This window comes from Pinus tabuliformis, chromosome 1_2, assembly GCF_031772625.1.
Source record: "Pinus tabuliformis cultivar Carrire ecotype Pingquan chromosome 1_2, CPIR1, whole genome shotgun sequence".
NCBI lineage: Eukaryota > Viridiplantae > Streptophyta > Pinopsida > Pinales > Pinaceae > Pinus > Pinus tabuliformis.
Genome location: NC_142298.1, coordinates 1,305,794,323 through 1,305,938,501, shown reverse-complemented (window position 1 = coordinate 1,305,938,501; position 144,179 = coordinate 1,305,794,323). Strand labels below are relative to the sequence as shown.

Below are 144,179 nucleotides of genomic sequence, written 5' to 3'. Positions count from 1 at the left end.
CCTGAAAGAAGTTAACCCTGAGACTTTCGATAGGTTCTGGCCTATCTCTCTTTGCAATGCCTCCAACAAGATCCTTGCCAAACTCTTAGCCAATAGACTTAAGCCTCTGTTAGGGAACCTAATCTTCCCTTTGTAGGGAAGTTTCGTCAAAGGAAGGCACCTCATAGACAATGTGATCCAAGTGCAAGAAGCCCTCCACTCTAGCCACACTCGAAAGGAAAAAGGCATGCTCATCAAGTTGGATATGTCAAATGCTTTTGACCGGGTTAAACTTTCATTTCTCTATAAAATCCTTCTCTCCTTCAGTTTTAGTGCTGAATTTGTCAACTTGATAAAAGCCTGCACACACAGACCTTAGATAGCGCCCCTGGTCAATGGCAGACCTTATGACTTCTTCCAAGCTTCAAGAGGGCTCCACCAAGGATTACCATTGTCACCCTTTATTTATATCTTCTTGGTAGAATCCTAATCAGAAAGCTTACAACGGAAATGGAAGTAGGCTCTATCCCAGGTATCAAGGCAGCAAGAGGAGTGGATCCTATAAATCATGCACTCTTTGCGGATGAATCTCTCCTCTTGGGAGGGGCCTTGATTAAGATAGCAAAGGTTTTCAAAGAAATTATTCAACACTTTTGCTTAATCACAGGAGCCTTGATCAATAAAAGAAAAAGCGTTGTCTACAACTAGAATGTAGATCATCCTACTATCCTTCGAATTTCCTGCACATTAGGATTCCCTGGGTATGATAAATGGGAAAAGATCAAATACCTAGGCCTTCCCTTAACCTTGGGACCAAGCCCTCCCTCCCTTTGGACTGAAGTAATTATCAAGATAAAAGCAAAAATAGCATATTGGGGAGGCCAATGGCTAACAAAGGATGGGAAGATGGTTTTGATAAAGGCAGTCCTCTCCGCCCTTCCCATCTTCCAATCTTCCCTCCTGCTAGCACCTAAGTCTACCATGGAACAAATTTCCAAACTCCTTCGGGACTTTCTTTGGAATGGGGGCAAGGGCAACCAGAGCAAGTTACATCTGGTAAGATGGGATATCCTTAAAAGACCACTCGAGCAAGGTGGGTTACAGATTCGGGATCCATGCCTGGAAAATTTGGCTTTCGGTGGAAAAATCATATGGAAACTATATGCAGATAAAAATCATCCTGTCAGCAAGATCCTCTAGAAGAAATACCTAAAGGGAGGCTCCCTGAGAAACCTCACAACAACTTCTACTCCAACAGGAACAACAATATGGAATTTAGTCAGAAGAAGCATCGACCATTTACAGCAGCAATTATATAGAATTCTAGGCAATGGACAAAGAACATTACTGTGGGAGGATACCATTCAAGGGAATGCCCCATTGGCCACCCTAAATTCCTGTAACGATTTAAAGATCTGGCTAGTGAACAAAGGTCTCCTTCGGCTTGCAGACATATGTTCTTGGGACAGCAAAGGGAATTGGGCAGGATGGACTTTTCCAGGGGTTCCTGACCCTCTGGAACCACAAAAAAACTTGTTGTGTGTAGCTCTCTCTGGCCTCGCCCCTGTCCATCACTCATCCAAAGATAAATGGGGGTGGAGAAGAACCAGATTTTATACAGGAGCTCAAGGATTCTCCTCTTTACAACTTACACCCGCACCATTGCTGACACCGAAGCTATGGAAATCCGTGTGGTCCCCCTTTAAACTTCCAAAGGTGAATTTCTTCACTTGGTTACTCATGCATAAAAAGGAACTAACAAGAGAAAATCTGAACAAAAGAGGGTTCCATGGCCCCTTTAGATGCTGCCTATGCACTTCTACTATCGAAACCTCTGACCACTTACTGGTTGACTGCGATTTCACACAAGCAGTTTGGAAGATGGTCCTCCATGGACTTAGCGTTCCCACCCCCTCCCAGATATCAGTCGTTTCTCTCTACACCTCATGGGCAGATCAAAACCCTGAGAAAAAAACTAAAAACACAGGCTGGAAAAACATTTGGCAAGCTATTCCAAAATGCCTTTGGTGGAAAGTGTGGTTGGCTAGAAACAAGGGTGTTTTCAACAATAGGCTCCCGAAATCAGTGGAAGTGGCTGCCAAAGTGAAAGCCCTCTTGTTGGAAATCGTAGATAAATCAGTTTTTGCTTCTTATTTATCTACAGAAGCCTCTGCATGGCTAGGGCCCTGCATGACAGGAGAAAGGAAAGATTCAACCAGCAAACCGATGAAAGATCCTACTTGGCGCTTGCATCTCATTGAAGGTGACTTTCTTACGTGGTGGCGGGGGACCTCAAAAGCCACTATCTTCTTTGATGGAGCATCCAAGGGGAATCCAGGAACTGCAGGCGCAAGAGGATTGATTCTTTCCCCAGATAGATCGAATAAAACTAGCTTCAGTTGGGGCCTAGGCATAAGTTCGAACAATCAAGCAGAGAGTTACAGTCTCTTAAAAGCTTGCTAGATTGCGAAGGAGCTAGGTTATAAAATAATAAAAATATTCAGAAGTTCGGAGCTTCTGATTAATCTCTTAAACTCCGAAGATTATTTTTGTAACCCAGATTTAAACAAAACCTTGCAGAGAATTCGAAACACATTGAAATACTTTGACACAGTTGACTCATACCATATTCTACGGGATTTAAACAAGCAAGCAGACTCGCTGGCAAATAAAGGTTGTCTGCTACCTCAAGGAAAACTTAGCCTTAATGGAGGACCTTGCTCGATTCATCCTTTTCCCTAACCAATCTACAGTAGGCAGATCTCCACTCACTGGCCCCAAAATTCAGATTGAGAGTGGTATTTGGAACTTTGAAAGTCAAATCCAGGAACGCTAAGTAGCAAGTAGAAGGAACAACAAGCAAAAGGAATATCAAGCAAAAGGAACAACACAAGAAGGAACAACAACAGATGGTAGAAGGAACAACTGCAGAAGGAAAAACAACCAGAAGGAACATCAACAGAAGGAACAACACCAGAAGAAACATCAAGCAGAAGGAACAACATCCAAAGGAACAACAGGCCAAAGGAACAACAAACAGATGAAGGAACAACAGCAGAAGGAACAACAAGCAGAAGGAACGACAAGCATAAGGAACAACCAACAGAAGGAACATTAAGCAAAAGGAACAACAAGCAGAAGGAACGACAAGCAGAAGGAACAATAAGCAAAAGGAACAACAAGCAGAATGAACAACAACAGAAGGAACAACAAACTTAAGGAATAACAAAAGGAAAAACACAAGGAACAGGCCACAGATTTTGCTCTTCCAGAGAGACAATATGTAAGACAGAAATCAAGAATAGCCAAATAACTCAATGAATTTTTGAATATAAGCATAGGAGAAGGGACTACGCCCCCAGCTCATTCTCATTGCTCATTTTTTGTAAGCTAGTGTCGATTGTAATAGGAGCATGCTCCACTTTTGGCAATAAATACACTACCCGTTCTTGTTAAAAAAAAAGAATAAATATACATAAATTATAAAATTTTCTCACCCCCTTAGTTGTAAATAAAATAGAAGTCTTCCTTGCGGCTTGATTACTCTTCAGATTCAAGGTGTCTTCTAACTTCAAAAAAAATCTAGTGTTCTTCATGGAAAATGTTTTGAAATGTGCACCATCCTTAAAAATATCAATGTTAGATGAACGACTATTTCCTTGCTTTATTGGCATCCAAATACAATCCATGCTATCCTTTATCCACCTAAATCATCGAAACTTAAAAGAAGTATAGAAATTTAATCTTGGTGTTGAGTATCTACAAGGTATTGGGATTGAAAATTTAATTAAAAATGATGTCAAACATTGTGAAAATCAAAGAACAAGAAAAATCAAAATTGTATAACATTACCTAAAATGAAATGTCTCCACATTCAAGGTGTATTTTAATTTCTTTCCATCCACAAGATGTGATCTTGTATGCCATCCAAAGTAAACAACTTACATTATAACATGCCATAGGGGTTTGTGCAAAAATATTCCTTTTAGTCATTTCAATAATTAATTTTTTAACATATGCAATCAATCAATGTTGGATTCCAATTTTGTAAGCCATTTTCATGAAATGTAGGTAAGTTGGTTCATTTAATATGCCCAACCCTTTTGGCGACTCGGAAGAAAGTGATCATACTTATAAAACTAAACCCCTTGTTCCTTTAATGATGTGGGATTATTTCATTCACAAAATATCTCTCGTATTTTTTAATATAGAAAATATGTAAAATACTTGTAATACTCCACAAAAGCTTCTAGTATTCAAAATGAAAAAATAAAATTTAGAAACTTACACATAAAGAATATAAACCATAAATTAAGCATCCATTTAAGGTAAGGAAATCATATTTTAATACTCAAATACAACATTTGAAAAAAATCTTCAATGATTATCAACTAAGAATGTTATGAAACCAACTCACAAAAAGATAGAAAAGATAGTTGAACGCCTTAGAATTCAGCCTCTTTGAGGGGGCAACCTCCTTTACATTACACAAATGAACAATTCTTGGATGATTCAAATGACAAAACCTCCTCTCTATATATAGGAGTCTAAGGAGTCACAATATAACCCAGCCGACCTAACAATAATAATACAAAGCCACAAAAATAACAATAGAGGGATTCTATGGGGCACAGTAATAACAATATGGGGGCAATAGGGGCACAACAATATTAATAAGGGATACAACTACAATAGTATTGGGGTAATGACTAGTATTATAGGGACCTAACATGCCCCTCTCCTTCAAAAAATGTTGTCCTCAACGCTTGAGTAGTTCTGGATGCTTCTGTATAAAAGTCTCATCCTCCCATGTGGAATCTTCAGCGGATAAGTTCTTCCACTTGATGAGATACTCCGAAATTGATCGATTTTGTAGCTATCGAGTTCTTGTTTCTGTGACTGCTTCTGGTTCCAATATAATTTTTCCTTCCTCGTCAAGTTCTGGCAATATTGTTTGAACTGGGAGCTTGTCGCCTATAACCTTCTTTAAACATGAAACATGGAAAACTGGGTGCACTCGAGAGGCTGTAGGAAGCTCCAATTTGTATGCCATCGTACCAATATTTTGCAACACCTTGTACAGACCATAATACTTTGGTGATAATTTATGATCCTTATTAGCTTGCTTGAGAGACATTTTTTTATATGGTTGTAGCCATAGGAATACCCAATCACCTACATCAAAACTTCTTTCGTTGCGATGTTGCTCTGCCTGTTGTTTCATTCTATTCTGTGCCAACATGAGGTTATCCTTTAAGAGTTGGAGGACTTGTTGTTGATGTTCGATGTGATGTTCCACTACTTGAACCTTAGAATTTTCTCTTAAATATGATGTGATGGATGGTGGCTGATATCCATAATGTGCCATAAATGGGGTCATTTTTGTTGTTGTATGGAAGGAAGTGTTATACCACCATTCAGCGAGAGGCAACCATTTGACCCATTGTGTATGTTTATTAGATACAAAGCAACAAAGATATCCTTCCAAACATTTGTTTACTATCTTAGTTTTCCCATCAGATTGAGGATGTAAGATGAGCTATGAGCTAACTGAGTACCAAGACAAGAAAATAATATTGTCCAAAAATTTCTAGTGAAAATGGGATCTCTGTCACTTACAATAATCTTTGGATTTCCATGTAGCTTTTGAATTGTTTCCATAAATGCAATAGAAACTATACTGGCTTTAAATGGATGTGATAATGCACAAAAGTGTGCATACTTGGTAAGTCTATCAACTACCACCATGATGACACTCTTTCCCTCAGACTTGGGTAAACCTATGATAAAATCCATTGAAACCTCCTCCCAACGTTGGCTTGGAATGGATAAAGGTTGTAATAGACCCGGGGTCTTAATTGTTTCCACTTTATTTTGTTGGCAAACCAAACATTCTGCCACAAACTTTTGAATATCCTATTTAAGGCCATCCCAAAAAATTTCCTTCTTAACCCTGTGGTAAGTTTTTAAAAATCCTGAGTGCCCTCCTAAGGGAGAAGTGTGCAATTCCATAAGAATCTTTTGTTTGAGTTGGGAATTCTTACAGAGGTATAAGCGATCTTTGTACCATAACGAATCATTTTGCTAGCTAAACGTATCAGATGTACTGGAATATTGTTGTAACTTTCGAATAAGTTCCCACACTTCTTCATCATTCTTCCATTCCTCCCTTGCTTCGTTTATCCAATCTGGTTGGATAATAGAAATGGCGCACAACAATGCTTCCACATCCTCATCCTTTCTTGAGAGTGCATCTGCCACCACATTTTTCTTCCCTTTTTTGTAGATGATTTCAAAGTCATAACCCAACATCTTTGTGACCCGCTTTTGTTGCTCTTTAGAGGATAATATTTGTTCTAAAAAGTATTTAAGGCTATCATGATCCGTTTTTACCTTGAAGTGTCTTCCCATTAGGTAGGGTCGCCATTTCTTAAGTGCATGTAGTATTGCCAACATTTCCTTCTCATAAATAGCTTTGTGTAAAAACTTTCCCTTGATTGGACAACTTTCAAAAGCAATGGGTCTTTCATCTTGCATTAAAACAACACCAATTCCATTTCCTGAAGCATCACATTCCACAATAAAGGTTTTTGTGAAGTCTGGTGTAGCTAAGACCGGTGCTTAGCACATTGCCTCTTTAAGATGTTTGAAGGCCTTTGTTGCTTCTGGAGTCCATGAAAATGCATCTTTCTTCAATAATGCTGTTAGAGGTGTTGCTATTCTCCCATAATTCTTAACAAACTTGCAATAATACCCTGTCAACCCGATAAATCCTCACAGATGCTTTATGGATGTGGGGATTTTCCATTCCTTAATGGCTTTAATTTTGCTAGGGTCTACCTTAACTCCTTCATGAGATACAATATGACCCAGATATTCCACCTCTTGTACTTCAAAGAAACATTTGGATCTTTTTGCATATAATTGTTTCTCCTCCAATAGTTGTAGCACCATTTCAACATGTTCAACATGATCCTTCCAAGACTTGCTGTAGATTAGTATATCATCAAAAAATACTAACACAAATTTTCTAAGGAAGGGTTTGAAAATGGAATTCATCAAACATTGAAATGTAGAAGGTGCATTGGTAAGGAAAAAAGGCATGACCAAAGATTCATAATGACCCTCATGAGTTCTAAATGCTATTTTCGGAATGTCTTCAGTCTTCATTTTGATTTGATGATATCCTGAATGAAGATCCAACTTGGTGAAGTAAATTGATCCATGCAATTCATCTAGTAATTCATCAATGACAGGAATGGGAAACTTATCTTTAATAGTGAGCTTGTTGAGCTCCCTATAATACAGACACATGCGCCATGATCCATCCTTCTTGTGCACCAATACTACTGGAGCAGAGAAAGAACTTTGACTAGGTTGAATTATACTAGCCTCTAGCATTTCTGCAACCATATGTTCAATTTCACTCTTTTGGGCATAAGGATATCTGTACGGCCTAATATTTGGAGGAACACTTCCTGGAATTAGATGAATAGCATGATCATGGTCACGAATAGGTGGGAGACTTTTGGGAGTCTCAAATACCTTGGAATGATTTTCCAAGACTTTTTGGAGATCTGGAGAAATAGATGATTCCGATCTGGAAACATCTAGCGAACATAATGATGCAATTACACCTCTTTGTTGCTTTTCAAAAGCTTTGTCATACTGTTAGATCTGATTATCTTTCCCAGTTTCCCTGCAATACCTCTTAATTCAACTTCCTTTCCTTCCGCAAAAAATTTCATGAAAAGTTCTTGAAAATTAAAAGTTATTGTACCCAAGGATTGTAGTCATTGGACTCCTAGTACAACATCAACACCTCCCATTGGAATGGAAAGCATTGGGCTAGTCAATACATATTTTCCCATGGATAGCTTGATATTATGGCACTTTCCAGAGCAATTTATCGTCCTTCATTTGCAATCATCACTTGACACTCTGGTGTTGGATATGTTAGCGATCGAATCTGCCTTAGGCTGAGGAAGGCAAAATCCAAGGCAACATCAAACCACTTAGCCTCGTAGCTAGCCCTACGAGGACAGGAGAGGGCTCTCTCCGGGTCTATCTCGGAAAACGGTCTTCAAAGGGTTGAGATGACCAATAAAGAACACTGATTTTAGGCTAGTAAATTGATTAAAAAAAAGGGGTTTTTAATAAAATGATGGGGTTTTTCTGGGCTGCATGGGGCAAAGGAACAACTTGAACAGAGAAATGTAATCAAAAACACAAATTGTCCCCTGAGGCAAGGTAGGAAAGAAAGTTTAACATCAAATTGAGATTAAATGGAATGGCAAGACTGTTGAGGAGCTGACAAGGGCATAGAGGATGAATCCTTGTCAAACAGAAGAAAACATTAAATATGAACAAACTTAAACGCAGAGCATACAAATTATGAATTCTACCTTAACACTTCATTTGTTCAATTGGAAATGATCATGAAATGAAATGAACACATAACAGGATACATATGAAACAAAGGATGACACAAATGTTAAATTTCATACCACAGGAATCTCAGGGGTCAGAGCTGCATTTTTTATTAAAATCTCTGTCAAAACTGTACAATAGAAGCTCTCTGTTCTCCACCAGCTCTCAGAACTCTCCCTCCCTCTCCTACAAATGATTTTTTAATACATTAAATAAACTATTCTAGGGGAAAACAGATCGACCCAAAAAAAGGGGCGTTGTTTCAACTAAAGCCATGAAGATAGAAAAGAATCCTCCATCTGCTCTTAAAGATAGAAAAGCCTTCCATTATTCCAGCGTGAAGACAGAAATAGGCAATCGAACCTTTGAATGCCACTTTGCAACTGCTCTCAAATTTCTGGAGATACGCTTTGCCACTTTACGGAAATTGCTAAAATATGGGTCAAACTGCCACATATGCTCTTTTAGATGAATCGAATGCCCACATATTGCAACGATTGCCACGTTACTGATATCTTTAATTCATCTGCAGAAGGTTCTATCATAAAACAATGACTTATATATAAACAACTCAATGCGGTTTAAAATCCTCTGATGGCCACTTAAAGATATCAACTGGGGCGTAGATCCACTTGGAGATTTAACTGAAGCTATTAATAGAAGATCGAATCTTATTTCTCTGTTACGTAGGCTCCCATTGATGACACAATCCTCCCATGTTGACAACTGGCCAGCCACTTTTATCCCTTTCGCAACTCAACTATGGCTGGTGTCCATTTCTACTTTACTCCATGACAACGTACACTATCTGTTTTGAATACATGCATTAGAACTGGCAGTGATGATGTTACACGCGGTCTTCACATCGCATATCACTCTGGAAGATGGCTTCTGCCAAACTCTAAAAGATATGATATGTGAGTCAATTCATTTTCAAGAGAGAGACGCAGGGACACTTCAAGAGTTATTGCATCCACTTGGTAATCTCGAAAAGAACCATGTGCACCTGGTGATAAATAGAGCTAGTAGGACCTGATCAAAAGATCTGAATTTAATGGATTGAAATGAAGTCCCACAATTTTAGAACCCTTTTTGTGGATTAGAATGGGTTCCTCTGTTTTCTTATTTGAGCGAATGTCTATCTGGTAAAGAATCCCAAAGTTATCCGCAACCAGTAAAAGATCTTTCTCTGAATTGATATCCATGCCATATAGCATTCTCCATGTTGCCAGTCCATTCCATCCATCAGGATTGCAGTCCATCAGGAGGATTGGAACTCCCGTCTCAATATCAGTGCAGCTAAGTGTTCCATCAGATCCTGATGTGTATATATAATCATCCTTCACGGGATGAAATTTCATACTATTCAGAACGAAGGAATGTACTGTATCATAAACTGTCCTCTCTGTCACTTTCTCATAGTCCCAAATACCAATTTGACCTTTCTTATCTCCTGACATGATAATATTGTTCTTAGTAGGGTGAAATTCTAAGCAAGTTATCCGTCTACTGTGTAACTTGATGATAGCAGAGTCAACCTGGTTGGGAATAACATAAGTTGGCTTGATTTCTGATTTGCCGTTCAAATACAAAGTCAAAGCCACTCTGGACATATTTGCGGGGGCCAGGGACAACCCCATATTCTGTCGCTATGCGATGTGGGCATGTCATCGTGGTGTGCCCAGGCTGTTTACATAAGAAACATGGCTTTTGAAGGCAATCAATATAGGTAGCTCCTTTGAACCCTGCCTCATGGTCTTTCCGTTTACACACCTCTTGGGCCATATTCATGAGCCAGCTATTGCTACCCAAATCATCTTCTTCGCGAGCATACTTTGCATAGTCATTTCTCAGAGTCTGCATCAGGATCATTGAGACTAAACCCGAAATTAGGGTAGACCCACCAAGCATCATTAATCCCCAAGCCCGAATCAATAAATAGTTTACAAATATCACTCATAACAGCTATTATGGAATCACCTTTCCGTGGGACACAACAAAACGGAGCACAGTTGCCAACAACAAAACTTCATGAACAAAATATTGTTTCTAAGCACATGGACAAGTAAAATGCACTTATCAAAAGTGGTCACCTGTGGTAGCTCAGAAATAAGATATCCTCCGACATTCAGTTTTACTATTAATAAGCCTCACCCTTGTTCTCTGATACCCATCTAGAGACTAGAACATCATGACCATGCACTCAAGTAGTCCCATCGTCAAATCCCAAGCCTCAACACTGGATATGCAGTGGAAAGTTGAAGCTCCCAGCCTTGAGTAAAGTAGAGAAAGAGGGAATTTCCAGTGACTCCCACCCAGCAACTCTAGAAATTTGCCGACATCTAGATAATGTCATGTTATCAAATAAGTCAACAAATTCACAGTTCTGCTCTAAAATGGAGTCATATTGTCCACAAATTGAGAGTGTTACTTGGAGTTACTAACATAAGAATCTTGAGGCTATATTGGAATTACAGTTAGAATAATCACAACGGGTTAAATGTCCCTTGCATATGTCCATCCACAATATGAAACTGCAAGATAGATGAAATTCTTGAAAGGTCTCTTAGTCCCATTCTCAGGCCTTTAGTTGGCCAGCATTTTTTAGCTCGGACCTCCTATAGGTGTAGACTCTGTCAACGCTTCCCCTGTGTAAAGTGCTTCTTGACCAGTAACTGATTAATCAATAGTGCTGCCTTCGAAGCCAATGACTGCTCTTACTCTACCAAATAGATCACAGCCTGTTCACCAAAGAATCATCAAGGGGCAGAAGAATTTAAAGAGGCCTTGAAAGCCAATGACTGCTCTTATTCTACCAAACTGATTGCATCCTGTTCACCAATGAATCATCAAGGAGAAGAAGGATTTAAAGAGGCCTTGCTTGTTGATTATTCCCCATTGGCAGGTACATGGCATGTTTCTAGTTGTTTCAGACCTGTAAAAGTGGGAGGTCCAACACGCTATAACATCATCCAGCTGCCAATTACTCTCTGACCTCAATCATACAATGGGAATCATATAAAATGTGCTGTAGTGCAAATGTTGGTCTCATTCTAGGTTGCCTGATCTCCGTAGTTCCTGAGCTATATTCCCTGCTAGAAATTTAAAAAGGAAAAAAGAACATATAACTGCTTTATAACATGAGCCATACCATGGCAATGGTATAAAATTGCTGTAATGCAAATGTCTTGGTCTCTTTCTGTATTGCCTGATCCAGAAAAAATGAAGTTGACTTGGCAAGACGGAGTCTAACAGGATATAGGAAGCAATTCAATTCTTTTGCTATCTTACAATGAATAAAATTGTGGGTACTTCCTAATTCAATCAACACTATTACCTTTTTCTTCTTGATTTGTCCTTCTATTTTGATGGTTTGAGGAGTGGTAATTCCAGCCAATGCATTACAAGATATGGTCGGATTCATTTCTTCTTTATCTAGGCTTTGTTCCTGGAGTATATCCTCTTCTTTTGACCTTTTTTGCTCCTTTTCTTCTTCCTCTTCACAATCTATGTAGAATAATTTCTTCTCAGCACACTTATGACCTTTAGTGTATTTGCTATCATAACTGTAACAAAGCCCTTTTGCTATTTTTTCTTCCAATCGTTTTGGTGTCAACTTTATAGGCTGTGGAAGACTAGGGGCAACTACACTTCCATCTTTATAGTTATGAGTGGTATGCTTCCTGGTTGCCATAATTTTGCTTTCCATTTTTCTTGCTAACCTGAATGCCTTCTCTAATGAATCAGGTTCCCAAAGGTGAACATCATGTTGGATATTATCCTTTAAAGTCCCTATGAACACATCAATCCTATGCTCCTCTGGAATATTTTTTACCCTTATGTTCAATTTTTGGAACTCCTCAATGTGCTCCATTATTGAACCCTTTTGTTTGAGACTTATCAATTGGCTAAAAAAAGTGTTGCTTTTTGTATCCTCATAATGTGCTGTCAATTCTTCTGTAAAAATTGCCCAAGTGATAATTTGTTTACGAGAGTAAAGCCATTGATACCATACAAACTGATTTGGTTCCAAATATAAAGTTGCAATACGTACCTTTTGTGTTTTTTGCACATTATTGAGATCGAAAAATTGCTCCATTTGTAATATCCATGTTGCGGGATCCTTGCCATCAAACTTCCTCATATCGATTTTTGGAATATGGTGGGTATTTGATCTAACATTAGAGTCTATGAAATCATGATTAAAATTTCTTTTGTTCTCATCGAGAGTTTCCTTTACTACCCTTTCACCATTAGTAAGCATTTCTTGTAGAAACTTTGTTAAATCTGTCTTCAAATCTATCTTCAAATTGTCCATCTTAGCTTCCATGTCTATCATCTTAGCTTCTACGCCTTTATTTAAACAATCCATCTTAGCTTCTACACATTTCTTTAAACCATCCATCTTAGCTTCTACATCTTTCTTTAAACCATCCATCTTAGATTCTGTTCCTTTTTGTGCAAGTGACACTTGTTGCACTTGGTCTTGTAATTTTGATATATCATGTTGCATTTCTTCCTCTTCTTCATGAGTCATGCTAGAGCTTTCAGGTTGCTTACTAGGTGTTTGCATTTTCTTTCCTCGAGACATCAATTATTGATAATAATTCTTTACTATGCCCTTTAAATTCCTTCAAACTAATTTTTCAAACCAAGTTTATGCAAAAAAAAAAATAAAATTACACACCTTTTTTCACTTTGTAGGAGCTTGATATTGAATCTAATGTATCTTTTTAATTTTAGATCATCCATTTCTGAAATTGTGATCTGTGGTAGCCCTCCGCGTCCTATTTCCAATGCCACCAGTCTGATCCAAATTTGATTCTCCAGGGAAGAGTTATGTCAAATCTCCCACAGTGACCTGATTATGGACTAGTTCAGTAGAGCGAACTTGTATGACGTGCCACGAGTCATTATTTTGACCTTTGGCTTGGAAAAATATATACAAGAAACTACAGTCCGTCCTCTTTCTATACCTTCTTACAAAATTTCAATCCAATGCTCAAAGAGAAAGTTATGACGATTTTCCCCAAGTCACCTGTTTGGAATGTAATTCAGGAGTCTGCAAAAACACCAACTTCCTCAGATTATATCTCCGCAAATATAGTGCGAAAAGCTCTGAAATTTGTACCCAAGGTTTAGTGTGATGTCTTCTCAAATGGGTTTTTTTTTTAGCTTCTGAAACATCGCATAAAAAAAGTTATAGCGAAAATTCCATGATGACCTATTTGGAGCAGCGAAACCCTAGAATCCAATGCTCTGATACCAAATGTTATGAAACCAGCTCACAAAAAGATAGAAAAGATAGTTGAACGCCTTAGAATTCAGCCTGTTCGAGGGGGAAACCTCCTTTACATTACACAAATGAACAATTCTTGGATGATTCAAATGACAAAACCTCCTTTCTATATATAGGAGTCTAAGGAGTCACAATATAACCCAGCCGACCTAACAATAATAATATAAAGCCACAAAAATAACAATAGAGGGATTCTATGGGGCACAGTAATAACAATATGGGGGAAATAGGGGCACAACAATATTAATAAGGGATACAACTACAATAATAATGGGGTAATCACTAGTATTATAGGGACCTAACAAAGAAACTCTTACAATTTATTCCAATTTGATGAAAAATTTCTTGTTTCAAAACACACTATTTGAGGATGTATTTTCACTCATACACACGAGCTATTAGAACCTTTCTACGTTTTCAACACATTTTATTTGTTTGTTCGTCGCCCTAGGAATAATCTCTATGGAAAGGGAATTTTTTTATTTGTTACACAGAATAAGAAGGACCAAATTTTTTAAGGAATATGAACCTACAATTGTTGATTTTCTAATGAGGGCGAGAATAAGATGAAAGTGGCACCAATTTCTACCAACTCAAAAAGGGAAATCACATTTCACTAGCGACAGAAGATTTTTGGGCATTCATTTTGTTTAATGAGTGAGGGAGAGACTAAATGATGAATTACTGAATGTTTGATGGATTAATATTATTTTTTCATCATTCCCTTTATAAAGTTGATAAAAATAGGGAGAAGTTGGTGTGTTGGAGGCAATGGGCCATTGGGTAACACATACCCTAACAATATATCTCCCTAAAATTTGAGGAAATTGCCTTGATTATTTAAACTTAATTAGGGTACGAGGAATATATACAATATATCACCTTTTTTTGAGAGAAATTATAACTATGTTAAAACTACTATCTTATCCACATAACTAAAATGGAAGGTCTGTATATTTGTTGGTGGGAAGTGGGAGAAAAAAATTCATCCCATAAGATAAAAGACTAGTACCATTCACCTTTCCCTTGGATTAGAAGGAACTTCTCATTGTTGGTTCAATGACAACTTAAGAGTTGAGTAGGCACATATAGATATTTCACATGCTTCCCATATTTCCTTATCTAAGTTGAAAATCCTTTAAATATATTTCCATTTTGATTCTAGTTCCAACTAGCTACATCAAGATGTATTCAAGTTCTAGTTAAACTGATTTACAACAATGTACTTGACACCCAAAAATTAAATATCTATATAGCAATATCTCGATTGAAAAAAATGAAAATGTGCCAAAAACAAAATAATCCATATACATCAATCTAGTGTGAGCACATGTGAATATTGTGGTAAGTGAAAACCCACAATTCAAAATAATGCTCCATCTAATTCACACACACACACATTGGTAACCATAACTATGGATTTTATATTAATTTAATTGTATGTATAGAGGCACAACAAAGATCCATAATTACATATAAGATTACTTGCTATTTAAAGTCACCTGACAAAACAAAAAGCCAATCCTTTGTGAAGTATTACAAGAAAATTATTACATATACAAAAGTCTTAGTGGTGAATATCTTGTAATATGTGCCCAAAATAGAATATTTTTCCTAGACTTGTAAGAGAAACAAGCTCTGAAAAAGGAGCTTCTTCATTTAGGGAAGGGAGCGAAAGAGAGGGAGAGCATAGAAAATTTGTAGAAGATGAATGAACTTGAGTGCCTTGCAAACTAGTTAGCTTTAGTTCCTCGATTTAATCCCTAAGAGGGTTGATTTCATCATCTATATTTTAGAGTTGATGCCTCTATCCTATTAAAATATCCATTGTAGAGAACCATTAGGTTTCCAATTAACAATGTTGCAATTGAAGTTGAGCCATATTGTCTTAGAGATCAAAAATATTATAGGAATGAAAATATCATATTTATTTTTTACTTATCTATCCATGCATTTCCATCTCTAATAGAGGCTCCACGAAACACCCCATCAACCAAAGAAATGTTACAGTCTGATGTACAATGGCCTATAACAATGCTAAATCTATCTAGAGTGGCAAGTTGAGCAAAAGTAAAAACCAATCTAGGATTTCACGATCCCTCAATTCTATAGAGGGTTAAAATATAATTCATATTATTAATAAAACGTGTGTTAACATATCATTATCACCTTTAATAAACTATATTATGTACTGCAACTATTGAAAAATGAGCTAAGGGGTGGTAGATGCAAAAGGGTTTATCATCAATCCCGGAGGAGCAACTATTTATACGTATGCATGGAGTCTTGGTATCACCTCCAACAATTTGGCCAAGGCCTATGAAATTTTGCAAGGCATGAATCTCACCAAAACTTTGTGCATGTAGGAATTGATTTTGGTAGGGAATTCTTCAATCATTATTAGACTTATGGCCTTGGAATCTAACTCCAAAGATGCTATACTAACATTGATGATTAGAAGGGTTACATACGTTCAATATTCAATTATAAGAGGGAGATACATAATGTCCCCAATTAAATTAATTTTGTTAAGAAGAATTCCCATTTTTGCAATTTGGGAGTTGGGAATTTTTTGGCATGAAAACTCAGGAAAAGTGGGTTGAGGGAGTCCCCACTTAATTTTTGGGAGAAATGGAGGCCACCAACATTAGATAAAAAGAAAATTAAATTGGTAGTGGAATATGGGGCCCACGTGAAGTACGCACTTGGGGAAGAAGAAATTCAAATTCATTGAGGCAAATCAAATTCGTGGAGGGATACACAAGGGATTAATGGCCAACGATTATAAAAGGAAGGAACGAGGGAGCAATAGTGGTCTTTAGTCTATTTGAAAAACAAATTTCCCTTAGATGTTCAATTGAGCCAATATTGTGTTGCTTAGCACAAGAGCTTCCCAAGGAGTGAAGCTCACCCTTGCTTCGATGGACATCGAGTGCTAGCCCTAGGAGGGATTCTACTTCATCTCAGTTCGTAGCAGCAATAGGGAGTCAAGTTACAAAAACTATAAGTCAAGTACCTGCAACAGGGGGAGTAACAACAGTGCAAGGATTCTACAGTCACAACGTGAGGCACTCCAGGAAGTTGGGGAGACAAGAGCATCCTTTTATCATTTTCAGGAGTATAGAGGGCAACTACAGACAAGAGGGCCATCCTACACGTAGCTCTCATTTCATCACACACAGGACTGTGTCATCTCCTCCATGACTGTGTAGTCATTGGAGTGAGACTCTTTGGGGCAACAACATCCATGGGAGTTTGGAGTTGGGGTACTAGGAGATAATTTGGAAGGCCATTTGAGGAGGACTGCTGGAGTTGGGAGAGCAGAGATTGACAGGATCAGTCACAACAACAAAATTCGAAATTGGAGGACGGCCAAGCTGTGAAGGGTCAATTTTTGAATGTTGGAACCAAGGGAAACCCTTTTTGGCTTTTTTTGGGTTTTGGGTAAGGACCACACTCCCAAATTCTTAGAATTTTTTGGGCACTCTAGAGTTGGAAAATTAGGGGTTGAAGTCAGGCAACAATATAGGTTTGGAGTAGTAGCATAGTATTATGGAGGAACTGGATATTGCAGTTGTTGGGCGTACTTGTATTCGTCATCTAGTGCTTGTAGCTTGCTTTGTGCAAGCCCAAGTGCACTTACTCCAACTCTTTGTAACACAAGTTAATATTATTAATAAAATCTTGGCTAGTTTGGGGATTTGCAGAAATTTCTGGCTCATGTGTATTTGTTTCTGAAAATTTCTATGTTATTGTATTTGCATGTCTTTATTATCATTGTAAAATTTCCATTAGGAATATTATAGTAGTATCAGAGCATGATCTTGGCTAGTTGTGGAGTAGCCAACAAGATCATGGAAGATTTGGCCATGTATGCACTGTGATGCGTGAACTATAGACAAACCCATGGCTCAAGGGAGAGTGAGTATCATTGAGGAAAAATGACCCTCACCCACTTTGATGGTTCATCTAGGACTTCTACCAGAAAATGGGTACAAGAATTGGAGGGTACTGGAGGTCGAGATTAGCACTGGGATCCACGCGAGGCTTTCTATCCAACATCATCCATATGAGATGGCTATGGAATTGTAGTCAACCCAGTGCCTGAGTGCATCCGTTCCTTAGGGGAGTTTTAGTCGACACTAGTGGCTCGACAATTTATGAACATAGTCCATGGGTTGAATTGGCATGTTGGTTGCGCATGGGGTCACAGGATGATTAGCTCTCTCTGGCAGGGGATGGTTGGAGGAGGTGGCATGGATAGGCTACCAGACCAGGCATTGTATGGGTACAATGTTCTCCCTTTGAGGTTTAGGACTCAGGGGTCACCGAGGATCGACACAACAAAGTTATCCCCTCTAGTAGGAGCAGATTTAGGGCACTCAGATCTACTAGGATGGATGAGGAGGTGTGACCTGATGCATACAAATGCAATTCTAGACCATAACACCCAGTGGTGTGCAGGGCTATGCAACAAGGAGCAGTGGCATGCAGAGGAGCATGGAGATGCATGGGGGTATACCACAACTTTCTAGTTTACATGGGGGAGTGACAGGTACACTTGACACAAGCGAGACACAGGTCAATACAGGATGTCATAGCCTTAGTTGAGGGTATCCAATGGTGTACAAGGGTAGGCCATGGTGTACAGTGGCATGTCCAAGAGTACTGGGATGAGCAGTGGTATACAAGGGCGTATGACGCTGCACAACGAGGCCTTGGAGTGTTGCCTTCGAGGAGACTCGTGAACAGAGACATCGAGCATACCTTGGGGTGTAGTTCACCCAGGATCGATGGGGACACTGATGAGCGATAGTTGATAATATCCATGGGGACTCACACACTTGACCCTCTTCTACATCCGTCATTGGCGCAATTGATTTTGCTGTTGACTTTTCACACTCGGGGCATGAGAAGTGGGGGACGAGGACCTCATTGGAGATATTTGGAAGACACTCAACGCACTAGGGAAGACACTTCTCAGCAGTGGCATTGGGTTGGTCTGTCAGTTGACAACCATAGTTTGCTGGATGAGGTGATCATTTGCAGGCGTGGCATATCGTTCATCATTGAGCCTATGTCTGGGGCGCTAGTCACGAGGGAGACATATGTCACTCTTTTCTCAGGGCATGTTGAGACCATGCATGAGTAGGGGATATCGTGTATAGCTAAGGAAGTTTTCCAGTGGGTATCCGGGCTTCATATACTGTATTTGAACTTTACTGAGGGTGTAGATGGCATACTTGGTGGTGATGATTGGATGGAGCAGAAAAAATCTGCATACATTGAGACGATCGCAAGCATCAAACATCTGTCTATTAGTTGCATTCAGGGGGTATCTATTTAGCACATGTGGTTTCCAACAGTCACCCGTACTACACAGTGGCAGGCACAAGTCCATTTAACACGCATCATATTAGTTCATGATATTTGGAGCTTATATATTGATTGCATGCAGGGGCTAGAGACAAGGCATGAATTGATTCCAACAGTTGTTAGAGCTATGTTGCAACAGGTCTGGCTATGGGATCTAGGGGTTCAGTTGGTTGATAGATCACTTTGTCTCATGCTGAGTGGAGTCATGATAGAGGGTGATCTAGTTCACTCTTGGGCCAACACGTGGGGGTTTTCATAGGCCTTCATCATATGGCGAGGCAGGATTTCCCTATTGTTGCAAAGGTTCAGGGTTAGCTTTAGATGGGTGGGCTTTGGCATCATGAAGATACCCGAGCAAGATGTATTTTTCCTTTATCCATATTTCCCCATCTGGTTCAAAGAGAAGAGGATACGACATGGACATGATGGGCAGTCAGTCGTAATTAAAGTAGTGCAGTGTCGGCATGGTGGCATCTTTTTGAGATTAGCATGGGACCCTTGTATCGAGGGATTCATTTATGACAGGATGGTGCACAAATTTAGGGTGACCCGATGGTACATTTGGGACCCCGGTATAGTGTGTAGTGATTGTTTGTGTTAGCTGATCGAGAGGGTGCTTGTTCTGGCATTGCTTGAGGACAAGCAATTTTTTGTGGGGAGGACTGTAATATCCGCAATTAAATTAATTTTGTTCATAAGAATTCCCATTTTTGCAATTTGGGCGTTGGGAATGTTTTGGCATGAAAACTTAGGAAAAGTGGGTTGAAGGAGTCCCCACTTAATTTTTGGGAGAAATGGAGGCCACCAAATTAGAGAAAAAGAAAATTAAATTGGTAGTGGAATATGGGGCCCACATGAAGTACGCACTTGGGGAAGAAGGAATTCAAATTCCTTGAGGAAAATCGAATTGGTGGAGGGACCCACAAGGGATGCATGGCCAACAATTATAAAAGGAAGGAATGAGGGAGAAATAATGGTCTTTTGTCTATTTGAAAATCGAATTTTCCTTAGCTGTTCAGTTGAGCCAATATTGTGTTGTTTAGCACAAGAGCTTCCCAAGGAATGAAGCTCACCCTTGCTTTGGTGGACTTTGAGTGCCAACCCTAGGAGGGATTCTACTTCATATCAGTTCATAGAAGCAGTAAGGAGTCAAGTTACAACAACTGTAAGTCGAGTACCAACAATAGGGGGAGTAACAACAACACAGGGATTGCACAATCATAACGTGAGGCACTTTGGGAAGTTGGGGAGTTAGGAGCATCCTTTCATCATTTTCAAGGGTATATAGGGAAGCTACAGATAATAGGGCCATCCTACACATAGTTCTCATTTCATCACACGCAGAACTGCGTCATCTCCTCCATGACTGCGCAGTGATTGGAGTGAGACTCTTTGGGGCAGCACCATCCGAGGGAGTCTGGAGCTGGGGTGTCAGGAGATCATTTGGAGGTCCATTTGAGGAGGATTGTTGGAGTTGGGAGATAAGAGATTGACATGATCAGTCACAACAACAAAATTCGAAATTGGAGGAGGGTCAAGCTATGAAGGGTCAATTTTTGAGGGTTGGAAACAAGGGAAACCCTTTCTGGGTTTTTCTGGGTCTTTGGAAATGACCACACTCCCAAATTATTAGATTTTCTAGGCACTCTAGAGTGGGAAAATTAGGGGTTGAAGTTAAGCAACAATGTAGTTTTGGAGCAGTAGCACAATTTTCTGGAGGAACTGAATATTGCAGCCATTGGGCGTACTTGTACTCATCACTTTGTGCTTGTATCTTGCCTTGTGCAAGCCCAGGTGCACTTACTCCATATCTTCGTAGCACAAGTTGATATTACTAGTAAAATCTTGGCCAGTTGGGGGATTTGTAGAAATTTCTAGTTCATGTGTATTTGTTTCTGAAAATTTTTGTGTTATTGTATTTGCATGTCTTTGTTATCATTGTAAAATTTCCATTAGGAATATTACAAGATATTTCCACATTTTGCAAGGAAATAATATGGTAGTATATCATTATACAAATTTATCTACTCCAAAAAAGGAGGGGACCATAATCCTCAATAAAAAAGAGTTGTACCAACCCATTCAATGATTATAGATTTCTTGTCACTAATCATGCATTTGATTGGGCATGTGTTTAATCCTATGGATAGAGGTTTATTTTAAGCGAGGGAGGGCTCAATAAGGTTATCCACCTCTTTCCACATGCAAGTAACCTTCCTTGTGCATGCATTTGAATCATTTGATTGAGCTTGGTATAGTCCTCATAGAAATTTAATAGATAAGGACTTAAAATTTCATGGGTTCAGGTGCAAAGATCCCTGGCTATACTGGGCACCAACACATATGGTTTTCTGGGTGGTAACCCTTTCTCTTGGCCTTAACTTCCATGTGATATTGAAATTCAATATACTTACAATTCAAGAGTTCCTCTCCAATATAACATGTTCATAACTCTTAGAGTATTTTGCTAAGTCTAGTATTGAAATCTTAGTTATTTCTATTTTTTGGTTCCTACTATTCCAAATCATTGATTTGCTTCACTTTGTTTCTTGCATCAAGGTTAGAATTATGAATTGGTGGGTTATGAAGTGTCTATGATATTTGGCTTATAGGTTTTATTCTTGGTTGATGGCCTTGTTTCTATTTCAATTCTATCCTTGGTCATATTAGGCTCTTCTATCATTTGTATAAGTATTTGTCTCTACCCATTTCATGATTAGGCATGCAATGATAGATCATGAGGAACTTTCAGAGACCTAGAAGGCTCTCAAATTTCATGAAGAGACAATTGACAAGCATGATAATTTAATTTACAATTCAAGAGAAATTGATGGAATAGTGAACCAATTCTAACTCTTAGGTGGAAGTCATATTGGGATGGGGTGTTCTACTACAAAAAAGAAGAAGAAACAGACACATCACGTATCCAAGTATTTTTCAAGCATTTAATTATATACTAGATATATTTTTATTTTTGGATTGTGAAATGATGATCAAAACCTCTTTTCGATATAGTTTTGTTGTTAGATATGCTACAACTTTTGTTATTGAAAATCCTCCATTTATGATTCAAAACAATAAAAATAAAAAAATGGCTAGCATATTAATCTTATTCTCAATATCCAAAACAATTTTTAATGGATTTATTAGCCATAATCCTTGTGGTAGATAAATTAGTTTATTAAAAAAATCCAACTATCTCAAAATTATATAATAAAAAATTGTCGTCTATGAATATCATAACTTATAAGACATGCACCTCTTTTAAATTTTAAAGGATTTTCGTTAGCTCTTAGCTAATAAAGTATGATATAAAAATTGATTTTAGGGTTTTAGGTCAACTTTTGAAATCATACTTGCTTAAATAAAGGTTTCTCCAATGTGACCTTGCCAATTTTTTTTGGATAAATGCAATCATTATTCATCTAGTGTTTTTTTATAGGTTACAATTAAGGTCCTTTTAAAACTCCACCACATCATTCTTACTACAATGTTGTCTATACATAACCAACTTATAAGAAGTGTGATTGTTGGGCTGCGCATGTGAGCCTACTGCTGTGACCTAGTGGGTTCCCTCTTTGCATGCAGTTGCCACTCAGCAGCCTCCTGTTGGTGAGATCTCAGAGCCAATGGATCCCCCAGAGGAGGGTGACCCACTAACAGATAAACTCCAAGGAAATGAAGAAGTAGCTGATGTGTTTTCCTCCCTTATAGCTGTGACAGGACCTCCAAGAATCAATCCAACAGTAAACAAGTTTGTTAAAAAGCTCGATGATATTCCAGAAATGTCCCTTCCTCCTTCTCTTTCTCATAGAGCAACATTGTCTCTCGCTGAACATGGACTAGTTGGATAGTTCACTGGCCTATGGCCGTCCCCCAAATCGGTCCAAAGATGGGTCGAAAGAAACTGGAGCTCAACCATCAATGGGAAAATCACAATAAGATTATGTGGAAGGGGATACTACACCTTTCATTTTGAAACAAAGGAAGATAGAGATCTAATATTCAGAAATGGCCCATATTTCATGGATACCAAAGGACTATACCTAAATCGATGGACCCCAGACTTCGATCCTGAAATGGATGTGCCAAGTGCAGTGCCAGTATGGGTCAGGTTACCCCATCTCCCTCTACATTGCTAGGGAGATGAGTCAGTAAAGGCCATAGGAAATGCAGTAGGAAAATATATAGATAGATGTGAACCAAAGGACAATATGCATGCATGTGCCAGAATATGCGTGGAAGTGGATTTAGGAAAAGAACTCCCAGAAGCGATAAAGATCAAGGTCGACCAATGGATGCATATACAGTAGCTGGACTACGAACAAATCCCATTCAAATGCAAGGTATGTCACGAATATGGTCATTTTGCAAATAGATGTTCTAAAAAAGGAAAGTGAAAATGTTGAGGAACAAGAAAATAAATGGGAGCAAGTAAAAAGGAACAAACCCACCAAAAAGCAATCTCCCCCCCCCATCTTCGCAGCCCCAGGTATCAAATGAAACCTCCTCACCATCTCCTTCCACTGCCGCACCTCACAAACTTGAACCCCTTTGGGTCACTGGAAGACAATACAGATCCTCCCTCACCCAGATCCCCATCACATTCCCATAATCCCCTTATTTTGTCCACCATCCCTTCAAACCCTCGTTCCCCCTTCCCACCCCCATCAGTGGACCGTATCTTAACTAGAAACCAATCCAAAGAGACCCTACAAATCAATGAACACCCAAAAAAAGCAGGCAGAAAATCCAACAAGGAAACAAGGGATGAAGGAGCTGCCAAAGAGATGGCTCTAGGTACTCAGCAACCAATGGACTCCTTCCTTGGGAAAAATACAGGAAACAGTGAGAAAAATCAGTAGAGAGGGAAGGGCATCATGCATCAACAAACCAATAAATAATGATAGTGGTCTCTTGGAATTGTCACGGTCTGGGCACAACCTACAAAGCAAATGTAACAAGAGACATTCTAACGAAAGAAGTGCCAAACATTTTCATGATCAAGGAGACCAAAAAAAACAGTCAAGAAACTGGAAAAATGATACAAAAATTAAAAAATTATGAAGGAGTAGCGCTTGAGGCAGCAGGAGCCTCAGGAGGAATTTGCACCCTTTAGAAAAAAGGGAAATGGGAAATGACAAATCAAAAAATCGGCAAGCATTGGATCAAAATAGATTTAAAGGATCTCAGAACAAAGGAAAATTACAACCTCATTAACATATATGCTCCAAATCATTATAAAGAAAAAGAACAAAGTTGGAACTCGATAAAAAAGGTACTAATAGAAAGTTAAAATGGGAAAATAATTTTTGGAGGTGATCAAAATTTGGTTAGAAAGATAGAAGAAAAATTTGGAGGGACTTATCATGCAGATCTGTTAAGAGAAGCCTTGGAAGAAATATTGGAGCAACACAATCTAATTGATATCTCACCAAGTAATGAGAAATACACATGGAACAACAAGAGAGTGGGTAAGAATAATATAAAGGAGAGGTTGGACAGAATTTTAGTTCAAGAAAACATAACAGTTGAATACACCTCTTTCAAATCCAAAATTATTCATACAACAAATTTGGATCATAAACCTGTAGCACTTATTTTGGGCATAACGAGCAATCAAGGTCCTCTTCCTTTTAGATACAACTCAATCTGGGACAGCAATGAAGATTTCAAAACTCAAATCAAAGAGGGATGGGCACAAAACATTATAGGATCTCCCCATTATGTATGGGAAACAAAATTAAAAAAATCTGAGAATAAAGCTAAAAATATAGGCAAGAGAGAATGAAATAAAAAAAGAAAGAAAGGAAAATAGAGTTGCAAAAAAAAATCGACAGCATGCAAGAAGAAAAGGAAAACAAAGAGGAGGATAAGCAAGATTACTTGAAAGAAAATGAATTATTTTGGGAAATGTATAGGCAAAATAGAAAGGAAGAAGAAGAGATCAAATTGAAATCCATATGCCTTTGGCTGAAAGCAGGGGAAAAAAATATTGCCTTCTTTCATAACACAATGAAAATTAGAAGAGTCAAAAATCAGATAGACCAAATTAAAGTGGATGGACAAGAAATAAAGGGAGTGGAGGAATTAAAAAAAGCAGCCTGTAACCACTTCAAGTATCTATTAACAACAAATGAGCAGCCAACAGATCATGAGGATTTTCTACAACACATCCAAAAAAATAAGTGATGAACAAAATTCAGAAATAAACAAAGAAATTTCTGAAGAAGAAGTGCTCGCAGAAATATGGAGTCTTCATCCAGACAAGGCTCCGGGGCCAGATGGGTTCACAATTGCCTTTTATAGGCAGCACTAGAATGTCATAAAAAAAGACTTCATGAGAATGACAAAAAATGTATTCAAAAAAAAAAGGGAGGAAATACCAAATCCTCATATCTGGCTCTAATTCCCAAGGACTCCAATCCAACAACTTTCAACAGATATAGACCAATATATCTCTGCAACTCCTCCTACAAAATTATCACAAAAATTATACCCAATAGAATCAAGAGAGTTCTCCATGAAGTAATCTTTGAAAATTAGGGCAGCTTTGTTCCCAACCAACAAATAATTGACAATGTGATTATTGTCCAGGAAGCAATTCATACTAGCATTCAAAGGAAAGAGAAAGGAATTATTATAAAGCTAGACATGGCAAATGCTTTTGATAGAGTCAGCCACACATATTTAACAATAGTTCTTAAAAAATTTGGGTTCTCTCAAGACATAATCGAGACCATATAGGCTTGCATCTCAACCCCTTGGATAGCGCCTCTAATAAATGGAAGACCCAACAACTTCTTTCAGAGCTCAAGAGGGTTAAGTCAAGGATATTATAATGGCTAAAACGCTAAGTGCAGCATTGGAAAATCAAAGGAAAGAAAAAAAATCACAAGTATCCAAATTGCAAAAGGAGTAAAAAATATCAATCATTCTCTTTTTGCTGATGACACTCTTTTACTGGGAGGGGCATCAAGTATAATAACAAGAAGATTTTAAAAAGTCTTGGATGACTTTCTTCAGGTATCTAAAGGGCTATTAAATAATTCAAAATGTAGAATATATGGTTGGAACACTCCTCCAAGAATAATGCAGAATATCTCACAAATCCTTGAGATTCCAACACAAGCAAGATGGACGCACTTCACCTACCTAGGGCTTCCAATAGCCAAGGAGAATGTGAAAGCTGAAATATGGAGCTGTGTGGTAAAACACAATCCCCCCATTTTTTTATTTATTGACTCAAATAATGGGGACCCTTTCCATTAATTTTTGGCTAAGCATATTTTATGATTTTTTAATTTTTAATTGTCTTACATTTTTATTTTTTAGTTTGCATCGGATTTCTATTTTGGTTTTATCATTGAATCCGACATTTGGCAAGCTTTCCATCGATACTTGTTTTGCCTCATTTGGTCAACAGTTTTATAAATGGTATAATTTTGAAGTTTGATCATTTGTGTCGCCTGGGTTAAAAAATGCATCAAATGTACAAAATAACGTTTTTATAATTAATTTAGTTCAAAAATACATTTATTGTAAATATTAATCTTTAGTTGAATTTTTATTAATTTTTAATTTTTCTCTAACAATCTTGCTAAATGACCCAACGAAATTGTAGAACACTTAAAAACGTGTTTTTCAGAATCTCGGTAATTTATTCTAATTTCCTATTGTAAAACAAATTACCAATCCCGAAATCTCAAAATATCAAAGTGGTTGAAGTTCATTCTTTTTTATTAGCAAAGTGGCTGTAGTTTATAATAGGAGAATCCCACTTTAAGTAGACCCCACTTTGTTTCATCTCCATAATTCCACCAATTCATGACAATCCTCAACGCCACTTAAAAAATATATAAAATTTTATAAAATCTATCGGATCCATCACATCGCAAATTTACAAAGAAAATATTTTACAAACCCTCGATCGAAAGTTTCATGCGATTGCGATACAAAAGTTTCATGCGATGTGATCAAAGTTAAACCATGACTTTCATTTTAAAGTCATTCTCACATTCATTTGTTGTGAATTGAATTCGTTTTTAGTAAATGGTCTATGTAATGTTACGTTAACTTATGTTATAAAATGTAAATTAATTTTAATATAAATAAATAAATTAATATATAATATATATAATTATTTTAATTAAATTAAAATTAATTGCATGTTAATTATATTAAGTATTAATTATTAGATAATTAAAATTTAATTTAAGATTAGAATTTAATTAAAAAATTCTGATTTTTTTGCCTAACAACAAAAATTCCAGAATTCTGGCAATTTTGACTCATCAACTTTGGAGACTCACAAATTGAGTTTTACTTGGCCAAATGAGGCTTAGGATGGCTCATTGAAAAGATAAAATTAAGGAGAAAATTTTTGAAGAGGTTTCACTAACATATTTGATCATTTGTTGGGTCTAAAAATAGATATAATATTAAGCTCTGAATTTTTAAACAAAATCAATTTTCCGAGTTTTATTCTCTACATCTTCATTTGTCCAAGCCTCTTCTGAATGCAGATCCATTCGTCAATAATATCCTTGGCCAATTAAATCATTACAGACATCAATAAAAAGCTAAAATTTCTTTTTCAATTATTGATTTAATTGAAATCAATTAGATTTGTTTTAATTTCAGATTTAGCATTTTAGTTTTGTTTTAATTTATTTTTGCAGGAAAACAGTTGAAAAGATGAGGAAAACAAGATCTCAATCAATGAGAATGCTCTAGCAATTAAAGAATGGATTTTTCAGCAAATGAAAATTGATTGAGAAAATATCTTCTTCAAAAAACTTTCTTTTTAAGAATTCATTTGCAAATATTAGAAATAGCAGATTGCAAAATGTAATCACGGCTTCTCTCCTCTATAATTCTGAAATTCTAAAAGCACTTTTGTAATAGAGATTTAGAGTTGTAGGTGGGAGGAGAGGAATCTCATATCTTGAGATTATTAAGGTTTTTCTTTTACATTTTGAGTTATGTATAATAAACAAATTTTGCACTATTGTAGCTCTGGTTTTGTAAGCAGAAGCTCAGGCATTGTAAAAGACTGTTGGAGACTGGAGTTAGAGAATGGATTCCTCAACAAAATGATTTCTGAGCTGCCGCGCTGCAACCCTAGCCGCGCCTTCTGAGCGACGCTAGCGCTCTCCCCCATGGAGCCTGGAGGCGGCCCTGCGGCCCCTCCCCCCTTTCCACCGGAGATCGAAGCCTTCAAGGCTCTTGTATCTGCAACAGGAAAACGTCAGGTCACAGGCCCGCAGCAAAAATTCGTCAAAAAACTGGACAGTATACCCAAGGTGGCCTTACCAAAAGAGGAAATCTGTAGATCTGCGCTGAATCTAGCAGAAAAAGGTTTGATCGGCCAGTTCACCGGGTTGTGGCCATCCCCGAGAGCAGTCGAAGAATGGGTTAGAAGGAATTGGCTACCTTTGGTAAAAGAAGGAATCAAGATCTATTTTGTAGGCAAAGGGTTCTTCGTTTTCTTGTTCGACAGTACAGAGGACAGAGGCCTGATTTTCAGAAATGGGCCATACTTCATGGGGCCTCAAGGACTCTACTTGAACAAATGGTCTACTGATTTTGATCCAGCGCAAGACGTGCCCAAGGCGGTTCTTGTTTGGGTGCGCCTCCCGCATCTTCCCCTGCATTGCTGGAATCAAAGCTCACTTCAATCCATAGGAAACGCACTTGGAAAATACATAGACCAGGCCCCAAGGAAGGATCAATACTCTTGTGCCCGGATCTGCGTGGAGGTTGATCTGGAAACAGGATTACCCGAAGCGATTCAGTTATCGGTGGCAAACTGGACACACATACAAGAGCTTGATTACGAACAGCTGCCTTTCAAGTGTCGATTCTGTCATGAGTACGGGCACTTTGCAAGATACTGCAAAAAAAGAAACGAGGAGACAACAGAGAAGGATAAAGAAGATCAATGGAAACAGGCAAAGAAGGCAACATTCAGTAGACAGAGTAACAAAAACAAGGCTAAAGGGACAGAGAACAAAGTAGATAATGGAAGCAAAAGTAACCAAAACGCCGGAAGCAGTGAAACAAAAGGCAATGAGGGGGATAAAAACCCCTTTGAAATCCTCACGCCTCCTTTAGATCCTCCGGAAGCAAGGGAAGAAGAACCACCACAACAGGAGAATATTGAAACCATAGAGCCAGGTAATGACCCAATCCCCAACCCAAGCAATCTTTCTTCCCCTTCATACGCAGATATAATAAAAAAAAAGAAGAAAACCATAGAGAATATGGGATCATCAGATGATGAAACATTTGAAAGGACGACAAAAAGGGCTGGACGAAGATCAAACAAGGAAACTAGAGAAGAGGAGTCAGAAAGACAAAAAACCCTCGGCAGCCAAGCTACCATCGAAATGACACTAGGGAGGAATATCAGGCCTAGGGCCTCCAAAGGAGGAGGGCCTACCCCTTTAAGTGGTAAATGATGCAGTTGATCTCTTGGAACTGTAGGGGTCTGGGTAATCCCAACAAGGCAGAGGCTATCAAAGACTTATTGAAGATGGAGTCCGCGGACATCCTTATGCTCCAAGAGACCAAAGTAGAAGGGGAAACCCTTCTAAACACCAGTATGTTGAAATGGAAATTTGATTCAGGAAAGGCTGTTAGTGCAAGGGGATCGGCCGGTGGAATAGGCACATTTTGGTCAAAAAGCTCATTCACCTTGGAACGATTCACAGAGACCCAACATTGGATCCACACAGATCTGCGACACACGGTAAGCAATCTCTCCTTGGCCCTTTTTAATCTGTATGTTCCTGTCCACTATGAAGAAAAGAGAGAGTGTTGGAGGACACTAATGGCCTATATAGAGCAGATCAACCCTTCAAACGTAGTCATTGGAGGAGATCTGAATATCATACTAGACCCCAAAGAAAAAAGAGGAGGGATATATTCTAGAGACCCCTTTGTCAACACTGTGGGCAATCTGATTTTACAGTGGGACTTAGTTGACTTCAAACCTATAAAAGGAAAATACACCTGGTCCAATAACAGATCAGGAGAAAATCAAATCTCAGCTAGGCTGGACAGGTTCCTCATCAGCAATACATTAATGCTGGACAATAGAATGGTTTTCTCTAAGATCCTCCCCAAGCTTACATCGGATCACAAGCCAGTTCTTCTTTGTATCAAAAAAGAAGAAGATCTCGGCCCTCTTCCTTTTCGCTTCAGCCCCCTCTGGGCAGGCAAAGACGGATTCTATGAAACTGTTCAAACGGCCTGGAGGATAGCTGTTTATGGATCCCCAAGTTATGTGTGGGAACAAAAAATAAAAAACACCAAAAAAGCTCTGAAAGATTGGATTAAAAAATCTTTGCAAACCCCAACTAGCCAAAGGAAAGAAGCAGTTCTTCAGCTGGAAAAAGTCCAATTCGAAATGGAGGAGAAAGATCCCTCTCCCACAGATTTAGACATAGAAAAAACTGCCCAAAGGAAAGCATATTGTTGTTTCAGAACTGAAGAAGAATACTGGCGTTTAAAGTCCAGAAGTTTGTGGCTCAAATCTGGAGACAGGAACACCAAATACTTTCATAGACAGTGCAGGGCACGAGTTTCCCGTAATCACATAGCAGAGATAACAAGCACAACCGGACAGGTGTATAATGGATTTTCACAAATCAAAGAAGCAGCTGTCACTCATTTTCAGAATCTTTTAAGTGCGGAAAGAAATGGAAATGAGGAGGGCGTAGAGGAGTTCCTCTCAACCATCCCAAACCTAGTCAAAGAGGAGGACAACGACTCCCTGATGAGCCCAGTCACGGATGAGGAGATAACCAATGTAGTCTGGTCCATGGAACCGGATAAAGCTCTAGGACCCGATGGGTTCTCAGCTCACTTTTACAGAATCTGTTGGGAAATCATCAAATACGACCTATTTAGAATGGTAAGAGGAATCCTGAGGAAGGCAAAAGTAGGAGGAGGAATAAACTCTACCTTCCTAGCCTTAATTCCCAAGGAAACAAACCCAAGGACCTTTGACAGATATAGGCCGATTTCTCTCTGCAACTTATCTTATAAGATTGTGGCCAAGCTGCTGGCCAACAGAATCAAGCCTCTCCTTCCAAAGCTCATCTCGCAGGCACAAGGAGGATTCGTAAAAGGCAGACAAATTCTAGACAATGTCATCTAGATTCAAGAAGCTCTCCATTCCAGCCTAACCCGGAAAGAACAAGGTATGATCATTAAATTGGATATGTGCAATGCCTTTGACCGTGTTAATCGCTCCTTTTTGTTCAGGGTTCTAGCAGCTTTTGGCTTTAAACAGGATTTCATAAACCTCATCAAGGCTTGTACAGAAAACGTTTGGATAGCCCCAATGGTGAACGGCAGACCAACGGAATTTTTTCAAGCTACCAGGGGATTGAGGCAGGGTTTTCCCCTTTCGCCCTTCCTATACATCTTGATGGCAGACGTTCTAAGTCGCAAGCTAACCCAAGAGAAACAAGTCGGTACCATTCCAGGGATAAGGATAGTTCAAGGCATAGCCCCGGTGAATCATGCACTATTCGCAGATGATTCAATTCTGTTGGGGGGCGCATCCATGAGAATTGCAAGCGCTTTTAAAACCATTCTTCAACAGTACTGTAACATCACCGGTGCATTAGTCAGTGAAAGGAAAAGTGCAATATACAGTTGGAATATCGATCAGCATGCTACAGACAGAATTGCCAACGTTCTGGGGTTCAAAGGATATGCTTTGTGGGAAAAAATCAAATATCTCGGCTTACCATTGACGAGGGGCTCCAATCGAAATCAACTGTGGGATGAAGTGATATCTAAATTCAAAAATAAGATAACAGCGTGGGGCGGAGTCTGGCTCACCACCGGAGGCAAACTCACCCTCATCCGATCCGTGCTCTCTGCCCTGCCCACATATCAAGCCTCGCTGCTGCTGGCTCCAAAACAAATCACTGACCAAATCTCCAGCATCATTCGAAACTTTCTCTGGAGCGGAGGGAAAGGTAACAAAGATCGCTTCCATCTCATCAAATGGGAGACTGTGAAACGCCCAATAGCTGAAGGCGGACTTCAGATCCGCGACCCCCAACATGCAAATCTGGCATTGGGAGGCAAACTCCTGTGGCAACTAATCACAGAACCTTCGCACCCAATCAGTCAGTTGCTGAACCTCAAATATTTACAAAAGCAACCAATCTCATCTTTCAATCCAGCGCAATCTCCAAGAGGAACGCAGGCCTGGAGGCTGTGTTGCAGAGGGATCGAATTCTTCCGAAACCATTTATACAAAATTCCTGGGAATGGCAAAAATTCGCTACTATGGAAAGAACGAATCATGAATCACTCCCCTCTCTCAACCAACAACGAAATAGCAGAGTTGAGAGCCTGGTTAATCTCCAAAGGAGTAAGGAAAATTGAGGATATAGCAGAGTGGGATCTCAATGGCAACTGGCAGCGCTGGACGTTGCCAATCATCCCAACCCACTTAAAAGAACAGTCAAAAATTCTGTTAGAGGCAATAACAAATTTTACACCTGTGCATAAGGAAGAGGAAGATCAATGGGGATGGGGAAAAACAGGAGAGTACACGGTCAAACAAGGCTACTTTCAAATGCAAGAAAAACAGGAGTCATAGTACCCGGAATCAGTTTGGAAACAGATATGGGAAAACTTCAGCATCCCCAAGATCAACTTCTTCAGTTGGACCTTATTCCACAATAAAATCTTGACCGGAGACAATTTGTGCAAAAGAAACTTTGCAGGCCCGCATCGTTGTGTCCTCTGCAAGAACGCTTCAGAAACTGCAGTCCACTTGTTTATTGACTGTGAGTATGCACAGAAAGTGTGGAACAGCTTCTTAATAGGGCTGAATGTGAGCCCCCCAACACGCTGTCAGATCACATAATTGTTTTTGACATGGAAAACTCGGTACGCCCACAGCATCAACGAAAAATATCTTTGGCACAAGTTATGGACTGCTGCACCGAAATATGTTTGTTGGAAGTTGTGGCTCTCCAGGAATGAAGCTGTCTTCAATCAAAAAGACATAAATGCAGAAGCAGTAGCCAGGCAGGCCAAGGATCTCCTCTTAGAAACTCTGAGACAAACTAGTGTCAAAGACAGCAACCTCAGAAATGAAGAAAAGACGTGGCTGGAAGGTTATACACCCATGCCAACTACATATGCCATCATCCGCCCAAACCACAAGGAAAACTGGCAGTACAGAGACAACTCGGACAATTTTCAAAATTGGTGGAAGTCACAAGGTAAATGTACAATTTTCTTTGATGGGGCTTCGAAAGGAAACCCAGGCAGGTCAGGAGCAGGAGGTGTCATTTACTTTCAGAATGGCAGAAAAGAGGAATTCAGTTGGGGACTTGGGCTAAAAACCAACAATCAAGCGGAAGCACTCAGTCTTTTAAAAGCTTGTCAACTGACCAGAAAAGGAAACGCAAAGGAAATTATAGTTTTTGGAGATTCAGAACTGCTGATAAGGTCTCTAATACACAAGAAAAGCCTCAAAGATCCAGTTCTAAACAAGCAGCTAGCAAGAGTAAACAGATTAATGAAGGAATTCTCATCAGCACAACTCTTCCATATCCTCAGAGATTTAAACACTGAAGCAGACAGGCTAGCAAATGTAGGATGCAATCTTGAAAAAAGTATGATCAGCATAAATGCAGAGACTCCGAAAATGGCAATCATTCCTTAGGAGCACTAGGAAAACAGAGGAAATCAATGAAAGTGATTTGTAATACCTACTTGGCTTTGGCCTCTAATAAATAAAAATACTCGTTTCAGTTAAAAAAAAAAAAGTTACTTTCATATTTGTGCACTTTTGTCGATATGGGTAATTTGTCTCAATTTTATGTTATTATGTATCTCTACTCTTATGGATTAAATTCTGATTTCTGACTAACTATTTACTCAGAAATCTGTCTTGTAAAACTGATTTATTGAATAGTGATATGTTGTGAACTTCTTCCACATATTATTATTTAATTATTCAAGTTACTGATTAAATGATCAATATCATTTTGTGAACTTCTTCTTGAGTGTTGTTGATTGATTATTTCAGTTAAGAGGTCTCAATAGGATGTGTTTTGGTATTCATAATGTCGGTTAATTGAACTACTTAATTAACTTGATATTCATTATAAATTAGACATATTTAAGTCTCAATTATTCAAAATTATCTTGCTCTTAATTGGGTTAGAGCTATATCTATCTAATTGATATAGGATTAGAATAGTTCCTTTTGCTTGCATCTTAGAATAAGTTTTCATTTAGATTAATTTCTACATTCTTTTAAATCCTCTTCCCAAAGAGGCAAACTTTAGTAGTGCTTGGCCGAGCACCAAATCTGTTTAAGGATCACTTTCTTCCCTGATCAACAAGAGGGTTGATATGATGTCTTTTATCCATTGGTGAATGAAAGTCATATTTAAAGTCATTGGAGATTGAGAGAAGGTAATTGGACCTAGTTGAGCCAGTCAGAACCACCATTCCAAATGGAAAAGGAGTTGCTTTAAGGTCCGGACCAGGTGGTCATCCCCCATGTTGTTGCAGCGAATTTCGAGGCTTCAACATTGTGGCGCTAGAAGGAGGGCTTGAAACTTCTTGTTTATTGGAGTCTTTTGAATTTTAACATTTATTTAATAACGATGGATCCTCTTAGACTTCCAATTTGGAGTTGTATCCATGGATGTGCATCTTCCAATACTCCACCCGAAGTGGTAAGACTCTTGTCTCAGTTAAAGTTTAATGGTAAGAGAAATTCTTCTGATTTTAATCATACCTTTCAATTTATTTAAAATTTTTCTAATTTTTATTTTCAAGGAATTGATGAAGACATTTTATGTAGAATTTTTACTGTCACATTCTCAGCAAAATCCAAAAACTGGTGTCGAACTCTTCCAGTTGTCTCAATTCATAGCTGGGATCAATTGTTAGAATTTTCATTTGTAAATTTGACAGCTATGATTATGAACATGTATGTGATGAAATTGAATATCTACGAAGGTTTGAAAATGAGTCCGTTATTGATTTTAATATTCGATTTCGTTTGAATTGTTTAAAATTTAAAGTCGAAGATAAAACTCCAGAAGAAGAATCATTAGATTGGTTTGAACATATTTGTTCTCTTCCTCCCATTCATAATTCATATAAAACTAGTTCAAGCTTTGTTCCATCCCCTTCCAACATAAATGAGAATTCCAATATGGATGTGCAAATCAATTATGATGAAGTGGTCTCACAAAGCTTGGAAAATATTTCTATCCAAATGCAAGAAGACAACAACAACAATTTTGGAGAAAGCGCTGCTTTGAAATCTGAAAATGACTCTTCATTGAATTCAGAAAATCAGATCGCAAATCAGCAAGTACAAGAAGCAATCAAAATAACCAATAACACACAAACTGTTGTACAAATTTCTGAATTCTTTCATGATGAGAAAATTCCAAAATCAGAGCAACAAATCAATATTCTTCAAGAAATAATGAGTACATAAAGGAATGATCTAGAATCTGAAATTTATAATGAACATAATGCATAAGAGTTCTCAAACAGAGAAACTTTAGGTTCATTATTTCTAATTCTCATTTTTCCCTTTATCTTGATATTTTTACTGATGGTGATTTTTCCCCTCTTGGTATTAATGATATTTTAGAAAATACAGAGGCTGATCTAAATGAAATGCCAATTAGTTCTTATAAAGATAGAGAAACAATAATTGATCATTCTTTTAGCATTAATAAACATGTACTTTATATTCCTTCTTGTTTTGATACATTGGATGAGATTGAATAATTCTAAAAATATCGTGAAGTAATTTATGATAATTACTCTGAGAATGAAGATGTTGATTTGTACTCTTCTCAAATCGATTCTCATGAGAAAATTCAAAACACATATGAGGATGAAGAATGCTTTGATTCAGAAATTATTCCAACTAATCTTCATTCTCAAGCAGCAAATTATCTTCATGATTTCGACATCCGAAAAATCATTCCAATTTATGATTCATATCATGATCAAGCTCTCATTCCTATTAATGGTCATAATTTTCTTTCTAGTGCACAAGTTGGAATTGGCAATAATTCAAATTCCATTATTCTGGTCAATCCTTGTGAGAAACAAATTACTTCAAAACAATCCTAATTGTGTTGTACCATTAGTTGTACCAATAGTGATTTTATTTTATTTTTGTTTTCTCACTTATTTTGTTTAAAATCAGATTTAACTTATGATTTTATTTTTACTTCACGCTAGCATATTAAACATTGCACTATCAAACACTCAATTGATGCATTGCCCTATTGGGAAATTGAAGTTTCATATTATAATCATGAACATCAAAAGCTATCAATATTTCAATTTCAATCGATGCTAATTTTTTATCAAAAGCTTCTATCTTCTCAAAGGCAGTATCAACAAGAGAGTGTATTTTTACAATCTGACCAACAATCTAATTCAATTAATAATCTTCCATTGTATCTAATAGATTTCCATCCATTTTTCATTAACTCATTTGAAAAATATTTGGAAAGTTTTCCTTCATGGAAGATTGTTAATAGTTTAACACTTACACATAACACTAACAATTTTTTTCAGGCCTGTGAATCTAAAAGCTCATATCCACAATCTGGCTTGTTATCTTCTCTTTTTAATCTCTTCCAATCATTAATGGAAATCCATTCAGATTTCTATGATCCAATTGAAATCCAGTTGGAAAGGGCATTTCAAAAGAAGGAGATTTTAAATAAGTTGCTAACAATAACTGTACATTCTGCTTTCATATTTAGCTTTCTTACTTTAATTAGATTTGTATTTCTATTACTAATGTTTGAACTGTACATATATGTAGGAATTAAAATGAGAGAGTGGTTACATTGGAAATATGACTATACCTAGTCATTTTCAAGTATATAGTCATGATAGGAGTAGAATTAATGTAGTTAGTTTGCTTATATAGTTAATTTATTTTTAACAATTCTACAGATAAAAATAAAGCAAGCAATCAACCCTTCTCATGTCATATACATGTTCAGAGAAATATTTTCCTCTCATCGGAAACTTTTTGATTTTTGCTTCCGATCTTTAAATAAAAATTTCTTGCAGCAATACCTCTACCCATGACTACATCTTTGCTTATTTCGAATAATGTTTTGGCTAAACTTAATTGAGTATGCACTTGCCACACATCACTTGAAAGCCACTTTTCTCTGTTTCAACATTTCCTTCTAAGTTTTTTTCTTAGATTGCTATGTTGAAAATTTCGATGATGCAAAATCTTCTTGATATCATTGTCCCATAAAATATATGACTATCTAAGCTCACAAGCTTAATGCCAATTCAATTATTATTAATCAGTGTTACTTTTTGTTGTAAACACATGAAGTTCATGTTATCTTCCTCGTAATTTGTTAAAGTGACCTTATGGGTGTCTATTTTGCTGTGAGCACACATTTGAATTTGTGTTGATATTCTTTCATAACCAATGGCTTTATTCTATTCTGATCTTTAGTTTATTATTTGATGTTGTAATATGCACCATATTTATTTACTAAAGACATTATTGAACAACCACCTTAACAATATAGATTTCGGTTAAGTTAATTCGGAATGAGCAAAGGTAATAATTATTGTTGTAAGTCAAAGGGGAGCATATTTTCATTTACATTTCGGGTGAATTCCATGAATTTCAGATTTCCCGAACATGAATAACTTATTTTCTTTAAGCTGATTGCACACTCTAATTTAGAGATAATTTTGAACAAAATCCGAATTTTGAGAAATCCATGGAAGAAATTAAAGATTCATTAGATAAAATTCACAGACAATTTTCTTCCTGGTACGCATTCATCAATTCATTCTCATATATTGTTGGTTTTTCCTTTTCCTTAGTTTATTTCTTATTCTTGTTCTTTTTCATTTGCAGGTTTTCATTCATTTTCAAAAACTTGAAGTAAGTAGCAAACCCATTTCAAATCCGCAAAAGGTTCAGGGAAATTTTATTTGTTGGTCATTAGAATTTGAACATTCTTTAATTTTGCTTTCATTCATTAAAAAAAAAATAGGCGTTTAAAACATTATCACAAAATTCATATCGGAATACTTCAACTTGACTTTTATATCACTGATACTATGATGAATATACATTTGTGATGTTCCCTTCCCGCTCATCTTCATCAATTCTTTCCTTTCAATATTACATCATCCATATCACAACTATTCGTATCACAATATTCCATCGAAAGCGACTCTTAGCGTTTACTGATAAAAAATTGTTGATACAAGACCTATGATGTTCTTTTACACGTCTCTCTCGCAAAATTCCACAATTATCATATTGTATATTGCATTTCGCATATCCGATAGTTGACCTTGTCAATATTGCTATGTTCACACAATTTCAGACCTGATATACAATTTAAATCAAGTTCATTAAAAATATCGCATCCATTGAATCGCAATAATGGTAGGGGCATAGGTTTAAAAGTCCCAATGTTCTGGATCCGATACGATATTAAATTAACATAATAAATTTATCGGGTCCGTTATTCATCGCACATAGGCATATCAACAATGTTACATCATATATGTAAACTTGCCGATCGCCGATTTCTTTTGATATCCAAAACTGGTCCCACAAATTTACCACGTCATCCATCGCATCCTCGCAGTCGCAGAATAATATTGGTATTTCTGACATGACTATTTCCCAATTTCCCAATATGCCGATATCGCAATTGCTTCATCGTAATTTTTATTATATATGCTCATATCACAATTCTGAATCTGCAATGTGTGATGTACGAAGTGCGATGTACGATGTGACTATTCCCCGATATAATGATTATTCGATATTGCCATCACCCCATCGCATCACATATTTTCATAGCATATGTCCATATCACAAAGTTGCCACTGCAAAAAATATATCGCATCGCAAAAATCAAATGAAGCCTTATCTTAAGATTTTCTGATAAGATAGAATCTGATACATGCCCCTTTTCCATTAACATTCAATCGTTATATCCCATATCGGCAAAGGTAAAAATCACGGATTGAAATTTAAGTATGACGAAGAAAATTGCAATGCGAAACATCCGCTGAGGCATTATGTTGTATAAAATAATTTTTGGCAATCTTGGGTAATCACTATGGTATTAAAGCAATTGATAGGAAATTTGCAACAAAGTTAGATCATTTTAATTTCTCTTATATTTCAGTTTTAGATATACCACTCCATATTTAATATGAAATTTAAGACCTTCCCATCTATACATATAAATTTCATTATCTGGTATTTGGTTTTAATTCTGGACAATTTATGGAAATGGAGTTGATATGAAACTTATACTGTTTTGAGAACATTCATCATTGCAAGAAGCATAATTTCTTTCTCATTTCTGATGGATTTTTTTTTGCTTTCAATTCCCTGAACACAAAGCATTATCTCTTTATAGTTTACTGTTTGCTTTGGTTTAAATAAAACAAATAATATTTTTGAGTTATAAGATTACGATTAGTTCAACTTCTTCATGCTTTTAATTTTAATTAAAAGAAGAAGTTAGATAGCATTGGAGAAGATGATACCTCACACGTAAGATTAAATGCAATTCTCCAATGGTAAGTTTCATATACCCACTTTCAATTATTTTCATTACTTTAGTTTCAATTTTTGTTTTTAAATTCTACTAATATAAAAATCTGTTTTGCCACTCTTCATAAAAGCTTTCAATCCTCCACCATATTAGATTTTGAAGCCCTATACTTTTTTCCTAGTTTTCTTTCAATAAGCAGCGATAATCTTTGTCAAAACAACCATACTAGGAAGTTTCTAAACCTTTAGTTTGTTTATTTAAGCATTTATTTTGTTAGAAAATGATTAAGATGATGCTTTGAAACAAGAAGATTGACACTAGACAAATTTTTTTTCATTGTGGCTGAATTTTATCATCACTGCTATCTGAAACCTAAAATGCTTATAACCTTGCAAGGTAAATTTTTTCTGAATCTCAACATAAGAAGGAATGGTTACATGATTATTTTCTTTTACTTCATTTTGTTGAGACATTGGTATAAACATTCTTGTTGGAGTTTATCTTTTAAAAACTTTGATTTTCCTTTCTGTTCTCATCTTTTTATTTTTATTTTTGTTTGTTAATTTCTTTTATTAATTGAGGTTAGGAATGCTTTTCCTTTTATTTTTCATTTTTGATTTTGGTGACTCTGCCATAATTTATACGAAAGGCCTTTTTGTTACCTAACAATGATCGGCATACACAGAAAAAGAATGTTAATAGTCTACTATTGGCTTTTTCTCAAAAGAGGTTTGTTTTTCTTATTATAAAGGTAGACATACTTAGGAAAGAGATTACAAAACAGGAGAAGTTGACAAAGTATCATAAAATATGAGAAATTTCTTTTTCATCAAAATTATAGTTATTTTGAGATTTCAATATTTTATTAAGATCTTTCAAAATTCTATTATTAGTCAAGAAGAGTTATTTTTAACGAAGTAAAGACACTTTACAGCGAAACACCCTTAACTCTGAAATTGTCATTCTTAAATCTTAAGGAGTCAATAATTCTCCTTGTCCAAAAAGTCTTGTTTTTCTAGAGTGTAATCCAAAAATATATTTAAACTTAAAAGATAAGAGGTCTCATCATGAGCCTGCTTACCATGATCATAGAGGAAAAATAAGTTGACATTACCAACACTGTGAAACAAACCAGGGTAATGGGTTATGATTGCAAACAATTATAAGACAAAGGGTATCACACGAGCGAGCTTGTTCAATCCAATTATAATCAGTGAATGGCATTGTCAACTATCTGGCTACCAAACTAGGGCAATGGCTTTTGAGAACTAAAAAATAAAAACAAATACAAAGAAAATAAACATATATAAATGGATTTATCTCCAGGTCAATAATTCTTAAATAGATGGGATTCTGGATCGTTGATGTTTAAAAGGTAACCCTGTCGAGACTATAGATGTTTGCTGGCAACAGTGGCTCTACCTGTGACAAATGAGTATATTTTAAAAGTTAAGCTGTAAAGTGATCTATGCTTTATCTCTACAGCTAATTAAAGACTGATATAGAGTTATGAGATATTTTGATTTATGAGGAATTTTAAGAAAAATTACAGTTAGATGATTCTTGTTTTTATTCAGATTAATGAACCTAGTCAAACATTTCAAAAACAATGCTCTCTTCTTTAATTATTTTTACTTTAATTTTAGGAAAATCTCATTCATATAAAATAGAGATCACTGGTTCTTCTCCCGTGTGTCGCCATTGTTGTGGTAAAACACAACCCCCTATTTTTTATTTATTGTCTCAAATAATAGGGACCCTTTCCATTAATTTTTGGCGAAGCATTTTTTTATCATTTTTTAATTGTTAATTGTCTTACATTTTTATTTTTTTAGTTTGCATCAGATTTCTATTTTGATTTTATCATTGAATCCGACATTTGGCAAGCTTTCAATTGATAATTATTTTGCCTCATTTGGTCAACTGGTTTATAAATGGTATACCTTATACACATGAATGTCAACTCCTGGCGAGCCATCTTGCCAGTGACAATCTAACATCTTGTATCATATATTTCTTAATAGAATCAAACTAACTTTCCTGCTTGTCACATTTTCTAAATTTTTGTTGAGATGGTACTTACTGCTGGACTTGGGAAAGTGGGTTTCACTACATGTCTAACATAGAAGATTGTGTTTGTAACTTTGTAATAGGGAATTTAAAGTTATCCAATTTTGAAATGATGCATATGTTTGACCTATGCAGGCTAAACTGAAGGCAGAAATGAAAGCTGCTGCTGAAGCACGTAAAGCAGCTGCAGAAGCAGAGAAAAAGGCTGCTGCAGAAGCAGAAAAAAAGGAAGTTGAAGAATTAGAGAAAAAAGAAGCTGCAGAAGCAGAAAGAAGAGCAGCTTTAGAAGCGGAAAAAAGGACAGCTGCAGAAGCAGAGAGGAAACCCAAGGGAGAAGAGAAATTCGCTCAGGAATTATAGCAAAAGTCTTCACCTTGGACATTACCCACAGGTCTGATGATTCCTTCAAAAATTGTTGGGTGTGAGGTTAATGTGTCATTTGCTTAGCCTACTTTGTAAGCCGGGTTTATGGTTTGCTCCCAGAATAGTTGAGCCTGTTGAAGTTGAATTCTGTTCTTTCTATTTCTCATCTTGTGAAATGGTTCAAGTTTGTGCTCATGTTATCCTTTTCTTTGTTCACATATTTGATTATATTGATCACTCTGAATTGACTCAAAATGTGGCTTGATTTTGACATTTTGGAGTGGGGCTGTAATTAAAGGGAGGTAAAATTTTAAGAGCAATTTTTGATCTATATTATTATCCTTCCTCCATATGTTCATCCTCTTGACATTTTTGAAATGAACATACATTACATTACATTAATGCTATGCTGCACTGATTTTTGAGATGGCTAAATATGGGGATGAGGGGATATATATATATATATATATATACATATATATATATATATATATATATACATATATATATATATATATATATATATATATATATATATATATATATATATCTATAGAGAGAGAGAGAGAGAGAGAGAGAGAGAGAGAGTTTAAAAAATATTTAAAATTTAGATTTCACCACAAACATTTCTATTTGCTTCAAGCTTCTAAGTATAATAGGCTATACTATATGGCTTTAAGCATAGCACTTATGCTGACCAATTCTGTAAAAGCTCAGGTAATTAAAAACAATGTTGCATGACTCATGCTAGACAAATACTTTGCTGGCATATCACTCGCCGACTCTGGAAAGCTTAGGAACAGACTTGGGAAAGACTCGGCAAATAGAAAAAAACTAAAAAATACCTCTTTTTTTGCATGAAAGATAAATTAATGGCATTTCCAACACATACAAGCTATAAAACCATCGTTTACACAAGAATTCATAACATCATCTCATAAAATATGATCATATAACATAACACAATTGAGATTTATATTCAAAATTTTTAAAAGCAAACTGAAAAATGATTTCATAAACAAAATCACATATCGTAGCAACTTGCAAGTTCTCCATGAATCATAACATAATTAGAAAACAAAAAATAGACAATGTCTCTCTGTGCAATGTCATGTCTCATGCATCAACACGAGGGCACCTACAATAAGCGCTTGAGGGGCTAGTGCCAACATCAGTGGGCTCAAACAACAACTATGAGGTAGGTGTGTTTCGAGTTTCCATTTGAGAAAATAGCAGACCAGAGGGATCTTAAGTCTCGTCATCAAGGCAACTCAAATCATCAATAGGCAACTCCTCCACAACCCATTCAGATTCCAGATCAATGTCATCCATTACAATTGGATCTAAATCTTTTGGGTGCATTTGTTTAATGAGCAATAAAAGGTTGTAACAGATGTAGACCAGCTTCTGCAACTGCTCATGCTCCAACCTTTTATGCTTTTTGCTATGGATGTGCTCAAACATTGACCAATTGCACTCACATCTTGAAGCGCTGCAAGGCTGGCTTAGAACTCTGATTGCAAATTCTTGCAATTTTGGTGCCTCAGTGCCACAATCTTTCCACCAATTAGCTGTAAAAAACAACAAAATAGTTTAGAGTGTTGCAAATTGCGATGCAAAACTTAAAGAATTTACAGAATTTAAAAATTGAATCTTACATGCCATTTTCTTGTCCCTGAGCCATATGGTTGAGCTAAATCCAAAAATGCCAGATGCTTCCTTGTACATGTGTCGTTGCACACTGATTTTGTCTTGAATTTCTTGGCTCGGGAACATTCTCTGAATGCATATCATGACACCTCTCATCACTTCGGTTCTTTTTGAATATTATACCCCTCATTATAGAATATGCTTAGATTTAGATATGCTTGTGCTGCATGCAATGGCAAATGTAGTTGCTTGTCCCATCTAGAATCAATAATTTCTCATATAGGGAGATATTTAGATGAATCCCCCCTATAAAAAACCTTGATGGCCTCTTTTGCCCTATCCAACCCTCATGAATGTAGCCAATTGGAGGATTGTCTCCATTCATTCTCAAGACTTTCACAAGGGGCTTGGTTAAGCTCAGTGTTGTTAAAATCGCGATATTATCGCTTCATCGCGATTTTTTCCCGAAGCCGATATTATCGCAATTAATACTCACGTTTTTTTTTTTATATGCGATTTTTTCCCAATTTATCGCTGAGGGTCGGGGCAACACGATTTTATAAGGGATGCTAAATGTTCGAAATGATTTTTTTTTGAAAGAAACAAATAATTTTTGAGTGGGGCAGCTGAATGATAAAGTCTAGGCCCTATTATTGATATGCTCTTCATGGTAATGTTAAATTCTTAAAGTAAAAGTGACATTCTCCTTAATCTTCATTTTCATCAATGAAGATTAAGGAGAATGTCACTTTTACTTAAATTTTTAACATTACCATGAAATGACTCAGGATGTTTGAGAGTGGTTCCAGCCTCACTGGATTTCATATGGAGAAAGTAGAATTTTAGATTTCATTCAAAATCTAGCGAACTTATCAGTTTTTCGGGATTTCAAGATTGGGAGATTGTAATGTTTCCAGGTGACACCACCTACTTGGGCTACCCCTGCCACCAGTAGAGGACATGGTCTACCTCCTATAGCTCCTACTTCTAGTTCTTCAGCTTCTAGAGCATAGCAGACTCCACTGCCAACTCCACCAGCACCAACATCTACATCTAGAGGGAAAGGGAAAGCTGTGGCATTTTATCGCAAGAGGGGCAGAGGAAATCAATAGGATTATACTTTAGTTATTTTCTTCATTTTATTGTATATGAAATTATGACATGATGAGATACATTATTATATTTTTTGTTGATATTTTGAGGCTGAGTTGGGACTCAAGAGTCATGACTTACTATTAAGGACATGATTCAATGTTATGTGTGATTTTAGCACTAGAAATGATATTAAACATCTTTTATATTAGTTCTTTTATCATATTTCTGTGTCAATGTATTTATTTTATGTTGTAGATGGTTTAGATATTAAAAAAATTGAAAAAAAAATGAATATTTTTGTACCAAACGATATTTTCCCGATTATTTCCGATTATTTCCCGATAATTACGATTTTTTCTGATTTTTTCCTCGCGCCGATATTATCCCGATAACGATTAATGAAAAATTGGTTAAGCTAACAATCTCAGTGACTTTCTCCCCCAAGTCCTCTTTGAAGAGATTAAATTTGTTTAAAAGTGATTGTTAATTGAAGAAAGAATTGGGCTAAGTGATTGTACTAGGCATAGAACAATGGAAAATTAACACTGTTGCTCCTTCTGACCTCGGCTTCAGTGCCCTTCTCTGCAATTCTTGGCCCTTTGTTAGGGTTTGACTGTAACTATAGTTACAACCCCACAAACTCGGCCTTCAGCAACAGTCCTCCTTTATTAGCTGTCCTTGCCTTTGTACAGTCCACTGTTTGGCCTTTTTGGTACTCAAAGAGACCACCTACAGGAATGTACTGCACTAAGGCATACAAAGAAAATATTTTGACCTGTTTCTAGAGAAGCTCTCTGCCCAAAACATGCGGCTGCCCTTCCTCTACAACTCATCTTCTTCGCTGGCCTTTAGGACACTTCTGCCCACTGTCCTAGCCTTTCGTCCTCCCAAAAGGAAACCTACAACAGTGCAAATGTGATCCCAATGACACAAAAGTATACGGACCTGTTCTTGAGGATTTAGCCCTCTAATTTGACACAGAACTACCTCAAAAGATGTCTCCTCTATGCTGGTTGTAACTCCATAAACTCGACTTGCTGTTATAAGATTATTAGACCCAGAATAGTCCAATATCTCTCCTCTTGATCTGCGGCTGCCTCAGAGGTATCTTCTTTTGATGTTTTTGCTGCTTGGATGTGCTGGTCTTTATTCTGTTCTATAGCTCTGACACCATGTAGAAAATCCACGAAAATATGCAACTGCTAATATGAACAATATGAAAACTAATTTCTTTTCATATAGACACATAATTTCTCTACTTATTTTGCGGCAGAATAGGAACAAAAATAAATACACAATCATGCAATTCAACAACACTATTTTTCTAGGGAACCCAATTGGGAAAACCCTCGGCTTAATTGAGACTCTTATTGAAGAAGAATGAGCAATAGGTCTCTTACAATAAAATATTGTTTCAATAAAGAATACAATGATCTTCCTGCTTGAACTAAGCTCTGAAATCTTTGCACAAATCCTAGGAAATAAGCCCTTATTTCCTAGCTCATTCCGAATGCAATTCTTCCTTCTTCAATACTTGCACAAGCTCCTCTTGTTTTTGTCATTGTTACAAGCTCACGCACAATACTTGTGCTCAGGAAGAATGATAACAATTGTGCCTTCACTCTTCCTTTTAAGCAATTCAAATGGCTAAAATTGGCAAGTCAATATTTTAGGAATTAAACTAGTGATTGAGTTATCAACTGAGTTGAAGTGGCTCATGCAACTCGTCCCAAGTCTTGATCTAGAATTAGATACTTGTCACTCGTCTTTTTCCAAGTTAACTCACACTAGAAGACAATGAACTCGACCTTCGACTTTTGCACATTAGTTAACTACTTCATAACTCGTCCTAATTTGTAATGATTCATCCTAAATCATAGGAATTCAACCTAACTTATAGGAATTGGTTCCTAACTTATAGGAATTGATTCCTAACTTATAGGAACTTGAGCATGCTAAGGAAGAACTCGTTGAGGTCCTTTTGATCAAGGCACAAATCAAGGAACCCTTTCTCGCTATCATTTTCAACAATAGGACTAATGCACTATTTTCTAGGATTGGAGGTTTGGCAGGAGGTTGGGCATATTTTCTTGGATAGGGAAAGTATGTGGTGGACATATTGAGGAGATTTCATTTAGAGGACTGTAGGTCCATGGCCATGCCCATGATTAGCATATAGAAGAAGCTACATGCTTGTGATTCTGAGTTGGTAGATCGCACTATATATCGTCGGTTGATTGGTTCATTGACTTATTTGGTCAACTAGACTAGATATTTGTTTCACAGCCAATACATTGAGTCAGTGTTGTTGGAAGAATTTGTCATTGATGTCAAAGGGTGAATGGACCAATATTTTTTTGACGATTTGCATGCAATGAATTTGGATGCAAGGATACTCTAGATTGGTAGACCTTGTTAAGCCATTTCGTTTGGTAGGTGGCATGCCCTGTGGGTCCTATTGGTTGGAGAGATATTATTTTTTGAAGTTTGATGTCCGAAAGATGGGTTTAGCACCTTTGCCCCAAAAGCTTATGACCTTATCACTTCATTGTAGCCCCTAAAATAAGGTCAAATTTGTGACTTGAATTAGCCCAAACTCATCAACCTTGAAAGGAGATTATATGAAAGGCAAATTTTGATTTTTTAAGTGTCCTACACCTCCTCTAAAACAAGTTGGTTCATTTACATCAAGTCAGTTTCAATACAGTCATGTCTTTTCATAAAGAATATCATTATTTTTCTCAAGTCTACCCTAGTTAAGGGCTCCTCCAAAACACACATATATATAACCCTAGCTGTGGTCAAATGGAGGCAAGTAATTCGACCAATCTGAGGTAAAAAGAGTAGTAGTCCGACGCAATCCAAGGAAGAAATCTGTGGCTTGAGCTTCGTTGAATATCTGTGAAGGAGGCCGGAATTCAAGAAAGTTTCTTTTATCCTTCATATATATATATTTTGTGATGGTTTTCTATGCACACTTCACTGGTTCTGAGGTCTAAATTCAACCTTCTTCTAACGGCTGTTCTGTAGCAACCTTGATCCCTTTTGGGCAAGATTCTAAGGCCTAATTCAAGCTGTTTGAGGCATATTTGGCCCTGTCCTAGGGAAACCCTCTGAGGCAGTTCTTCTGAGGTTGTATTCGCACTATTTTAGGCCCTCCTGAGACCCATTAGGAGGTTAAATTTACACCTGCTCCTGAGGTCTATTTGCATTGTTTTGAGGCTTGCCTATTGGCATTCTTGAGGTCTGTTTGAAGTCTATCCTGGCCAGCATGCAAGTCCGAATTTGAGGTTGTTGAGGCAGACGTGAACTGTGGACAGATTTGAATCTTTGACAGTTGGAAGTTGGGGTCCGAATTTGATGATGAGGCTGATCTAGATTTCCTAAAGCAGATTGAGGAGTTGAGTTGAGGATATTTGAGGTGTATGTTAGGGCTGTCCTAACTATTGAATGAGGCATGTCCAAGTAGTCAATTGAGACCTTGACAACAAAAGTTGTGGCAGACCTTTGATGATCTGAAGCAAACTTTGATGTGTGATTTGTTGCAGACTTTTGAAGTGGTTCCGAAGCAGACTTTGACTACATCCTTGTGGAAGTTTGGAAAGTTGCCTTGAAGAAATATGAAGTGTATCTTGAAGTCATTCTTGGAATCATTCTTAAGTAGGCATTGAAGGCATTCTTGAGCAGACCTTGAAATCATTCTTGGAGCAACTGTTTGGGGGTATGAACTAGATTTAATTTGTTGCATTAGAGGACAAAATTACTGTGGAAAACTTATTGGAGCAATTCTGGAAGTTGAATATGTTCAGGCAGAGATAACAATGATTTTATCTTGTTGTATTTAGGTCATTGTCTCTGGTTTGGGACCCCAAGAGTTTTGATTTATTTTTTATTATAAAGGGTGGTGGTAGGGAAGGAAGTTGTAGCTTACTTCAGGAGGTTGTCACCTCCTTCCAGTAGGAGCTGGTAAATCTTGGGGTTGTAGCCCCTCTAGTTGTAATTGGTAAATAGGGAAATTGTAGCTTCCCTTGTAATATAAATATATTATTCAAATATATATATTGTGTTCCTTTGATGTGATGTCATTGGTTAATGCTTTTGATACTAAATTGTAAAGAATAGAGAAATACTGGTTCATACCCCCTCTAAGTACTTCCAAGAAGTTCATGGTGGAGTGTAGGAGGGTGCATTGGGTGAATGTGAAACAAGTTTTGCGATACCTACAAGGTGTTAGCGCTCGGATTTGGCCTCAGGCTGAAAAAGACAAAATCCAAGGCAACATCAAACCACTTAGCCTCGTAGCTAGCCCTACGAGGACAGGAGAGGGCTCTCTCCGGGTCTATCTCGGAAAAAGGTCTTCAAAGGGCTGAGATGACCAATAAAGAACACTAATTTTAGGCTAGTAAACTAATAGGGAAAGTTTGATTTCAAATTTTTAGGGTTTTGTTGGAAAACTGAGCACGACAATTTTGGGTGCGGGGATGAGACACAGTTTTTGCAGAGGTCTTTTTGGGGCAAGGTAGGAGATTGTCTTGATGCCTTTGAAATAAGTGAATGGATAGATATGACCGGTGAGGAGCTAAGGAGAGCAAGAAACCATCAAGAGTTCTCCTTAAACAGATGAAAACATAGATATTAAACAAACTTAAAGGCAGAGCATACAAGATTATGAATTCTACCTCAACACTTCATTTGTTTAATTTGCAGAAGAGAATAGTAGGAAAATGATACACATAACAAACTTACAAGTACATGAGAGAAACACACCATCAACACAAATAACCACAGGAATCCCAAATAGTGCTGCAAAACCCTGGTCTTTCCTTTGCCAAAATTGCAAAGATACAATGTGTAATACAGTCTAAGCTTATCCCTCAAGAGTCCAACCATGAAAATGACTAAGAAGATACATAATATAGGAAAGCTAACACATTTCCTTGCCTTTAGGGGTCGAGCTCATCATCCTAGGAGCTGGTTCAACCAATTCTAAACAAAGCACTACAATCTAGGCAATCAAAACAACTTGCCTCTATAAGCTAGGAAACCAATTCATTCATTAATTTTTTGCTATTTTATGAATGAATCTTCTAGAATAGGTAAATAAGTGTCATGTCAACATGAAAATACATTAATTACATCAAAGAGGGTGAAAAATCACATCAAAAGTCAAAACTGGTCAAATAGCTGCGTTTTCCTGTGCTGAAGATGAAAAACTTAGAAAATACCCTGATGCGTAGCGTGCCAAAACCCTACGCGTAGCACGCCTTTCAGCTCACTTTTGGGGCACTTCCCGGCATCCAAATTGAGCTCAGGTGGGCTTGCTGGAAAGGTCTGGATGTCTACTTTCCCACACAAGTGGATTTTTTCAATTTGGTTCCCATTTGCCCCTCCAAAAATGCATTCTCCCAAGACTGCTTCCTGTGTGTCCAAAAAGGGGCAGTAAGGTCATTTTTTGCATGTTTTTTGACCTTTTGGGGGCCCAAAACTTGATGAAATGTCTTGGCAGTGGCTGAGAAGGTGTATTTCATCATGAAAAATCCAAAAATGCAAACCTTTCATGATTTGGAACTCCCCATCTTCAGGGTAGCGCGCGGCGCGCTACGCGTTGAGGGCAAAAACCTGTTTTTAGCAAAAAAAATTCAAAATTGACCAAAATTGCTCCAAATTTTCTGAATTTTGAGCTGGGAGTGTATCATTGAGCACCATGCTCCTTCAAGGTGGCTTCAGCCAAAATCTGAAGTGGATCAGGCCTTTTCCTCCGTTTTAGTGCCTTAGCCAATCGTCCTTTGAGTACCTTCATTTTTGCTTTGCACACATGCATGCGGGCCCAATAATGATTCTTCATGTGGCGGAGCATTTCTTTGTCCCTGTTTGCCTTGGCTAGCAACTTCTCTAAATGATTGTTCACCCGAATAAGCATAGACCCTTGCTCAATAGGTGTCAAATCACCGGGTCTCTTGCAAGCCAAGTTTCGATCTTCTCGGATCCTCCGCAACTCATCAAGAGTGTGTTCATCCTCTAACTGTTTGTTGTACTGCTCTAAGTATTCGATTGTCCAATTTTCCATTTCCAACTTTTGCTGCAACAAGTGATTTTCAGCCTTTTGTTGCTGAATGATCTCCTTTAGCTCTAAGCTAGGAGAGCTGATGTCAAGGTCAATAATATCTATGTCCGGATCACCTGATGGCCCCTCATCAATCATGGGCTGCTTGCCTCTCTCCTGTACCTGTGCTGCTGTCGAAAGAGAGGCCCCTTCCACCTGATGTGGAGATAACACTCGCTATGCTGACGAAGAAGGCGAGACCCCTTCCACCTGGTGTGGAGATAATACTCGCCGTGCAGATGCAAATAAGGCCCTGTGGCCTCTCTGATATGTAACACATGCTGGAGTGCTGACATGCTCGGGCTCTGGAATGTGAAACTGCTGTGAAGGCCCTCCCTCATCATGGACAATCTTAGGAGGTGGCTGTGGCACCATGAAGAAGTCGCGAGAAATGAAATCCTCCCAAGCTTACCCTGCTGTGCCAACTGATGCATCACTATGATCTCGATCAGTGCATAATGATATATACTTTTGTGTTGCTGTGCGGGGTTCTTCCTTTGCACTACGGGCACCATCTTTTCTATATTTCGGCACATGAAAAATGGAATGTTCATCATTCGTACCCGGGTAAAATGCATCAACAAACAGATATGGTATGAATATAAACGTGAAAATCTGCCCTCATAAGTGAAATAGCGCATAATGAGCCTCATCAAGGGTGCATACTCATCCCTTAAGAATCTGAAGGGAAAAACAACAGTTAGGTGTCTCATACATCTGGGTTTGATATATGGTTGATAATGAAATCTGTCTAACTGCTGGCGCTTGTTCCACTCCTCCCCAACATTTGGTATCCCCGTGGCTTGAGCAACAATTTCGGGTGATAGGGTGAAGTCCACTCCTGCAAGGTTCACATGACCATTGTGTAATTGTAGGACAAACAAGCGGACTAGTTCTCTGTGATGTTGAATTTGTGAGATCCTCTCACAATATCCAAAGCATGATTGATACTGAAAACATGTCATTGCAAGTGGATAAGCTTGCAACTGAGCCAAAGAAGTGGGCTCCTCCCTGACATGCCGACCACCCTTACCACCCTTGTGATGCCTCCTTGGCACTTCTACCTCTGGTGTTGAATCACTGTCATAACTCTGCTGATAATCTGATTTGGTTTCTGACATGGTTTTGAAGGCAAGATGGCTGTAATGTATTGCTGACTTTGCACCCAATTAACTGCTGTTTGACTTTTTCAAATGCTGTCACCAAGGGGACATAAATACAAGGGAATTGTTAGGGATAGAGGAACATGAGGGAATTAGGGACAATAATCATAAATAAGGAATTTAGGGAAGGGAACATGGGAAATCACAAAATTGTGGGATTTTAAGGTGAAGTAGGGTTTGGGAATTTAGTAGGTTTTAGGGATTTTAGAGAGGAAAATTATGAAATTTTATTGGAGAATTTTAAGGAGAATGTTGATGAAAATGAGGGAAAAGAGGGATCACAAATGGGCAACCTTGGACAACAATTTTTTTTTTTGAAACCCTAGCACCATTAAGACTTTAAATCTTCCACAGCAATGTAGGGTTTTGACTTCTCATTTTCATGGCATTTAAACATATTAATTTCTCATTCATCTTGCAAAACCAAATCTAGCCATGGAGGAGAGGCCTACCTGCAATTTGCTTGAGAGAAAAGTGGATTTGGTAGCTTGCTGACAGTTTGTTGGGCGAAAAACCCAACGCGTAGCGCGCCTCTGACGCGTAGCGCACGAGCAATTTTGCTCTGAGAAAGGCAGCCTGATGCGTAGCGCGCCCCTGACGCGTAGCGCGCCCTCCCTGATGCGTAGCGCGCCTCTGAAACTGCCCAATTTGCTCACCGACTCTTGAAATCGCCTTTGCAAGGATTCACTTAGCTTGTGAGAGGCAAATGAGTTGCTAATGAAGAGTGATGTGCTTTTATAGGCTTCCTTTAGATTTTTATTTGCCCAAAACCCACTTTATAATGTTTGAGTGTTGACACTTTTTTTGAATTAATTGGCTCTGACTTTTGGTTTCCTTTCTTTGAAAAATTGGTTGAAATGATGATTTCTTCTGAAAATTTTTGCAGGGATAGCTTCTAAGATGCTTTGGCAAAGGAGACCAAGGCTGCACTTCGACATTTGGAGAATTTGAAATTTTGACAATTTTTACAAAAACGAGATAATGACCTTTGTTTTTCAAAAACAGAGTTTTGAAAACAAGGTGAAAATTTAGCTGTACAATAGTGAGAATTATTGAAATGATGTTTTATGAAGGACATCCCTCTGGCCTGCTGGTCCTTTATGACCTCTCAAGACAAAAATTGACTCAACCCTAGACCTAAGACCTCGAAATTTAAAACAAGATTAATGACCCTTTGAAGATTTTATTTACTTAAACAAACCTGAACCAGCAGTGCCAAACAGGAGGGGAATAAAAGACACAAACTCCCTCCACCGGGATTATGGCATGCCTAACGGAATGCAACATGATCACACTGATGGGACACCTAATCATGGAATGCAAAGAGCTTTGATCTCTGGTGGAGGGCTACTAGACCGACTCTAACACAAGGCATAGTGGATTATGGATTGGACTATACCCAAATTCCAAGGGGATGGAGCTAGGTTGACTGGCTACACAGACTCGGATTGGGCAAGCAATGCCAGTGACATGAAGATTACATCATAATGTTGTTTCATGTTGGGTTCGACAGTAATGTCGTGGTCCAATAGGAGATAGATATCAATGGCATTGAGTTCTCAAAGGCGGAGTATATGGTAGCTAGTTAGGCTAGTTGTGAGGCCATTTGGCTTCGAAATATGTTATATGGCTTATTTGGTAGCAATTGAGACCAACAATGATCTACTATGATAATCAGAGTTGTATTAAACTCTCGCAGAATCCAATATTTTATGATAGGTCAAAGCATATTGACATCAACTACCACTTCATTTGGGGTTATGTTAAGAGAGGAGCAATGAAACTAGAGTACATAACCACCACTGATGAGCAAGTTGTAGACATCTCATAAAGTCCTTGTCAAGGGGCAAGCATGTCTACTGTAGGGACAAGATGGGAATGGGGAGAAACACCATTCTTAGTAAGAGAGAGTGTTGAGAAATGGTTCTAAGGAGGTGTTTCCTAGTGCTTTGTGCCTAGCCTAGGAAAAGTGGAAAAGTGAACCCCTTGAGAAAAAATGACATTATGAGTTTATTAAAGTCTTGCGATTTATTAGTTACTTAATGAGATTACAAAAGTACATTTTACTTTTTATTATTAAAGTTACTTTATGAGAAAAGTTACTTTGTGTTATAATGTACATGGTACACTTTTAAGTTAATAAAGTGACTAGGAGGGTCAATTAATGAAAAGGGGGACTTGAGGGGGTCAATGTGAGATTAGATCTCCACCCTTGATCAAAAGAGGGTAAGATCTAATCTCAACCCTCGATCTCAGGGATAGGTATTTCTCTTCATTAAGAGAATAAAAAGGGGGAAAAGACACTTTGCATGTGATGCGAACAAAGTTCGTTCTAAAGGTTAAATACTCCAAAAGTCTTGGAATATGTAGATCTCCATGGAAGATACAAGGATATATATTAAAATGTATGAGTAATAATGATGATACAAATGAGAGTGAGAGGCCTACTTATATACTAGGCAGGTGCCACTTCATGGAGAGTCATGTCCCATTTAGACATGCCTCTTCAACCTAATTACTAATTAACTAATCATTATTACAATTATCATCATCATTTACATTTAGTATATTTTATTCATAACATTGCCTTCCTCTTCAAAAAGCTTTGTCCTCAAAGCTTGTTGATGAAAAGGCTTGATCTCTTTTTCTATTTTAAATGTCTTCTTGTCTCGGAACTGTCATCTTTGTTGATATAAGTTGATATGATCCTCTAAGTGACAAACAAAACTGTTGCACTGAGAAGGGATCAGACCATCCTAGATTAATCTTTTGTGGAATTTTTCGGTGACTGGAAACTTGTGATTAATTGTTATCACATGAGTGGATTGCACCGACATTAGTATCCTTCGGAACATTAGTTTGTTGTTTCTATTCTAAATACGTAGCTTGATTGAGTTGTCTATTCTCATGATTCGAATGTCGATAAGGAATTCTAGTGATTTGATTTTCCCTTATCTTGTTTGTGCCGTTTTCTTGATTTTTTTGAAGTACTTGATTTCCTTTAGCTATGGAAATTGAATGGTTAATTTTTGGATATTCACTTGAATCTTTTGTTGTTGGAACTGCAACGTCTAAGTACATATTTACTTCAACTAGTTTGTCCGCTTCTTGAGCTGTGTTATCGATTGGATCAGTATTTGTTATCTTTTCGTCAACTTGAATTTCTACCTTTGATGCTTCCTTCTCGATAAGTTGTTGTACCTTGTTTTTTAATGACTTCTTGTCCTTCTTAAGCTTCCTAATTTGCGTCAGTAATTTTTCACTATGGTCTTTAAGTCGAGAAACTTCTTCATTTTTGTCAATGGTGATTTTGTCAATTTCTCTTTGCATAATTTGTAGTACTTTTTTACCTTCTTTCAAAAATATCTTGTATGTCTTCTGGTATTACTGAATTCGGCTTCACTATAAGATCTTGTAGCGTTATTTTCTTTTCTTTTTGTAGCGAACCCAGAATAATGTCACCTTGATCATTCCATAGGGATTGAACAAAGAATTGCAATATAAATTTATATTCTCCAATTTTTAACTGTAAATCAGTTATTTCATATTTTTTTTGTCCAAGAAGTCTAATTTTTTGATTTTATTTAATTCAAGAATCACCAATTGGTTTGCAACTTTAGGGTTATATAATTTTTACTTTCAGCAGGAGAGATAGAAATAGTAAGATCTTTTCTTGCGAGAGTTCCCTTAATTTTAAAACGCACTTTAGCATAACTGGGTAAGGTTTCTAAAAATCTTCCTTCCGCCATTTTCAAGTTTTTCCCTCTTTATTTTGCATTGTACTTGTTATTTTTTTATTGTCCTTTTTTTATAACTTATAAATAGCATTTTCAAAACTTTTAATTATTATTATATTTTTAAAATAATAATATATCTCTTTTGTAGTTATTTAATAATATATCTCAAACTTTTTAATCAACTTGAACCTTTAAAAACTCTCCCTTATATATAACCTTAACACACACACACACACACACACATATATATATATATATATATATATTGATTTTAAAGAACTTTTATAAGTTCTCAAATTTTTATGAAAATTTCCTTTTTTTTTTCTACTGCATCCACTTGTAATTCTTATGAATATGACCCTTTTTTTTTTCCCACTGTTGATCTTTATTTTTATTTTAATATATGTATGTATTAATTATATCATAAACTATGATATAATTTATAAATTATATAATAAGTATTTGACTTCTGGAATTCGCAGGATCAGACGTTAGCGAAGGGCGTGATGGTTGGATGGGACAACACGGTTGGCGATAAGAGAACAAGACGACATCGACGTTGAAAGCAGGTGGATGGTTGCAGAGATGAATGTGGTGGTTTGCGGTGAAGGCAATGTGACTGGTACAACGGAGCGGAAATAGCCTGGGGTTCCTATCGGGCACTGGTGTATGTGCGGGTGGGGTTCCAGGAGCATACGACGACTGTGCTAACGATGGTCACTAGAATAGATAATGGAGTGATGGCTAAGCGTATGAGGGGATAATTGTTGTTGGATGGTTGCGCGATTGGCAGCGGAGACTGTCGAATGAATTAGATTGTAGAGTTATCGGGTGCTGGACGAATATGGTGCTGCTGCTGTGGAGGTAAGTTTTTATATATATATATATATTATAAATGATGAGCAATGGTGTTCTATCACATTCCGCATAATCTATCATCAGTTCTAATCTGCTATGAACAATGGAATTGACTTTGAAGGAAGCTTTTAGAGGCCTTCGAATGAAGGAAGCTTTCAGAGGACCGAACATCTCATCGCGAAAACCAGCAGCCTAACAGTAGCATGCGTGTAAAGAGTGGTTGGTTGGTGGTTGGATCAATCGTGGCGATTGCACGAGTCCATGTAGATGAAAAAAATCAGTCGTAAAACATCTAGTCAATGGTTTTGATTGTGAATTTATTGCTTATATTTTTTTCGTTTTATTGCTTATATTTTTTTCCTTTTATTTTTCTGTATAATCGTTTTTTTTTTTTAACTTTAATTTTATTTTGTTTTTAAATTTTGATTTTCAACGACAACAAAGTTGGCGAATTTCGACGGTCAAAGACCTGGATCGGAGAGCATGGCTCTGTGCAGCAGTGGAGCGGCTAGAGGATCGAATTGCTCTGATACCAAATGAAGCAAACAAAGTTCGTTCTTCAGGTTAAATACTCTTGAGACTTGGAATATGTAGATCTCCATTGAAGATACAAGAATGTATATTAAAATTAATGAGTAAGAATGATGATACAAATGAGAGTGAGAGGCCTGCTTATATACTAGACAGGTGCCTCTTCATGGAGAGTCATGTCCCATTTAGAGATGCCTCTTCAACCTAATTACTAATTAACTAATCATTATTACAATTATCATCATTATTTATATTTAGTATATTTTATTCATAACAACATTCATTCATTCTTCATGCATGAGATTGGAGAAGAGAAGGAGAAGCAGAAGGAGAGGAGAGGAGACCAGGTTAATTTGTAGAGGAGGCTGAAGGCAAATCGAGTGGCTGAGAGGGTAAATTGTATAGCCTGTGGAGAGTACAAATTCCCAGGAAGATCATACAGCTGAGAGGGCACGAATTATTGCTGTATGAGCAACATGATTTTCAAGGAATATCAACGCTGAAATCGAAGTCTGTTAGAGCAGCTAGCAGGGCATGAAAATTGGGACAGGTTGAGCGAGATTTTTGGGCTGGCCCTTGGGCACAAAAATCGAGGATATTGTATGGTGTTTAATGTTGTTACAAACCATTGATTTCTGAGCTGAGTGGCACACAAATTGAGGCTATCAAGGCACACCTTTTAAGTCTGGTAGCACAAAAATCAAGGACAGCTACAACACTGTTTTCAAGGCAGTGTGGCATAGATTTGATATAAGTTTGTGTTGTATTAATTGCTGATTGTATTGTTGTACCAAATATCTTTAAGGAAAAATAAATATCTCTTCACTAGTTTTAACTTTGGGGTTTTTCCAGGGTCAGTTTGACCAAAAATTTATTGTGTTCAAATTTCATGCATGGTTGTGTGATTACTCAGCAAAAGTGAAAAGTGGACTAGATCTCAAGGGTTTCTTGTTTTGAGATTTAAATTCAATATATCATTTTTTAATAATTATGGGAAGACTATTAAACTTGATGTGAAAACCAAACTTGAAACCGTGGAGGGATTTACAGTCAAAATTTCTACACTAGGGGGCCATCTCAGACCAAGTTGTTGATGTATTTTTGGTTCAGAGATGCATTTCACTCGGTTCTATTTTGGTTATGTGCACCTTTACATGCTATATAAATGAGAACTTTTGCTTATTTGTGTAAAATGGTTTGGATTCATATGGAGGCACATGAAAATGCATCTTTATCTTTAGAACTTGAATATTTTGTGTGTTTTTGGTTGACTGGTTTTTTGGTTTGTTATTTTTTTACCAGTTCCTGGTTTAGTCAACAGTTCGGTTCTGATAACATTGATTGCACTTAGTGCTATTTTGATTATATGCAGTGTGTACTCTTGCTATGTGCAGGAGAAATTTTGCATATTTGTTTGTAATGGTTTGGATACATATGGATGTACTTGAGGTTCGATAATATGAGTTTTCTTTTAAATTTGAGTATTTAAATTTTAAAGTAATTTTTGATCAACTGATTTTATGGTCCCGTTCTTTTCCGGTTCTGGTCTGGTTTAGATTTTTGGGGTTGATTTGTCTGATGATTAGTATGGTTCTGATAACACTAGTTCATGTATAATGATATGCAAAGCTTACTGGTATTGTGATTTGCGAATGTTGAATATATTATCTTTTGATGTAAAGATGTAATATTACTTGTGATAACCTCAGTGCCTTTGTTTCTCAATTATAAGAGATTAAGATACTGGCAGATGAGGAAACTTTAATGCTTCATAAATGCCTCAGAATCTGTTTTCCAGATAAAGAGCAGTTTGTAACTTGTGTGTTTTTGATAAAACTTTTTAGAAAAGGTTAAAGGGTGTCATTCTTTTGGATTTATCATTCTTTTTCTTTACTACTGTGTACCTTGGTTCCTAAAGCAAAGCGAGGGGTTGTGTTTCCATCTAGACTCTATTTCAGTTTTCTTTCCATGTTTTTGCCAGAGTATTTTGTTGATTCTTTTTGTGTTCTGATCATAATTTCATGTTGGGAATAATATTTTACTATTTGTATGGTGAAATTTCTGCTAGTTAACTCGAGGGAACGAGAGTAAGAATATTTTCAGATCTCATTCTCAGATGAACTGGTGAAACTTGTTAGTTTTCTCATGTAATTGCTATTGTTTTTCTTTGCTAATTTTCCTTGACTCAATAAGTTTTTTGGATCATGGTTTAATCTCTTGTAAATGTAATTTTCTTTCATCCATCTATTCAAATAATTTCTTTTATCAGATAAAGTTGTTCAATTTACAAGTTCTGGCTGCATTTGATCTTTGAAGTAGTCGCCCCCCTCATTCTCTCTTTTTCTCTCTCGTTGAATTGCTTGCTTTACACATGACCATTTGACATGTGTAATGCAATTAAAGTGTGGTGTTTTATGTCTTCCCGAGTATGCTTTACTAGTAGATCTTAACATCATCTAAAGTTTAAACCAAATGTTGTGCCACAAACTATAGTTTCATATTGTGATTACTGTTTTGCACCAGGAAAATATGTTTCCATTCATTTGTAGTAATTTTCTTTTCTAATTTTTTCTTTATATTTTTTGTATGATAGGTATTAATGTCAAAGTTGCAGAGACTACAACAAAACTGGAGGCACAAAGAATTGGAAAATTAAAGGCTCTAGAGGACCAGTGCCAATCTTTGAGATCCAATGCAAATTTAAGTAAGGTATTACTCACATCATACTTGTAGTTTATGGAGAAAACAAAACTGACTGTAAAGAATGACACGGAACAAGGCAGATATGTACATCTAATATTTTATTACATCTAAAAAGAACGTCTAATGTAATTTTGTACTAGGATGAGTACTGGGGATACCGAAGGAATATAAACAATAAGTGCTCATTGAGGAATCACTTTTGTGGATGCCATTTTCTTCCCCATTAGAATTTTTAATTAAAACAATTTCACATGTACTTGATTTCATTTTCTTTCCCTTCAATATATTGTTTACATGCCTACACCGAAGTGTTGATGGTTTTGAATTTCTTTAGCTATTCCTTACTTAAATTTGCAAATTTCATCTCTGTTGTTAATTCTTCTCAAATTCCTCTGTATGATGGTATGACACTTTGTGTTGTATCAACTTAATAGATCTGGACTTGGAGGAGTTTCACAGGGCATGCTATTCAAAAGGAACTGCCTCTTGGACATAGATCAGATAAGTATATTAATGTCCAACAAATGACCACAATGTAGGTCAAGGGGACTAAAGAGTTCTCTGAAAATCTGGTGCCAGGAAAATTAGTATGGTCTTGGCTTCCACACAATATTCCTTTTCTGGATTTTTATCCTCTGCTGCAACAATTCCTTTCTCTTTAGCCCTAAGTATCACACTCTCTCTTTGTCTTTATCATCTCCTTAGCCTTGCTTTTATAATTTCTCATTGAGCTAATCCCTAACACTTATCTCCAAAGTGATGGATGGTTAGGATTAAATCTTAATCCATGTGATATCAATCATTGAGATTAAACAAAATCACCAAGTAAATAATTTACTTTTCCCTAGTTTCTTTAGTTCAATAGCTGACATAATTAATTTTGTGCTTTTCTTAAGTTAGGCTTAGGATAAATTACAAAATCAATTTACTCAATAAATTGAGCAATTATGTTAAGGAGACTTGAATGACTCCTGCATGCTTGACATCTAGCCAATGTAGAAGTACTTGTTCGCTGCTACAATCATCAACAAACCTCGGCCCCTAGAGCAAGTGAGGCCGAAGGAGACCTTAAGGAGATGTCAAATTGCTTTAGAGCACCTGCCCATGGGTGTGGGGAGGGTCATGGCATGATCTTGTCGGAATCGTCAATACTAGAGAAATTGTCAATGCTTATGTGGATGATGTCCTTTGACACTATGCTGTGTGGGAGCACCCGCCACCCCCAACACTTTGCACTTAAAGGGCATTCCTAGAGGCAGTGTATAGAAAGCACCCTAGTGAGTGTGTTTCCTAAGCTCCCTTATGGGAGAGGTTTTGGCGAGCGAGAGCTCCCTTCTTATGAAAGGTGCTCCTTGCTTGCTTAGGGAGTGTTTAAAGAATGCTTATGGAGAAACACTCCTTGAGTGCTCCAAGGACGCTCTTGGTAGTTAAAAAATGCCGCGTGAGTGCTCTTGTGCAAGAGGGCGACACTGGTTTATCTTGTTTCTTGTGAGAACCAAGACAAGGTGAGAAAATCTTGGCATGGCTAGGCTACCTTGTTGGATTAAAACACTCATTCACTCCATTTGCTCTCATTGTATTTTTCATTTCACTCATTTCACTAATCTTTGCTAGGGTTGAAAGTGGGTTATTTTCTAGTTCTCAAGTAGTAGATTTATGAGAGCTTGGAGGGAATCTTGAAGGTTTCCATAAGTGAAAGCTTGAAAGGGAAATTGAATGCTTCCATAGTTACAGTTAACCACCATTGGAGAGCTGAAGAGTTCAGCTTTGAAACCAACTCTTTCCCATTTCTCCTTCTTGATCATTGTATTGTACACATGAAGTTATTCTTATGCATGATGGGTATGTCAATGTGGTATATCCTTTTGGTTACCATTGACCACTGAAAATCATTTGAAGACTCCATGCCCAAATATGTGTGAGAGGCTTCATGTACCATCAGAGTTCACTATATCATCAAGAGTTTTTTAACTCTATCTTCTTCTTCTCATCTTGTTCTGTGTTGTACTCAGGTTCCACAAGCCCTATGAGGATGATGTAAAGTGATGCTAGTTTCATGAATTGAGTCATGTAACAAACCTAGGTAACTTGGGACATTGTCATCAAGTGAGTTTACTTTGGGAGGTATTTGTTACTGTTGATTTGGGGTAGCATTGGATGTGCTCTAAGCCTCAAATTTTGCAGGGAGGCTTGGGCACAGGGATTCCAAAGAACCGAGAAAGCGATTTGGGAAATTCCACCCAGAAGTGATTTTATTAAAATAATTAATATTTTTAATGGGGTTCGTAAGTCTAAACTTAGGAAAATTAAAATATTAATGGGTATTAATCTAATCAGGGGTGAAACTTCTAGAAAAAGCCACAGATCAAGCCAAAACGATTTGAGCCTTTGATTATGAGTTAATCTAGGCCGTTGGTTGTCCAACAAGAAGATATAAGAAGGGGCTTGAGGGTCATTTGGAAAATACACAAAGAGATTGAGAAAATCGATTTTCTAAGGTGAGAAGTTCTTAGGAGGAAAATCGATTGAGGAGATCTTGCAGTAGAGGGGCAGTGTGAATCTAGGAGAAGGAATTTCCGAAGAGTACCAAGCAGAGAGAACATAAAGACATCTAGAGGAAGGATGACGTTGGCATATGCAGTGTTGACGTAGAGGCAATGCAGTCCTTGAGTGGAAGTTGAGTTGCTGCTGAGGGAAGTCGAAGTTCAGTTGCCGGAAGCCAGGGTGTGAGTTTGGGAGGAAAAAAGTCAATTTCTCAGCCATAAGAGGACCCAGAGGAGAGGCAACATAATACCCAGGAGGGTGACACAGAAGCTACCTAGGGTGACATAGTTTTGTGTGAAAATTTCTAACACGAAATTCTACTACAGTAACTGATTTATTTCACCTACTTATTTCTCACAATAATTTATTTACAAAACCCTTCAGTAAACATTAAAATAAATTCTATTGCAGTTATCACATAATTACATAGAGAAAATAACAGTGATATGCAAGCACAAGAATCAATCACATCAAGACAGTTGTTTTTGGATAATTATCCCCGGAAAAACCCAATGTGGGAAAACAGGTGTAGCAGATGAGGGTTTTATTAATCTTCAACAATAATCATTGTACAAGGAATGATTACACAGAAAAAATGAGACACTTTTGAGAGAAAACACCTGATACAAAGTTTCTCCTCCTTCTGGAGAAGTTTTGACATCCTGGAGCGTCATTTCTGCGTCAGTCTTCGTCAGCCTGTGTGAGGACTGCGTCTCCAATGGTGTTGTTCCCCGCTCTTCCTCTGCCGTCTCTCGAATGCCCTGCTTCACCTCCTCCTCAGTCATTGAATACTGCTGGTGCTCTCCTCTTCCTTCACCCTAAAACTCTCCCTCTGAAATCAAACTCCTTCTCCTTGAGAATCAATTCCCTTTGGGGTACTAAGTATTTCCCCAGTGTGTCTCCAAATGACTCTCAAGTCTTCTATTATACTCTTTGTGATGATTAATCAATGGCCGAGATTAAGTCTCTAATCAATGGCTAAGATTAAAACAGACTTGATCCTCGTCTCTTAGAAGCTTCTCACCCATATCTTTTTTAATACCCATTAATATTTTTATTTTCCTAAGTTTAGACTTAGGAACCCATTAAAAATATTATTTATTTTAATAACTCCTCATCCGGGTGGAATTTCTCCAAACGATTTCTGGGTCTTGGAGATCTCATGTGTTCTAGCCCCTACACAAAATTTCGGAGCTAAAGCACATTCGATGCTACCCAAAATCAACACTCCCTCTTAGCGAGGAATGTGCTCTAGCAATACTTCCCAATAGAAGCATCACACTGATCCACGACATCGATCCTCTGTGCTGTCGATGCGTGGTCTACTGCCCCTCATCCACTGCACTGCTATGACCTGTACTATTTCCCATGACACTATAACTGTCATTGGTACATCTGTACCGCAACTTCCTCTGATTATGCTGCATCATGCAGCCTATAGCACTGTCACTGCTAACTGCTGCACTACAACTCCTTATACTATTTTCTTCTGCTATTGAAACAGATTCTTCAACATCCCCATCTTCTGCTTGAAGTAAACAAACTTTGTTCGTCCTAGGGCCTTGGTGAGAATGTTTGCCACTTGTTGTCCTGTTGGGGTGTACCTTAACTGTACTGCCCCTCATTGGACACAGTCTTTGACAAAGTGACACCTGATATCAATGTGCTTCGACCGATCATGAAATACTGGATTCTTAGAGATCTTGATGCAACTTTGATTATCACACAAAACACTGGTCGCTTCCATCTTTCCCCTAAATAGATTCACAAGAAATTTCCTAAGCCATATGGCTTTGCACGAAGTTGTGCTAGCTGCCATATATTTAGCTTCAGCTGAGGTCAGAGCCACGAATTTCTGTTTCCTACTACACTAGGAGGTCATTCCTGATCCAATGTTGAAACAGTATCCAGTGGTACTTTTCCGATCTACTGAACTTCCAGCGCAATCTGCGTTAGTGAACCCACTTAACCTGATGTCATTGCCTTGGGTGTACATTAGTCCATGCTCGAATTTTCCTTGTATATATCTGAGAAGATGCTTAGCTGCTGACTAGTGCGCCCTCTTTGGTTTTACCATGAACTGACTAAGGGTGTTAACAACGTAACAACTGTTCGACCTCTTATTGACCAGATACATCAGGGACCCTATGAGTTGCCTGTACAAGGTGGGATCGACTTCTTTATCTTCGGATGCATCAATCTTTTTCCAGTTGGTGATCATTGGAGTAGCCATAGGTCTACAGTCCTGCATTATAAAACTTTTCAAAGTCTCTGTAGCGTATCTCCCTTGCCCAAGGAAAATTTCACCCTTCTGTTTCCAAACTTCCAACCCCAGGAAATAATGCATCCGTCCGAAATCCTTCATGTCGAACTCTGTAGCTAGGTTCTCTTGGCAATCTTTGATGAGCTTGGATGATCCTGTCAGAAAGAGACCATCCACATATAAAATTAGGATTAAAGGCTCATTCTCTACAACCAGATAGTAGAGGTTAGAATCTGTGTCACTCTTGATGAATCCCATCTTTTGCAAGTAGCCATCAATTCGACAGTACCATGCTCTAGGTGCTTGTTTAAGCCCATACAAAGCTTTCTTCAATGTGCATACATGAGATTCCTTCTCATGTGTCTCAAAACCCTTTGGTTGTTTAATGTATACTTCTTCTATCACCCCGTTCAAGAATTTCGTCTTGACATCCATTTGGTGAATCTCCAACCCATCTGAGCTCCAAGGGATATCACGGATTTAATAGAAGTATACCTGGCTACTGGGGCGAAGGTTTCTTCGTAGTCTATCCCTTCCTTCTGAACAAACCCCTTAGCCACAAACTTGGCTTTGTTTTTTTCTACACTACCATCTGTAGCATATTTGACTTTGTAGAGCCATCTCGACCCTACAACTGACCTGTCCTGAGCTCAAGGTACCACTTCCCAGAAATCATTGACCATTATGGAGCTGTATTCCTCCACCATACCATCTACCCATACTTGATGCTGAATGGCCTGCTAAAAACTTGAGGGTTCTCCAACCTGAGCTATGAAGGCTTGGTATCTGTCTGGCTGTCTACGCTCCCTTTTCTTGTTCTTGGGTGCCCTAACAAAATTATCTGCATCTCAAAGTATCTGTCAAAGTTCCTGGCTCGCTCTTCCACTCCTAGTGGGTATATCTATCTGCTCCTCTTCCTGAGGCTCCTCCTTTGGAGTTTTATCTTTAGAAGAAAATATTTTCTGCTAGTCAAAGTGGCTAGACCAACGGATCATCCTTTGACTGCTTTTCGAAAGGCATTTCTCGGGATTTTCTGAAGGCCCTGTCCTCCATGAACTTTACATCCCATCGAATTATGATCTTCCTATTCCCCAAAAGATAGACTCTATATGCCTTAGAATTCTCGCTATATTCTACAAGATATCCTTTCTCCGTAGTCTGATCCAATATCTTCCTCTTCTTTTCAGGTACATGGCAGTATGCCAAACTCCCAAATATCCTTAAATGACTCACCTCAGGCTTCTTACCGGTAAAGACACTCTCAAGAGTAATCTTACCTAAAGCCCTGTGAGGAGTCCTATTCTGGATATACACTGCCATGTTGCATGCCTTTGCCCATAGAAACTTGGGCATATCCTGATCATACAACATTTCGCTGGCTGCTTCAACAATAGTCCGGTTCTTCATTTCTGCTACTCCATTCTGCTCTGGATTAGGGGGCTGTCCACTCTTTTCTGATGCCTTCCCTTGCGTAAAACTCAGTGAAGTCCTTGTCAATGTATTCCCCATGATTTTTTGAGGCAATATCTTTATCTTCTTTCTTGTCAAATTCTCAACTAGAGCCCTGAACTCTTTGAATCGACCAAAAACCTCATCCTTGGTTTCTAGAAAGTAGAACCAAGTCTTTCTGGAACAGTCATCAATGAAGGTGACGAAATATTTGGCACCACTTAGAGCTTTTGTGGACATGGGTTTGCAGATATCTGAGTGTATCAATCCCAAAACACTCTTAGCCCTATTGTTGCTTCTAGAAAATGTTGCCTTGGCGTACTTGCCTAGTGCACATCCTTTGCATACATCATCTCATTCGGTACTTAATTCTGGAACTCCTGATTCTGTTGTCCTAAGAATTCTCAAAGCCCCATGGTGTAAGTGTCCCATCCTCCTGTGCCATAGTTCATTCAAATCTTTATCGCCACTGCTACCTATCAGTGCCATTGGAGATTGTAGTTGTAATCTATACAACCTGTTATTTCTAATTCCAATATGGGCCTTCTTTTTCCAACTCGGGTGTTTGACATATACTTTCTCTTTGATGAAGAAAACATCATAGCCCTTGTTTTGAAGCTGAGATACAGAGAGTAATTTCATCCCCAATCCTGGCACACGTAGCACATTGGTTTCTCGAAGCCGATCCACTTCTTTATTTTGAAAGACCACAGTAGCTCTTCCTACGGGTGTACACTTTGCGTTATTTCCCATGGCGATCTGAAAATTCATCCTTTCTTCCTGATAAGTTGAAAAAAATTCTCGTATTCCTGCCACATGCCAGGAAGCTCCACTATCTATATACCAAACCTCAGAGGAGGCAGAACTCGCTAGTCAAGCGACTTCTTCCAATTTGGAAGCTAACATAGAATAATCGTGATCCATGTTCTTCGTGCTCTCTTCTTTCTCTGAAGATCTGTGCGAGTCCCTCTGAGTTGATGCCTTGAAATCATGCTCCTGTCTCATAGCATATTCTTCTATCCTGTTGCCCAATCTCTCCTCTAATACCATGTGAAAATTTCTAGCACGAAATTCTACTGCAGTAACTGATTTATTTCACCTACTTATTTCTCACAATAAGTTATTTATGAAACCCTTCATTAAAAATTAAAATAAATTCTACTGCAGTTATCACATAATTACATAGAGAAAATAACAATGATATGCAAGTACAAGAATCAATCACATTAACACTGTTGTTTTTGGACAATTGTCCCCGGAAAAACTCAATGTGGGAAAACTGGTGAAAAAAATGAGAGAATTGATCTGGAGTTTGGTTTCTGGGGCTAGGAAGCTGAGAAATTTGAACTAAGTGATCATTTAGTAGTAGAGGGGCAGTGAGAATCCGGGAGAAGGACTTTCTGGAGAATACTGACAGAGAGGCAGAGAGAGCGTGTAGAGAGGAAGCACAATAGCTGGGAGAGCTGACGCTAGGCCAGTCTGGGCCCATGTAGTCTTGACGTAGGGGCATAAAGGCCCATGCAGAGCAAAAAAACTGTCTGTCATGCATAATCCAGAACTGCCAGGAACTACTGGAACAACCGGGATTGCTGACATAGAGGGCAAAAGAGGTGACGTAGTGCTGATGCAGGGCCTACGTAGGGCCAATGCAGAAGTAGCAAGGGTTAGCTAGTCTTGTGCTAGATCAACGAGAATTCTGTCGGGTGAAGTGAGGTAAAACTCGCTTAGATTTTCTGCCAGTGTTTTTCTTTGTAAAAGGATTGCTAGATGAACATCCTAGATTTGTATTCAAATATTTCCCCTGCATAATAATAAACCCTCAGAACTGTTGCATCGGTTTACCCGCATTGGGATTTTCTGGGGACTATTGTGTCCAAAAATAAGTGTGTCCTATGTATTTGTTTCTTTGCTCTGTTTTTTGTTTCATGAGATGAACTATTTAATTAGTGTAGGCTGCAAAAGTAATTTTCTTCAGGATTCAAAAGAATAACTTGATGAATGTAAATTTAAAAGTCAAGTAGGTGAAGTAGAATCAGATTTGCTATAGTAGGGCTTCCTTCAGAGTGTAGGAATTTTCACAAGTCTCTCTCCGAGTGAGTTGATTGAGAGAAGGAGCTTCCAGTTCGAATTTTGCCATGGTAGAGGGAGCAACGCTGAGGCTCAGTGTGAGGAGTAGTTGGTGGACGCAGATTTTTCAGTGGGCAGTTTTGTCAGGCTGAAAGACGTCAGAAGAAAGAAGAAGAGCATAGTGAGGGAATACTTCCTCAGTGATTTCTTGCCGAGGATATCAACATTTCTCAATTGCTAAGCAATAGAGGAGAAACAGCTTACTGACTCCATCAGGGGGTGTGTAAGTCAGCCTAGGAGCTACGTAGTAGGGAGAAAGAGGGAGTTGTTCGACAATTTTCAGAGGATATGGAAACCAGTGGCTTGAGGGATCAGGACAGGTTGGATGAGGCTTCCAATTATGCCATCTGGAAGGCTAGGATGACTTTCCTTTTAGATGAGCATGCCCTGAAGGCATATGTTGATAGTGTGGTAGTTGTCCCAACAAATGTGGGTCGAAGCCTAAAGTGGAGGAAGAGGGTAACACAACCCTTGCATCAGGGGCAAACAAAGATGAAAGAAGGACTTCTCGAAGGTGAAGTGCTTCAGATGTGGTGAGATGGGCCACTATGCATCTAGTGTATTTTGAAGAAAAATGACAAGGATGAGAAGCATGATCCCAAGGTTGCAACCCCGAAGATCGATGAGGAGGAGTTCGCCATGATAGTCGAGATACCTCTAGGAGGGACGTGGGCTGATATAGAGTTGTATTTAGGAGGATTGTAGATGGGCAGGATCCTTGAGGTTCCCACCTCTTGGATCGTCACCTTGCTACGGGAGCCCATGATCAGTAGTAGCGGGATGGTGGAGTTTTAGTTGGTGCCATGGAGTGTTGATTCCACAGATGTAGTGGCTAGAAGAGCCAGAGACAGAGCAGCGCAAAGCAGTGAGGCAACAATGCAAGGAGGCACAATGTAGAGCTTCAACAACGCAGTGGCTTCAGAGGCAGAATGGGACTAGCAGCAGTCAGGATATCAGCACCAAGGAGTATCCACTGGATACTTGTCCAGTCTTGGGTGTTTTTTCAGTTGCCTTTCTCAGCAACTGAGTTGCAGTGCTAGCAGTGGCAGTCCTAGCAGGATAAGAGATGCAACATTTGAGAGGGGGCTGCAATACAGATGTAGCATTGGCAGTGGCAATGTCGAAGGCAACAATACAGTGGTGGAAACAACGCAATGGTTGGTGGACAATGCGTCAGATATCAACAGCACAAATATGATGCTTTAGAGTCAGAGCAGTATGCAGAGAGGCAGTGTATTGCTAGAGCGCATTACTCACTAAGAGGGAGTGTTGATTTGGGGTAGCATCGGATGTGCTCTAAGCCTCAAATTTTGTAGGGAGGCTTAGGCACAAGTATTCCAAAGAACCCATAAAGCGTTTTGGGAAATTCCACCCAGAAGTGATTTTATTAAAATAATTAATATTTTTAATTGGGTTCCTAAGTCTAAACTTAGGAAAATTAAAATATTAATGGGTACTAAACTAATCAGGGGTGAAACTTCTAGAAGAAGCCATAGATCAAGCCAAAACGATCTGAGCCTTTAATTATGAGTTAATCTAGGCCATTGGTTGTCCAACAGGAAGATATAAGAAGGGGCTTAAGGGTCATTTGGAAAATACATAGAGAGATTGAGAAAATCGATTTTCTGAGGTGAGAAGTTCTCAGGAGGAAAATCGATTGAGGAGATCTTGCAGCAAAGGGGCAGTGAGAATCCGGGAGAAGGAAATTCTGGAGAGTACCAAGCAGAGGGACAACAAAAAGATTTCCAGAGGAAGGCTAATGCTGGCCTATGCAATGATGACACAGAGGCAGCGTAGTCCTTGAGGGGAAGTCGAGTTGTTGCTGAGGGAAGTCAAAGTTCGGTTGCCGAAAGCCAGGGTGTGAGTCTGGGAGGCAGAAAGTCTATTTCTCAACCAACAAAAGATCTAGAGGAGAGGCAATGTAATACCCACGAGGGGTGATGCAAAAGCGACCTTGGGTGATAGTTCTGCACAGAGACCATGCAGAGGGTGACGCAGAGCCTCCAGAGTAGCAGGATCAGTCACCGATTCTCCAGTTACAGGGTGAGATCATTTCAACAGTCTTTTGTTCAGTATTTTCTCTGTATCGGATTACTAGTTGAGCATCCTAGAATTGTACTTAGAATTTCTCCTGCATAATAATAAACCTTGAGAGTTGCTGCACTGGTTTTCTTGCATTGGGTTTTCACGGGGACTATTTTTCCACAAATAACTGTGTCCTATGTGTTGTATTTTTCTTTCTTGCTCAATATTTTGTTTCCACATATATGTAAATTAAGTGAAGGCTGCAAATGTGCTTAGATATTTATCGTAGAATACAATAAATAACTTGCATGATTTAATGAAGTAGGAGAAGTAACATCAGTTTGCTACAGTGGGGATTTTGGTGTAGGAATTCTCACAATTACTTGGTTAATTATTAGGAACTTTCTAGCATTTAATAATTAATTGAGTTTTTTCCTCAAACCATAATCCCAAAGCTGGATTGCAGCTTGATGGCAAGGCCTTGGGTGAATGATATTGTCTAGCATCGTTGTGTATTACCATACTATCACTCATAAAGTTTTGGGGAATTTGATTAGGTCTAGGGGTTAGTTTTTTTATTTTTTAAATTTCTCGCAGGATGAAATTTTTAATAAAATCTAAATGTAAATTGTTATAAGTATAGTCTAGAGAAGTTGTATGGGGTGTGTGCGCTCAAAAATACACCTTTCCTCGCCAACTTTCTATTAAGACATAGTTTGAGGGTTAAAAAATAAGTTATGGACCCTCAAAACCCACTTTTCCTAAGTTTAGTGGAAAATGTGGCAATAAATTAGCACAAAATTATATTAAATGGATAAAAATAAATAACTCCACATGACAGAATGACATGGAAATAATCTCAAGTCAAGAGTTGAGTCAAAGGACAAGTGGAAGATGATTTGGCACATGACATCACTTGAGATTATGAGCACATGGGGAAATCAAATTTCCCAGCTACAAATGAGGAAATCGATTTGGTGACGTGGCACATCGATTTGGTTGGAGTATCTTTTATGGATGGTCAACAAATTTGATAGAGAAATTAGTGGAGATTTGTCTCCACTCCCATTTCACTTAGCTCTTACACATGGCAAGGAGCTCCACTCCAAGCCCCACAGATTCCAAGGAAGGCCCACATAATTCATGATGGGGGCTCAACGCATGGCACATTGGGAACATCAATGAGAGGTGTCACTTCTTGGCTTGATGGTTGGGAGTTAACTCCCTATTGTTGCACATTTGACATTTCTTTGCTTCACACATGGATATTCGACTTGCTTGATGAAGAATTCGATGGCCACCTCAAGGAGTTTGATTTGGTTGAAGCTGCACACATGTCATCTCATCTCTCCACTTGGAATTTGACTTCTGTGCTTGGGATCTTCTCCAACACCACTTGTCACATGGATGTCTCATTGGGATTTGATCCCATATCTCTATATAATGGAGCTTTGTGCTGTTATTTTGTATTCATGTTATGAGCTATTGGGGTTGAGGAAACTCTGCCAATTTGTACACTTGCATTTTTCTAATAAAACAAAGACTTTGGGGTATCATTGGTGTTGTCTTGGCTATCTTGAGGTGATCCCTTTCCATGTTATATTGTTGTGCTTCCATTTCCTATGCATTTGGTTTGTATTAGCTTCTATTGCCATTTGTTGTGGATCTATTTCCATTTGATTTAGAGTAGTATTCTAGGAATGAAATTGCTAATTGATTTTTGGAGGAATCGTTAGTTTATTTTATCCATTGTGTTGCTCTAACTCCTTTTGTAAGCTAATATTTGTGTCCAAGTGTGTAGAAAATCTTTGAATTTGTGTGTAGGATCCTTTTAGTCATGGGAGAAGTCTCACATAGGTTGATTCACTCTCGGATTCAAGATTGCTTAGACCCATCGATTTTAACTTCATGACTTTCATCTAAAGAGAAGCAAGAGGGGAGTTTTCTTTTCCATATTCTACTTGAATCACTTATAAATTTAAATTTCTTACTTCCTTTGATTTAAATCTAGAGCTTACAAAAATTACATAAGCTAATTAGAACAATGTTCTAGACTAGGCAAGTATGGGGTTTTACTCCCATCACTTGGTTTAGTTTCTTTTATATTAGTGTGTATTATAATTTGTCTTCTTTGCATGCTCTCTCCACTAACAATCCTCTTGTATTGCAGCCCATAGTTGAAAGTATTTTCTAACTCATTTTGTGATAGGTTTTGAGGAGTGTTTTCTTCAAACTTCTAACAAGTGTTTGCAAGGCCTTTGATATACATTGGGATCAAATTTCAAGGAGGCCGTGAGCACTTAAGATCTCCTATTTGCTGCAGGGCTAAGTTTGCTTGAGGGCTGCACCAAAAGTGGCTAGGCCGTGGGCTCTTGAGGCTGATTTCTCTTTGTAATTTTCAGATTTGAGGAAGTTCTATTGGCCATTGTGGTTGCCAAGTTTCACATTGTCGAAGGAGGGGATTCTAGCTTATATAGTCCTTGCTTTGTAAATCTTGTCCTTCATTTCTTTTGGGCAGCCTTTTAAAGACCTTCTCCTCATTGTAACACTAATAAAATAAATTTATTTGGCTTGAGGGAGCTTGAGATTCATCCCATGGTATCCTGCCTCCTCATTTAGAAGGAGGACTCTAGTGGGTGGATTGATTTGCATGTTCTTATTCTTGACTTTCACAATCTAGTTTACTTACATGCATGATTAATTTATTAATTTAATTCACATGTGGTAACTCTTGAGAATTAACACTACACCATTTTTCATTTCAAGTTTGCTATTCCATCACTTGAGCTCTTGCATTTGTTTAATTGTTGCTTTCAGTTACAAAATTGCAATTTACCTTTTTGAGCAACTCATTTTACATTCTTGGCAAGCTTTGATTTGGTTCACTAATCCATCTTTACATTCATCTTGGTGAATTGTTTCATGATTATTTGAGTACATGCTTCATCTTTTGGTCAACTTATGCTACATGTTATCTTGATTATTGTTGATATTCTTTGAAGCATTACATTGTTGTCATTTTGGAGGAAGTTACTTTTAAGCAACTTACATGTATCATTTCACTTAACTTGCTCACAACATTAAGCTACTATTTTTCCATTTTGAAGTCATTGGCGCAAATTAATTTTGGGCATTTCACTTATTTCTATCAACACTTCTATTTGGATAAGTAACCTCATGCATCTCATTTAGGCATTCTAAGCACTAATTTGCATTTTTAATTAATTCACCTCCAAGCATAAGCTTGGTTGAAAGACATCTTTTAGGGACCCCCTTCTTTCACCAACTTGAGGGACATAGACCCTCTTATGTGGTTAACACGGTGACCTTGCAGTTGTTAGACCCATAGTTGCTATAATGCCGGAGGCATCGGGTGTGTTGGATACCCCAGGGGAGGGATTGTTAATGCAACCCTAACTGTCTTTCCCTGGGTGGCCTTCCACAACTTACATAAAATACTTGTTTCAAAACAGTCGAAAGAAAGGTCACACCTAGAATAGGCATATAGATTAAAATCCACCAAGATAATCGCATCTCACCTTAGCTAGTTTGCACATCATACTAATATACTATCTTAGATCACTTTCCAATTTACTTGCAAGTTTTATTTGTCTTATGTGCTTGTCATGATGAATGGTTTCATTATCTATAAAGGTTATGATCTTTTGTTGATCATTTCATTTAGCAAGTACAACATCTACTTTTGCAAGTAATACTTTGCTCCATTGAATCTCATTTGCAAGTTATTTTTTCTCAAGTAGCATATTGCAAGTGGTGTAAACTTTCATCTTGCTATCTTTAATTTACTTGTCAATATTGCTATTATATGTGCTTGATGTTTATTGCTTATGATCATTGAATGATATCATCTTTTACTTGAGCATTTAATTACAAGTACAATTTGTATCTTGCAAGGGATATTCTACCCTTCATCTAACATTGCTTTATTTTGCAGGACTAGTTGTATTTTACATTGAATATCTATTGAGCAAGTATTTATTTCATTTGATTAATTTACAAGGCATTGGTTTACATGCTTATCTCTTGAATGTTGTATTGATTATCATTGAACATACATCTTTATATTGCTCAAGCTTGCTCATATTTTGAAGTAGTCCCACTAACCTTAAATCTCCTAGAAAACTTACACTTCACTCACATTTCATCAAACATTCATTTATGGACTACCCCCCTTAGCTTTAACTAGGAGAGAGCTTTAACGCGAAAAGAGTTGGGAATAGGTGACAACCCCATCTCTTAGTTTGCCACCAAGTCAGACCTTGTGGGGTTGAGGATTTTTCCCACATTAACTAGGTGTGCAAGCGATGCGACAACAACTCCGATTTTGTTTGTTTGTTTGTGATATTGGTGTTGTGATGTCAAAATATTGGTGATGAAGAACTAGAAATAGGTACCTCATACCATTGAGAGGGGGAGAAATGGAAGAGGATGTTGATAATGAAAATAAAAGTGATGATGGAAAAAACCCAAAGAGAGATCAAAAACCTTTTGGAATTATGTGGTTGGGGGAGGGAAAGGGGGTTGATCCATTGTCATACGTCTTACATAGGTTCATATATCCATGTGGGAAAGCATCTTTGTGGGATTATGCCATGAGATGAAGGTAAGACTATAGGAGTCTACTTGTAAGCATGTTCCAATCAAAGATTGAAACAAATACAAGAAGGAAGAGGAGGAAAAACAAAAAGGATCCAAAAATTTAAGGTTTCAATATGGAAGTCGAACCACAAGCTCACAAAGAATATTCGTTGGTTGATCACCATCCCCCCATGTTAGTGGATTCTCGCTTGCGCATGCAAGACATAGAACAACATTAGATTTCCTTCACCAAAGTTATGAATGACATGCACGTAGAAATTTTTAGGTTTCTGTACCCATGTTGTGTACCATTCAATGTTCTTTGCTCACTCCATTGGATGAAATCTTGAAATGGTATGACCCACCAGTGATGCCCCTAAAAGATACAAGAGCCTTCAGGTATGATAAAGCTAGAACCATGGGAGTTGATAGGGAAAGAGCCAATATCCATCTTGCTCTTGTTAAACTTTCTAATACTAGCCAAATTTATTTTCTCACGACAATTTAATTTATCCTTGGTAAATTATTTATTTACCCAAAAAATTACTGAATCACCGAAAAATAAAATCACTAGTATTTTTAACTTCTAGAATTAAATATATGTAGCAGAAATAAACTAGAGAGATCAATCACACATTGCAAAAATAATTCACCCACAACAACTTTCCATTCTTTCATTATATGGAAAATATGGGTTTTTCGATCCACAAAGACACAAAGAAAAATACAAATTTGGAACCTGTAACTTGGCTCTCTTAGAATGAATTTAGCCCAAGATTACTTGGCCTCAAAGAAATTAGTTTCTGGATGAAACCACCTTGAAGTACTCAACCCAACAATTATGCTAGAAACTTAACCTGCACCCTCCTTGCGTGCCGTTGATGGGCAATGAGGAGAAATGGGCCCTCTAGTAACCCAACCTCCTCTTGAATAAATCGATCTCCCTCTGACAACTTGGCCTTGCAATCTCCTTCTACGCAACCCTCCTAGATTCACACAAACCCACTCGAACTTCTCCTCTGCGCATTGATCAACTGAGCTAGTCATACTTGGAAAAAATCACTTTATCTGATTGATGACTCGTCCACACAACTTGTGCTCTACATGTTGTTGTCTTCACCTCCTCGCTAGGCTTCCTTTGTAATCTTAACTAAGTCCAAATCCCTAACCCCAATCTCCCTTCTAGAACCATCTTGGAGATCAACGTTTGAGATTATTTCTAAATCACTTAAATAATAAACTTATTTATCCTTAGAAAATAACTCAATAGTCCACAATAATTAATTTACTTTAATTATTTTACTTTTCCTAAGTTAGACTTAGGAAAGAAGACATAAATCACTAGAAGAGGCAAATAATGTCTTCTACATGCTAAGACACCAATTCTATGTAGAAGACCCTTCGATGCTACCACTCACATCAACAGTCCTTCCTTGCTAGGAAGGGATTCTCCACCACCCCCTTCTTATCTTAGTACCTGTTTCTCTGTAGAAATGTACTACAATCTCACAACTCCCATCTGAACCTTGTCTCTGATGAAGTGATATCTGATCTCAATATGTTGGACCGATCATGAAACACAGGATTTTTAGAGAGCTTAATGCAACTCTGATTATCATAGTGGATCACTGTTGGCCCCATCTGCAGATCAGATTATCCCACAAGCATCTTGCAAAGCCATATTGCCTCATATTTTGCCATACTTGTTGCCATGTACTCTATCACTGTTGAACTGAGTGCCACTTACTGTTGCTTTCTGTTGAAGCATGAGATCATGGTTGATCCCAAACTGAAACAACATGGACTTTCTGTCCACAACACTCCCTACCCAATTAGAATCTGTGTAGCCTTGCAGCTACACTCCTCCAACTCTGTGTTACGAACATAAATTGTATAAAATAAAATAAATATAAATAAATGTAATTACCAAATAATCAAGTAATGATTATGTTAAGTAGTCATTAGTTAAGTGAAAAGGCATGTCTAAAAGACATACCTAGTCACGAAAGGACACCTGCTTAGGTATATATGTAGGTCCTCATTGTAACATTCGACATCACTTATACATTTTTATATATAATAAATTATTATTACAAAATATTCTTGTGTATTTTTACATTCAAGCCAACAAGCTACATGTTTTGTTGCTTTAGTGGTATCAAAGCCATGGCACAAAATATAATCATGCGAGTCTTTGAACGTTGTTCGCTGCACAATATGCCATCATGTTCACGTCCTGAATTCATGGAGCAATTTAGTAAAATTCAAGAAACATTTTATCATTTATAAAAATCATTTACAAAAGTTAAAGCATGTAGAAAGGAAATCGATAATAAGGAAGATAATAGCGACAATGAAAAAATGAAACAAGTTGAAACAGAAGAAGAAGATTTTGATCAGAATGATGATAATGGAAATGAAGATGTTGCAGAAAATGATCAAGATAATGATTCCAATGAAGATGATATAGTTTAGGATGAGGATAATCTTGAGAAACAAGGAGATGTACAATATCATAACAATGAAGAAGATGTTGTCAATGAAAAACTACCATCTGTGGCTCCGGAGAAAGAGCAGGCTGCTGTAGATATTGACAATGAAATGATATCAGATTTATCCTTGTTGAAAGAAGCTGTTAATGAGAAACTGCCATCAGTAGCTCTTGTGAAAAAACAGGCTCTTGAAGATGCGGAGAATGTAAATACCTTCGAGAAAATAGGGATGGTGGGTAAAGGCAGTTCAATTATTACTGCAACCAGTGTGACTGCTGGTGTAAGTGACATTCAGAGTCGTCCACATTTAGATATTGATCTTAATGTGCCTGATGAAGGAGTAGTGGAAGATGGTTTGATGACTTGTTTATCCTCTCAAATTTCTTCACGTGTGACAAGTTCAGAGCTTGCTACTGTAAGTGGTCATAGTTTTGTGCTTTCATCAAGGGGACAGTCTGCTTGCAAGTATGTGTGGATGGGCAACACTCCACTGCAAGTTCATTTGCACGATTCCGAAGTTACAACAATTCCTATCTCCCCACCTCTTCAAGTCTTGGCTCCTCGTAATGGATACCTTCCTCTTCTTATTCCTGTCATAAAACCTCATTTTCAAAGTTCCTTGCCTCCTGGAACAAATATAGTATGGTTTGACTACAAAGGCTTACCTTTGAAATGGTACATTCCAACTGGAGTCTTCTTTGATCTTCTTGGTGCAGAGCCGGAAAGGCCATGGAATATAGTAGTTCACTTTAGAGAGTATCCAACAGATATATTAAGCCCATGTGAGGGTGAAGACAACGTGAAATGGAGTTTTATTAATTCTTTAAAAGAAGCATCCTTAATAATGAACGAAAGCACAAGGAATGTAATGAACATGTAAAAACCAAATCAAATAGAGCTATGGCAGTGTGTTGCAAAAGGTGACATGGATGGGTATAATCAAATTCTGCACAACTTAGGTCAGGACCTGTTGTTGAGGATGGTGCTTCTGGAACAAATTTTGGTAAAGGGTTATTAAATCGGCGGAACCATGGTGAAAGTGATAGTCTTGAAACAAATAGAACTGGAAAGTTCCCACTTCAGTTGTATTTACGTCATCTAAAAGAAGTTCGAAATGATCTTGGTGTTGCATTTCTAGTGGAATGTTGGGATGAGGTAACTCATATCAACAAGGCTGTAGAAATTCCAAACGATGAAGGTTCAACTTTTACTTTGAGTGCTGCACTGGAAAGTGTGCTCCCTGAACTTTTTCCAAAACATTTTTCAGGTGAAGAGAGCAAGAGAATATTATTCAAGTTAGAAAAAGAGGAAATGGACTTCCACATAGGAATTGGAGAAAGAGAATACAGTTCAGTGACAAACACTAAAAGTGGAACGATGGAAAATGACAATAGGAAAGATTTAGATTATACTGTCACGAATTGTTATTGTCTCCTTGTTGATTTGGTTGGGTTAAAAAAATGGAAATTGAATCAACGACTCTGGTATTTGCCGCAGGGTGGAACGGATTGCCGTAGGACCTGTTGACCACTACGTGTCAACGACCTATAGCAGTACACCCCTTTTTTTGCAAAAGGGATAGCACTTGATCGATGTGTTCATGCTGTACAACTATCATCATCAATTTCACTTCCAAGATGTTATGTAAACCCTTTCTGCATATGTATAATGTAAATAATCTCAGCAGATCTGTGTCGTGTATGTAATTACCTAGGTAAACCTACTTTTCTGGTGACGATCTACATTCCGGGAGGTTTTTTGTCTCACTGATCCATTCTCAGATGGTTGACAAAGTTTTCCTTCAGCCTTACCCCAAAGCCGGAATGGACTTTGTCACTGGGATCTTAGGCGAGTCCTAGTGTTCTAGATCGAGTCAATGTAAAAGTGATTTGGGAATAATCCTAACTATTTGGTTAGGTTATTTTATTACAAATTGTTTGGTCTGCTGGACTATATTTGTGTTGTAGAAATGGGTAGTCTGTGAGGGTCTTTTACAAATGGGTTTTCCCCCTTATGATGTAAAAAATATGAAAATTATGATGTAAAGTGTCATGAGGGTTGGACAAAATAATTTATCCCCTCATAGGTTAATTAATTAAATTTTTTGGAAAAAAAATTAATTGAAATCCTAAGCCAGAAATTTAATTAATTTTAGGTCCTGGTTAAATTTAATTTTTCCTAAATTCGTCGGTCCTTAAAAATAAAAATTAAAAGGTCCTCGGACAAAGGTAAATTTATTATTTTGCTAAATTTTAAGCCTTTGGTCCCTGGGGTTAGTCAAAGTCAAAATTTTGAGGAAATTAATTCAAATTTTGAGGAAATTAATTCAAAAATTTAATTTTTGAATTAATTAAAATGTATTTAATTGAAAAATTCAAATTTCCTCAAGAATTTAAAATTTCGACAGATGAAATTAAAAGAAATTTTGATCCTCATCAACGGTCGAGATTGCTTTGACGAGGATCACTCGAACTAACCGTTGGAAGATTTATCTTTAAATAGGAAGTCATTTGTGAGTCAATTCATCCGATTTTTGAGTCGTGTGCTTAAGCTAAAAGCTCTTGTATAATATTTTCTTGAATAATAAAGAAAGACTTTGGGGTTAATATTTGCCGGTGTTACTCATCATGGAATTACTATAAGATGTATCGTTTTTCATGTACAAAATATTTTTTTAGCCATTGATAATAGCTTCTGAAGAGTGATTTGAGTACAGGTATCTTGTTTAGTCGCTGAGGTTTAAATGATAATTTAAATTTTGAATGTAATAGCAGGTATCTCTATTTATTTGAATTTTATTATCAATTCTCGCTCTATTTTGATAGCTGGATTAAGTTTTGCAAGAGAATCTTGATCTTTTAGATCATCGGGCATTCGGAGAAGTTTTCAGTTGGACCAACCAACTCTCGATCAGTGTTTTCTGAAGAGCCCAACTTAATTTAATCCCATGCTTATAATACGATTTTTATTGGTGATGCATGAAGGGTTTTGAGCTATAAGCACCTCCTTTAAAATTTTAAAATTTATTTTTTTTATGTGAAAAATTGATAAATCTGGTTGTTGAGAGCCTTAGATTATCAGATCTGGGAGCGGAGTTGGACTCACACTCCCCAGATCTGATAGATCTGCCATTCCTGTGCATAGATCTGTAATTATTTTTGGTTTTTTGACTTGGGTTTTGTTGGGTTCTAGTTTTATCATTGTATATATCATTTGGGTATTTTTTTATTTCCTTGTAGCTACATATTTGAGGAAAAAATCCATGTAGAGTCCTGATCTAGGCCTTGGAGGTTAAGATCTGGACCTTTGGGATTTGTTTGCATAATTTTGCAGTCCAAGGTTTTCAAAAGATTTTTTTTGGAAATAATTTAATTTTTTAAGGGTTTCACTGGTAAATCTTAAGCGGAAATATAACATTTTAATCAAGGTTTTCTGGAAAGATTTTGATTTCTTCATTCAACTAATTGCCTAAGGAATAATTAAAATTCTAATTTAAAGTTCCTTGGTGTTATTTCGTGATTAAATGAAATTTTCATGATTTTTCTATGGTCAAGGTGCGATAAATGTTTTAAATCATATTCTCTATTGGAGAAAGATAATTTTGCTAGATTATCCTGCATGTCAAACTTTTGAGCACTTTTACATTTAATTGTTCATGATCGTCACTTTGCCACAATATAAATTGCTCTGGTTGACTTGTCATTTATTTAGTCTTTGGTTAATTCAAATTAAAGGCACTGGTCTATAGTTATTTTTATCTTGTGATTGTGTCTATCTATCTTGATTGACTAAGACCTATTCTAAATTCATCAAGTTGTTCATCCTGAAAATCTCCTAGAGCCTGTGTTCCACAGGCTACCCTCATCCATTCACCTTAGGGACTACCCCCCTTGACTTATCTAGGAGAGAGTCTAAATGGAGTGAGTAACGATTAGAGTGATAGCCCTTACTATGAGCGTTGTCGCGGTGCCTAGACACTTTGTGCAACAACAGGACCTTCATATGGATATATTCTATTGGCTTCCTATGCAATTTGTGTATAGGTATCGAACTGTGTGCAAGCAAGGGAATGACCTGCTTTCCTCAAACTATTTCATAACTTGGTTTTGTGAGGCATCTATCAAGAAGCAGCCATATTTGGCAATCCTCGCTTTCAATCCATAAAAGCCTTATGTGTTTTTCTACTTCTGCTGGCGTACCCGTATAAAGTCCTCCTTCACCGTTTCTTTCCTAGACGATTGGTCAATTGATCCAAGTGGGTCATTCTATTGTTACCACTAGATGGAAGAGGGTACACCGCACCATTTCGGCATTGGGGGTTTCACCGTATCATTTGAGGGAAAAGACTCAAGTGCAACGCCCATGCCCATTGATGTCGTGCTTCTTGCACCATTCACTGAAACAGTTCGCAATTTGGAGGACGACCACGACATCCTGTGTTGCCCACGAATGGTTGCCTGCGGGCCACATATATTATTAATCACTTGCAAAAGAATGGTCATCGACGTTGGACAAGTGGGTGGGGAACGGGAGCGCGAAGCCGAGAAGGAGGTGGTGATTATTGTTTGGAAGTTTAAGGTTAAGGATGGTAGCCTCGAATTTGTCACAATTTATCAGCAGATACACCGACCGACGTGTCATCGTGTCGTGGGTACTGAGATTAGTCTAATCTCCGTTGAAATTTGCCACCGAGGAAAAACGTTACGCTGTGTAGTTGTGGCGATGACAGAAGAAGGTCCATGTTTCTTTCCAATATATATGCATAGAGGGTGTGTGAGCAACCACGTTAGTAACCTTTCTTCCGTGGAGAAAAGACACACAGGAATAGATTTGGGTGTCTTCCACCGTGACAGGCATTACTCCCGTGTCTTCTGGTCCAGTCGTTCAAAAAAACAATCAACCATCGCCTTATTTCATTTAGACGTATCCTCTTATTAACTAGGCATTGTGAACTAAAATATTAATAATTATAATTAAATTATTATATTAATTAAAAAATAAATAAATTATATATATATAAAATAAAATAAAAATCGATGGATAACCCTTGATTCAAGACAGTGTGACTAGCAAATTACACAGACAAAGGTACCAGTGACCAATTATTAAGAATGATGTGAGCCAAATGAAGACAATTATTCGAGGTTAAAGTGAAGGAAATTGGCAACAATAAGCTTTGATGACAAAGCTTTTGAAGGAAGAGGCAATGTTACAAACATAAATTGTATAAAATAAAATAAACATCAATAAATTAGATAAATAAATATAAATAAATGTAAATACTAAATAAGCAAGTAATGATTATGTTAAGTAGTCATTAGTTAAGTGAAAAAGCATGTCTGAAAGACATGTCCAGTCACGAAAGGACACTTGCTTAGGTATATATGCGGGTCCTTATTGTAACATTCGACATCACTTATACATTTTTATATATAATAAATTATTATTACAAAATACCTCTTGTGTATTATACCTCTTGTATAATATTTAACTTGCAGAATGGGATGACTATGACACATAGACTGCTGATATGTGATCCGATCCTTGTTGAGAAAAGTTGGCACTTCTGCTTCCCTAGAACTTTGATAATTTGAGTGTAACATCTGGCTCCATATGGGGACATGTTGCTTCCAAGAAGTAATGTGCGAATCACAGAATCTTGCATCCAAGGAAACAAAACTCCATCAAATAGATATCCATTCAACATCGAAATTATCATGCATATATAGAAAATACCACTGGAATAGGAAATCTACTCTAACAAACTGAAATATAAAAGACATAATATAAATGCCTGAAATAAACTATATAACGACATAAAGTAAAAAGGGAATTGGGTTAGAGATACTATACAAAACGATGCCCATGGTTTTGAAAAGCAAGGCCCTACCTCATGTCCAGGAAGTTATGCAAGGTGATACTTCAATCTGTATACCCCCCTTGTCATATGATGCCAATATAACTTGCAAGTCAAATTTGATCTGTCAAACTCTCCATTAGGCTCACCAAATTCCCACACAGGGTCCAATTTCCTTGGCATGTTTGTAACTTTGTTTAATCTTGAGTTTTAATGTAAGATTGAAGTTTGAACCTAGGGCACATGAATAATTGCAAGTTAAACAAATGAAATTTAAATTTACATACAACATTTGGAATTTTTGACCAAAAAAACCCTTAAATCAATGCAACAATAATGACAAAAAATAAATATTCAAACCCAAGAAAAAATGATGGAAAAAACCTAGGGCACAAGAAGAAATTAAACAAATAAAGCTAACACTCAAAATTTTGCATTTTTGACCCCAAAAAAAGACACTCTCCATTAATTGCAACAAAAATGACAAAAACACACACTCAAATCCAAACAAAAATCATGGAAAATAAATGGGTGATATAAATCCAAGGAAAAACAAGAAAAAAACAAAAAGAAGGGCCAAATTTGATGTCCATACCTAAAAACCACGCTCTGCTGAAGAAACTTGGTCCAAACTTGATTTTTTTTTGCTTGTGATGCTAAATGCCTTCACTTTTCTCCTCTCTTGCCCTTGCAGATAAGTTCTCCTCCTCCTTAACTCTCACTCTTGTCCTCTATTTGTAAAATGAGCAAGAAAAAACTGAATTTGGCTGTAAAAGTTCATTGTTTTCCGCTTGTGATTTTTTGGTAAAAATTTCGATTTTTTCGTGATTTTTTGAATTTGAAAAAGTAGTTGATAACACCGACTGATAAAATCATTGGCATGAAAACTCGCAATTTTTTCAAAACATCGCAATAAAATCACAATGTTCGCAACACTAATTTCAATAACTAAAATCCTAATCATGGATGAAAAGAAAAGAGAGATGGCAAACCTCACTTCGAACTTGTTCCATAACTTCTTCCTTTGAAGGACATTCAACTAAGCTTGGAGGGGAGCTCCCACAACTCTAACCATGGCTTTGGCAAATAAATCTTCTCCTCAATTTATATTTTTCAAATCAATTATTAATTCATAAAATAATATTTCTTTTAGAGGGTATTGGAATACTCCTCAAGCGGAGCACTCCCTTTTTCCTTTTGAGTGAATAAAATAGGTCGACAATACCACTTGTCACCTCTATAAGCAAAACTGTTGAAAAAGGTACCAAGGAGGTGTTTCCTAGTGCTTGGCCAAGGAAAACACATGAGACCCACTTTTCAGTATGACTTCATGAGTTCTTAAAAGTCATGTGACATTTTATTCATTTTACGAGGTACAAAAAGTACATGGTACTTTATTATATTAAAGTTATTTTATGTTTTTAAAGTGACTTTATGAGAAAAAGGTATAAGGTACAGAAAGACATTAAAGTGACTTGTTAGGCTCATTAATGAAGGGGGGGGGGGGGGATATACGAGGGGGTCAATCGAAGATTAGATCTCCACCTTTGATCAAGGAGAGTTGAGATCTAATCTCAACCCTTGATGCTAGGGATAGGGCTTCTCATCATTATAAGACTAAAAAGGAGGAAAAAAGGCAAAGAGTTCATTTCTTCATGTGCAAGTGTTGGAGAAGAGGAGAAAAGGAGGAGAGGAGGAGGGAGGCTATGATAACTAAAGTTTGCTGAAGGAGATACCAAGTTACAACATGGAGTAAGCAAGATAGTGGGTTGAGTTGCTAAGCTAGGAAAAAGGCATGCAATCCAAGGAAAAGGGCAGAGGTTCCAACGTTGAGTTCGAGGCACCTACAATGCATTTAATGAGGGGTTGATAGGCTGCAAATCAAGGAGACACGATGTGCATTTCGAGGCAAAGAAGTTGAGTTTGACAACATGGTTTTCTAGGAAGTATCAACTTGAATTTCAAGGTTGTTACAATGCATATTTCGGGGGGTGAAAATTATCAGTTAGAGGCATGAAATCCGAGGAGGGACTTGCTACACTGATAAGCACAAAATTTGAGGTTTGTATATTAATTGTGACATGACTTCCAAGAGCTAGAAAGTTTGATAGTGGCACATGCCACAAAATCCAATGTAGAGATTACTGGACCTATGGCACATGTTTCTAGACATTGGCATGAAAATCTAGAAATTTGGTCCTGCTACTCACCACTTTGTGGGTGATATCAATAGGGAATTTTTTTTCCTAAATGGTCCTTAGTCGACAACCAGTAGCTGCTTGTAGCCACTAGATAGCTTGATGTGCCATTTTCTCCGCCACCTGAACTAGCCATGTGGTCCCTTTCCCATCTGTTATGATCGTATGTTTGAAGGTGGGCCCTTCAACCCCAAAGGTATGGCTCTTCGTTGTGTAGTTGGGTAGTTTAGTTTACTTATCATGGATACTTTTGAAGATGGATTAGTGGGGGGATTCAGCGGAAAGAGTTGACTTGGTCTATATTGTGGCATGTTGCTTGTAGCCTTCCCTTGATCCCCACTCCATTGCACCTTTGTATCACATGCTGCCTACCACTTGGCGGGTGTACCATGGACATGTTGTTAGGTCCCTATAATACTAGTGTAGCCCCCTTATTGTTATTGTTGTGCCCATGTAGCCCCCATATTGTTATTGTTGCGCCCCATAGAAGCCCACTATTGTTATTGTTGTGCACTTACATTATTATTGTTATGTAGGCTTTATTTATATTGTGACCCCTTAGACTCCTATATATACAAAGGAGGTTTTGTCATTTGTATCATCCAAGAATTGTTCATTTATGTAATGTAAAGGAGGTTTTCCCCTCGAAGAGGATAATTTTTAAGTCATTGATCTATCTTTTATGTGAGTTGGTTGCATAACAATTGGTATCAAAGCTTTGGATTCTAGGGTTTCACTTCTTCAGACAGACCATCTTGGCATTTTTGCTATAACATTTTTCTACGAGGCTTCAAAAGCTGAAATTTTTACCACGTGGAGCCAAAATTGTGGTTAACTTCGTGTAAAAATTTTCAGATTTTGGTTCACTATATTTTCAGAGATATGATCTGAGGAAGTTAGGGTTTTTTGCAAGTTCCAGAATTTAATCTCAAACATGTGACATAGGGAAAATCGTCATAACTTTCTCTCTAAGCATCCGATTTGAATTTCGTAAGAAGTGATTGAAAGAGAACATACTCTAGTTTATTTTTTTATCATTTTTAGGGTCGAAGGTCGAAACAGTGACACGTGGCACACCATACAAGTCTGCTCTATTGAACCAATCTATAATCAGGTCATCGTGGGAGATCCATAATAACTCTTTCTTGAAGAATCCAATCTTGGACTGACTTGTGGAGTTGGAAAGAAGACTCAAAGGGCTACCACAAGACGAAATTATAGACCTTGGAGATCCTAAATTATAGAGATACAACACTTTTAACATCGACCATCTAAAAAGAAATAAAAAGGTGTGTATTTTTTAATTTTGCATAACTCTTGTTTCAAAAATCAGTTTGAAGTGATTCAAAGGGCATATTGAATTATAAATATTAGTGTTTGGTTCTAAAATGCCTCTCAAACAAAAGAATTCTACACCCATTAAGCCCTCAGAAAGCTCTACTATGACACATGAAGAGGAAGAATTGCAACATGATAAATCAAAATTACGGGACCAAGTGCAACAAATTTTTCTCTGGAAAAGAGCAACCAATGATGAACTAAAAGGGGAAATCGATGGCTTAAAAGGGGATATGGATGGGATAAAAGGCAACATGGAGGTTTTTAAAGTAGACATGGATGTAATGAATGTCAAATTGGAAGGGTTGACAAAGTTGTTGCAAGAAAGGCTTCTCAGTGGTGACAAGGTAATCAATGAAAATCATGATGAAGACAAAAGGAATATGAATTATGATTTTAGATACTCCAATGTGGGGTTTAATAACCACCACATTCCAAAGATAGATATGAGGAAGTTTGATGGGAAGGATCCGGTAACGTGGATACTACAAATGGAGCAATATTTTGATCTACATGATGTGAAACCCTCACAAAAGGTACATATTGTATCTTTATATTTAGAACCCAATCAATTTTTATGGTATAGATGGCTTTGTTCTTGTAAACCACTTGTCACCTGGTCAATTTTTACGGAGGAAATGATAGCACATTATGAAGATACAAAGAGAAACACCTTCTTTAGCCAATTGATAAATCTCAAACAAAAGGGTTCAATGTTGGAGCACATTGAAGACTTCCAAAATTGAATATTAGGGTAACTGATATTCTAGAGGAGCATAGGGTTGATGTCTTCATAGGGAATTTAAAAGATAACATCCAACATGAGGTTCACCTTTGGGAACCTGATTCATTATAGAAGGCATTCAGGGTGGCAAGAAAAGTTGAAAGAAAAATTATGGCAACAAGGAAGTCTACCACTCACAACTATAAAGATGGAAGTGTTGTTACTCCTAGTCTTTCACAACCTACCAAGTTGACACCACAACAATTGGAGGGAAAAAGAGAAAAAGGGTTTTGTTACAGTTGTGATAGAAAATACACTAAAGGTCATAAGTGTGTTGAGAAAAAATTATTCTACATAGATTGTGAAGAGGAGGAAGAAAAGGAACAAGAAACATCAAAAGAGGAGGATGTACACCAGGAACCAACCCTAGAAAAAGAAGAAATGAATCTGACCATATCTTGTAATGCATTGGTAGGAATTACCACTCCTTAAACTCTCAAGATAGAAGGATATATCAAGACTAAAAAGGTAATAGTGCTAATTGATTCGGGTAGTACCCATAATTTTATTCATTGTAAGATAGCCAAGGAATTGAATTGCTTCTTATATCTAGCACCAGAGTGTCAAGAGATGGTTGCAAATGGAGGAACTATAAATTGCTCGGGAAAGTGCCATAATATCAAGCTAACAATGGGGGAATATGTATTGAATAATCCAATGCTTTCCATTCCAATGGGTGGTGTGTTGGTCAAAATTGTCATTGATGTCAATATGAGCATTGATGAAGATAATGATGCATGGATGAATGTTGGTTGAAATTTTGAAGCCCTAATCCTAATGAAGATCACACTTGAAGAAGAAGCCCTAACATATGATGAGACTCTAAAAGCCACGATGAATAAAATAATGATGACAGTTGACAAATGTAATTTTATTAATGGAAAATTGACCTCATTTAAGGATGAAATTGGCATAGGCTTGTAGAGGAGTCAGGATATTTTTCCCTTTCCAACAAGCCCTTACTCGCTTTCTAACTCCTCCTAGATTGAGAGAAAATGATTTTTCAAGTTGAAATACAATAATTTTGAATGCTGGCCGACATAAGCCTACTTGTGCAAGTCAGCCTCACCTCCAACGGACATGTCCCCTCGTTAAAGGTCAAAATGTGTATAAATACAAGGTTAAACATCTCATTCCAATCATCCAAATTTAGTGAAGGTCATCATAACAACACAAAATAGTTCACATCTCGTGAACTAAGGAGGTCGAGAGGACATTGTTTCGGTTAATTCGGTGTTGGGTCATCACTACAGCTCGGACAAGAAGAATACTTACACCTCAGACCTGTGTTTCGGATTGCAGCCTAGTGAAAGGCTCGAACCTGTGGAAGTATACCTTGAAGTTGTGAAAGAGCTATACCTTGGACTTGTCGAATTAAACCTCAAAACTGTGGACTTATACCTTGAATCTATGATAGTAATACACTCGAGACTTGTAATTACCTGTGGAGGCTTGGACATACATTTGTGGAGGATTGGCAATACATAGAATCTGTGGAATGCTTGGTGGTAATACATTTGTGGAAGGCTCGTGGTAAGACATCTGTGAGATATATTTGTGGAGATACAATTGTGACTCGGGTATACATATGTGGTGATAAAGCTGTGGAGATACATCTGTGTGACTCGGTTATGCATCAGTGGAGGTTTGAAGGCTCAGTCTTCTTTAGGCTCAGACTTGTGACCTGTGAGGGGCTCGAAACAATGAACACATAACATTGCAGAAACCTGTGGACAACTATCATTGAAGGAGCTCGGTCCTGGTATTTCAGTGATGTTAAGGAGCAGAATTGGAGTCACAATTACATCATCATTTGTAGCAGATTTTGAAGTGAAGAACTCAAAAGCTTTGGACAATGGAGCATTTGGAGATTTGGACAGTGGAGCATTTAGAGGTTTGGACAATGAAGTATTGGACAATGAAGAATACTCTCATTCAATGGACAAATTGGAAGTCTGGAACAGACTTGTGGAGCAATTGAAGTAAGTCATTTATACATTCTGTTTATTAAAAGTTTAAGGGTTGGAGCCTCGTGAAGCCCAAGTTGGAACTTGGCAACAGGTTGGAGCCTGGTGGATTGAAGGGTTAGAGCCCTCAACATTATTGTACTCAATCTATTGTAAAAAGAGGATTGGTGTCCTCATCTGTTCTTAATAAAATTCTTATTATTTACTTTTTGGTAGTAATTGTGAAAAATATTAACTGGCATTAACTATAACAATTGCATGAAATATTGATTCACCCCCCTCTTAGTATTTCAACAATTGGTTTCAGACCCAGCTTCTTCATAATCAGCCTAACAACTGGAAGAAAGATTCTTAGTCACAATGATCAATAAGGATTCAAGAAAAATCCCTCAATTTGAAGGAACAAATTTTGCCTTTTGGAAATGTAGGATGACATTTTATTTAATGTCTCTTGGACCAGAAGTATGACAATCAGTTCTAGATGGGTATAAAGTTCCATCTTCTCCACCAACAAATCAGGATGGAAGAGAAATTTATATAGCAAATTCCAAAGCACTAATTTCCATAACAAGTGGAATTTTTGATTCAGAATTTACAAAAGTTATGAACTGTGAATTTGCCAAAGAAATGTGGGACAAGCTTATTGCTATCTATGATGGAGACTCCAAGGTCAAGAAGGAAAAACTCCAAACTCATAGAAGACAATTTGAGAGTCTTAAAATGGATGATGAAGAAGACATTGGAGACTTTTTCCTCTGAGTGGATGAAGTTGTCAACTCACTCAAGGGTCTAGGTGAAACCATCGAAGAAAACACATTTGACCAAAAAGTTTTGAGATCACTTCTAGAATTGTTTGATTCCAAAGTCAATGCCATAGAATAAATGAAGGACTTGGATGACCTAAAAATGGACGAACTTCATGGGATTCTCATTGCATATGAAATGAGAAAATGGATCCCAAACTCTAAGGAAGTTGCATTCAAGGCTTCAAAAACATTGAAAAAAGGGAATTTTTTTTGCAATGATGATGATTCCGATGTTGAAATAGAACTAGCACAATTCGTGAAGAAACTAAGGAAAGGGTCCAAGCTCAAAGGTATGTATCCTCTCATTTGTTTCAAGTGTGGTAGAATGACATTATGCTGCAACATGTCCTCATAAACATGATAGCGATGATGAATATGAATACAAAAAGAAGATGTTCAAGAAGAAAGGGTCATTAAAAAGAATTTCTTCTCCAAACAAGATGACTTTGATGAAGAAGAATTCATGATTACAAAGAAAAAATCAACTAAAAATACCTTTTTACTCAAAAGGGATAATGATGAGTCTGATGAAGAGGATGACTATGTTGGAAGCAGTGAAGTGTTACTCATGGCATTCACAAATGATGATGATTCCGAAAAAGAAGAAGAAGGAAATGTAGATGAATTACTAATGAGTGCTATTGAAGAAAATGAGAAATTAAGGAAGAAGGTCATTTCCCTCAAAATAGAAAAGGAAGAAGCAAAAAGGAAGGAAGAATTCTTGAACAACAAACTAAAAGAAAGAGAAGAAATATGCCAAAAACGTGAAGCTGAAATCGTCTCTCTAATGAAAGAGTTGAATCGAGCTAATAAGAGCTGGAAAAGCTCTCAAACTCTTGATGCCATCCTTAATGCTCAAAGACCTCAACATGATAAGATTGGAATTGGTTTCTAAGGTGAATCATCAAGTTCAAAGAAGAAAACAAATGAAGAAATCCAAAGAAGTTATGCTGACATCCTTTGCAATCCTTCAAATGAATAGAAGTCGTTCCACCTAGAATAAAGATCCACTACAACAAGCCAAGGAATGAAAGAAAGCTCTCTCCAGGAAAGAATATTGCATCTAGTCAAGGCTATCCAAACATGTATCAAACTGTCTTTCTTGGTTATTGTTTATACTATAAAAATTTTGGTCATCAAGCTAAGCATTGCAAGGCTTATAAGGATAATAGCTCAAGGAGATATAAGACCAATTATCAAAATACGCTGCTTGGCTCAAAAGAACAAGGTCAAATCAAGACCTATAACTCATCTGATCCTTTGGCTAAGTATGATCTAGTATGTTCAAAATGCAATGGTTTAGATCATGATGCACAAAATTGTCCACTTATGTCAAAAAGGGAAGAGTTGAAGAAGGAGGAACCCACTACAGATAAATGTGGTCTAAATTTATGTGCAGAAAGTGATGAAAATAAATGGTTTGTAGATAGTGGATGTTCAAGACACATGACAAGCGACCATAAGAAGTTTATCTCATTAAACAAAAATGATGGAAATGTATCCTTTGGAAGTGGATCTGCCAAAATTGCCTGAAAACGGACAGTTGCTCTTGTTAATGGAAAGGGAAAAGAACAAAACACACTGCTGGTAGAAGGGCTCAAACAAAATCTTCTAAGAGTTAGCCAGATTTATGACCAAGGACATAATGTTATCTTCAGTACTAAAGATTGTGAGATAAGAAAATCCTCTTCAGGAGAACTTGTGGGAAAACAAGTAAGAACATCAGATAACGTATACATTTTGAGTAAACTTCAAGAAGAAAAATGCTATATGAGTCAAACAGATGAAAGCTAGTTATAGCACAAGCGATTGGGACATCCAAACTTTGACAACTTGGTTAAAATCAGCAAAACAAGTCCAGTAAGAGACATTCCAAAATTTCTAAAGCCGGAACAGGTTGTGTGTGGCCCATGTCAACATGGAAAGCAAACTAGGACTTGCTTCGAAACTAAGGAACTGTCAACATCAAAGCCTTTGGAGATCATACATGCAGATTTATGTGGACCAACTAGAACTCCAGCTCTACAAGGAGAAAGGTACTTTGCTCTATTTTTTGATGACTATACTAGAATGATATGGGTATTCTTTATAAAGTTTAAATCTGAAGCTCTTGAATGTTTTAAGAATTTCAAAGCTCTTGTGGAAAATGAAAAAGAATAAAAATCCAAATGTCTTAGAACAGATAGAGGAGGAGAATTTACTTCAAAGGAATTCAATGATTTCTATAAAATAGATGGAATCAAATGAGAACTTTCCGTAGCTAGAACTCCTAAACAAAATGGAGCAGTGGAAAGAAGAAACAAGTTTGTGTAAGAAATGGCAAGAACAATGTTACTGGCAGTTGATTTGCAAGCCAAGTTTTGGAGAGAAGCAGTTGGGGCAGCAGTGTGTACCTTGAATAGAGCCCAACTAAGACCAAATAATGACAAAAATCTGTATGAATTATGGAAAGGAAGACTTGCTTCAGTAAAATATTTTAGAATATTTGGAAGTAAATGCTTTATGAGGATCAATGATGACTCCGCATGGAAGTTTGATTCTCGTGTTGATGAAGGAATATTTCTTGGATATTCTACAAGGAGAAAAGCATACAAATGCTACAATAATCGACTACGAATGATAGTAGAAAGCATTGATGTGAAGATTGACAAGGTGCTTCCAGAAAAGGAAATTGAAGTCCGTGAAGAAGATTCTATTCTTGAAGAATTTGAACAAGATACAACAAAGGAAGAAAAGGATCAAGAAAGTCAAAAGGAACTATCTCAAACTCCATCAAAAGTGATATTTGTTCAAAAACACCATCTGGAAGAACATATTATTGGGAATGCAGATGATGGAATACAAACTCGAAGAAGGATGACAAATATGCTAAGAAAAAATGATGTTGCCTTACTATCCATGGTGGAACCAAAAACTTTGCTCAAGGCAGTAAGGATCCTCATTGGGTAAAAGCTATGGAAGAAGAAATGTTTCAAATTGAAAAAAATGAAACATGGGAACTCATACCTCGTCCAAAAGAAAAAAAATATTATTAGAACCAAGTGGGTATTCAAAAAAAAATGAATGTAGATGGACAGATCATTAGAAATAAAGCAAGGCTTGTTTGCAAAGGATACTCACAAATTGAAGGAATTGACTTTGAAGAAAATTTTGCCCTGGTAGCTCGATTGGAAGCTGTAAGAATGTTCTTGGCATTTGCTTGTTCAAAAGGTTTCAAAGTTTACCAAATGGACGTGAAATCAACATTTTGTTAACGATGATCTAAAGGAAGAAGTTTACATGGAGCAACCAGAAGGGTTTGATCTAGCAGAAGGAAAATATTTTGTTTCTAAATTAAAAAAAGCATTATATGGATTAAAACAAGCTCCTTGAGCTTGGTATGCAAGATTGATCATTATCTAGAACAACAAGGGTTCAAAAAGGGGGTGGTTGGAAGTAATCTCTACATGAAGATAAACAAGGATAAATTACTAATCACCCTTGTATACGTTGATGATCTGATTTTTGCCAACAACAATGATGAGATGAGTCATGAATTTGCTCAAAACATGTCTAAGGAATTTGAAATGTCCATGATTGGTGCACTATCTTACTTCCTTGGACTACAAGTAATTCAAACTAAAGCAGGTATGTTCATATCAATGTTTTAAAACTCTGACTCTGACTCGAAAACGGTCAAGGGTTGACTCCGACTCGGTATCGACTCGGCCGATTTGATTTCAATGACTCGGTCGTTGTAAAAAATACATTAAATATTTATTTTTTTATAAAAAGATAATTTTAAAGATTTTCGTTCACATTTCCAAACACAAAGCTTTAGAATATAGAGAGAAGACAACATATGATCAAAGTAGGCTCGTGAATATATCCATTATATCAAAATGGTACCCAGTGCATTGTCCAATACAAAGTTCATACTTAGCCACCAATGTCAGGATTCTTTTCTTCCTCAGCCTAAGGACAATCACTAGACTACAACAACAATCGTACCAATTCTCCACCCCTAATGAAGTTTGAAAACCCTTGATTTAATTCTGGTCAAGCTCTAGAACAATTAAGGTAAAGGGCTATAAATATGCAATAAACAACAACCCAGCCATTGATATGTAGGAGGTGGAACAACTTTTGACAAATGTGCTTTAGGATTTTTGTCAAAGAGCCCAGTCGACTGAGTTGTTACCGAGTCGGCTGAGTCATTACCGAGTCGGTCGAGTTGTTACTGAGTCGACCGAGTCAATGACTGGTTTGGTAACGACCCAGCCAGTTGTTCCATTTCGGCCACCGAGTCCACCCGACTAGGCATTGGCTCGGTCTGACTCGACTGTTTTTTAAAACAATGGTTGATATCCCAAACAAAATATCTTACAGACATGCTTAAAAGATATGGGATGGAAGAAAGTGTTGTTATGAGCACACCGATGACTACAGATTGCAAATTAAGCAAAGATGATGAATCCCCTTCGGTAGACACAACTCTCTATAGATCAATAATTAGAGCTCTTCTATACTTCACTACGTCATGACCCGACATTATGAAAGAAGTTGGAATGGTGGCAAGATTTCAATATGCTCCTAAGGAATCCCATTTGATGATTGTTAAAAGAATTTTGAGGTATTTGAAAGGTACTCCTAATTTTGGCCAATGGTATCCCAAAAGCACAACTCTTAACTTGACAACTTACACCGATGCTAATTGCCCTGGAAGCATAGATGATCGAAATAATACTAGCGGAAATGCATTCTTCATGGGAGATTGTCTTGTATCTTGGCTCAACAAAAAACAATCATCTATATCTCTCTCCACAACTAAAGCCGAATACATAGCTGCTGCTTATTGTTGTACTCAAATATTGTGGATGAAGGAAGCTTTGAAAGATGTCAACATAGAAACTAATCAACCAGTCACTATCTATTGTGATGACACCATTGCCATCAGTCTTTCAAAAAATTCGGTAATGCACTCAAAGACGAAACATATTCTAATCAAATACTGTTTTCTCCGAGAACAAGTTGTAGAACAAAATGTTAGATTGGAATACATTAATGCAAAGGAACAAATTGCAAATATTTAAAAAAACCCCTATCATGAGAAGAATTTGAATATCTTCGCCAAAAGATGGGGGTCATTGCTCTTGCATCACATTAAGACAACACATTGACAGGGGTAGGAGCAACATGACAAGAAGCCACTTGATAGGGGGAGTACTTGGACACCTCATTTGCCATTGATGTCAAAGGGGCAGAAAATGTTGGAAGAAGAGAGAATATTGCCATCAATGACAAAGGGGGAGATTGTTGGTCAAAATTGTCATTGATGTCAATATGAGCATTGATGAAGATAATGATGCATGGATGAATGTTGGTTGAATCCCTAATCCTAATGGAGATCACACTTGAAGAAGAAGCCCTAACATATGATGGGACCCTAAAAGCCACCATGAATAATATATTGATGATAGTCGGCAAATGTAATTTTATTATTGGAAAAATGATCTCATTTAACGATGAAATTGGCATAGGCTTGTAGAGGAAATTCCATGCTCAGTTTGTCTAGGTCATTAAATGTTATAAACAAGGTTAAGCTAGGTTTATTTTGCAAGAAAAATGTGTAGATGTTTAGCTAGATGATTTCATGGCACTTTATAGCACCTTCCAATTTAGTCTTTCATTTCCTAGAGTAGGCAACATTCCCTTTTTGCATTAAGGATAATTTCCCTTTTCCATTTGGTAGTCAGACTCCTTCTAGTAAATAGAAGACTGGTTTGAAAAACCCTAGTGGTCTACCACCCCAGTTGAAAAGTGACAAGAGTATACCATTGCATCTACTGTGTATACAACACTGTCACTTCCAAGTTTGTATGAACTCCGGGTTGATGAAGTAAAGTTGGTAGCCCCAGGAGTTGCAACATTCTTGCTGCAATATTGGTGCTCATTAGTAATACACCCTGAACCTGTAATTACCTGTGGAGGCTCGGCCATACATCTGTGGAGGATTGGTAATACACATAATTTGTGGAAGGCTCGTGGTAATACATCTGTGAGATATATTTGTGGAGATATAATTGTGACTTGTGTATACATCTTGTGGTGATACAATTGTGGAGTTGTCATACAACTGTGGAGATATATTTGTGACTTGATTATACATCAGTGGAGGCTCGAAGGCTCAGTCTTCTTTAGGCTCGGTCTTGTGACCTGTGTATTTATTTTTGTAGCATCGGGTGTGCTCTTGCCTTGAGATTTTGCAGAGTGGCTAAAACACATGCATTCTCCAAAACCTAGAAATAGTTTCTGAAAATTCCACCTAGAGATGATTTAATCAAAATAATTAACTTTTTTAAATGGTTCCATAAGTCTAAACTTAGGAAATCTGGTTAATTAAAGGGTATTAATTAAATTAGGTGAGAATCTTCTAAAAGAAGGCATGGATCGATTTCCAGTTAATCTTAGCCATCGATTATGTTTTAATCTTGGCCATTGGTGCTACGACAGAAGATTATAAGAAGTCGATAGGTAGATGGAGAAAACACAACAGAGCATATACTCAGTTGCTCAAGCAGATCGATTTTCTCACTGACTGAAGTTCGGCAAGAGAAAATTGAATTAGAGAGTGAGTTGTAGGTGGGAGAGAGAGGGCATCAACATAGTCAGAGAGTGCAGGACAAATCTGGAGGAGGCAATGCAGAGGATAGATGCAGAGCTGGGATGTAGAAGGGTTGATGCAGGGCCTACGTTGTCACTATGCAGAGGGTGACGCAAAAAGGGCAGTGAAAGAGGCAGGAGGTCCTCTTCGGAGTCAGAAAATGCTGTGGATTGTGAGAAAATCACCAGTAAAATTCCTTCAGTGATTCTTCCTCTATTTTGTCTTGTACAAAAATTATTGCTAAAGATTAATAAAAAAACCCTCATTTGCCGCACTAGTTTTCCCACATTGGGTTTTCTAGGGACAATTTCCAAAAATAATTGTCACTGTGGTTATATATTTGATACTATTTTCCTTGCATTTACTTTTCATAGAATTTTATTTGTAAATACTGCAGTGTATGGGCGGGAATGCATTAATAAAAACACCAATATTATATATCGTCGATATGATATGATTTGGTTCTTTATTGGATATTTCGCCGATATCATTGTTGGGTTCTAACTTCTTAACTCCTCCGATATCACTGTTTTCTTCCTTCCGACCCTTACTATTGGGTTCTCGCTTCTGTGGCTTCTCTTCACTTCTATAACTTCCGATAGCACTGTTGGGTTCTTAGATCATGTGACTTCTCTTCACTCTTTCGTTCTTCTGATAGCTCTTCTTTGACTTCCTTGATGGCTTTCCTCCTTGGCTTCTTGCTCCTGTTGCTTCACGAATCTACTTCTCCTTGGCTTCACATCATCATATGGTATCCTAGAATATCACTATATTGACATCAATGACAATCTAGTTCAACATAACTCGCCAAACCTAGGTCTAAGTGTCCTCATAGCCCTTCTAAGAGAGCCATCTATCTTGCTTTCATAGCAAGCAAGCCCATTATATGTGCCTCTCATGTGAATAGGCTTTAGGAATCACTCCTCATCCCATCATTGATCTATCCATCTTTATGATTCCTCTTATAATGGGTCTCCTCCCATCGGTGAAAGTCTGTAAAGACTAGGGAGCTTTAGCTGGGGTGACAGTGGGCTATTGCTCCAATGTTGTCACTCGATCTAGTAGTTTCTCTATAGGATTACCTCTTAGGACCCCTGCTAGTTTGAGCTGTAACATGTCAAATTTTCAAGGGAGAGATAAGTACCCTTAATGTGAAATTAATGTTGTAAATTATCCGAGATTAAAAGAAAATAAAATGCTCTCTTCAAACTAGTTTTTCCTTCGGGTTTTTTTCCAGGGTTTGTGATTAACGAAAAATATCGGTGTTCAAGATTGTGTGTGTGCTTGCTAAATTTCTTATTAGCTAAAAGTGAAAGTGTAAAAGAGTAGTAGCAGCCTAGCAGTTTTTTCTTTTGAATTTAATATTCATGTTTAAATGTGTGATGAACTTGGGGTTTGGTCATTAAACATGATGAGAAAAACAAACTAAATTAGGAGCGGCTACAAGTTGTTGAAGAAAAGGGTAACTAGGTTTGGTATTTGTCAATGTAATTTTGATCTTTGTACTTGTCAAGAAAAAGAATTATTATTTTTATAAATAATATGAATGAGTTTCTTGCTCATTCCATAGGTCTAGGAAAGTCAAAGAGTCAAAATTATATTGAAGAGCTCTACTTGAGCATCTATGCTATGAAAATGGGTCAACCTATTGTCTAGCAACCCTCCAAATGACAAGCAGCATCCTCTCTGTCACGTCCGCTTGGAAATTGAATTAAAAGGCAGTCAAGTTTGCTCAAATAATAGACACATCGGTTCAGAAATACAAGTCGACTTATTTATGAAAAAACCACTATATATACCCCATTAGAGTCTATGCAGAAGGAGAGACAGAATTTAGATACATCTGAGATTTTCAGACAAGATTACAGGGTTTCAGAACTTCATATAAACCTCTGCTACTTCGGATACATCTGAAATTTCACTAATAATCTTAGTGATATCTCAGAAAAGTAATGGAGCAAGAATCTTAGATGAAGATTATGTTGCAGTGTTACAGTTGAAAAAGGAGTCTATAAGTTTTCGAATGGATATTACAGTCTCAGCATAATGTGAAGGAGCAGTGATGACAGTGACAAAGATAATTGCAGTCTCAACTATTACAGTCTTGCCATAATGAGGAGTAGTGATGACAGTGACAAGGATGATCACAGTCTCAACCTAATGATGATGGAAGGATCTCATAGTGACACACTTTATCTCGACTTACATTAAGGTGCAGTCATGATCCTATCATAGTCATGATCTCGTTCTTGAAGGTTATGATCTCGATGAAGGTGCAGAGATAATCTCAGTGGTGATCTCAACGAGCAATCATGGTGCAACAATGATGATCTCAATGAAGCAGTAATGATGATAATGATCTCAATGTTGAAGTTTCTAAGTTTACTTAGTTTAGAAACCCTTCATGCACTTTTTATGATTTATTCCTACCTACTTCTTATTTTTCTTTAACAAGTTATTTACAAAGTAAATACTGAAAATAAACATCAGTGCATGCTCAACATATTACAGATCAATAACTAAAAGAGACAAGAACAAACACACCACATGACACCATTATTTTTGGACCAATGTCCCCGGAAAAACCCAATGCGGGAAAATTAGTGCAGCTATCTGAGGGTTTTCTTATTAAGCAATATCAGAGTACAATTTGGGTGCCGAAACTGGCCTACCCAACAGATAATTTCTTTAGCAGCTATACCTCACAGTGTGAGAGAAATCTCCTGGTTGAAACCCCAGAAAATCCTTCCGGCAGCTCCTTAGCACAAAACTGCTTTGAAACCCCAGCGTCTGCCCAATCTGGACTGCATCAACCCCTCTCTGTCTCATGCTGGCCCTGTGTCAACCCTAGGAGACCCTGCATTAGCTTTCTGGGCCTCTGCGTCAAACACGCTGGCCTCTCTGTTACTTTGCGCAGCACTTGGCTGCCTCTCTGTGGCCCTGCGTGAGCCCTTGCTGGCTCTGCATCACTCTCCTTGGTCGCTGAGCTACTCCCCTGGCACAATCTCTACCTTCTTTGTTTCTCTATACTTAATGCCCCTCAATTTCTCTCCCGATCACTGATTCTATCTCTCTTAGCAAACCCTGCTTTAGAGAATAGAATGACTTATTACTCTGGTGTGTTCTCCAAGTGACCCTCAAGCTTCCTCTTATACTTTTCCTCTTGACATCTCAAGAGTCGAGATTAAGTCTCTAATCAACGACTAAGATTAGATATGGCTTGATTCATGTCTTTTGGACCATTCTAACATAGATTCATATTAATACACTTTAATATTTTATTTTCCCTTAGTTTAGACTTAGGGACTTCATTAAAAATATTAATTATTTTAATATCTCCTGTATCTCCTGATTTGTTTAGAATCTGCCCAAACCCTTTCCAGGTATTGGAGAACTCATGTGCCCCAACCTCTCCACCAAATCTTGTGGCTAGAGCACATCCGATGCTACCCCAAATTAACACTCCCTCTTAGCAAGGATTGTGCTCTAACAATACTCCTCACTGAGTATTACTCTAATCATCTGACATCGGTACCTGTGCTGATGCTAGGCCTTCCTGCCTAACATCCTCTGCACTGTTGCCCATGGTTCTGCCACTGCCATTACTGGATTTGTACAATAGCTCCCTCTACATCCGTGCTGTTGTTGGTCCTTTCTCCCAGCACTACATCCGCACTGCACCTCCTCTCATCATGCTGCATCGTTCTGCCCACTGTTGCACTAAAACTCAGTTACTGAGAAGTAAGTAACTAATCTCCCAACTAACCTCCCTGTTGGGCTAGAAACACACTATGATGCCGAAGCTCCCTCTACCGCTGACAAGTGCTCCCTCTCTGACTTCTGCGCTGCTGCAACAACTCCCTGTATCTCACACCGTTGCACACCTCTCTGTGCCATCCTGCACTGGTGCAACAATACTGTGCCTCTCACACTGCTAGGTCTGTGTTGTCTCAGGACTCCTGCACTGTAGCGCTCTCTTCCGCTCCATCCGCATCCATCTCTACCCACTCAGATAGTCCTGCTACTCCTCGTCGGGGCTCTCGTAGCAAGGTCTAATCCAAGAGGCTAGGTACCTCAAGGATCCTAGCCCTCATCACCTGTAGTCCGCCTGACTACAACTCGATGTCTCCCCACTTCCGCTCTAGTGGTGTGTGTGCACTCATGGCACAATCATCATCTGTCAAAACTTCCTTCTTTGCCCATGTTGGTGCTGCCTTAGTCTGGGAAGACGCTCCCTTACTCTTCTTCTTTGGGCACTGGGTCGCATAATGACCCATCTCTGCACTGTGGAAGCACTTGATCTTGGAGAGATCTTTCTTCTTCTGCCTCTCCTCCTTTCCATCAGAGGCTAGGGCCACATCCTCTTGCTGCTGCTTGACCTTGATCCCTTTGCTGTTGTTACCTATCTTCGATTGCCGTTTGATCTCTTCTTGGTGAAGAGCTGCCCACATCTCGTCCCAAGGTGGGAGAGCCCCTCTGCCTAGGATACTCTAGACAAACACTTCCCAATCTTTTGAGACAACATTCAGGGCTGTCCTCACCATAAGATCGTGATCTGGTGTCGCTCCTATAGCAGTCAACTGGTCTCGGATCTCATTCAGTCTTCCGAGGAAAGTGTCAATCAATTGACCCTTCTTCATTTGATAGGACCTCATCTGGTTCTCAAGCAGCATTCTTCTCTGCACAGAAGTATGCTAGTACAGGTTCTTGAGAGCCTCCCACATCTCAACTGCCGTTTCCTTCTCGGCTATATGTGGTACCACATGATCCTTGACCCCGTCAAGGATAATGCACTTGGCCCTCGCCATCCCCTCTTCGTACTTGTCGTTATCATTGGGGTCGACTGGGATAACTATAACCTTCAAGGCGAAGTTCTTGATATGATTCCTGTCAAGCACTGATAAGATTTTGGCCTTCCAGACTGCGAAGTTTGATGCTCTGTCCAGTCTATCCTCGTCTCTTACCCCATGTAGTGCCATGACGCTCCTCTACTTCCCTCCTGTAAGCTCTCTGTTTAACTCCTCTGAGTCTCGACTTCCCGTTTGGAAGTTCTCTTCTAGACTCCCTCTGAGTCCTGATTTCTCTCCTGGAAATCCTTCTGCCTCTTGTCGAGATGCCCCGTACTCTGATTGTCTTGTGCAACTGCACTGCTGATCTAGGTTCCTCGGCTAGAAACCCTCGGTAACAACTCCTCCGGCCCTACTATGTCAAGTACTGTTTTGACTACAGTACCTCACCAGCTCCACTCTGCAATATTTTTGCAGCCTTCTAGACTCCAGCAACTTCCACTATGTGAACTGCATCAGCCCCTCTCTGCCTGATGCTGGCTATGTGTCACCCTAGATGGGTTTGCGTCAGCCCTGGGATGCTTTGTGTCAGTACTCTGGCTCTCTACGTTAGCAACGCTAGCCTCTCCGAGGCTCTGCGTAGCTCCCAGCTTCCTCTGCGTGGCTCTGATTGGCTCTGCGTCACACTTGGTTTTTGCGCCACTAGAAACAACTTCTGTCACCTTGGGACAACTGTTTTCTGCTACTATTGCTCCGCTCGACTGATGTCTTTTAGTCCTCCCGTGATTTGCAATCACGCTCTGATACCATGTTGAAGTTTCTAAGTTTACTTAGTTTAGAAACCCTTCATGCACTTTTTCTGATTTATTCCTACCTACTTGTTATTTTTCTTTAATAAGTTATTTACAAAGTAAATACCGAAAATAAACATCAGTGCATGCTCAACATATTATAGATCAGCAACTAAAAGAAACAAGAACAAACACACCACATGAAACCATTATTTTTGGATCAATGTCCCTGGAAAAATCCAATGCAAGAAAATCGGTGCAACTATTTGAGGGTTTTCTTATTAGGCAATATCAAAGTACAATCTAGGTGCCAAAATTGGCTTACCCAATAGGGAATTTCCTTAGCAGCTATACCTCACAGTTTGAGAGAAATATCTTGTTTGAAACCCCGAAAAATCCTTCTGGTAGCTCCTCAGCACAAAACTACTCTGCAACCCTAGTGTTTGCCAAATCTGGACTGCGTCAGTCCCTTTCTGTTGTTGGAAATACTAGGGGGGGTGAATCAGTATTTCTTTTTCCGACTATTGTTTTACGAGTTAAAACATATATATTCAGAACACTAGATGAACAACAAGAATAAATGATTTTATTAATATAAACTGTGCAGTAAAATAGATACAATATATAGATGGTTGCAATCAGTTGCCAAGCACCAACTTGGACTTTTGTGAGGCTCCAACCTCCAGAGCTCCAACTCTATTTCGCCAAGGCACCAGTCTTGGACTTAGGAGCACCAACTCCCAAGGACTTCAATCCTTCCAGTTCCTGAGACACCAGTCCCAAAGACTCCAATCCCTCTTACTTCTGAGGCATCAACCCCAAGGACTCCTATCCTTCTTACTTCTGAGGCACCAGCCCCAAGGACTCCAATCCTACTTACTTCTGAGGCACCAGCCCCAAGGGCTCTGACCCAATCTTGTCAAAGCACATTTGATAGTAATGTTTTGCTTCCAGAACTCTTATCTACTGAGTTTTGTCTGTTTATAGCTTCACTATAGTCTCCATGCTACAACATCAATGACAACCAGTGTTCTTATGAAGAAGTCTTTACAACTCTGCACACTGCCCACACAGTCTCCAATAGCTTTCATGCTCTCTGATGTCTTCACACAACTTTAGTCAGTCTAATGTTAGCTGCACTAAGCTCTGCATAAAGAACAACTTCCTGTTCAAGCTTATGTTCTCTGCTGGCTACTTCTCCCCTTCGACTGTCTGTTGTCCTGTTGGCCCTTCGGCCCTCTTTCTGTTCTGCTGGATCCTCTCGTTGCCTCTGTCTCCTCTAGCTTATTTTCCACTGCATTCAACAGCCTTCAACATCATTCCACTGTGTTCTCTTCTTTTCCTGTCTTTTATTTATTCCTCATGCCTCTGTCTGTCAGTTTCCTCTCTTCGCTGGCCCTTTGGCTTCCTCCTCAGTCTCTGTGGTTTCCTCTATCTCTTCGTGCTCGCCAACACTCCTGAGACACATTACTTCTTAAGAGAGGTCCACAAATGCACAGAGAAATCATGTCTTACGTTAAACTGTAACAGTGCTCCTTTTTACAATAATTACAGGCATACACAGAGACAACATTGTTTAATGGACAACCATGTCCCAATCGCAATCGCAATCGGCTTGATTCAGCCTCTTGAACTATAGTTCAGGCCTCCTGAACTATCGGGAGTGTTATTGTATTGCATTTCTGCCTCAAAGGTCTGCGCATGGCAAATATCAGAGAGATTATTTTTTTTCTTTTCAAATTCATGAGTTGTGAACTGTTATTTCTTCGTAATATAGATGCTCGAGATCAATCCGCTAAATGAAGCGTCTTAGCTCATATATATATATATATATATATATGACTTTTGCAAATCACCAAAGGACACGTTCCTTGGGAGGAGGGGCCGACTTATGAGTTTCTCTCATTTAAAATATATAACTCAGAGAGTCTTCCATTATAGATTTAAAACGTGGTATACCCATATGACGGTCCCACATGCCACATCATCCTTTTATCACAATCACCACTTTCGGAGGTTCTTCTACAAGTCGAGCCTAAAGCATTGCTGATGGCTGATGGCCGATACCAGATGCGATATTATATTAAACTGTTTATAATAGGTCTGTTAGGTCCACAATTCTATCACAATCGGCGGGTTAACACATAACATGGCCAATTCCCCTTCTGCTGATGGGACGGATGTGACTTGATATTAAATCGTAATTAATATACCCGTTGGGTCCGCAACCTTATCGCAATCGGCGCTTTCATGTGGCAAGGCTTTACGGCTTGTGATATAGCGATGGACGCGATATTACAATAGGCATGATATAATAGGACCATCGGGTCCACAATTGTATATCGCAATCGACTGTTTCAATGTGGCATTCTGTTAAGACTTATGATATTGCGGATGCGATATTTCAATAGGTGGTTTATAATGAAGTCGCGGGTCCGCATGTATTATCGCAATCAGAGGTTTCGGGGATGACAACCCTTCATAACTTGCGATGCGGTATTCCTTAGCAATCCTCCACCGTTGATCTCTTTAGATCTAACGGTCCCGACTTAACCTGGTTAACATTGAACGCGGATACACAGAGTCATGACTCTCCGCTCTTTGCTTCTCGCTCCTATGGCTTACGATATGTTAACTCCTCTTATATTTCTTCGATATTTCATGTGATATTACTGTTAACTCCTCCGTTAACACTGTTTATGCTCCTCCGCTGTTTTCCTCCTTACTCCTTTGATATCGCTGTTTATGCTCCTCCGCTGCGTGTTCCTCTTTGTTTCTCGTGGCTCTGTTTGCTTCCTCCCATGGCTCTGTTTTGCTCTGTTTGCCCTGTTTTCTCCTCTTCTTTGGCATATATGTATGGTCTATAAGTATGGCTCTGATAGCTCTGTTTTGGCATATATTACAAGCAACGCTCCTCCGATATGGCTCCTCTTGCTCTGATATGCCTCCTTGATCTGATATGCCTATTTTGGCATATATATATATATATACATACACACACACACACACACATATATATATATATATATGGCTCCTCCTACAGCTCCTCTTGGTCCAATGTGGCTCCTCTAGCTTGGTAGTGTCTTTCAAAGACCTCCTTGCATATATGAATGCCTCGCTTGCTCTGATATCCTGTAATATGCTTTGACATGCCTCCTTTGGTAACTCCTCTTGCTTATGGCTTGGCTATCCTGATGGCCTTGCTCCTGTCTCTTCATGGATCCGCTCGGCTTCCCCTTGGCTTCATGTCATCCTCTAGTATCTAGAATACTGCCATATTAACATCAATGACAACCTAGGTCAACAATCTCCCACTTTGTTATTGATGGCAATATTTTTCTTCTGTCCCCCTTTGACATCAATGGCAAAGGAGTGCTTTGGGACTCCCCCTATCAAACTTCTTCTGTTCTTCATGAACGGTAGATCTTCATAGGTCTGTGACTCCCCCTGTCATAGTGCTCTTCTTCTTTTTACTCAAGATAGAAGGATTCATGCTTTATCATCAATTTTCATATTATTCCCTCTTCATGTCTCAGAACTACCTTATCATGGCTTCTACAATACTTAAAGGTGCTCTATTTCAATGCTTTCAATCAGATTACAAATAGCCATACACCAAGTGTCTAAATCCAGGTTTTTATGCTTCAATACATATGCTGTCTCCACAGGCAGAATTGAGAGGTCTTCACAGTCTGAATCTAGAGAAAATGCCACTGAGACTGGCTTTCTTGCCATCTTTCTTTAGATTTGAGTTTCTTTGTGTCTCTGTGCTTCTCCTTAAATCACTGCCATCTAGTGTTCAACATCATTTCATTTGGATGAAATGGTGAGGTGTTGTGCCTTACCGTTGCTATATTTTCTAAGTGGCCAGTATTAGCATAAGTTATTTTTGACTGCACAACGTTCTCCTTTCTATGAGCCATCTTTTCCTTGTGTTCTTGTACATATCTTAGCATGTTATTTCCCTAGCAGATTCAGATATTCAATCTGTGACTTTCTTTTAAATTTATTTTGCTGATTTGCATCTTCTTGCAATGCTTTAGCTTAGTTATATGCTGCCAGCTACTCTTATCTCCATACTCCATTCCAGTTGTATCTTGTTTGGTTAAAGATTGCCTCCATTAGTGTCCAGAATCAACACCATAGTTATTTGCCCTATTTCTTTAACAATAGTCCAAAGAATGGTTTCAGGATCATGTTCTTCAGTGGAGTACTCTTGAGAAATGATATTAATCAAATAATGATTGTTAGTATAGCTCGACAAGGATTTCATATGGACCCTTTCACTAATAGCTTCAGCAATAATGATCAAGAATCACAGGTTCCCCCTAACTGTATGCATCATCTCTTTTGGTAGAGTCTTCTCATAAAATTCTTAGATTGTCAAAATTTAGGCCAATGACATACGCTATTGGCTAGAGAGCTTAAGGGACTTTCGGATTGTATTTCCTTCCTTCTCCATACTTGTGTAACTTTCCTCTTTTGCATGGTTCTAGCTTGTGTAAGAGGCCATGTTAAGTTATAGTCTCGTGCCATATGACCAATGTTATGACACTTGAAGCATTCTACATTGTTCATGAATAAGAATTCATGTTTTCTTCTTGCAAAATTGTTTCTTGGAGATTGTTGGGGACTATAATATCTATCTCTATGAGATGATTTACATTGTTTTGCCATGTGACCAAAGTTTGTACAAGAATAACAATAACCAAAAAATGAACTTTGGTACCTGGGAGATAGAGGTTTCCTTGATGTAGTTCTGAAGCCTTTCTGTCTTGAGATCCTTTGATGATAACCATTACCTCTTGCATCTTTGACATCATCTACATTTATTCATGGCACTAGATTTCTTCTTGGAGCAGGATTTCTCCTTTTGTAGCCTTGATTTTTCTCCTTGCCTTTGTTGGAGTTGGGAGCATCACCATTTCTTTCTGGCTTCTTCACATCTCTTTTGTTTAAAGCATTTTCATTATTGTTTGAGATTTCATCTGCATACCCGAGACCTGATTTATCAGATGGACATCTGTGATAGCTAAGCATGTCATCCAAGGCTTGAGAGCTCTTCAAGATTCTGTTCATCCCTTCAACCTTTGTTCTGAGGAAGACAATATCTTCTTGCAATCTTTCACACTCATTATTCTTCTTGGCAAGTTGTTTCTCCGTTTCTTCCTTGCTACGTGTAGCTTCATCTGCTACTATTTTAAGGGAGATGATATCTAACTTCATTTTGAAGATTTCTTCATTCTTTGCTTGACTGCTCTCCATTTCTTCCTTGATCCTTGTAGCTTTACATGTTTTAGCCTTGAGAAGCTTGATGTTAGATTTTAATTTGAAGATTTCTTCATCCTTTGCTTTTAGTTGACAGATCATGGTGTTTCTTTCCTTTCTTGCTTCATCAGCCTGTCCTTCGATGACTTCCAATGCTTCCTTTGTCTTCTCAGCTCTTTGTACTTGTTTCCTGGCTTCTTGTAGTTGAGATGTGAGAGACGAGACCTCTACCTTGTATTGACCAATCTCTTCTTCAAGTTTGTTCAAGCTCTTGTGACTTTGTTCAAGTTGACTTGACAAGGTATCTTCCTGCTTCTTTGCTTTATTCAATTGATTCTTAAGCTTGACAAGCTCTTCATTCCTTGTTTGATCTTGGTCACCAGATAGTGCTATCTTCTTAAGTTCCTTATTTTCCTTTTTCAGATTGTTAATCTCTTCCATGGCAGCCATAAGTTGAGCGAAGAGCTCTTCTACAATTTTTTTTCATTCTCTTCATCTTCTAGGTCTACTTTAGCCGTGATGTCGTCATTCTCATGTTCAACTTCTATGATGGGATCTAGGTTTCCTTCTAGATTTCCATCATCTTCTTGGCTGATGGTCATGGTCAATGCTCCTTTTGAGTGAAGGTCATGAAGTTTGTCCCATATACCCTTTGCTGATGAATATTTTCCTAGATTGTTCTTAATAGAATCAGGTAACCCATTCAAGTTTGCCTTCATTGCTTTTGCATTGTACTCCTTGGATTCTCTATCCATCCTGCTATCATCAATCACTGATTTCCAGATTTCAATGCCTAGAGTCTGTAAGAAATTCCTCATTCTTGCTTCCCATATATTAAAGTTCCCATTGAGCCTTGGAGCCTCCTCAAATTGATTGTCTGCTATTTTCTTAGTAGAGGGAGACACATCCTTAGGAGGATTAGAGACTTGTTTCTCTGTACTCAATGTTCCTCAGTTGCTCTCTCTATTACTGATTCTATCTATCTTAGCAAATCCCGCTTTAGAGAATATAATGACTGATCACTCTAGTGTGTTCTCCAAGTGACCCTCAAGCCTCCTCTTATACTTTTCCTGTTGACATCTGAACAACCGAGATTAAGTCCTTAATCAATGACTAAGATTAGATCTGGCTTGATCCATGTCTTTTGGACCATTCTAACACAGATTCATATTAATACACATTAATATTTTATTTTCCCTAAGTTTAGACTTAGGGACTCCATTAAAAATATTAATTATTTTAATATCTCCTGATCTGTTTAGAATATGCCCAAACCCTTTCTGGGTATTGGAGATCTCATGTGCCCCAACCTCTCCACCAAATTTCATGGCTAGAGCACATCTGATGCTACCCCAAATCAACACTCCCTCTTAGCGAGGATTGTGCTCTAGCAATACTCCTCACTGAGTATTACTCTGATCATCCGACATCAGTACCTGTGCTGATGCTAGGCCTTCCTGCCCAACATCCTCTGCACTGCTGCCTCCTGTATTGCTGCCCATGGTTCTGCCACTGCCACTGCTGCATCTGTACGATAGCTCCCTCTGCATCTGTGCTACTGCTGGTCCTTTCTCCCAGCACTGCATCCGCATTGCACCTCCTCTCATCATGCTGCATCGTGCTGCCCACTGCTGCACTACAACTCAGTTACTAAGAAGCAAGTAACTGATCTCCCAACTGATCTCCTTGTTGGGCTCGAAACACCCTCTAATGCTGAAGTTCCCTCTACCATTGACAAGTACTCCCTCTCTGACTTCTGCGCTGCTGCAACAAGTCCCTACATCTCACACCGTTGTACACCTCTTTGTGCCTTCCTGCATTAGTGCAACACTACTGTGCTTCTCGCACTGCTGTAGGTTGAAACCTGCTAGGTCTGGACTGTCTCAGGGCTTCTGCACTGTAGCGCTCTCTGCTGCTCCATCCGCATCCATCTCTACCCACTCAGCTAGTCCTTCTACTCCTCGTCGGGGCTCCTGTAGCAAGGTCTAATCCAAGAGGCTGGGTACCTCTAGGATCCTACCCCTCATCGCCTGTAGTCCGCTTGACTACAGCTCGATGTCTCTCCACTTCCGCTCAAGTGGCATGTGTGCACTCATGGCATAGTCATCATCTGTCAAAACATCTTTCTTTGCCCATGCTGGTGCTGCCTTAGTCTGAGAAGACTCTCCCTTACTCTTCTTCTTTGGGCACTGGGTCGCATAATGACCCATCTCTGCACTGTGGAAGCAGTGGATCTTGGAGAGATCTTTCTTCTTCCGCTTCTCTTGCTTTCCATGAGATGCTAGGGCCACATCTTGCTGCTGCCACTTGACCTTGATCCCTTTGCTGCTGCTACCTGTCTTCGACTGCCGTCTGATCTCTTCTTGGTGAAGAGCTGCCCACATCTCGTCCCAAGGTGGGAGAGTCCCTTTGCCTAGGATACTCTAGACAAACAATTCCCAATATTTTGAGACAACATTCAGGGCTGTCCTCACCATAATATCCTGATTCGGTGTCACTCCTATAGTAGCCAACTGGTCTCGAATCTCATTCAGTCCTCCTAGGGAAGTGTCAATTGATTGACCCTTCTTCATCTGATACGACCTCATCTGGTTCTCGAACAACATTCTTCTTTGCACAGAAGTATGCTGGTATAGGTTCTTGAGAGCCTCCCACATCTCAGCTGCGATTTCCTTCTTGGCTATATGTGGTACCACATGATCCTTGACCCCGTCAAGGATAATGCACTTGGCCCTCGCCATCGCCTCTTCGTACATGTCGTTATCATTGGGGTCGACTAGGATAGCTATAACCTTCAAAGCAAAGTTCTTGACACGATTCTTGTCAAGCACTGATAAGATTCTGGCCTTCCAAACTGCGAAGTTTGATGCTCTGTCCAGTCTATCCTCGTCTCTTACCCCGTATAGTGCCATGACGCCCCTCTACTTCCCTCCTGGAAGTTCTCTGTTTGACTCCTCTGAGTCTCTACTTCCGGTCTGGAAGTTTTCTTTTGGACTCCCTCTGAGTCCTGATTTCTCTCCTGGAAATCCTTCTGCCTCTTGTTGAGATTCCCCCTACTCTGATCGTCTTGTACAACTGCATTGCTGATCCAGGTTCCTCGGCTAGAAACCCTTGGTAACAACTCCTCTGGACCTACTCTGTCAAGTACTGTTTTGACTATAGTACCCCACCAACTCCACTCTGCAATATTTTTGCAGCCTTCTAGACTCCAACTGCCTCTTAGTGAACTGCGTTAGCCCCTCTAACTCACGTTGGCTCTGCGTCACCCCAAATGGGTCTGCGTTAGCCCTGGGATGCTCTACGTCAGCAACGCTGGCCTCTTTGAGGCTCTGTTTAGCTCCCAACTTCTTCTTCGTGGCTCTGACTGGCTCTGCATCACACTTCTTGGTTTTTGCGCTGCTAGAAACAACTTATGCCACCTTGGGACAACTGTTTTCTGTTGCTATTGCTCCGCTCGGCTGATGTCTTTTATTCCTCTTGTGATCTGGAATCACGCTCTGATAGCATGTTGAAGTTTCTAAGTTTACTTAGTTTAGAAACCCTTCATGCACTTTTTCTGATTTATTCCTACCTACTTTTTATTTTTCTTTAACAAGTTATTTACAAAGTAAATACGAAAAATAAACATCAGTGCATGCTCAACATATTATAGATCAACAACTAAAAGAAACAAGAACAAACACACCACATGACACCATTATTTTTGGACCAATGTCCTTGGAAAAACCCAATGCAGGAAAACTGGTGCAACTGTTTGAGGGTTTTCTTATTAAGCAATATCAGAGTACAATCTAGGTGTCGAAATTGGCCTACCCAACAGAGAATTTCCTTAGCAGCGATACCTCACAGTTTGAGAGAAATCTCCTGGTTGAAACCCCAAAAAATCCTTCCTGCAGCTTCTTAGCACAAAAATGCTTTGCGACCCCAGTGTTTGCCCAATCTGGACTACGTCAGCGCCTCTCTGTCTCACGCTAGCCCTGCGCCAGCCCTACGATACCCTGCGTCAGCTTTCTCGGCCTCTGCGTCAGACACACTGGTCTCTCTGTTGCTTTGCGCAACACTTGGCTACCTCTGCGTGGCCCTGCGTGAGCCCTTGCTGGCTCTGCGTCAGTCTCCTTGGCTGCTACATTGCTCTCCTATCACAATCTCTCCCTTCTCTGTTTCTCTGTACTCAATGCCCCTCAGCTGCTCTCTTGATCACTGATTCTATCTCTCCTAGCAAATCCCACTCTAGAGAATAGAATGAATGATCACTCTGGTGTGTTCTCCAAGTGTCCCTCAAGCCTCCTCTTATACCTTTCTTGTTGACATTTCAACGACCGAGATTAAGTCCCTAATCAACAGTTAAGATTAGATCTGGCTTGATCGATGTCTTTTGGACCATTCTAACACAGATTCATATTAATACACATTAATATTTTATTTTCCCTATGTTTAGACTTAGGGACTCCATTAAAAATATTAATTATTTTAATATCTCCTGATTTGTTTTTAATCTGCCCAAACCCTTTCTGGGTATTGGAGATCTCATGTGCCCCAACCTCTCCACTAAATTTCATGGATAGAGCTCATCTGATGCTACCTCAAGTCAAAACTCAACAGTAAGAAGAGGATTGGTGTCTTGGTGTTGGAGTGGCTTGATAGGTCAAGGGTCATGGTCTTGGTGTTTGTCAATTAGAATCTCTATAAGAAGAATTATGTGCGGGTTTTCCTTTCTAAGAGGGAGAGGTTTTGTCCCCGGCAAAATGCCAACTTCTTGTGTTCTTGTCTCTTTGTTTGGTAGCAGTTTGATGAAGTAAACACACATACTCATAATAAGAAGAAGATCAAGATAAGATAAATAGTAAAAGCATTTCACAAATTGTTATAAAGTATAGAAGAATCTATCTAATGCTAACTACCCTAGATTCTTCAACATGGAATCAGAGCTAAGGTGTTGAAGTCAAATGAAGGGAAGCAAAAGAGACATACAAGGATTTATCTTCAAGGACATCAAAGCAAGTTGAAAGGATTAAAGGAGCATGTATACAACAAGCAAGTCTACAACAGTCATGGAGTATCAACTTCAGTAATTACAGTCATGCACTCAACTCATGCTCATTTTGATGGAGTATATTAGTGATCCTCACTTCTTGATCACTAAACTTTCTCCATGCCATAAAAGAATCTCAATTATATATATATATATATATATATATATATATATATATATATATATATATATATATATATATATATATATATATATATAGCAGAGGTAATCCAAGGAATACATCTCACAATCCATGATTACATCACTGTCTCAGTATAGTTATTACATTGAGGCAGTTTTAGTGATGAGACCGTCTCTTTATACAGTGCCACCCACAATTTAGTTATGTTATTCAGTGACAAGTTTGGGATCTCTATACATTGCATCTCTACACAACTCTATGCACATAGACATCATTGTCTCAATATACTTTTCACAGTCTCAAATTCTGTCTATGAATATGATCTTAATAGCATGATGCTCGGATCATAACATAGTCTCATTGGCATGTCAACAATATGTTGAAGTCAAAAATACCCTAAAGATGATTGGGAAGGTCTTGAAGCAGTTTCGGTGATGTCAAGACCAATATTTTCATGGTGCTAGAAGGTCTCCAAGGAAGTCGTGATGAAAGGATACTAATGATGGGAAGCTCAAGCAAAAGAAGCATCAAGGAGAAGATCTCCTCTTCACATACCAAGTAAGTATCTTTCAATTTTATAATTAGATTTGGTTAAATGATTTCATGATTGCAGGGGGATTTATAAATCGGTTAGTTAATCGAAAGTCCTTGCATAGAATAAGGAGGATTGTCATAATCCTCATAGAAAAGAGAAATCATTGATATCTATGGAAAGGTCTATAAAGGTCAAGCATTGTTTGAATCCATCAAGAGATTCATAGGATTCATATGATATCACGCAAAATTCCTCTCATACCTAAATAGCCGAAGAGGAGACATAAAGAGAGGTATATGAAATGCTATTTATACTCTCGGAAATTAGAGTAAAGAAGGTTACTTAGATCTACACAATAGTAAAGGTATCAAAGAATGAAGGAATAACTTCATGAAGATCTAGGAAAGGTGATAAGAAGGTAGTCATCATTGATGAGCAAGGTAACAAATATCAATGAACAAAGAAGGTTACCTCACCTGACAATTTGTGGTCTCTATGCTAGATAAAGAAAGACAAGTTGCAGTCTATAGTATTAAAGGATGAGAGAATTCAACCATGTGCAGAAAAGTAGACAAGGTTGGTCCTCATGCAAAGACAAAAATAAATATAGTTAAGATTCAATGCTATAGAAAGATTTTGGAAGTTCATATCACTGAAAGATGGAAGAAGCTAAAGAAAAGGGTCAAGGATAGAGGGAGTATCAAATTTCTCCTATGAGTAAGATAATATCCCTCACAAAAGGATCCTATCATAAGCTCCTATATCTTGTGTTATAAGATATGACAATGATAATAAGATGCATCATGGCATCATGAAAGCATTAGAAGCAAGAGCTTGTGACATCACCATGGATATCATGAAGGGCAAAAGGGACAAAATCCATGGCAGTCAAACATGAAGGATATAGCTCTTGGGAATCTCATTGAACATTGAAGGAAAGAAAGATGTCATCCAGGACAAGGCTCATCATACATTAAGGCAAAAAGGAAACATCTGCCAGATAAGGATATGCAAGATCCTCAAGATTCTCTGAAGGAATCCTCATCAGAGGGTTCACTAATCTAGAGAGGGAGAAAGTGTTTCATCAGGAACTCCAACTTATGGAATTCATGGGTTAATGACGTGATGGCTTGAAGCAGATCAAGGGATTGAAGATCTTTTCAATCAAGGAAGCTGCTGGAAGAACCCTAGATGACCTAAAGGTAAAATGAGGTATGTATGCTTGTATTTAATATTATAATCTCATGTCATATGATTTCAGGTAACAATGGACCATTACTTCTATCTTGAGAAGCACGATCAAAAGAAAAAGGATCTTCTCCTCTGAAAGAATGCATGAAGGCATAATTCACACTAGATGAAATCAACATAATATGTCCTCGTATGAATTTTGAGGTAGTTGACTAATAAACTCTGATAAAAAGCTCTGGGAAATGGAATGTGTGAGGAAGGAAGAGATCGTGAGATATGCAACCATGATGAAGGCAATCAATGTCCAAAAGACCAAGAAGATTTGACTAGGAAATCTCCCAGAAAGATATAAATGCTCTGATGAAAGTCTGAAAAAGATGAAGACCCTTGACAATGGATATCTTTGGGAGATATGTCAATAAGTGTGCAGGACGTTGATACCTACAACAAGATGTCATGATGAAGAGCCATCTTGTAATGTATGATTTAATTTAATATGATGTTTTGATTTCTTGAATAATATCTAGATGAGTTCATGTAGGGCTACTAGAACAAGACTTGTAAGTACAAGTACAACTAGAATTCATGCGATGGATGGAAACTGCTGAAAGAAGCATGGAGAGAAAAGAAGTAGCGATATGAAGAAAGTTCCAGATGTATACCAAGAATGCCACTTTCCATGAAGAAATGAATGACATGATGAAATAAGAAGGAAAGTGATCGATGGTTGTTGCCCTACAAGGAAGAACCTCAACTAAATTTCATGACATCAAGAAGAGAAGTTGATCAAGTAGTTGAAGAACCCACGAAGAAGAAGCTGTTGATGTATAAAGGAGTCCCTAGCTAAGAGGGAGCTCTGACAGGTCCCTGATCAAGAGGGAGTTTGAATTAGATCACCTTTGATTACAAAGGAGTGACAATTGTGTTTTTCCATTTCATGTGTCATGCACTAGACCAGGACTATCAACCATAAGTCTAGATGAAGGCCATGAATGGAAATGTAGACACATGATAGACATAACAAAGAATGGGAGGATTGGGTAATCATCTGGCATCCGATACTCTTCGAGGATGTGTAGGGCATCCAAGATAAGAGTAGGCAAGAGGACGAATATTCTTTGAGGGCTAGGAACCCACGATAAGAATAGTCCTAGTAGGTCATACTCAGTGAACAGCCGGGTGGGTATGTACCTTGAGAGACAATGATGAAGGTGTATATAAATCATTGGTTTCATGGAGAGATGGAGCTGTTAGTCAAGGCCTTGCACTATGACAATGCTGATTGATGTGATGCTATACAGATGGGATTACCAATCTGATTCTTCTTACCAGAAATTCTTCAGATTGAGAATAACGAAGTACCATTGTAAATACCTCCCTAGTTAATATGGAGTGTTGAAGAAAAGGGTAACTAGGTTCGGTATTTGTCAATGTAATTTTGATCTTTGTACTTGTCAAGTAAAATAATTCTTATTTTTATAAATAATATGAATGAGTTTCTTGTTCATTCCATAGGTCTAGGAAAGTCAAAGAGTCAAAATTATATTGAAGAGCTCTACTTGAGCATCTATGCTATGAAAATGGGTCAACCTAGTTTCTAGCAACACTCCAAATGACAAGCACTATCCTCTCTGTCACATTTTGGAAATCGAATTAAAAGGCAGTCAAGTCAGCTCAAATAATAGACACATTGGTTCAGCAATACAAGTCGGCTTATTTATGACAAACCACTATATATACCCCATTAGGGTCTGTGCAGAAGGAGGGACAGAACTCAGATACATCTGAGATTTTTGGACAAGATTACAGGGTTTCAGAACTTCGCATAAACCTCTGCTACTTCAGATACATCTGAAATTTCGCTAATAATCTCAGTGATATCTCGGACAAGTAATGGAACAGGAATCTCAGATGAAGACTATGTTGCAGTGTTACAGTTGAAAAAGGAGTCTATAAGTTTTCAAATGGATATTACAGTCTCGACATAATGAGAAGGAGCAGTGATGACAATGACAAAGATAATCACAATCTCAACTATTACAGTGTCAGCATAATGAGAAGGAGCAGTGATGACAGTGACAAGGATTGTCACAGTCTCAACCTAATGATGATGGAAGGATCTCACAGTGACACACTTTATCTCGACTTACATTAAGGTGCAGTCATGATCCTATCACAATCATGATCTCGTTCTTGAAGGTTATGATCTCGATGAAGGTGCAGAGATAATCTTAGTGGTGATCTCAATGAGCAGTCATGGTGCAACAATGATGATCTCGGTGAAGCAATAATGATGATGATGATCTCAACAGTAATAAGAGGATTGGTGTCTTGGTTTGGGAGTGGCTTGATAGGTCAAGGGTCATGGTCTTGGTGTTTGTCAATTAGAATCTCTATAAGAAGATTTATGGCCCTGGCATAATGCCAACTTCTTGTGTTCTTGTTTCTTTGTTTTGGTAGCAGTTCGATGAAGTAAACACACACACTCATAATAAGAAGAAGATCAAGATAAGATAAATAGTGAAAGCATTTCACAAATCATTATCAAGTATAGAAGAATCTATCTAATGCTAACTGGCCTAGATTCTTCAACACAAGATAGTTAAAATTTCTACAAAAACAACTTTCCTTTGAAGGTTTGTTCATATCCATGATGTCACAAGGCACCTCCTCATGCAAAGAGTTTGCCTCTAGATATGTAGAGAAGGCAATGTTCCTTATCCCTAAATACCTCAAAGGGTGAAATCCAACACCAAATATGTGAAAATGGATTAACTAATGTGTCCTTACCTGCAAAAGCTTTCATGAATGAGGAAACATGCCTCAAGATATGTGGAATATGTCTTGAATGATGTATAATGCCCCCAAGGAACCTCTTTTAGCCTTATAGATGCTTCTAGCACCACATAGCAGCTTTATAAGAGGGGCATTTCTCCTTTAGCTTCCTTTCTTACCACATGTCATGCTTTAGACCTCAAGTAAGGTAGTTTATTTTCTCCTCAAGCTATGTTTGTCCCTTAGTTTCCATACATCCTTGGACACCTCTTGAAGTAGGATGTTCATCTTCTAGGGATTAATTCATGTTCACTTCCTCCATCCACATGGTTTGATTCCCTAGGTTCAAACAAGGAGCAAGGCTCCTCATTATTGATGCAACAAAATATAATGTAAGCCATATAACCATGTCTCCAAATAGGTGTCAAGTGTGCCCAAATGGAATCTCCTGGTGAAATGTGCTTATGAAAAAGCCTTCATCAAGCCAACCATGCTCCTACATCTTTGTTCTTCCTTAGATGAGGAAAAGTGCTCAAGCAAAATAGAACAAAGTACACAGTCTCTAAGTCTCATCCTGCAACCTACGATTGTTACCAAACTCTGAAAATTTTCTATCATGCGGGGAGATAGAAAATTTTCTATCATGCCCATGAAAATGTGGATTTTGACATGCATTTTCAAGTGGTAACAACGACCAAGAAATCTCACCCATATGGAATGTCATTACATGTGTTGCAAATCTTGACTCTTGCAAGTATAAAACTATAGTGGTTGTGTACGTGGGATTTTTATGTGACCTCCACTAAGAGGCTCAAATGTCAGTATTTTGTAGAGAGAGTTACTTTTATCTTCCCAATTTTGGAAATCCTTCCTTTATAAGAGGTAGCCTCTCGAACATCCCGGTTGTTCCATGAACCTTTGGATCATTATATGGTGTCTTTTTTGTTATATCATATACATAAGAAACTGTCTTGATTTACTATCCGTAACTTCAAAGTCTCAACTTGTGTAGATTGTTGAGTCTAAATGTTCTACATGAGATGCGAATTTCTAGCATTTCTCCTTATTAAATACAAGCTTTAAGTGTGACATAAACCCTGTTATTCATTATAGTCTAACTAGCTCCTATCAAATGACATTGGTTAACCAATATATTCTGTGGTTGACATTGAATTTACCTTCTTGTTGGATGGTGGATCTTGTACAATTTGCTTTCATTGAAGTTAAATGCTATGCTGATATTATGGCTAAACATATATGAGCAGGAATTGAAAAATTGTGAAAGGCAGATTGGTGTACGACTAAGCCAAATAACTGGAACTCAAGAACAAGTAAGGTAAATAAATAATCTCTTATTTTATAAAAAATGGGTTGGTTTACGTCACTTTATGATAATTCTTAGAAAATGTGTGTATAGTTATAGAGTTCAGATGGTTATGGAGAGAGCAAAAAGGAGATGTGCACTGTTATAAACAGGCCTTGTTTATAGTTGAATATAGATATATCAGTAGATAGATAATATGTATTGATTGTTAAATTATAAGAATGATGATATTACAATGGATCTCGTGATGATCTACTTATAGCGTTGATTGGTCATGAGGTGAAGGGTTATGTACCTTTGACTTTTCATTAAACAATTAATTTATTATTATTATGTTTAGATTCTAGAACATTGCTGTCCTCAAAGCATAGCAAATAAAATTCTGTCTAATTGAGCACGTTTTTTTGGTGGAATGAAGTTTATCTATTTTCAAGGTTTTGAGTTTCTTTGTGTTTTAGTGTTGGTAAGGTTTGTTTTGTATTGTTTGCATCTTAGTCTGAAGCCTTGACCTGATTATTTAACATGAAAGATTTTATGCTTCTTGATGATATTTTTCTCTTGGTTCTATTGTTGTATGTTTGATTGTGTTTCTTGCCCCTTTTGTTAATTGTAATTCATTCTTCTTGAGAGTGGAACCTTCAACAACATATAAGTGTGGACCTTGCCAATTAAACTCCATGAATTGTTTTTCAATGTTTTTGGTATAACTTCCCAAAAGCATCAACCATTCTGCACCTAGCACGATATCCATTTCTTCAAGCAGTAGAGCATAGAGTCTTATTTGTAAGTAAATTGGAAGTAAATTGTCATAGTTTTGAAATGTCTAACATTTCAAGTGGACACTCCACCCATTGTTAGGGACAAGAGAAGCTATAATAATCAAAATGACTGATGAGATAGGAATATATAGGAGAGGTGAAAAAATAACAAAGGTAGGATCAACAACTCATTTCTTCATTCTAATTCAAAGCTTCTTTGTATGTTTGTGTCTCCTTGAGACAATCCTCTCCATAGAGGTTGACAATTTGAAGGTGTAGATTTTCATTTTGCTGGAGGCATTTATGCTAGAAAGGAGATTCCTACTTTTGAAGAGTAATGGGCTGCTTGCACTTTAGAGGAATCAAGACTGAAGGCTAAAAGCAATACTAAACGTCACAATGAAGATTCTCAAGCTTTTGTAGCTGAATCAAGGGGGGAGTTTGGAAAGAAGAAATTTGGATCTTAAAACAAAAATGCTGGTAACAAATCTCAAGGGGATAAAGAAATGTCCAAAGTCCAATGTTATGGATGTCATGAATATGGGCATTGTTGCTGCCCGACTTGCAAACCTAAGTTAATGTGGGATGTTGTATCTCTGAGATAATGATGGTCAATTATTATGCCAGAGCTTCTAAGATAATTGTTTTGTGGGTTTTGTTTTAATTTGGGAGACCAATGGATGAAACAGATATAGAACTGATGTACCTAACCTCTTGAATAATATCAATATCTCAGCAGAGGGCTGCTATAAATATTTACACAGTGAAATAGCTTTTATGATGATGATCAGAAACATAAATATGATTGCCACCGTTTTCAAATTGAAAGCTAAATAATCATAAGTATGAAAACCTTTAAACTATGTTTAAAGGTTTGAGAAAATACACATGAGCTTACAAAATATGTTGATGATTTATTGATTTTGAGGGAATTAATTAAACAAACAATCCATTAATTCATTCTCTTTATAGGTTATCACTTCAGAAGCTTATAGGAATAGATTGAAATACAATTATTCCTACCTAGTTATCTCTGCAAGACACAAGTATATGAAGAAAAAAAATAACGAATGACACTGGAAAAACTTACAGGAAACACAAACTGTGTAAAATAGAATTCAGAATCCTTTGCTTTGTATTAATGATCCAGAAAGATTTATTACTCGTGAAGGGAGTTATTTTTACAACAATAGGAAGAAAGATATTCGGAACTGCTTTTACAAAAATATATTATTAATAATCAAAAAATAAAACTATCTAATGATCTGGCACTATTTTGGTGTTGCGCGGTTTGATGACTATTACTGAAAACGTTGAAAAATGGTTGAAGTTGGTTGACGATTCCCTCAAAAACTAAATGCTATTCAATTATCCTTAATCAAGTAAATCTGTTAATTCTTCCCAGTGTTTCTTATCTGGGATAGAAATATTTGTTACCCTCCTGTAGATTTCATCCATCTCAGTGTATTTAGTAAAAGTGGGTTTTACCAAAAATATATGCTTGATTTCATCCAGGATGAAGAAAGAATCCCTGAGTGTTTTTACTATGAGAGCTGGTGTTGTTGATCCTTTGATATTGGAAACTGAAGCTGCATGGGTGCCCACCTCTGTTAACTTCTTGACATAATCCTCAATTGACATTAATTTATCATTAATAACCATCATAGAAGGTAAACCCTTGCTGAACAAAGGTTCAATCTTGTTGAAAAATCTCTGAACTATTTTGTTAACATTGCTGCACTTTTCTTATAGCTGAAGGGTGATATTTTTCTTAGTGATAATCTTCTTTACCTCTAATATCGTTGCAGTTCTGTCGTTTATTATTAATTCCTCAAGCTCATAGTCATCCTTGGAATTTGGAAACTTGATTATATCAGAGGCAGTCTCTGGGATATCCTCCAGTTGCCTAGTTATGGTTTCCACTGCTTCCTAAGCTTTTTCCAAGAGATATTTCTGATTGAATATTATCTTAATGGAGGGACACATCTCCTTGATTGCTTCTGCGATTTCTTCCCATAGAATTTCTTTTGCTAAACCCAACTTGTTTCCTATGAAGTTATCTGTGAGTTCTCTCTGCAACATTTCCACTTGGCCTTTGAGTTTGTTTGTTTCAGTTGTATGTGAACTGTTTGATTTAGACTTCATAAGCCATAATTTTTTGAGTTCATCCTTTAGTTTATTTCTCCTATCTGGATAGACAGGTTCTGAACAGCTTTAGTAAGTTGTTCAGCTCCTTCTGTTGTACCTGTTGTTGATGTAGTGGCTGAAGTAGAAACTCTGGTGATGGGAACTGCTGCAAGAGAGACTACATCCATTGAAGTTTGAATGTTCTTGATAGCTTCCTCCTTCTCCTTAACCAATTTCTCCATCTGCTCCTCCATTTGTTTTATTTGAAAATTTTGTTCTATGATGAGCTTCATCATATCTGACTTTTGAGTCTCTGTCTCCTTGATTTCTTTGGCCATTGGATCCTTAGATGCTGGTAGTTTCAGTTGTTTCTTTAATGCTGCAACCTCAGTGTTCTTTTTCTTAATGAGCTCCTCTGCAACATTTATGTTTGAGGGATCATATCCCATCCTTAGCACTAGGTTTTCCAAGGATTGAATCTTGGTTTCCTTTGCTAACAAGGAGACCTTATCCAACTTTAATTGTGACTGAATGTTGGCCAATGTAACCTGCATTTTTGACAAAATCATAGCAGTGTTTGTCAAGGTTGAAGAAATCATCTGTCTAGTTTGTTGGTGCATTTCAATTTGATCATTTGGATGCACATCCTTGACATTAAACTCAAAATAAGTGTGTTTTTGGTATTGTGCTGCAGTCCTGGGCTGAGGAACTTGGACCTGCAAGAAATCTATTTGCATCTTCCCCTTCTCAGAGTCAAAGATTGAAAGAAGCCTGGCTTGAGAGCTGGAAGAATGATTCTAGAACTGGGTGTAAGTTTTTAACTTCAATTCTTCATTCTTTCTTTTAATTTCACTAAAGACATAGAAGATGTCTTCCTCTTTATTCTCTGGAATGCCTCCAACAATTTGGACTATCTGCTGTTCATGAGTAGTGGTAGATTGAGTTGGAGATTGTATAGATTGTTCACCAGACTATGAATCAATATTCATAGAGACCCTTTGTTTCTTTTTCCTGTGAAAGACTTTGAGGCCTTGGCTTGTTGCCTCTGTTGCAGGTGAAGATTGTTATTCCCTCCCTCTCTTGGCAGTGTTTTCTTGTGCAATGGGAGTTTGCATATTTGATGTGGAGAGTGCCTGTTCCTCAGCCTCTTAGAGGGTATTATCTGTCCATTCCAACAGATTCTTGAACTGTTCTATTTTAGGCCTAGCTGTATGATGATATGGTGTGAACTTATTTTCCACCCTGAGTTTGGAGAGGACTCCCAATGGGTCATATGACCAAGAGAAACTGAGAGCAAATTTCATTTCTTTTAACAGCTTATCAGCTTCCTCCCTTGCTACCCTGGTATTACAAATGAAGGGACCAACTTGAGGTTTAAGCTTAAATTGTGATTTCTTTTTGGAAGCTACAAAATGTACTTCATCTGTATTCAATCTTTGCCTCAAGTACTCCTGTGCAAAGATTCTGATAGGGAGGTACTTTGGCAGTTTGTAGGGTGGAAGCTCACAGCCAAAAACCTTGATTTCTGTCTAGTTTTGGTAGCAATACCAATATCCTGTTGCAGCTTGATCTATGAACTGAAGTTCTTTGACAATCTCCTCACTGATCCTGGGTAATGGAGTGCTACTCATAAGGCTGAGGACTGGATGAATAAATAGTTCTATAAACTGCTTGTATGTGAATTCTTCTTTCTCCTTCATCCCCATTGAAGTCCAGATTATCACTGACTGTTGTTGTCCTTCTTCATCAAGTTTCTGCAAAGGAAATGGGAATTTGCCTCCCTTAAAATACATAAAAAGATACACAAGTACTGAAGCATACTTGAATACTTCTTCAGTGTTAAATTTGACAAATTCCTCATGTATGGTTTCAGCTATGAAATGACTGAAATCATAAATAACAATAGGCTTAGAATCAGAAGAAAACATGGATAAGAAACCAAGGATGGCTTCATTGACAGACTGATCAGAGTGATAACCAAGCAAATAGGACATGATAGTAGTAATATGCCTGGTTCTATTAGGAAACATAGATGAATCATAAGGGGGATTTCTCTTTGGTAGAGGACTACCAATTGCTAAAAACAGTTCCAGGGTCTAGGATCTCTTGGTAAAGTCCAGTTTGTTATAAGATTCTATCAGGTTTTCATGAGAAAAAGGATGAGTTGGTGTAGTGGCAGGGGCCTGCAACATTTTCTCAATTGAATCGGCGTTAATGGGACAAAGGATTTCTCCAGTAGGTGAGATAATTGCTCTCTGGCTGGGATCATAAGATTCATGGCATTTTCTCACAAACTCTGGAGCTCTGTGTATTTGTGGAAAAATATAGTGGGGTAATTGGGATTCCCAGAGCCCAATTTCATCACTCTGGTCAATTAGTTGCTCTTCCCACTAGCAATAAATTTCAAATAAATCAAATTGAGAAGAAGTCTCAATGATTTTGCAATCCTTGTCAACTAATGGAGTATGGTGGAAATCAACCTGTGGGTGAATTAGAGGATTTGAAACTTCTGCAATTGTTTTTCCCTTGGGAGGCATTTTTTCAAATGAAACTACGGACTGTAAATGACAAAATGGTAAAAGGAGTTACCAGAGTGGAGACAGGGAACTGACAAGTGGACCTGGAAGATGTGCTTGCGAACAGGACAAGTGGTTGAGCTGTATGAGCAGGCAGGCTTGAAGAATAATATTGGTCGCAGAAGTTAACTGTGTAACCTTTGAAATGCATGACACAATGTTTATAAAGAGAAAAATGGAGTGGGAGGGTGGCGTCGAACGTTTGAAAATGCATTAATTATCCAACAGGTTAATTAACGGACATTTGGTTATAAATGCACGGGAGCAAAAATAAATGGGCAATGGATAGGTGGCAGATGATTGGATGGGAGATATGAAGTGAAACGTGATGTGTGGCGGTTGTAAAAGGCTATGAAGGATACTGCATTCAGGGGTAAGACAAAGTGGGTTGTGGTTTTGGGATTTCTAGTCTCGAAAGACTAAAAGGTAATTTTTGTGGTTTATGTAGGCGTTATTAGAGACTGCCCATTTTGCCCCCTCGTCGATACACTTCGGACGACGAATGAGGGTCGAAAGGGAGTGTGGGCTATATGATTACGGAGGAGTGTGCGGGATGAGAGGTAAGGTGGAGGGAGTTTAATGTGTGAGTGGGGAATGAACGGTGGGGTTGCGATATGATAGGCGGACGCAACCACTGTGGGTCCGGGTGATTTAACGAATGGAGTGATAACATATGAATGAAATAAAATAAGGTCAAAACTTTGGTTATTCGAACTCCCATCATCAATATGTTTCCTAATGTTTTGATCTTTAGGAAATAACCATTTCAACATCTCAAACTTTCACATTTCTACCTACCCTTCTATCCCTAAACTTCAGAGTGCATTTAAACTACCAACCCAATATTTTCTTTTTATGAATAATCTATCTCTATATCTTATTCCCTCCATTGGCTCAGATTAAACTGTTGAGCCAATTTATTTTCTACCTATGAGAATTAATTTAAAGAAAATCCAATTATGATGCAACTGTATAATTGGATAAAATAACCTAGTGTGGCATCTAAACAAACTGCACACAACTTATTATTTTCAAAGTGAATTTAGAACAAAGTAGTGGCATTTAGATTTGCAACACTTTCAGAGTTGATTTCTTTTTCTTTTCTGTCTAACCTAACATTTTATTTTTGCCTTCATTTTTTAGGGCATGTACCCTAACATTTTCTTTGATATGGACATATTTATCAAAATATTTTCCTAACATTTTTTATTCAATATTCTTTTTGTCCACATCCTATCTTAACATTTTGTAAATATATTTTCATTTTTTGTCTAATTTATTCTAACTTATCAAAACTAAAAAATGCTACAATATGAGAAAAATCCTCAACCCCACTAGGTGTGGCCTTCATGGCAAAGCTCAAAGAAGGGGTTATCACCTAATCCCAACTCTCTCTGTCTAGGCTCTCTCCTAGCTAAAGCCAAGAGGGGTGGACCCTAAGGAAGGTTTCTAAAGGAAAGATTTGTTAAAAACAACAAGTTCTAGGAGACTAAGGACAAGACAATCACTTCTCAATGCAACTTGATTTAAAATTATCAAGTATAATAGTTTATGTGCAATGTAAAATACAAATTTTATCAAGATCAATATGGCATTCAACAAAAGTAAAAGTGAGAAACCAATGCCTTATAAACAATGCTCAAGTAAAGATTATATACTTGCGAAACAGAAATAACACTTCAAGTTACAAGGATAACAATGCTGCAATACGAGTGTTAATACAAGATGATAGCATAAATTGAAATGTAAGCAACAAAATGGACCTTGCAAGATGAATGGAACTTGTAATTGTACTTCAAAGAGATGCTCAAATGAAATGGGACAATGTTAAAGGACAATGAGCAAGTAAGTTAAATAGCAAGTACAAGATAGGCACTGCGAAAATTTCTTAATCTAACACATCAGAAATCCCTACTGTTATTTATGGTTTATTATCTCCTACTTGTTCTTTACATTAGCAAGTTATTTAATTATATGAACATCGAAATAAACACAATAGTAGCCTTCATAAATATACAGATCAACAACTAAACTAAACTGAGACAACACAAGGTACATCGTCATTTTTGCACAATTGTCCCGAAAAAACCCAATGCAGGAAAACCAATGAAGCAGATATGAGGGTTTTATTATTATGCAGTTTTCTGAATACAACTAGGGTGCTAGAAATGGCTCACCCTTCAGAAATTATCCTCAACAAAAGTACCTTTCTCCGGAGACAGATATTCTGGCTAATCAACAACCAGATGATTGGCCCCACAACAACTTCTATTGTTCCTTAGCTAGACAACAAAAGCTGCTCCAAGCTATCTTCTGGAACTGCGTCGCCCTCCAGGGACTGCATCACCCTCCTATGGCTCTGCATCAGTTGATCAACTCCTAGTTTGGCCCATGAAATCACCTCAGCGTAGCCTCTTCAACTTAGTGTCAACTTTGCAGCTCTTTGCACTACCTGCGTTAGCTTCTTGGCCCTCTGCGTTCTCTGTGTTGGCCTCTTCACTCTCTGCATCAGCCCTTGCTGCCTTTGCATCAGCCTTTGCTGCCTCTGTGTCAGCCTTCCTAGGCTCTGCGTTGTCTCTTTGGTACTTTCTTTGCCTCTCTGATGTGTATTCTCGGCCTCCTGCCGAACTGCCCCTTGCTGCAACAGATCACTAACTCGATTTCTCAGCAAACCCTGCCCCAGAAAATCGAATTAACTAATCAACTTGGTGTATTTCCAACTGACCTTCAAGCCTCCTCTTATACTTTTCCTATTGACGATTCAACGACCGAGATTAAGTTCCTAATCAACGACTAAGATTAGATCTGACTTGTTCCTCGTTATTTAGAACTTTCTCACCCATATTATATTAATACACATTAATATTTTAATTTTCCTAAGTTTAGACTTAGGGTCTCATTAAAAATATTAATTATTTTAATATCTCTTTATCCGGGTGGAATTTCTCCAAATGAATTCTGGGTCTTGGAGATCTCATGTGCCTTAGCCTCTACACCAATTTTCATGGCTAGAGCACATCAGATGCTACCAAAAATCAACACTCTCTCTTAACGAGGAATATGCTCTATTAATGCCTCACCATAGAAGCATCACACTGATCTTTAACATCGGTACTTGTGCTAATGCTTGGCCTGCTACCTCACATCTCCTGCACTGCTGCATTTATTTGTTTCCCATGACATTACCACTCCCACTGCTACATCTGTACTACAACTCCTTCACATATGCTGCCCATGTTGCCCATAACACTGCCACTGCTAACTGTTGTATTGCAACTCAGTTACCGGGAAGTAAGTAATTGACTTCTCCCGACCACTAACATCTTGGTTAGTTTGGAAGCCTCATGATGCTAAAGTTGCCTCTGCTGCTAACCCGTGCTCCCTCTGCTGCCACTGTGCTGCTGCAATATTTTCTGTGCCTCTCGCACTGCTGCAACATCTACTGCGCTGCTACAAAACTCTGCACTCTAGCCCTACCTTGCTGCTTCACCACACTTTGTTCCACTCGACACCTGTCATCATGCTACTGTCGTTAAGGGCTCCCATAGCCAGATGTGATCCATGAGTTTGGGCACCTCAAGGATCCTGCCCCTACTATCTAGTCCTCCTAACTACAACTCGATGTCTCCCCATCTCTTCTCTAGAGGCGTATGAGCACTCATGGCACAATCGTTATTAGTCTCGACATCCTTCTCTGCCTTAGCTGGAGCTACCTTTGAATCGGAAGCTTCTCCCTTGCCTTTCTTCCTGGGGCACTGAGATACATAATGTCCCAGCTCCCCACAGTTGAAGCACTTGACCTTGGAGATGTGCTTCTTCTTCCTCTTCCCTTGCTGTCCCGCAAATGCTAGAGCCTCATCCTCCTCCTCTTTCTTGACTTGAACTCCCTTTACCACTACTTCCCCCCTTGGTCAACCTCCTGATTTCTTCCTGTCGAAGAGCTGCCCACATCTCTTCCCAATTGGGGAGAGTCGCTCTGCCCAAGATGCTTTGGACAAACGTCTCCCAGTCCTCGGAGACTACATTCAGAGCAGTCTTGACCATAAACTCTAGATCTAGTGTAGACCCCACGGAAGTGAGCTGGTCATGAATTCCTTGCAACCTGAGGAGGAAGTGATCTATCCCCTCTCCTTTCTGCATCTGATATGACCTCAATTGATTCTCCAACAGCATCTTCCGCTGTACAGAAGAGCCCCTGGTATAAGGTGGTCAGGGCCTCCCACATCTCCCTTGCTGTGTTTTTCTCAGCAATATGTGGTATGACATGATCTTTGACCCTGTCTAGGATCATGCATTTTGCCTTCGCCTCGGCCTCCTCATATTTCTCATTAGCATTCGGGTCAGCTGGGATAGCTACAATTTTCAAGGTATAGTCCTTGATGTGATGCTTATCCAGGATTGCCAGGATCCTGGCTTTCCAGATGACAAAATTGGAAGCTCCGTCCAATCTGTCCTGATTCCTCTTTTCATTCACTGCCATCTCTACTCCTCTTCCAGACTCCCTCTGAGTCTTGACTTCCCTCCTAGAAATCGGCCAACTGTCGAATCACTCCTCTCTAATCCCCCTTTGCTGCTGCAACTCGGATCTGGATTTCTTCGCTAGAAATCCGTCGAGGTAGTGCTTCCCTCTACTTTGGTTTTGTCTCCTTAGACATTGTTTTGTACTGAAAGAACCAGCATCCCACGGCCCCACCAGCTTCTCAAATCACAATCTGCACAACTCACTTATCCTCGACAACTGAAGAATCTGAGCCCTTCAGGCTCTGCGTAATCACGATGAAGGCTGAAATTTTCTCCTTTGGCCAACTGTGTCAATCCTACCTGGTTGAGTAGGATGATGTGGCTTTGCGTGATCTTTTCCTGCCTCTCTCTGCCTCTGTGCTGGCCCTTCCCTTAGCTCGAAATGTTGACGTAGGCTCTACGTGAGCTTTTGCATCACCCTCTAAGCAATGCATCACCTCTTCTCTTGTCGCTTCAGCTCTGGAACAACGCTGTCTCTTGGGACAACTGCTTTTGCTGCAAATTTTTCAGATTTCTTTTGCCGGTGTCTTCAGTCCTCCTATGATTTGCAATCCTTCTAATACCATGTGAAAATTTCTAAATCTAACACATCAAAAATCCGTACTACTATTTCTGGTTTATTATCTCCTTCTTGTTCTTTAGATTAACAAGTTATTTAATCATATAAACATCGAAATAAACACGATAGCAATGTTCACAAATATATAGACCAACAACTGAAATACACTGAGACAACACAAAGGACACCATTATTTTTGGACAATCGTCCTCGGAAAAACCGAATGCGGGAAAACCAATGTAGTAGATATGAGGGTTTTATTATTATGCAATTTTCTGAATACAACTAGGGTGCCAAAAATGGCTCACCCTTTAGAGATTATCCTCGATAGAAGTACCTTTCTCCGAAGACAGATATTCTGGCTAATCAAAAAACGGATGATTGGCCCCACAACAACTTCTACTGTTCCTTAGTTGGACAACGAAAGCTGCTCCAAGCTATCTTCTGGAACTGCGTCACCCTCCAGGGACTGCATCACCCTCCTACGACTTTGCGTCAGGTGATTAGCTCCCAGTCTAACACACAAAATCACCTCAGCGCAACCTCTTCAACTCAGCGTCATCTCTGCAGCTCTTTGCGCTACTTGCGTCAGCCTCTGTGGCTTCTGTGTCAACCTCTTTTCCTCTGCGTCCTCTGCGCTGGCCCCTTCAATCTCTGCGTCAACCCTTGTTGCCTTTGCATCAGCCTTCCTAGGCTCTGCGCTGTCTCTTTGGCACTTGCTTTGCCTCTCTGATATGTATTCTTGGCCTCTTGTTGAACTGCCCCTTGCTGCAATAGATCACTAACTCGATTTCTCAAAAACCTCGCCCCAGAAAATCGAATTGATTGAGCAACTTGGTGTATTTCCAATTGACCCTCAAGCCTCCCCTTATACTTTTTCTATTGACGATTCAATGACCGAGTTTAAGTCCCTAATCAACGACTAAGATTATATATGGCTTGATCCTCGTTATTTAGAACTTTCTCACCCATATTATATTAATACATTTTAATATTTTAATTTTTCTAAGTTTAGACTTAGGGTCTCATTAAAAATATTAATTATTTTAATATCTCTTTATTCAGGTGGAATTTCTCCGAACGATTTCTAGGTCTTGGAGATCTCATGTGCCTTAGCCTCTCCACCAATTTTCATGGCTAGAGCACATCCGATGCTACCAAAAATCAATAGGTACAATGTAATGTGTAGCAAGATGTAATGTTTGGATTTCATAGGGAAATTCCATGAAAATTCTAGCAATGGCTACTCATGGATTTTGACCGCTACTGATTATTTTATAAAATGGGTAGAAGCCATTCCAGCTAAGAATGCCACTGAAAAGGTTTTTATAGATTTTCTTGAAAATCAAATAATTACTAGATTTGGTGTCCCTGCCAAGATCACTATTGACAATGCTAATGCTTTCGGTTCTATGGAACTTTCATCTTTCTGTTTTAAGTACGACATTGTGTTATCTCATTCATCTAACTATTATCCTTAGGGTAATGGCCTCGCTGAATCAAGTAATCAAGTAATAAAAATCTTATAACCATTATCAAGAAAATAGTGGAAGATAACAAACGACCTTGGGACACTAAAATCAAGTATGCTTTGTGGGCAGATAGGATAACAAAAAGGAAAGCTACTGGTAAAAGTCCTTTTGAATTAGTCTATGGTCTGGATGTAACTTTGCCAGTGCACCTTGAATTGCCAGCTTACCAAATCCTTTAGCACTTTACTAATGATAAAATTTCTATCCAGAATAGAATTGATCAGCTTGTAGAGTTGGATGAAACTCGTAGGAAAACATTTGATAATATGTATAAGAATCAATCTAACATCAAGAAAAGATTCGACAAAAAATCTCGTCCTAAATCTTTGGAGGTTGGAGATATGGTCTTGTTGTGGGATCAAAAGAATGAAAAACCAAGAAAGCATAACAAATTTGACAGTTTGTGGCTGGGACCATACATCATTCGAGGCATTGCTGGACCCAACTCATTCCATTTGAGCACATTGGAAGGCGAACCACTGGATTTACTTGCGAATGGCCAAATGCTCAAATTGTACTTCAGAGAGGATATTTGATGCCATTGGGCATCCTTTGTGTTGTATTCCTAACCCTACACCCTTTCATTTCAACATTTCATTTTGTAGTTATGTCAAATTTATGTTTTTCGTGTTATTAAGATAGTTAATAAATGAAGAGCTTATATCTTTCTGTTGTGGTAAAAATACAACACCCCCCATTATTGATGCGTCCGCTTCGAATAATGGGGACCCTTTCTATAAAAAATTTGGCTAAGCACCTTCTTGATTTTTATTTTAATTGATTGCCCTACGCTTTCGTTAATTTTTAGTTTTCTTTGGATTCTTGTTTTGATTGCTTTGTTAGAATCGATTTTTTACAAGCTTCCCATTGACGCTTGTTTCGCCTCATTTGGTCAACCAGTTTGAAAATGGCACTCCTTTGAAGTCTCATCATTTATCTAGCCTGGGTTAAAAATGCATAAAATGTACAATATTGCATTTTGTAAATAAATTAGTTCAATAAGGCATTCACTTTAAATATTAACCCGTAGCGAGTTTTTACTAACATGTTTTTCATTTTTAGTTATGCGGCCAAATCATTAAGCAGCGGGATTTTAGTAATCTACTCCAATAAATTACTAATATCGAAAATCATAATTTCAAAGTGGCTGTAGTTTATAAATAACTAACTTCATAGAAATAAAACCAAAATAAAAAAAAATGATATTAAATCTTAATTTAATTATATTAATATATAATTAATTTAATTAAATTGGAATTTAATATATAAAAAAAAAAATAAATAAATAAATAAATAAATAAAAAATAAATAAATTATGATCGCATCGGAAACATTGATCGCATCGGGAGCTTTCAAATGACATATTTTATGGACCCCCGATATCTCCACCTTCCCGACTGCCGATACACGATGGCTTGAAAAAACATATTCAATATAATAAGGACCTCCATACCCCCGATGCGATATATCGCATCGGGATTTCGCTTGACACTTTTAACAACCCATATCGCATCGGGATTTCGCTTGACACTTTTAACAACCCATATACTCATCCCCGATGCGATTCCCCGATCATTAAACCAGCATTATCGTAAGTTTTTATTACATATAGGTTTTAAGTGTTGTGTTAGTTTGAGATTTAAAAAAAAAAAAAAAGCACCCATACGAATGAGTAAAGTTAACGAGCAGGAGTGAGGTTAGTTATGGTAATATGGTAAGTTAGTATTTTATATATATATTAGATATGTTAATATGGGTGGGTGGATATGTTAATATGTTAATATTAACTAGTTTATATTAATATACGTAATGTATTATATTATTTAAAATAAAATGTAATGTATTATATTATTTAAATTAATATATAATATTTAATTAATAAATTTTAAATTAATCAGATTAATTAATTAATAACATTTAATTAATTTGATTAACTTAAAATTTGAACATTATTTAGATTAATATTAATTAGTTTTTAAGAATGGATTTGTTTATAAATCATTAGTTAGTTAATAAATAGTTTAGTTTATAATTAGCAATTAAATTAGGATTAATTAGGGACTAATTTAGGATTTAATTTTTAATTCAAATTCTGATTTTTAGCCCAGCAACAGAATTTCCAGATTTACATCAGATTTGATCCATCAACTTTGGAAGCTCATAAATTGAGTTATACTTGGCCAAATGAGGCCCAGGACGGCTCATTGGAAAGAGAAAATCAAGGAGAACATTTTGGAGGAGGTTTCACCAACAGATTTGACCATTTATTGGGTCAAAAATCAGGCAGAAGATCAGGCTCCGAATTTTGAAAAACAAAATCAATTTTCTGAGTTATTTTCTTCAATTTCATTTATCCAAAGCCTCTTCTAATTGCAGATCCATTGGCCAATGATATCATTTGCCAATCAAATCATTCCAAGCATCAATACAAAGCTTATATTTTATTTTTTATTATTTATTTAAATAGAATTTGATTGGGTTTGATTTAATTGCCAGAAATGATATTTTGATTGCATTTTAATTTATTTTGATTTTTTTTGCAGGAAAACAGTGGAAAAGATATGGAAAAAAGGATTTCAAGCAATGAGAATGCTCCAGCAATTGAAGATCAGAATTAGGAGCAAGTAAAATTATATTTGGCAGATTTCTCTTCAACAAACTCTCCTCTCCAAAAATTCCTTCACAAATATTATAAATAACAGATTGCAGAATGTAAAAGGGGCTGCTCTCCTCTGCAATTTTAGAGCTTCTAAAAGCACTATTGTAATTGGAATTTAGAGTTGTAGGAGGGAGGAGTGAAAAATCTCAGATCTGGGGATTATTGAGGATTTTCCCTTTGTATATTGAATTATGCATGAGGAACAAAGCTTGCACTATTGTGGCTCTAGTTTTCAAGGCAGAAGTTCAAGCAATATAAAGGGTTGTTGGAGACCAAGAACAGAGAAATTGATGCAATAAATTGGTATTTCTAATACTACTGTTTCAAATATCAGTTTTAATTTTATGGTGATATGAATGTGTCATTTTATTCATGTTTGTGCACTATTGTCAATATGGGTAATTTGTCTCAATCTTGTTATTATGTAACTCTGTTTTTATGGATTAATTTCTCATTTTGGAGTAACTACTTACTCTGAAATCTGTCTTATGAAACTGATTTATTGAATAATAATGTGTGTGAACTATTTCTACATATCATTATTCAATTATTGGATTTATTGATTTGATAATCAATATCATTTTGAGAACTACTTCCTGAATGTTGTTGATTTATTATTTCAGTTTTAAGGTCTCAATAGAATGTGTTTTGGTAACCATAATATCAGTTAATTGAACTACTTCATTAACTTGATATTCATTATAAACAAGACATGTTTAAATCCTAATATTTTAATTATCTTGCTCTTAGTTGGGTTAGATCTATATCTGCCTAATTAAGATAGGATTTAGATTAGTTTCTTTTGCTTGAATCATAGAATAAGCTTGCATTTAGAGTAAATTCTACATTCTTTTAAGTCCTCTTCTCAAAGAGGCAAAAATTTAGTTGTGGCTTGGCTGAACCCAAATCAGCTTAAGGGTCATTCTCTTGCCTGATCAGCAAGAAGAAGTGATCTGATGTCCCTGCCTATTGGTAGTTAAAGATACATTATAAACCAATAGCAATAGGGAGAAGGTAACTGGACCTAGATGAACAGTCGGAGCCACCACACCAAACGGAAAAGGAGCTGCTTTTAAGGTCCGGACCGGGTGGTTATCCCCAAATGTTGTTGCAGCGATTTTCGAGGCCTCAACAAAATGGCGCTAGAAGGAGGGCCTGAGATTATTTGTCTATTGGAGTCTTTTCAATTTTAATATTTTATTTATTATGGCTCCTCTTAAACTTCCAATTTGGAGTTGTATCCATGGACGTGCATCTTCCAATACTCCACCCGAAGTGGTAAGACTCTTGTCTCAGGTAAAATTCAATGGTAAGAGGAATTCTTCTGCTTTTAACCATGTCTTTCAATTTATTCAAAACATTTCAAATTATGATTTTCAAGGAATTGATGAAGGCATCTTATGCAGAATTTTTACTCTTACATTTGCGGCAAAAGCCAGAAGCTGGTGCAAAACTCTTCCAGTTGCCTCAATCCATAGCTGGGATCAATTTGTTACAATTTTCATTTGTAAATTTGACGGCTATAATTATGAACAGGTATGTGAAGAAATTGAATATCTACGTAGGTTTGAAAATGAGTCTGTTAATGATTTTAATATTCGATTTCACTTGAATTGCTTAAGATTTAAAGATGAAGATAAACCTACGGAAGAAGAATCATTAGATTGGTTTGAATATATTAGTTCTCTTCCAACCATTCCCAATCCATATGAAATTGATTCAAGCTTTGTTCTATCCCCTTCCAATACAAATGAGAATCCCAATTTGGATGTGCGAATAAATTGTGATGAAGCGGTTTCACAAAGCTTGGAAAATATTTCCATTCAAATGCAAGAAGACAACAGCAGCAATTTTGGAGAAAAAGCCGCCTTGAAATCTGAAAGCTACTTTGAAGTAAATTCGGAAAATCAAATCGCAAATCAGCAAGTACAAGCAGCAATCAAAGTAAATAAAATGCAAACTGCTGTACAAATTTCTGAATTTCTCCATGATGAACAAATGCCGAAATCAGAGCAGCAAAGCAGCGTTCTTCAAGAAAGCATATGCACGCAAAGGAATGATCTGCAATCTGAAATTTACAATGAGCATAATGCACAAGAGCTCTCAAACAGAGACAGTTTTAAATGCATTGTTTCAGGTTCACACTTTTCCCTTTATCCTGATATTTTCAATAATGGTAATATTTTTCCTCTTGATGTTAATGATATTCCAGAAATTAAAGAGGCTGATCTAAATGAATTACCATTAAATTTTTATCAAGATAAAGAAATAATAATTGATCATTCTTTTGCCATTAATGAACATGAAATTCTTGTCCCTCCTTGTTTTGATATATTGGATGAGATTGAGCGGAATTCTAGAGAGTCTTGTGAGGTCATTTATGATGATTACTCTGATATTGAGGATGTTGATTTCAATTTTTCTCAAGAGAATCCTCATGATAAAATTCAAATAACATCTGAGAATGAGGAACGCTTCAATTTAGAAATTATCCCAACTAATCCTCATTTTAGAGCAGCAAATTACCTTCATGATTTCACCATTCAAGAAAACATTCCAATTTATGATTCATATGAGGATCAAACTCCCATTCTCATTCATAATCATAATTCGTTTTCTAATTCACAAGTTGGAATTCAAAATTTTTCAAATTCCATAATTCTGGCCATTCCTTGTGAAAATGAAATCATTTCAAATCGATCCCAAATGTGCTGTAACATTAGTTGTACAAATAGTGATTTCATTTTAGTTTTTCTTTCACAGCTATTTTGTTTAAACTTAGATTTATTTTTTGATTTTATTTTGCAAAATTTTCACACTCTTCGCTGGCATATTGAACACCTTACTCTCAAACACTCAATTGATGAATTGCCTTATTGGGAAATTGAAGTTTCATATTATAACCATGAACATCAAAAGATATCAATATTTCAATTTCAATCAATGCTAATGTTTCCTCAAGAGCTTCGATTTTTTCAAAGGAAACGTCAACAAGAGAATGTATTTTTGCAATCTGGCCAGCAATTCAATTCAATTAATAAATTGTCATTTTATTTGAAAGGCTTCCATCCATTTTTCATTCACTCATTTGAAAATTGTTTGGAAATTTTTCCTTCAAGTAAAATTGTCAATGATTTAACATTTATACATAACACTAACAAATTTTTTCAGGTCAAAGAATTTAAAAATTCATCTTCACAATCTGGCCTGTTATCTCTTCCTTTGAACATTTCTCAATCCTTAATAGAAATCCATCCAGATTTTTATGATCCAATTGGTAGTCAATTGGAAAGGAAATTTCAGGAGAAAGAGATTTTAATTAAGTTCCTAACAATAACTGTACATTCTGATTTCATATTTATTTTCCTTAGTTTAGTCAAATCTGTATTTTTATTACTAACATTTGAACTGTACATAAACGCGGGAATAAAAATGAGAAAATGGCTACACTGGAAATATGACTATACCTAGTCATTTTCATGTATATGGTTAGAATAGGAGTAGAATTAATTTAGTTAGTTTGTTTTATGTAGTTAATTTATTTTCAACAGTTCTGTAGATTAAAAATAAAACAAAGCAATCAGCCATTCTCGTACATGTTCAGTGGAAACATTTTTCCTTATCAGAAAATTTTAATTCTTGCTTTCCTTTTTGAAATTTCTTATAGTGATTTCTCTACTCTGCCTATTTTGAATAATGTCTTGATCAAAGTCAATTAAAATTGCACTTGGTATCGATTGCCTCAAAGCCACTTTTCTTCATTTCGAGATTTCCTTCTAAGATTTTCTTTTGAAATTTATATGGTAAGGATTTGAGGATATAAAAGCTTCATGATCCCATTATCCTATGAGATGTATGATTGACTATGATAAGCCTAATTCTAATTCAATCATTATCAGTCAATCTAACCTGTCACAGCAATCATATGAAGTTCATATTATATTCCTCGGAATTTGCCAAAAGCTGATCTTAAGGATGTCCATTTTGCCTAGTGTACACATTCAAATCTGTTTTGACATTTTTCCTCAATTAGTGGCTTAATCTCATTCTAATCTTTAGTTTATTATCTGATGCTGTAAAATGCATCATCTTTATTTACTAAAGGCATTATTGAATAGCCACTATAACAATACAGATTTTTATCAAGATTAATTCGCAATGAGCAGAGGTAAGAAATTGTTGTTTCACTTCGAAAGGGAAGCATAGTTTAATATTTATTTCTGATAAATTTTATATTTCCTGAACATGAATAAACAGATTTTGTTTAGGCTGATTGCACACTTAGATTTAGAATAAATAATGAGATAATTTGAAATGAAGGGAAAATTTGATTAATCAAAGGAAGAATTTGAAGATTTATCAGGTAAAATTTACAAACAAATTCTTTTCAAGTACGCATTTACAACTTTATTTTCATCCATTATTAGTTCTGTTTTTCTTAGCTTATTTTTTATTTATGTTCTGTTTTATTTGCAGGTTTTTATTTCTTTTCAAAATCTAAAGTAAGCAACAAACTCATTTTAAATTTGCAAACAGGTTCAGGGAAATTCAATTCTGATTCATTAGAGTTTAAGCATTTTTTAGATTTGCTTTCATTCATTAGAAAACCCAATTGAAATTTCAAGAAATATCATAAGACCATTCGCATCACAACATTTCATCGGAAGTAGCTCTTAGCATTCCTTTTGATCACAAACTGTTCATTAAAGACCTCCGATGTATTATCTTACTCATATGTCATATTGCATTTCGCTTATCGGAGCTTTCCAAGTGAAGTATACTTCCATGAACATGAATCGCCTATCTCCGATAATCGACTTTACCGATATTGCGATAAACACATAATTCCGGACCCGATATGAAATTCAAATCAAATTCATAAAATATCGCGTCCGTTCAATCGCAATAATGGTAGGAGTATAACTTTAAAGGAGGCCGATGTTTCGGATCCGATATGTTATCAAATTTTCAACATAAAATTATCGGGTCTACTCTTCATCACATATCGGCATATTGAGAATTGTTAAATCGTGCGCATAACATTGCCGATCGCGATCGCCGATTAGCCACGTCATTCATCGCATATCGGCATCGCAACAATCATATTGTGTTACATCGGGTGCTTAAGATTGCCGATCGCCGATTTAAGTCATCCATCGCATCGCCGATATCGCAATCGCTTCCTTACATTTTTATTTTATGGCCATATCACTATTCCAAATTTGTAATGCGCGATGTGCAATGTGCAAAATACAAATCGCGAGATACGGTGTGCGATGTGCAATTTGGGACATAACTGTCTCCGATCTCCGATATAATATTTATGATGCGATCGCTTCATTTCATTGCACATGTTCTTATCGGCAATTTGCCATTGCAATCTCCGATGCGATAGCTTCCAATGCCTGCCTTTGAGCCATTAACATTCAATCAATTTATGGCATAGCAACAAAAGGTGAAGTCTTGCAAATTAAAATTCAAGCATGGTGAAGAGACATTTGATGCGAATCATCCGATACAACGATGTGTTATTCTAAAAGCTAACTTGGGTAATAATTATGGTAAGAAAGCAGTTAATGATGGATTTGCAGTACATTTAAATCATTTCAATTTCCCATACATTTTAGTTTTAAATATATAATTCCATAATTAAAAATGGAATTCAAGACCTCTATCTTCATATTTAAATTTTATTAACTTGGATGTGGTCTTGATTCTGGACAATTTATCAAATCATGGAGTTTATATTAAACTTATAATATTTTGAGGAATAGTCATTACTGCAAATTCTCATTCTCATCTCTGATGCATTTCTTTTATTTCAATTCCCCTGAGCACTAAGCATTCTATTTTTACATTTTACTGCTTGCTTTAGTTTAAATAAAATAAATAATGATTTTGGGTTATAGGATTTTGGTTAGTGGGATTTCTTCATGTTTTTAATGATAATTAAAATAAGAAGTCAGCTAGTTTGGAGAAACTGATATCTTTCAGGTAAGATCAAAAGCAATTACCCAATGGTAAGATTCATGTGCCCATTTTCATTAATTTCCATTTCATCATTCTAGTTTCATTTTTGTTTTTAAATTATGCTGATATAAAACTCTGTTTTGCAGCTCTCCATTTAAAGCTTTCAATCCTCTGCCAGATCATATTTTCGAAAGTCCATACTCTTCTCCTGGCTTTATTTCAAGAAGCAGCAATAATCCTCATTGAAACAGCCACACCAGGAAGTTTCTGAACCTTTAGTTTGTTTCTCTAAGCATTCCTTTTTTTAGAAAATGATTAAGATAATGCTTGGAAACAAGAAGATTCATATCAAACAGAAATTATTCATTGTGGCTGAATTTTACAATCACTGTTATCTAAAAGCCTAAAGCATTCACAACTCTGCAAGGTATGTTTTTCTAACTCTCAACATAAGAAGGAATGATTACATGCTTATTTTCTTTTTCTTCATATTGTTGAGGCATTGGTACAAACATTCTTGTTTGAGTTTATCTTGCGAAACATAGATTTTCCTTTTCATTCTTAGAGATTTCTTTGTTCTTATTTTTATTTTTGTTTGCTGATTTCTTTTTTCACTTTAGCATAAGAATTCTTTTCTTTTTGTTTTCAGTTTTGATTTTGGTGACTTTGCTGTGATTTATATGAAAGGCCTTCTTGTTACCTAACTATGGTCAACATTCATGGAGAAAAAATTGTTAATAGTTACCTATTAGCTTTTTCTTAAATCTCTTAAAAGAGTTTTATTTTCTTATTATAAAGGTAAACATATTTAAGGAAGAAATTACCAATCAAGAGAAGTTGGCAAAGTATCATAAAATCTGAAAAATTTCGTTTTCATCAAATTGTAATCATTTTGAGATTTCAAAATTTTATTAAAATCTTTCAGAGTTCTATTATCCGTCAAGAAAAGTTATTTTTAACCAAGTAAAGACACTTTACAGCAAAGCACCTTTAACTCTGAAATTGTCATTCTTAACTCTTAAGGAGTCAATGATTCTCCCTATCTCAAAGAGTCTTATTTTTCTAGAGAATAATCCAGAAATATATTTAAACTTAAAAGATAAGAGGTCTCATCGTGAGCCTGCTTACCATGATCATAGGGGAAAATAGGCTGACATTACCAACATTGCTAAACAAACCAGGGTAATGGCTTATGATTGCAAACAATTATAAGACAAGGGGTCTCATCACGAGCCAGCTTGTTCAGTCCAATTTTAACCAGTGAATGGCATTGTCAACTATCTGGCTACCATACTAGGACAATGGCTTTTAAGATTTAAAAAAAAAGAAAAAGAAAAAAAAAGAGAAGAAGTAATACATATATAAATGGATTTATCTCTAGATCAATAATTCTTAAACAGATGGGATTCTGAATCATTTATGATTAAAAGGTAACCCTGTCGAAACTATAGACGTTCGCTGGCAACAGTGGCTCTACCTGTGACAAACGAGTATATTTTGAAAGCTAAGCTGTAAAGTGACCCCTGCTTTATCCCTTCAGCTAATTAATGACTGATATAGAGTTTCGAAATATTTTAATTTATGAGGAATTTTAAGAAAAATTACAGTTAGATGATTCTGGTTTTTATTCAGACTAATGAACTAAGTCAAGCATTTCAAGCATAATCTTCTCTTCTTTAATTATTTTTGCTTTAATTTTAGGAAAATCTCATTCATAACAGAGATAACTGGTTCTTCTCCCGTGTGTCGCCAATTGTTGTGGTAAAAATACAACACCCCCCATTATTGATGCGTCCGCTTCGAATAATGGGGACCCTTTCTATAAAAATTTTGGCTAAGCACCTTTTTGATTTTTATTTTAATTGATTGCCCTACGCTTTCGTTAATTTTTAGTTTTCTTTGGATTCTTGTTTTGATTGCTTTGTTAGAATCGATTTTTTACAAGCTTCCCATTGACGCTTGTTTCGCCTCATTTGGTCAACCGGTTTGAAAATGGCACTCCTTTGAAGTCTCATCATTTATCTAGCCTGGGTTAAAAATGCATAAAATGTACAATATTGCATTTTGTAAATAAATTAGTTCAATAAGGCATTCATTTTAAATATTAACCCGTAGCGAGTTTTTACTAACATGTTTTTCATTTTTAGTTATGCGGCCAAATCATTAAGCAGCGGGATTTTAGTAATCTACTCCAATAAATTACTAATATCGAAAATCATAATTTCAAAGTGGCTGTAGTTTATAAATAACTAACTTCATAGAAATAAAACCAAAAAAAAAAAAAAAAAATGATATTAAATCTTAATTTAATTATATTAATATATAATTAATTTAATTAAATTGGAATTTAATATATAAAAAATAAAAAAAAAAATAAATAAATTATGATCGCATCGGAAACATTGATCGCATCGGGAGCTTTCAAATGACATATTTTATGGACCCCCGATATCTCCACCTTCCCGACGGCCGATACACGATGGCTTGAAAAAACATATTCAATATAATAAGGACATCCATACCCCCGATGCGATATATCGCATCGGGATTTCGCTTGACACTTTTAACAACCCATATCGCATCGGGATTTCGCTTGACACTTTTAACAACCCATATACTCATCCCCGATGCGATTCCCCGATCATTAAACCAACATTATCTTAAGTTTTTATTACATATAGGTTTTAAGTGTTGTGTTAGTTTGAGATTTAAAAAAAAAAAAAGCACCCATACGAATGAGTAAAGTTAACGAGCAGGAGTGAGGTTAGTTATGGTAATATGGTAGGTTAGTATTTTATATATATATTAGATATGTTAATATGGGTGGGTGGATATGTTAATATGTTAATATTAATTAGTTTATATTAATATACGTAATGTATTATATTATTTAAATTAATATATAATATTTAATTAATAAATTTTAAATTAATTAGATTAATTAATTAATAACATTTAATTAATTTGATTAAATTAAAATTTGAACATTATTTAGATTAATATTAATTAGTTTTTAAGAATGGATTTGTTTATAAATCATTAGTTAGTTAATAAATAGTTTAGTTTATAATTAGCAATTAAATTAGGATTAATTAGGGACTAATTTAGGATTTAATTTTTAATTCAAATTCTGATCAGATTTACATCAGATTTGATCCATCAACTTTGGAAGCTCATAAATTGAGTTATACTTGGCCAAATGAGGCCCAAGACGGCTCATTGGAAAGAGAAAATCAAGGAGAACATTTTGGAGGAGGTTTCACCAACAGATTTGTCCATTTATTGGGTCAAAAATCAGGCAGAAGATCAGGCTCCGAATTTTGAAAAACAAAATCAATTTTCTGAGTTATTTTCTTCAATTTCATTTATCCAAAGCCTCTTCTAATTGCAGATCCATTGGCCAATGATATCCTTTGCCAATCAAATCATTCCAAGCATCAATACAGAGCTTATATTTTATTTTTTATTATTTATTTAAATAGAATTTGATTGGGTTTGATTTAATTGCCAGAAATGATATTTTGATTGCATTTTAATTTATTTTGATTTCTTTTGCAGGAAAACAGTGGAAAAGATATGGAGAAAAGGATTTCAAGCAATGAGAATGCTCCAGCAATTGAAGATCAGAATTAGGAGCAAGTAAAATTATATTTGGCAGATTTCTCTTCAACAAACTCTCCTCTCCAAAAATTCCTTCACAAATATTATAAATAACAGATTGCAGAATGTAAAAGGGGCTGCTCTCCTCTGCAATTTTAGAGCTTCTAAAAGCACTATTGTAATTGGAATTTAGAGTTGTAGGAGGGAGGAGTGAAAAATCTCAGATCTGGGGATTATTGAGGATTTTCCCTTTGTATATTGAATTATGCATGAGGAACAAAGCTTGCACTATTGTGGCTCTAGTTTTCAAGGCAGAAGTTCAAGCAATATAAAGGGTTGTTGGAGACCAAGAACAGAGAAATGGATGCAATAAATTGGTATTTCTAATACTACTGTTTCAAATATCAGTTTTAATTTTATGGTGATATGAATGTGTCATTTTATTCATGTTTGTGCACTATTGTCAATATGGGTAATTTGTCTCAATCTTGTTATTATGTATCTCTGTTTTTATGGATTAATTTCTCATTTTGGAGTAACTACTTACTCTGAAATCTGTCTTATGAAACTGATTTATTGAATAATAATGTGTGTGAACTATTTCTACATATCATTATTCAATTATTGGATTTATTGATTTGATAATCAATATCATTTTGAGAACTACTTCCTGAATGTTGTTGATTTATTATTTCAGTTTTAAGGTCTCAATAGAATGTGTTTTGGTAACAATAATATCAGTTAATTGAACTACTTCATTAACTTGATATTCATTATAAACAAGACATGTTTAAATCCTAATATTTTAATTATCTTGCTCTTAGTTGGGTTAGATCTATATCTGCCTAATTAAGATAGGATTTAGATTAGTTTCTTTTGCTTGCATCATAGAATAAGCTTGCATTTAGAGTAAATTCTACATTCTTTTAAGTCCTCTTCTCAAAGAGGCAAAACTTTAGTTGTGGCTTGGTTGAACC

At 37.4% G+C, this 144,179-nt stretch overlaps 1 long non-coding RNA gene and 1 pseudogene across 1 annotated transcript; both read left to right on the top strand.

Moving 5' to 3' along the window:
* The first annotated feature begins 41,899 nt into the window (after positions 1–41,899).
* Positions 41,900–118,913, top strand: LOC149211010 (uncharacterized). The gene is made up of 3 exons (XR_016252328.1): positions 41,900–42,151; positions 59,854–59,969; positions 118,842–118,913. It is a non-coding gene; the product is annotated as an uncharacterized LOC149211010 (long non-coding RNA).
* Positions 68,635–78,989, top strand: LOC149211011 (uncharacterized; annotated as a pseudogene).
* Positions 118,914–144,179: the final 25,266 nt, after the last annotated feature.